Source organism: Tachyglossus aculeatus, chromosome 14, assembly GCF_015852505.1.
Source record: "Tachyglossus aculeatus isolate mTacAcu1 chromosome 14, mTacAcu1.pri, whole genome shotgun sequence".
Taxonomy (NCBI): domain Eukaryota; kingdom Metazoa; phylum Chordata; class Mammalia; order Monotremata; family Tachyglossidae; genus Tachyglossus; species Tachyglossus aculeatus.
The window spans coordinates 3,248,986-3,387,556 of NC_052079.1; the positions used below are offsets into that span (position 1 = coordinate 3,248,986).

Here is a 138,571-nt window from a genome sequence, read left to right on the forward strand (position 1 = left end):
TTCCCACAGCACCTGTATATATGTATATATGTTTGTACATATTTATTACTCTATTTATTTATTTATTTATTTATTTTACTTGTACATATCTATTCTATTTATTTTATTTTGTTAGTATGTTTGGTTTTGTTCTCTGTCTCCCCCTTTTAGACTGTGAGCCCACTGTTGGGTTGGGACTGTCTCTATATATTGCCAATTTGTACTTCCCAAGCGCTTAGTACAGTGCTCTGCACATAGTTAGCGCTCAATAAATACGACTGATGATGATGATGATGATATTTATTACTCTATTTATTTTACTTGTACATATCTATTCTATTTATTTTATTTTGTTAGTATGTTTGGTTTTGTTCTCTGTCTCCCCCTTTTAGACTGTGAGCCCAATGTTGGGTAGGGACTGTCTCTAGATGTTGCCAATTTGTACTTCCCAAGCGCTTAGTACAGTGCTCTGCACATAGTAAGCGCTCAATAAATATGATTGATGATGATCTGTTCATCCCTCCGCCCTTTCATTGTCCAACGCCTCTCAATTAATCAATTAATCAGTAGTATTTACTGCATGCTTACTGCGTGCAGAGCATTGTACTAAGCACTTGGGAGAGGACAATAGAACAGTAAAAAACCGTTCCTTGTCCATGACCAATCAATCAATCAATCAATCGTATTTATTGAACGCTTACTGTGTGCAGAGCACTGTACTAAGCGATTGGGAAGTACAAGTTTACAGTCTACTGCCTCTCTCCTCCTCCCGTGTCTGTGGTTGTCTGCCTTGGCACTTCTGTCTGTAGTTCTGAGAAACAATGTGCCCTAATGGAAAGACCCCAGACCCGGGAATCAGGGGACTTGGCTTCTAGTCTTGGTCCTGCCATGCCTGCTGTGTGACTTTGAGCAAGTCACTTAACATCTCTGTGCCTCCGTTTCCTCTTCTGTAAAATGGGGATAAAATACCGGTTCTCCCCCCTATTTAGAGTACAAGCCCCAGAGGGGACAGGGACTGTGTCTGACCTGATTATCTCCTATCTACCCCATCATCATCATCAATCGTATTTATTGAGCGCTTACTGTGTGCAGAGCACTGTACTAAGCGCTTGGGAAGTACAATTTGGCAACATATAGAGACAGTCCCTACCCAACAGTGGGCTCAGTGGTTGACACATAGTAAGCACTTAATAAAGACCACAAATGCCACAGTTATTCCTGTACTGGCTTCTGACACACTTTGCAAGCACTTTTAGTCAGTATTTTACAAATGGATAGAGATTTCAATCCTTGGTTATAATGCACTTCGCTAGCTACACCTGGGAACCACTTGGTGTATAACGATGGCATTTATTAAACGCTTACTATGTGCAAAGCACTGTACTAAGCGCTGGGGAGGTTACAAGGTGATCAGGGTGTCCCATGGGGGGGGGTTCACAGTCTTAATCCCCATTTTACAGATGCGGTAACTGAGGCCCAGAGAAGTGAAGTGACTTGCCCAAAGTCACACAGCAGACAATTGGTAGGGCCGGGATTTGAACCCATGACCTCTGAATCCAAAGCCCGAGCTCTTTCCACTGCGCCATGCTGCTTCTCTTGTGGGTTTTTCTTTGTGTCTTTGATTCCTTTTGATGTAAAAGCTTGGTGAGCTCGCAGCAAATTCTATAGATCTGAATGGGCTTATTCACATAACCTCTTGTCTTATTTCTCCGGGAGGGTGGAGTGAATGTCCAAGAGGGAAAAAGGAAAATTTTTTTTCTGTATCGAGGATGGGGGGAAGCATCAATAGAGGGTAGCTACGCAACTGAGAAATCAAAATTCTAAAACCATCAGCTAATTCAGAATGTACAATGATTCATTGTGCTAACTACTCTGTTCTTGGCAACGTTAAGTACTATTGTATTGCGAGCAGTCTCTGTGGTAAAATTCGGGATTAGCGCATTTCTTCTAAATCACGGGCTTAATTCCCAACTTCATATAGGCCCTGAAGTTTTGTGTATACACTTTTCCCAAGTATTTTCTGCTCAGTATGCAATATCAATGGAACAACCAATCAGTGGTATTTATTGAGCACCTACTGTAGCTTCGTAGTGTGTAACAGAAGTAGACTCAATCCCTGCCCACAAGGAGCTTGCAATCTAGCTCATGTTCATCATATACACTCCCATTTCCCCTATCTGTAATTTATTTGAATGTCTGTCTCCCCCTCCGTGCTGTAAGCTGTTCAGGGGCAAGGATTGTGTCAACCAACTCTGCTGTATTCTCCAGAGAGCTTAGTACAGTGCTCTGCACACAGCAAGCGCTCAATAAATACCACTGACTGATTGACGCTCTATTAGAAAAAATCCTGATTTTGTGCATGGTTTGCCTAGATCCTATGTGTCCTTTACAGGATCCTCTGAAAAGCCCAAGCTGACTTGCCTACGATGAGCTTACAGTCTAGAAGGAGAGACAAAAATATAAAGAAATATAGTACGAATATGGACACAAGTGCTGACGGGGGTGAAAATCAAGTCCTCAAGGGGTACAGATCCAAGTGTATAAGCGATGCAGAAAGGAGAGGAAGTTGAGGGAAAGAGGGCATAATTGGGGAAGGCCTCTTGGATGCCTTAACGATGCTTTGAAGTTGGGGAAAGTGTGGTCTAGCTTATCTGCAGGGAAAGGGAGTTCTGGGCCAGAGGGAGGATGTGGGATTGTGTCGGCAGGGAAATAGATGAGATTGAGGCAGCGTGAGCAGGCTAACGCTAGAGAAGCAAATCAATCAATCAATCAATCGTATTTATTGAGCGCTTACTATGTGCAGAGCACTGTACTAAGCGTTTGGGAAGTACAAATTGGCAACATATAGAGACAGTCCCTACCCAACAGTGGGCTCACAGTCTAAAAAGTGTGCAGGCTGGGCTGTAGTAGGAGATCAGTGAGATAAGGTACGAAGGGGCAAGATGATTGAGTGTTTTAGAGCTGATGGCAAGGAGTTTGCAGAAGTAAAGCTCATTGCGGGCAGGAAATGTCACTGTTCATTGTTGTATTGTACTTTCCCAAGCACTTAGTACAGTGCTCTCCACACAGTAAGTGCTCAATAAACAGGATTGAATGAATGAAGTGGATGGACAACCACTGGAGGTTCACAAAGAGTAGGGAGACATGAACTGAATTTTTTTTTTAATAAAAACAATCCGGCCAGCAGAGTGAAGTACGTGCTGGAGTGGGGAGTGGCAAATAATAATAATAATGGCATTTATTAAGCGCTTACTACGTGCAAAGCACTGTTCTAAGCGCCGGGGAGGTTACAAGGTGATCAGGTTATCCCACATGGGGCTCACAGTCTTAAACCCCATTTTACAGATGAGGGAACTGGGACACAGAGAAGTTAAGTTGCTTGCCCAAAGTCACACAGCTGACAAGTGGCAGAGCCAGGATTTGAACCCCATGACCTCTGACTCCAAAGACCGGGCTCTTTCCACTGAGCCACGCTGCTTCTCTGCAGTAGGTGGGATAGGATAACTGCTTGGACCCCCATATTAGTAGTTTGGAGAGGAAAGGATGGATTTTAGTCACGTTGTAAAGGTAAAAAAGGCCCGATTTGATGAGAGACTGAATAGGTGGGTTGTATGAGAGAAATGAGTAGAGAATAATGCCAATTTTACGGGCTTGTGAGATAGGGATCCTGGTATTGTCCACAGGGATGGGAAAGATGGGAGGACAGGGTATTGGTTAGACATTCAAACAGTTGCCTGAGAAAGTTATTCAGTTTTGTGAGATCATTTCTGGGCATTTGTCGTAAGGTTGTTGGAAGGTACAGCTATATGTGAGTTCATTTCGGCTGAGTGGGCAGTGTGTGTGTGTGTGTGTGCATGCGCACACACATGCTGAGCTTTTGGGATCTCTGCCAAAGACATTGGAGCAGATCCTTATGAAAAAATTTCAGTGATTTAGCCATGAAAGATGACCAGTTCTGTGGTGCATCAAAATGGTGCTTTCCAAGGAATGTTGAACTCTCTGGCAGTGGTAAGCTTCAATGTTTGCAGCAGATAAAAAAAAGCACCAGGTCCTTTGGCCATACTGCAGTTGGCTGTGCTTGTTGGTGTCCCCTGGGGACCCCCGGGGCTCAGTACCTTCCCAGAGGCCAGAATAGGGTGGACCAAGAGGCCTATAGCCCCTAGTATAATAATTATAATTGTGGCATTTGTTAAGCTCTTATTATGTGCCAGACACTGTACTAAGTGCTGGGGTAGGTAACAGATAATCGGGTTGGACGCAGTCCCTGTCCCACATGGGGCTCACGGTCTTAGCTCCCACTTTACAGATGAGGGAACCTGAGGCACAGAGGAGTTGCCCAAGGTCACCCAGCACATAAGTGGCAGAGTCAGGATTAGAACTCCGAGGCCAGGGCTCTTTTCGCTAGGCCCCGCTGCTCCTGTCTGAATGCCAAGCCTAAGCGGGCTCCCGGTTTGGGTCTTGGTCTGGCACTGGTATCAGAGTGGACTGAGGGGGTCCAGTCTAGCCCAGGTCTGAGGAAAGCAGGACTTCCAAGACTTCCAAGGACTTCCACACTGTAACTGAGCCAGACACAAGATCCCTAGGTCCAACCCGAGCCTGGACCAAGCCTTCACCCGTCATTATGGCAACTCCCCATGGGCCACCATTCCAAGGACGGTCCAAGGAACTCAAGGATGCCACCAGGTTCTGGGGGCGTGACCTAATGAATAGAGCAGGGACCTGGGTTCTAATCCTGGTTCTGCTACTCGCCTGGTGTGTGACCTTGGGCAAATCATAATTTCTCTGCACCTCAGTCACCTCCTCTGTAAAATGGGGATACCTGTTATCCCTTCCCCTTAGACAGTGAGCCCCATGTGGGACAGGGATTGTGCCTGATCTGATTATCTTGTCTCTATCCCAGCGCTTAGTACAATGTTTGGCCCCGAGTAAGCGCTTAACGAATTCCACAGTTAGGATTATGACTACTGGGACAATAGGTGTAGGGTGTGTTGTGGTCAAGCGATGGCTTGGTTAGCCAAGGGGAGGTCTGGGCATGTTCACTGGAGGGGAAGGACCCAGAGGCAGGGGAAAATGGGTAAAGGTAATAGTGCCGAGGACGGGAGCAAAGACTTTCAAGGAAAATAGACTGTAAGGTACAGGTAAAAGGGTTAACTTTAAAAGCAGGGGAGAGATCATTCTAGACCTCTATGACAAATAAATGAGGAGGGGGAAAAGTGGACTCAAAGGAGCCTCTCTTATTATTGCTAATCACTTTGGTATAATTTATCATTTTTCATCTCATTCCTGGGCATGGTTGAGCATGATCTATCACCATTTTACAGAAAAGAAACCCGAGGCAGAGAAAAGATTTGGGATTTTTCCACATTCTGACGAATACACGGTCCCTTTGTGCTACCTGTGGATATTTTCTGACACACACGGAAGTCGCTCCTTCTAAATAGAACCTGTAAGTGCTGTCTTTTTCTAAGGATTTTTAAAGTCCTTTTCAAACACCAGTTATGAATTTTGCAGAAGATTCTGAGGCTGGGGCATTTTACGAAGGCCGAAAAGTCGACCGGAGGAAGTTGAGTCACTACGTAAGTAACTTGCAGTCGTACAATGAATACTTGGTGAAACGAGGAGTAGAAAATCCCAAAACCCCAATCAGCTATTTTCTAACCTTTTTCCGTTCAATAGGAAATTGTTTCTGCACAGAAAAATGGTGCTGGGGGCCATTTAAATAGCTCTTTGGTTAAAAAGAAATGCTGAAATGCAGGTTTTTTCTTGAACAGGAGAAACCATGAAGCTACATATCTTTAAAATCTCTAAGAATAATAATGGGTAACAAATTTAAAATGTGACGTAGCAGAAAAAAGCAGGCTAGTACTCTTTTGGCCTTCATTCAACATACCCTAAGAGTTTAGCTGTGTAGTTCTTTTAATAATAGTGATGAGACCACAAGCAGAAAATAGTATTGTGTTCTGCTTACTTTCAGGTATTCAGCATGAGAGAGGTAGGCAAATTGGCAGGTGTTCAGAGAAAAGAAACAGAAATACAGGATTGGGAGAGAGGTTAGAGACAGAATATGTGTAAGATTTCAGTCAGGGAAAATGATGAGCTACCAACATTAAAACATATTTGCATATTTGAAAGCTGAAACTACCTTTTAAGCCTGATTCAAGAATAGTGAGAAATGAAGCAAATGAAGAGTTAGATTCATTACAGGAAGTACTCCTTGGGAGGGAAGACCTGTATTAAAAGCTGGATCAGATAAGGATCAAGATGTTTAAATGTCGGGATCTGGTTTGGACTACATTCCTACATACCCTGCTCCCTAGGAAATAGACTGGACCGATCAGTTGAGATTTTTCTTTCCAAATCCAGCAATGACCTGAATGCTTTTTTTAAAAAAAAAAATGTGAGCTCTGACAGCATGCCTGGTAGACTAAAATTGCTAGAAGACATTGCTTCAACCCTAAGGATGTGCAATTTAAACAACACACTCCCACACCACTGCCCCAGTAAGAGAAGCAGCCATGGCCTGGTGGATACAGCGTGGGACTGGGATTCAGAAGGACTTGGGTTCTAATCCCAGCTTCACCGCTTGTCTGCTGCGTGACCCTGGGCAAGTCATTTCACTTCTCTGTGCCTCAGTTTCCTCATCTGTAAAATGGGGATTGACTATGAGTCCCATGTGGGACATGGACTGTGTCCGACCTAACTGCCTTGTATCTACCCCAGCGCTCAGTACAGTGCCTGGCACATAGTAAGCATTAAACAAATGCAATTTTTTTAAAAAAAGCTATGAGAGTTCAAAGTCCAAGGGATGTGATAACATCCAGAAAAAACCCATGAAGATAGAAATAGGAATGTGATAGACAATGGAGGAAATGGGTAATGAACTATTTAAGTGGGGACAGTCGTGGCTGTGATTAAAGCGAGCTGAGAAATTAGACCGTCATACGAAAGAGAGGATAAAACCTTTAAAGGAATTTCAGATAGAGAAGTACTGATATCTAAATGGTGAGTGAAGATGAATCTTTAATCTTTGGTTATCCCTCCAGCAAAGTGTCAATGAAAGGAGGACCCTGTAATTGAAAATTAAACTAAAAACACAGGGAAAAGTCTTGGCTCTTGTCCAAAATGGGATTCTTAATGCCGCAGATGCAGCATAATGCTCACGTGAATAGTAAAGTGAGGCGTCTTAATTGGATATGTTCAGTATTCTTAGGTAGATCTAATTTATGGATGCTACAGGAATGCTGGGATGAATTATTTGACCCATCCTCATTCTGCCAATCCCCCAGAGGGAGAGGACGTACCCCAGGAAATTTGGGGGGAGAAGTTGCAAGGGGCTGGAGAAGGCCAGCAGACACAAGGTTGACTCACTCACCAGCTTCAAGTTCCCCTTTACTAGCTGTCTTTTTTTTTTTTACGGCATTTCATTCATTCAATCGCATTTATTGAGCGCTTACTGTGTGCAGAGCACTGTACTAAGCGCTTGGGAAGTACATTTGTTAAGCACTTACAAGATAATCAGGTTGGACACAGTCCCTGTCCCACATAGGGCTCACAGTCTCAATCCTCATTTTACAGATGAGGTAACTGGGGCCCAGAGAAGTGAACTGACTTTCCCGAGGTCACCCGGCAGACAAGTGACAGAGCCGGGATTAGAACCCAGGTCCTCTGACTCCCAGCCCCCACCTCAGCCACTGTGATTCCTCTCTCTCTCGTACAGATTCCTGTGTCCCAGTTCCTGCTGCAGCTCCCTCCTCCGCTTCAATTTACCCACTAGGACCACCTCCCACCCTCTACAGACACCTTCTCCTTCCTCTGCTAGGAGACAGAATCTCAGAGACGTGCCCATTGTAGACATTTCAACCTGGAGTTCTTTGTTCCCACATCACCCGTTGTGAGTCCAAACCCTGATTTTGGCAACCTAAAATGCCCTGATCTCACCGCCCTAACCTGAAATTCCCTCTCCTTTTATGCCAGACCACCACTCTCCCTACCTTCAAAGCATTATTAAGGTCACATCTCCAAGAGGCCTTCTCCAATTAAGCCCTCTTTTCCCTCGGCGCCCTTTCCCTTCTGTATTGTCTATGCACTTGGATCTGAGACCTTTGGACATAGGAGTGTCACCCCATCTTCAACCCCACAGCACTTATGTACATACCTTAAAATGATATCTTATAAATGATTTATTGATATTGCTGTCTGTCTCCCCTCTAGACTGAGCTCACTGTGGGCAGGGAATGTGTCTGCCAACTGTTGAATTGTGCTCTCCCAAGCATTAGTATAGTAGTGCTCTCCACATAGTGCTCAATAAATACCAGTGATGATGATGAAGAAGATCTATCTGCTTTGCTCCAAAATATGATCTTGAACAACAGTAGGGCAAGCACTCAGCTTTGTTACACTATCAACAATGTTAAATGATTCTGACACTTTCCCAAAATCAGCAACTCTGGTGAGAATACTTTTGTAAAATCATGGGGTAATCTTCACAAATTTGTCGAAACAGCCTAAGAGCTGCCAACAGCCTGTCACTAGGAATTGTGTGGAAAGCCTGGGTAAAGCAACACAAAGGTTTTTTTTTTTTAATGATATTTGTTAAGGGTATGTTTTAACCACTGTACTAAGCGCTGGATGGATACAAGATAATCAGGTCTCACATAGTCCCTGTCCACATGAGGCTCCCAGTCTTAATCCCCATTTTGCAGACGAGGCGACTTAGTTAAGTGATTCGCCCAAATCCACGGCAGACTGGGATTTGAACTGGGATTAGAAACTGGGATTAGAACCCAGGTCCTCTGAATCCCAGGCCCAGACTCTTTCCATTAGGCCACACTGCTTCCCAGCCTTTCTCCTTTCTTCCAAATCCACAACACTTGCTTTCGAGGCCCATCTTCTCTAACCTCCATTTCAAAATACTCTTAAAAATTCTTATATTTATTTATATATTTGATATTCAACACATTAGGCCTGTCTTTCCTATCAGTGTATTTAATGAATATTTTCAGTGAGCAGAGCCCTGTCCTAAGTGCTTGGGAGAGTAGAGTAGAAGCAAGAGCCCAACTTCTAGGATCTTAAAATTTAATGTGGGGAGACACTAAAATTATTTACGAACAGTGGGAATGAGAAGAGGACCGAGGAGAAAATAGATCACAGTATGGAAGTCAAGCTGAGCTATCAGAATAAATAATTGGGTATTCACCAGGGTTGAGGATGGGTGAAAATGCATTTGTCCTAAGGGAGGCTGTTGGGTGGCTACAATTTGGGATATTGGGCATTAATTGGGGAAGGCTTCATGGGGGGTGGGATTTTAAAGATGGGGAGAGCCTATTGGATCATAAAGTCTTTAAAGGCAAGAAACACAAGTATAAGGTGTGTAGCCTGGGGGGACTCAAAATTCTTTTTGCCTCCCACTCTTCTAGATCTTCTCATTCTCATCTTTATCTGCCCAGACTGGATCCTTGCTCCTCCTCTCCATAACTCTTGGGCAGGTTGGGCTCTGGGCCCACATAGAAGTTTGCAATAGGAGTTGCAACAGCCCTTTACCCTAGAATTTTCCACCTCTGGGAATTCTCTCCTGGCTCTGAATGAAAGTTCCCATCCTTTCCTGCCCCCTCGACGTTTGACTTAGAATTTTATTGATTTTTTTTTTAACATCCATTCTGTGGTTTCCCCTGTTCTTCCTGTCTCCATTATTTCATGTCAGTTTTTAATCTGGGTTCAAGACGCCTCACAAGACGGTCTCGGATTAAAACTCCGTGAGACTAAAATCAGGGAAAAGTATGGAACAAAAGAGAGGCCTCATAGCCCCCAAACGGCTCACTTTAATTTTGTGGTCAAGTCCATAAATGGATTTTGAAGGGTGGCCTCTCCAATCCCACGGGACCTCCTGGGGCCGTCAGCTGCCGGGAGATGGGCAGGGTGCCTACTTTTCTCCATTTCCCTCGTGGTCTAAATGTGAGCTCTGAACCCTGACCTCTCGTAGCAATTACCTTCTCTCCCAACTTTTTCCATCGGCACTCCTCTCCAGATCCGTTCACTGCTGCTCTGCACAGCTGCAAGGGATGTGACGTCTCTTCCAAGCCCTTCTTCTCACAACCTCTTCAATGGCCAGGAACAACCACCTTCCGTTCTGGACCAAGACACGAGGACGATGCTTCATGCCTGGTAAAGGACCAGTAACATTTCACGTATCTTAAGAAATTAAGACTAGCCATTAGCTTTTCTGTAGCCGATAAATCAATGGCATTAATTGAGCGCTTACTGTGTGCAGAGCACTATGTTAAGTGCTTCAGAGGGTACAGTACAATAGGGTTAGTAGACCTATTCCCTGCCCACCAGGAGCTTAAAGTCTAGAGGGTAATCTTTCAAGACCTGAAAACACACTAATAAAATTAAATTGGTGTGCTGTTCTGTAACCCCCACAATCAGGAGTTTCAGTTATGATTTCTTTTTTTTTTTGTAAATACCTGGCACTTTCTAAATAGACTCAAAGAGAGAAAGTACAAGTTTGCAGTGAGCGCCGGGCTTACTGGCTAAATTGAAGGCAGAACTGTTAGGGATTATTTAGTCTGAATCCAAGACCCATGCTTCTGTACCTTATTTGGATATTATTGCTTTTAAGGCCTGAGCTGTTCTTCCAAACACTGGGAAGAGTTCAGAGCTACTTTACAGTGCATGATGTAAGACCCACAAGTCTCTCACTGCACTTTCCAGGGAAGGATTTCAGATATCTTCCTGAATGTGAATATATTGAGCAACTGAGGCTGAGGAATCAACGTTTGAAAGGGGTGAGGGGTGGGGGTGGGACACTCCACAGCCACCCTTGATCAACTAGAGCAGATCTCAGAGTTAAGGGAGATCAGTGTTTAGCCCCTTCTCTGCTAAAAAGCAAACAACTCGCCTCACAGCTAAAGAAGAACAGAAGTGACCAGATGTGGGATGCTTATCTCCACTCTCACAATGGCAGTTAACTCTGGATCCCGATCATCCCTTGGCATTTCTACAGCTCAAATACTAACTACTGACCTTTAAACACCAACAGCAAAATAGGGCAGTTTCCCAGAAATTATTTTTTCCTTCTTTTCCTCCGTCCCTCAACCAAGCTTTCCCCAAGATTGAATCCAAGCCCAGAAGCCAAGGAACCGTAATCACTAAGCATGACAAGAGGTTACACTCGGAAATCTCCCTGAGACTTGGAAAAGAACTAAAATTTAAAAACTATCAAAGTTTGCAGTGCTGAGCACTCTTTCTTTTTTTAATGCTCTAAGACACAGTTACTGTTGGAATTTAAGCACTTAGTACAGTGCTCTGCACACAGTAAGCGCTCAATAAATACAATTGATTGATTAGAAAATTTGCCAGGAAGGATAGTGACTGATTCCATGGGGAGGTAAAACCTTTTGACTAGGAAAAGAGTTTTAGAGGAGGCAAAGCCTCCCAAAAGCCAACTTTAAATTCCAATTAAGTAGATATTTGTCTGGCTCCAGAACAGGCTATTCTTAACTTCCATCTCTTTTTCTCCACTGATTTCTTCTAGACTGTGAGCCCGTTGCTGAGTAGGGACCGTCTCTATATGTTGCCAACTTGTACTTCCCAAGTGCTTAGTACAGTGCCCTGCACCCAGTAAGCGCTCAATAAATACGATTGAATGAATTTCCCCGTGCTGAAGTGAGGAGGAGGAGGATATAAGGCGTCTGATTCCGGATCAGAAGATTGAGGGTTCGAGTCCCTTCGTGGTTGGAACTTTTCTTGGGAAGCAGCATGGCTCAATGGAAAGAGCACGGGCTTTGGAGTCAGAGGTCAGGGGTTCAAATCCCGGCTCCTCCAATTGTCAGCTGTGTGACTTTGGGCAAGTCACTTAACTTCTCTGTGCCTCAGTTACCTCATCTGTAAAATGGGGATTAAGACTGTGAGCCCCCTGTGGGACAACCTGATTACCTTGTATCCCCCCAGCGCTTAGAACAGTGCTTTGCACATAGTAAGCGCTTAATAAATACCATTATTATTATTATTATTATTATTATATAACACATGTAGGCCAGTGGTTCCCTAACTTTTATTTCAAGCACCCCTCTGACAAGAGCCCGAATTTAGGAGTATCCCTTTCATTATTCCTTTTATTTACTGAACTATTTCTCCTCCTCATGTCCCACGTAATCATTTAATCTTCCAGGGTCTCCAGAAATTTCAGGCAAAGTGCAGGGCTGGGCCAGTGACCTGGTGGATACAGTACAGATTAAGTTGATCCTGTCACTTTATGCTGGACGGGCTGAGATGGGGAAAAGAGGGGAAGTGAGGGACAAAGGGGAAAGAAGGCAAGAGAGAAAGCTGAGCAGAGATGAAAAGGGAGAGGGGCAAGAGGCAGAACTCACCTACTTCTGCCACTGCTGCTTCCTAAAATGCTGCCATCTCAACTCTGCTCCTTGAGGACTTGGCCCTGAGTAGGTCAGTTTCCCCTGGGGTAAGGCCCTACCACCCTTTTCTGGAGCTGTGAGTCTGTGAACCCACTATTGGGTAGGGACTGTCTCTATATGTTGCCAAATTGTACTTCCCAAGCGCTTAGTACAGTGCTCTGCACACAGTAAGCGCTCAATAAATACGATTGATGATGATGATGATGGATACAATGGAAATTATTCAAGCACAGCCCCAGTGCACACCAGGGTGGGGTCGGGAGCCCTGGCTGTCCCACTGAAGAGTTGGAAGAAATTAGCTGCCTTTTCTTATAATAATAATAATAATGATAGCATTTATTAAGCGCTTACTATGTGCAAAGCACTGTTCTAAACTCTGGGGAGGTGCTCAGGTTATCTCATGGGGGGCTCACAGTCTTAATCCCCATTTTGCAGATGAGGTAACTGAGGCACAGAGAAATTAAGTGACCTGCCCAAAGTCACACAGCTGACAATGGGCGGAGCCGGGATTTGAACCCATGACCTGTGACTCCAAAGCCCGTGCTCTTTCCACTAAGCCACGTTGTTCTTTTTCCTTCCTATGGCAACATGGCTGAGGGTACTTTTTCTAGAGAAGCAGCGTAGCTCAGTGGAAAAGAGCCCGGGCTTTGGAGTCAGAGGTCATGGGTTCAAATCCCGGCTCTGCCTATTGTTAGCTGTGTGACTTTGGGCAAGTCACTTCACTTCTCTGGGCCTCAGTTACCTCATCTGTAAAATGGGCATGAAGACTGTGAGCCCCACGTGGGACAACCTGGTAACCTTATATCTATCCCAGCGCTTAGAACATTGCTCAGCACATAGTAAGCATTTAACAAATACCATCCTTATTATTATTAGCTACCATGCACATATATATTGGACAATTTGGGAAAACCTTGGGGGGAGCAGGGAGCCTGGCTTGGTTGTTTATTGTTTTCTTGTGGGGCGTTTAAAGCCCCAATGCTTGGGCGTTTTATTCTTTTGGGGGGGCGGGGGGGTTCAAAGCCCCCAATGCTGGGCATTTATTTTATTTGGGGGGAGTTCAAAGCCTCCATTGTATGGGTATTTATTTTTTGGGAGAGTTCAAAGCCCCCATTAATTGGGTGTTAATTCTTTTTTGGGGGGAGTTCAAAGCCCCCATTGCTCAGGCATTTATGCTATTTGGGGGGAGTTCAGAGCCCCCCTTGCTTGGGCATTTATTCTTTGGGGGGGAGTTCAAAGCCCCTAATCAATGCTTGGGCATTTATTCTTTTAGGGGGGAGTTCAAAGCCCCCATTGCTCGGGCGTTTAATCTTTTTGGGGGGAGTTCAAAGCCCCCACTGCTTGGGCATTTATTCTTTTTGGGGGGGAGTTCAAAGCCCCCATTGCTTGGGCGTTTATTATTTTTTTGGGAGAGTTCAAAGCCTCATTGCTTGGGCGTTTATTTGGTGGGGGGAGTTCAAAGCCCCCTTTGCTTGGGCATTTATTCTTTTTGGGGGGAGTTCAACCCCCCACTGTTTGGGCGTTTATTCTTTTTTGGGGGAGTACAAAGCCTCCATTAATTGGGCATCTATTCTTTTTTGGGGAGGAGTTCAAAGCCCTCATTGCTTGGGCGTTTATTCTTTTTTGAGGGGGAGTTCAAAGCCCCCGTTGCTCAGACGTTTATTCTTTTTGGGGCGAGTTTGAAGCCCCCATTGCTTGGGCGTTTATTATTTTTTGGGAGAGTTCAAAGCCCCATTGCTTGGGCGTTTATTTTGGGGGGGGGGGAGTTCAAAGCCCCCTTTGCTTGGGCGTTTATTCTTTTTGGGGGGAGTTCAAACCCCCACTGTTTGGGCGTTTATTCTTTTTTGTGGGAGCTCAAACCCCCACTGTTTGGGCGTTTATTCTTTTTTGGGGGGAGTAGAAAGCCCCCATTAATTGGGCGTTTATTCTTTTTTGGGGGGGGGGGGAGTTCAAAGCCCTCATTGCTTGGGCGTTTATTCTTTTTTAGGGGGAGTTCAAAGCCCTCATTGCTTGGGCGTTTATTCTTTTTTGAGGGGGAGTTCAAAGCCCCCATTGCTTCCCTCCCTGAGTATAATAATAATGATGATGGCATTTATTAAGTGCTCACTATGTGCAAAACACTGTTCTAGACTGTGAGCCCACTGTTGTGTAGGGACTGTCTCTGTATGTTGCCAACTTGTACTTCCCAAGCGCTTAGTCCAGTGCTCTGCACACAGTAAGCGCTCAATAAATACGATTGATTGATTGATTGATTGTTCTAAGTGCTGGGGAGGTTACAAGGTGATCAGTTTGTCCCGCTGGGGGCTCACAGTCTTCACCCCCATTTTCCAGATGAGGTCACTGAGGCCCAGAGAAGTGAAGCGACTTGCCCAAAGTCACCCAGCTGACAATTGGCGGGGCTGGGATTTGAACCCATGACCTCCGACTCCCAAGCCCGGGCTCTTTCCACAGAGCCATGCTGCTTCTCAAAGGCCCGCCGGTCCTTGCGGATCACCGTCATCAAGGGGCGGTGGGGAGACCTTGTCCCAGTCATTTTCTGTGGGCTTTTCTCCCAGAGGGGGTCCGGGATGGGCGTGAGTGGGAGGGGGGTGGGGGTCTCCAAGGACTGGACCCTTCTCCTCAGCTGAGGAGAAGCCGCCCGCGGCCTACACTTTTCCCGCCCCCCTTCGTCGTCGTCGTAGTGGTCATCGCTCCTCAGCCGAAACATGTTTGCCAACTCTCTCATATTATACTCTCCCTAGCGCTTAGTACAGTCAGTCAAGGGCATTTATTGAGTGCTTACTCTGTGCAGGGCACTCTTCTGAGCGCTTGGGCGCCGGGGAGGTTACAAGGTGATCAGGTTGTCCCACAAGGGGCTCACAGCCTTCATCCCCATTTTCCAGATGAGGGAACTGAGGCCCAGAGAAGTGAAGTGACTTGCCCCAAGTCACACAGCTGACAGTTGGCAGAGCTGGGATTAGAACCCATGACCCATGACCTCCTTCCCCTCCCCACAGCACCTGTCTATATGTAGTGAGTGCCCGCTCCCTGAGCCACCAAGGGCAACTCCCCTTTTTTTGTTTTTATGGTATTTGTTATGCCCTTACTATGTGCCAGGCACTGTACTAAGCACTGGGGTAGGGACAAGCTCACCAGCCCGCACCCTCCGCTCCTCCGCCGCTGATCTCCTCCCCGTACCTCGTTCTCACTTGTCCCGCCGTCGACTCCCGGCCCACGTCCTCCCCCTGTCCTGGAATGCCCCCAATCCCTCTGCCCATCAGCCAAGCTCGCTCTCTTCCTCCCTTCAAAACCCTACTGAGCGCTCACCTCCTCCAGGAGGCCTTCCCACATTCAGCCCCCTTTTTCCTCTCCTCCTCCCCACCCCCCCGCCCCACCTCCTTCCCCTCCCCACAGCACCTGTATATATGTTTGTACCGATTTATTACTCCATTTTACTTGTACATATTTACTATTCTATTTATTCTCTTCATGATGCGCACCTAGCTTTATTTCTATTCATTCTGACGACTTGACACCTGTCCACGTTTTGTTTTGTTTGTTTGTTTATTTGTACATATCTATTCTATTTATTTTATTTTGTTAGTATGTCTGGTTTTGTTCTCTGTCTCCCCCTTTTAGACTGTGAGCCCACTGTTGGGTAGGGACTGTCTCTATATGTTGCCAATTTGTACTTCCCAAGTGCCTAGTACAGTGCTCTGCACATAGTAAGCGCTCAATAAATACGATTGATTGATTGATTGATTGTTGTCCGTCTCCCCTTTCTAGACTGTGAGCTTGTTGTTGGGTAGGGACCATCTCTATATATTGCCAACTTGTACTTCCCAAGCGCTTAGTACAGTGCTCTGCACACAGTAAGCGCTCAATAAAGACGATGGAATGAATGAATATATGTTGGTACGGATTTATTACTCTATTCTACTTGTACATCTTTATTCTCATCATTTTCTTTTGTGAATATGTTTTGTTTTGTTGTCTGTCTCCCCCTTCTAGACTGTGAGCCCACTGTTGGGTAGGGACCGTCTCTAGATGGTGCCAACTTGGACTTCCCAAGCGCTTAGTACAGTGCTCTGCACACAGTAAGCGCTCAATAAATACGATTGAATGAATGAATGAGTGAATGAATGCCGCCCACCCCCCTCCTCAGGCCCCGCCGCCGCTTAGAACCCGGATGTTGGACAAGCTTCCCTCCCTGCTCCTTCATTTCCATAAAAGGGCAGCCATCCCACACTTAACCCCCTCCTTCCTCTCCCCCTCCTCATCCCCCCCGCCATACCTCCTTTTCATTCATTCATTCACTCATTCATTCATTCAATCGTATTTATTGAGCGCTCACTGTGTGCAGAGCACTGGACCAAGGGCTTGGGAAGTCCAAGTTGGCAACATCTAAAGACAGGCCCTACCCACCAGTGGGCTCACAGTCTAGAAGGGGGAGGCAGAGAACAAAACATATTCACAAAAGAAAATAAATAGGCTATGTACAAGTAAAATCAATCAATCGTATTTATTGAGCGCTTACTGTGTGCAGAGCACTGTAGTAAGCGCTTGGGAAGTCCAAGTTGGCAACATAGAGAGACGGTCCCTACCCACCAGTGGGCTCACAGTCTAGAAGGGGGAGGCAGAGGACAAAACCAAACATATCAACAAAAGAAAATGAATAGACTATGTACAAGTAAAATCAATCAATCAATCAATCGTATTTATTGAGTGCTTACTGTGTGCAGAGCACTCTACTAAGCGCTTGGGAAGTACAAGTTGGCAACATCTAGAGACGGTCCCTACCCAACAGTGGGCTCACAGTCTAGAAGGGGGAGGCAGAGAACAAAACCAAACATATTCACAAAAGAAAATAGACTATGTACAAGTAAAATCAGTCAATCGTATTTATTGGGAGCTCACTGTGTGCAGAGCACTCTACTAAGCGCTTGGGAAGTACAAGTTGGCAACATAGAGAGACAGTCCCTACCCAACAGTGGGCTCACAGTCTAGAAGGGGGAGGCAGAGAACAAAACCAAACATATTAAAAAAAGAAAATAAATAGACTATGCACAAGTAAAATTAATCAATCAGTCAATCGTATTTATTGAGTGCTTACTGTGTGCAGAGCACTGTACTAAGCTCTTGGGAAGTACAAGTTGGCAACATCTAGAGACGGTCCCTACCCACCAGTGGGCTCACAGTCTAGAAGGGGGAGGCAGAGAACAAAAAAACCATATTAACAAAAGAAAATAGACTACGTACAAGTAAAATCAATCAATCAATCGTATTTATTGAGCACTTACTGTGTGCAGAGCACTGTACTAAGCGCTTGGGAAGTACAAGTTGGCAACATATAGAGACGGTCCCTACCCAACAGTGGGCTCACAGTCTAGAAGGGGGAGACAGAGAACAAAACCAAACATACTAACAAAAGAAAATAAATAGTAGTAATAGTAATGATGTCATTTGTTAAGCGCTTACTATGGGCAGAGCACTGTTCTAAGCACTGGGGGGATACGAGGTGATCAAGTTGCCCCAGGTGGGGCTCACAATCAATCCCCATTTTACAGATGAGGTAACTGAGGCTCAGAGAAGTTAAGGGACTTGCCCAAGATCACACAGCCGTCATGCGGTGGAGTGGGGATTCGAACCCATGACCTCTGACTCCAAAGCCCGGGCTCTTTTCACTGAGCCACGCTGCTTCTCATGAAGCAGAAAGAGAATAGATATGTACAAGTAAAATAAATCAATCAATCGAGTAATAAATATGTACAAACATATATACAGGTGCTGTGGGGAAGGGCAGGAGGTAAGATGGGGGGATGGAGAGGGGGGCGAGGGGGAGAGGAAGGAAGGGGCTCAGTGTGGGAAGGCCTCCTGGAGGAGGTGAGCTCTCAGCAGGGCCTTGAAGGGAGGAAGAGAGCAAGCTTGGCAGATGTACAGCACATGTATATATGTTTGTACGGATTTATCACTCTATTTTATTTGTACATAAGCAGTGTGGCTCAGTGGAAAGAGCCCGGGCTTTGGAGTCAGAGGTCAGGGGTTCAAATCCCGGCTCTGCCAAATGTCAGCTGTGTGACTTTGGGCAAGTCACTTAACTTCTCTGTGCCTCAGTTCCCTCATCTGTAAAATGGGGATTAAGACTGTGAGCCCCACATGGGACAACCTTATCACCTTGTATCCCCCCAGCGCTTAGAACAGGGTTTTGTACATAGTAAGCGCTTAACAAATACCATCATCATCATCATTTATTATTTGTTAATATGTTCTGCTTTGTTGTCTGTCTCCCCCTTCTAGACTTAAGCGCTTAGTACAGTGCTTTGCACACAGTAAGCGCTCAATAAATACGATTGAATGAATGTGAGCCTGCCGTTGGGTAGGGACCGCCTCTATCTGTTGCCAACTTGGACTTCCCAAGTGCTTAGTCCAGTGCCCTGCACACAGTAAGTGCCCAATAAATACGATTGAATGAATATGTTTTGTCTTGTCTGTCTCCCCCTTCTAGGCCGTGAGCCCGCCGTTGGGTAAGGACCGTCTCTATCTGTTGCCAACTTGGACTTCCCAAGCGCTTAGTACAGTGCTCTGCCCACAGTAAGCGCTCAATAAATACAATTGAATGAATATGTTTTGTCTTGTCTGTCTCCCCCTTCTAGAATGTGAGCCCACCGTTGGGTAGGGACCGTCTCTATCTGTTGCCAACTTGGACTCCCCAAGCGCTTAGTCCAGTGCCCTGCACACAGTAAGCGCTCAATAAATACGATTGATTGAATGAATGAGTGAATAAATATGAGGTCAGGATGGTCAGATCCAGACCTCTATATATGTATATATGTTTGTACATATTTATTACTCTATTTTACTTGTACATATTTATTCTACTTATTTTGTTAATATGTTTTGTTGTCTGTCTCCCCCTTCTAGACTGTGAGCCCGCTGTTGGGTAGGGACCGTCCCTATATGTTGCCAACTTGGACTTCCCAAGCGCTTAGTCCAGTGCTCTGCACATAGTAAGCGCTCAATAAATACGATTGATTGAATGAATCAATCAAGAGAAGCAGCGTGGCTCAGTGGAAAAAGCACGGGCTTTGGAGTTAGAGGTCATGGGTTCAAATCCCGGCTCCACCACTTGTCAGCTGTGTGACTTAGGGCAAGTCACTTAACTTCTCTGGGCCTCAGTTCTCTCATCTGTAAAATGGGAATGAAGACTGTGAGCCCCACGTGGGACAACCTGATCATCTTGTAAATTCCCCAGCGCTTAGAACAGTGCTCTGCACATAGTAAGCGCTTAATAAATGCCATCATTATTATTATGAATGAACGAATCCTCGGGGCTGGGATGGCCGCCATCGCGCCCCTTTCCCCACCTCTCCCCTCTGCCTCGCTCGCACATGTGCACATGCCCTTCCTTGCTCCCCTCAGCCTCCCCTGGCACGTGCCGGGGGCCTAGGAGTGCCCTCCCTCCTCAAGTAATAATAATAATAATAATAATAATAATAATAATAATAATAATAATAATAATAATAATTTTGGTATTTGTTATGCGCTTACCATGTGCAAAGCACTGTTGAATGAATGAATGAATGAATGAATGTTCCAAGCGCTGGGGAGGATACAAGGTTGTCCCATGTGGGGCTCACAATATTAATCCCCATTTTAATAATAATAATAATAATAATGATGGCATTTATTAAGCGCTTACTATGTGCAAAGCGCTGTTCTAAGCGCCGGGGGGATACAAGGCGATCAGGTTGTCCCACGTGGGGCTCACAGTCTTAACCCCCATTTTACAGATGAGGGAACTGAGGCCCAGTGATGTGATTTGCCCAAAGTCACACAGCTGACAATGGGTGGAGCTGGGATTTGAACCCATGACCTCTGACTCCAAAGCCTGCGCTCTTTCCCCTGAGCCACGATAATAATACTAATGATTTTGGTATTTAAGTGCTTACCATGTGCAAAGCACTGTTCTAAGCGCTGGGGAGGATACAAGTTGATCAGGTTGTCCAATGTGGGGCTCACAATATTAATTCCCATTTTAATAATAATAATAATGGCATTTACTAAGCGCTTACTATGTGCACTGTTCTAAGCGCTGGGGGGATACAAGGTGATCTGGTTGTCCCACGTGGGGCTCACAATCTTAATTCCCATTTTGCAGATGAGGGAACTGAGGCACAAAGTTAAGTGACTCGTCCAAAGTCACACAGCTGACAATGGGCAGAGCCGGGATTTGAACCCATGACCTCTGACTCCAAAGCCCGGGCTCTTTCCACTGAGCCATAATAATAATAATGATGATTTTGGTATTTGTTAAGTGCTTACTATGTAATTGATTGATTGACTGTGAGACCGTTATTGGGTAGGGACCGTCTCTCTCTGTTGCCGACTTTCATTCATTCATTCAATCATATTTATTGAGCGCTTACCATGTGCAGAGCACTGTACTAAGCGCTTGGGAAGTATACGTTGGCAACATATAGAGACGGTCCCTACTCAACAGCGGGCTCACAGTCTAGAAGGGGGAGACTTGGACTTCCCAAGCGCTTAGTCCAGTGCTTCGCACACAGTCAGCGCTCAATAAATCCCATTGATTGATTGATTGATTGACTGTGAGCCCGTTGATGGGTAGGGACCGTCTCTCTCTTTGCCCACTTGGACTTCCCAAGCGCTTAGTCCAGTGCTCTGCACACAGTCAGCGCTCAATAAATAGTCCAGTACTCTGCACAGCAAACAGTAAGTGCTCAACAAATACCATTGATTGATTGATTGATTGACTGTGAGCCTGTTGATGGGGAGGGACCGTCTCTGTTGAATGAATGAATGAACGAATAAATATGATCGAATGAGTGAATGAATGAATGAATTCAATCGTATTTATTGAGTGCTTATTGTGTGCAGAGCACTGTACTAAGCGCTTGGGAAGTACAAGTTGGCAACATATAGAGACGGTCCCTACCCAACAGCGGGCTCACAGTCTAGAGGGGAGAGACAGACAACAAAACAAAACATATCAGCAAAACAAAATAAATAGAATAAATATGTACAAATAAAATAGAGAAATAAATACGTACAAACATATATCCATATGTATATATGTTTTGTTTTTATTAACAAAACAAAATGAATAGAATAAATATGTACAAATAAAATAGATTAATAAATAGGCACAAACATATACCCATGTATATGGATATATGCTTTGTTTTTATTAACAAAACAAAATAAATAGAATAAATATGTACAAATAAAATAGAGTAATAAATATGTACAAGCATATGTCCATGTTTATGGATATATGTTTTGTTTTTATTAGCAAAACTAAATGAATAGAATAAATATGTACAAATAAAATAAATGGAGTAATAAATACGTACAAACATGTCCATGTATATGGATATATGTAAATGGAGTAATAAATACGTACAAACATATGTCCATGTATATGGATATATGTTTTGTTTTTATTAACAAAACAAAATAAATAGAATAAATATGTACAAATAAAATTAATAGAGTAATAAATACGTACAAACATATATCCATACATACGGATATATGCTTTGTTTTATTAACAAAACAAAATAAATAGAATAAATATGTACAAATAAAATAAATGAATAGAGTAATAAATACACGCAAACATATGTCCATGTATATGGATATATGTTTTGTTCTTATTAACAAAACAAAATAAATAGAATAAATATGTACAAGTAAAATAAATGGAGTAATAAATACGTACAAACATATGTCCATGTATATGGATATATGTAAATGGTGTAATAAATACGTACAAACATATGTCCATGTATATGGATATATGTTTTGTTCTTATTAACAAAACAAAATAAATAGAATAAATATGTACAAATAAAATTAATGGAGTAATAAATACGTACAAACATATACATATGGATATATGTTTTGTTTTTATTAACAAAACAAAATAAATAGAATAAATATGTACAAATAAAATAAATGAATAGAGTAATAAATACGCGCAAATGTATGTCCATGTATATGGATATATGTTTTGTTCTTACTAACAAAACAAAATAAATAGAATAAATATGTTCAAGTAAAATAAATGGAGTACAATAAATAAATACGTACAAGCATATGTCCATGTATATGTAGATATGTTTTGTTTTTATTAACAAAACAAAATAAATGGAATAAATATGTACAAATAAAATAGAATAATAAATACACACAACAAATAAAATAGAGTAATAAATACGTATTTATTTATTTTTTATATTAACAAAATATCTTATTTTGTATTTTTTATTAACAGAACAAAATAAATAGAATAAATATGTACAAATGAAATAGAGTAATAAATACGTACAAACATACAACCATATATATGGATATGGATATATGGATAGGGCTATGTTTTGTTTTTTTGTCTGTCTCCCCCTTCTCGGCTGTGATCCCACTGTTGGGCAGGGACCCAACATGTTGCCAACTTGTACTTCCCAAGCGCTTAGTACGGTGCTCTGCACCCAGTAGGCGCTCAATAAGTACGATTGAATGAATGAATGAATGAATGAATGACAGAAGGAGGCTCCGTCGGTCCGCCTGGAGCCGAAGGGGTGGAGGAGGCGCGGGCCCGTGACCGCTAGGGGGCGTGGCAACGGGGGGCGTGGCCACCAGGGGGCGTCACCGGGGGCACGAGGCAGGAGCCTCGAGCGGGAGGAGGCGCGCGCATGCGCGAGCGGTGGCCGGGGTGGGTGGGGGGAGCGGAGGGAGCCAGGGCCAGGCCATTCGCCGGCACCGCCTGGGAGGGAGCGCTGCTCCTCCTTCTTCTCCTCCTCCTCCTCCTCCTCCTCCTTTTCTTCTTCTTCTTCTTCATCATCTCCTCCTCCTCCTCCTCCTCCTCCTCCGCTCCAGCTGCGCGGCCCCGAGCCCAGGTGAGGGGGGTCCCCTCCGGGCCCCCAGAGACGGGGGCGGCCGGGGAGAAGGCGGACAAACGGGCCGGTCCCCTCCCTTTTCCCTCCCTTTCCCTTCCCTTTTCCCTCCCTTTCCCTTCCCTCCCCTTCCCTCCCCTCCCCTCCCCCCCCGGCAGTCATTCCTGTGATTTCCCAGCGGCCGGCTCGGTGGGATTCGCCTTCCTCCCGGGAGCGCCGAGAATCGCTGACGAGGACCGTTTCCTCTCCTCCTCCTCCCCCTCCGTCTCTGTCTGTCCGACCGACCGACCGACTCCCTCTGTCTCCCTCCTTCTCTTTCTCTCCCCACTCTCCCGCCCTCTCCCTCTTTCTCCCGGTGTCTCTCCCTTTCCCTGCCTCTCTCCTCTCCCTGTTTGTCTCTCTCCCTCGCTTTCTCCCACTCTCTTCTTCCCTCTGTCCCTCCCTTTCCCTCTCCTCTCCCTCCTCTTTCTCCCCATCTCTCCTTTCCTCCCTCTCTCTCCCTCCCTCACTCCGTCTCTCCTTCTCTTTCCCTTTTTCTCTCTTCTCTCCCTGTCTCCGTCCTCTGCCCTCTTTCACCAACCTTTCTCTTCTTTCCCTCTCCCTGTCTCCCTCCTCACTCCCCTCTCCTTTCCTTCTCTCTTCTTTCACCAACCTCTCTCCTCTTTCCCGCTCCTCTCCCTGTCTCACTCCTCTCCCTGTGTCACTCTTCTCTCCCTGTCTCCCTTCCCTGTCTCCCTTCCCTCACTGTCTCCCTCCTCTCCTCTTTCACCAACCTCTCTCCTCTTTCCCTCTCCCTGTCTCCCTCTTCTCTCTCCCTGTCTCCCTCCTCTCCTCTTTCCCTCTCCCTGTCTCCCTCCTTTCTCTCCCTCCGTCTCTCCTCTTTCTCTCTCTCCTCTTTCACCAACCTCTCTTCTTTCCCTCTCCGTCTCCCTCCTCTCCCTCCTCTCCTCTATTCCCTCTCTCCTCTTTCTCCTCTCTCTGTCTCTCTTCTCTCCCTGTCTCTCTTCTCTCCCTGTCTCTCTCCTCTCCCTGTCTCTCTCCTCTCCCTGTCTCTCTTCTCACTGTCTCCCTCCTCTCACTGTCTCCCTCCTCTCCTCTTTCACCAACCTATCTCCTCTTTCCCTCTCCCTGTCTCCCTCCTCTCCTCTTTCCCTCTCCCTTTCTCCCTCCTTTTCTCCCTCCCAATCTCCTCTTTCCCTCTCTCCTCTTTCACCAACCTCTCTCCTCTTTCCCTCTCCCTCCTCTGCCTGTCTCCCTTCTCTCCCTGTCTCCCTCCTCTGCCTGTCTCCCTGCTCTCCCTGTCTTTCTCCTCTCCCTGTCTCTCTCTCTCTCTCCTCTCCCTGTCTCTCTTCTTCCCCGTCTCTCTCCTCTCCCTGTCTCTCTCCTCTCCCTGTCTCTCTCTTCTCTCCCTGTCCTTCTCTTTCCCTCTCCCGTCTTTCACCAGCCTCTCTGCCCTCCCCCCCCCACCTCTCTCTTTCCTTCCCTCTCTCCCCCATTCCCTCCCTCTCCCCCATTCCCTCCCTCCCTCTCCGACAGGCGCTATGGCCCTGGACGGGATAAGGATGCCAGATGGCTGCTACGCGGACGGGACGTGGGAACTGAGCGTCCACGTGACGGACCTCAACCGAGACGTGACGCTGCGAGTGACGGGGGAGGTCCACATCGGAGGGGTCATGCTCAAGTTGGTGGAGAAGCTCGGTGAGTGGCATCCTGGCGGGGCCTCCTCCCCCCAACTCCCACCCCACCCCGGCCAACCAGAGGCCGTGTGGCCCACTGGATACCGCCCTGCTTCGTCTCCTGGGGGACCTAGGCTGTAAGCTCGTGGTGGGCAGGGAACAGTGCCTGTCCAGTGTTATGCCACACCGCCCCAAACCCTTAGTACAGCGCCTTGCCCACAGTAAGCGCTCAGTAAACACGATTGACCTCCGGCCTCTGTCCCTCATCTGGAAAATGGGGATTAAGATTGCGAGCCCCCCTTTTAGACTGTGAGCCCCCCGTTGGGTAGGGACTGTCTCTATATGTTGCCAACCTGGACTTCCCAAGCGCTTAGTACAGTGCTCTGCACACAGGAAGCGCTCAATAAATACGATTGATGATGATGATGTGGGAAACCCGATTAGTTTATAACCGCCCCAGTGCTTAGTACAGTGCCTTATGTTGCCAACTTGTACTTCCCAAGCGCTTAGTACAGTGCTCTGCACGCAGTAAGCGCTCAATAAATACGATTGATTGATTGATTGCACACAGTAAGCGCTCAGGAAACACGATTGACCTCCGGCCTCTGTCCCCTCATCTGGAAAATGGGGATTAAGATTGCGAGCCCCATGTGGGAAACCCGATTAGTTTATATAACCGCCCCAATGCTTAGTACAGTGCCTTGCACACAGTAAGCGCTCAGGAAACACGATTGACCTCCGGCCTCTGTCCCCTCATCTGGAAAATGGGGATTAAGATTGCGAGCCCCATGTGGGAAACCCGATTAGTTTATATAACCGCCCCAATGCTTAGTACAGTGCCTTGCACACAGTAACCGCTCAGGAAACACGATTGACCTCCGGCCTCTGTCCCCTCATCTGGAAAATGGGGATTAAGATTGCGAGCCCCATGTGGGAAACCCGATTAGTTTATATCCGCCCTAATGCTTAGTACAGTGCCTTGCACACAGTAAGCGCTCAGCAAACACGATTGACCTCCGACCTCTGTCCCCTCATCTGGAAAATGGGGATTAAGATTGCGAGCCCCGTGTGGGAAACCGGATTAGTTTATATCCGCCCCAATGCTTAGTACAGTGCCTTGCACACAGTAAGCGCTCAGTAAACACGATTGACCTCTGGCCTCTATCCCTCATCTGGAAAATGGGGATTAAGATTGTGAGCCCCATGTGGGAAGCCCAATTAGCGTGTATCTGCCCCAGTGCTTAGTACAGTCCCTGGAATGTAGTAAGCGCCCAACTGATACCAGAAGGAGAGGGAGTGTATGTTGGGGGAACTCCTCGATCACGGTGACACAGCCTGAATGGACAGTAGGGAAAGTCCAGGCCCTCAGGTTGGGAATATGTCTCAAATACTCCAACCTCATAAAGCACCCATAAAGTTAACAAACTGTGCCTTTTCTCTCACCACCCGCAATGCTTTTCCCAGAAATAAATTGCCTTTTCACATGTAGTTTGGTCCTGCCCCTCTCCAAAACCTGACTGATGAATTGCTGATTTGGGAGCTGCACATTGGCACCAACCTCGCCTTGTCTTTGCTGTGGTCAACTCCCTCACTAGACTGTAAGATCACTGTGGGCAGGGAATGTGTCTGTTAAACTCTGTTGTACTCTTCCAAGTGCTTAGTACAGTCTCCCTCACATAGTAAGCGTTCAGTAAATACCATTGATTGATTGAGAGCTCAGAATGACAGATTTATCATTGTAACATCACTGTGGGCAGGGAATGTGTCTGTTAAACTCTGCTGTACTCTTCCAAGTGCTTAGTACAGTCTCCCTCACATAGTAAGCGTTCAGTAAATACCATTGATTGAGAGCTCAGAATGACAGATTTATCATTGTAATGTCACTGTGGGCAGGGAATGTGTCTGTTAAACTCGTACTCTTCCAAGTGCTTAGTACAGTCTCCCTCACATAGTAAGCGTTCAGTAAATACCATTGATTGATTGTTTGAGAGCTCAGAATATGAGAGATTTATCATTGTAATGTCCAAAAGGGTGAAGAAGTTCCTATTTTGCTCACCGGAATGTCGACTTATTTTGCTTTTTTAAAAGCAAGTAAGAATTGACCGGTACTTGTGTGCAATTTCCAGTTGTGAAACGCAGTGCATTTAACTACTGTGGGGTGGCAGTACATAGTAAGCACTTAATAAACGCCACTGACTGATGGATGGGACATTGTAATGGTATTTATTGAGCACGTACTGTATACAGAACACGATACCCTTGGTAACTAAACTACCGTATTACAGCCGAGTAGACACGTTCCCCGCCCACCATGAGCTTACAGTCTACTGTAGTTTACGCAGGGGAATGTGTCTATTATATTGTCATATTGTACTCTCCCAAGCGCTTAGAACAGTGCTCTAGCACACAGTAAGCGCTCAATAAATACAATTGACTGGCGAGAGGAGTTTTAATACAACTCTCCCTTTGAGGAGGGGTGGGGCAGCCTGAGAAATGTAGTGAAGTCTGGAAATCGACTACTCTACCCTTGAACGTGGCTTCGGACTAATAGGAAGCTCAATTTAAAACAACTAAAATAGATGGCTTAAAGCAGTATTACATTTAAAATGTTGACGTAGTTAAAGGTGTGGATTGTAGGTTTTTTTTCTTCTTTTTGGTTCCACTACAAGGTAAAGGGCACTTCCAGTGTACAATAAATGTTTGCCAGTCTGTTTAGGATGCCTTAAGTATTTGAAGCATCAAGAATCATTTTTGTGTGTGTGTGAGTTGTGTGTCTTAGTGCCAACGTTGAGTTTCTGGCATAACACTTCCAATGTACAAGAAATGTTTTCCAGTTTGACAGTCTGTTTAGGATGCCTTAAGTATCTGAAGCATCAAGAATCATGTGTGTGTGTGAGTTGTGTGTCAGTGCCAACGTTGAGTTTCTGGCATGTCAAATTACTTTTAAAAATGTGGAACATTGTCTCGCGTACATTTGAAGTAGACGTCTAAAAGATTGATGATTAGAAAGTTGATCTTAAGTAGGAGTCAGTTTATTCTAAAGCTGTAAATAGAGTAGCTTGAAATATGGTTTTACTCTACTATAGCAGTAAAAGTAGCTAGTTTATAAGCAGTTCTTCTGTCCACGTATTGCCTCCTAAAGGTATATTGGAAACCAATATTCTTTAAGTATTTACCAAGTTCTAAAACTAACTTGTTTCTTATACCAATGTACAGTTCTTTTATTTTGGTATTTGAAGATGAGGAAGGAAAGAGCAGGCTTAAGGTTCTCGGTACTTCAGAAGCAAATGAACATTTACATCAGGAATTCTTGCACTTCAGATGAGCTTTAGAGAATGATTTTCAAGAGGAGTTTTATGTGCAATAAAGTGAAGTAAAAGTGACTGATGCAATGACCTGTAGGATTCTAGATAAGTTAATTAAGCCTGGAAAGGGCAAAACATAACCTTATGTAATGAGTAAATAATGCTTCCTATTATATGGTGCATTAATTAAACTTTCTTTGCTACATAAACCTAGAGAAGTTTGTGAGACCAATCTACAAACTAGGAAAACTGACCCTTTTTAAAAATTTAACCAGTGAGTTTAATCTTTTAACTGTAATTACTCTTTAGTTGGTCTCCCATCTAAAACTTGAACTTACAGTGAAATAGGTAAATAGCATTTATCATAGATAGGAAAAAAATAGCATTTCTAAGCTCTTGTCAGTTGTGTCATCTTTTGATTTAGGACATATTCCAACTTCTTTTAATTACTTGAAAGTGATTTAGAATATAGAGATGGATTTGCCAAAAAAACTGAAGGATTGTGAACCAGGAGATATGGTTCTCTTCTGAGTAGTCACTCTTAAGTCTGCTTTAAGTCCCCGTAGACTGTAAGTTCCTTGTGGGCAGGGAACATGTCTACCAACTCTACTGTAGTCTCCCAAGCGCTTAGTACAGTGCTCTGCACCTAGCGCTCAATAGATATGACTGATTACTTTGGTTGCTGTGTAGAATGGGGAAAATACCCATTCTCTCTTCAGATTTTTGTGCAGATCATCACCAACACAGTAGTAGAACTTTTTTTTTTAAATTCTGTAGTAAACAAGATATAATGATTTTGCTCTTAGAGGGGAAAGCAAAGTGCCTGTCGAGCTTTGCAACCACTTGTGGCAGTGAATCAGAAATGCCATTCTTTTCCCATCACGTGGAAAAGAAAGCAGAGACTACATTTATGCAGGGAAATGATAGGAGAAATTATAGTCCCACGTTTGGACTGTTACAGGGAAAGTAAAAATTACGATGACTGGAGCTTTAGTTTTGTTCAAGGAGCCTGAAAGTTTCACTTGAATCCTTACCTCCCTTGATAACCGTACACCTGAGATGCTCAATCCATCGATAGTGTTTGAGCACTTACTAGGTGCAATAAATTAATATATAAAGGGCAAGCGGCTAAGTGATTTATTGCATAACTGGAGTTTGCTCACTCGTCTGTCTTATCTGCTCCGCTAAATTGTAAGCTCCTCTGGGATTAGGGCGATAGCCTATACCCTCCGTACTGCACTCTCAGGTGCATGGCAAATGGCATATCCTATGTTTTAAAGTGATTCTAGTATAATCTTTAATTTTCTAGAGCTATGGCCTATTTTTAGGGCCACTAAAAAGGGGAATGTGTGTGTGAGCGAGCACCTGGAAATGAAGTAATGGAATATTAAGAGAACTAGCAGTATAGTCTTAGGATTTACATAACTTAAACAGTTCTATTCTTAAATGTATTTAAAGTGGTTTTGTTTAAGCACTTTTTAAAAAATATGCACCTTGTTTCAGAAGACTTCCAAGATATTATTAGTCACACTGGGGAATAGAATTGTGCATTTTCGTATGTCAGGAGCAGCTAGAAGCTCCCTAACACACCCCTGGTGCCTCCTTGACTAGGAAGATCTAGGGCACTCATATCATTCCTAAAGCTGTTACAGAAAAAGATGATAATAGTGTTATTTAGTAGGTGTTTTCTCTGCGCAAAGTACTATGCTAAGTGCTGGGATAGAATCAAGATAGTCGTCAGACACAGTCCTTGCTTCATGCTCATAATCTAAGGAATAAGAAAAGCAGCTATTTTACCCCCACTTGGTAAACATTTTGGGAAAGTGAGACCCAGAGAGGTTAAGTGATCTGCCCAAGATCACACAGCCAGACTTGTAGGAGAGCTATGACTACCAACCTGTGTTGCCTGACGTCTGGTCCCGTGATTAGCTTTCTTCTTTAATATTCCTGGCATTCTTCAGATGAAGTAAATAAAGCTTAATTTCTTTGGCGTTATGGTTCATAAAAATATTGAGTATTCCTGGTGCAGGCACAGAGGAATATTTATAAACAAGATAGAAGTGATTATTCACTAGAATGGAAGCACTTATTCTTACCCTTTTTGTACCTAAGCTGTATGTATAAAAGCAAAAAGGTCAACAAAATATTTTAGCTTTAGAAGTCAATTCATAGAGTTGAAAAGACCTTTGTTCTAGTTGGGGCCAAATATAGGTTTTGGGGTATGGAATTTTCAAAATTGGTAGTGTATTCGACCATATTTCATTAAAGCACATTTATTTCAGGCTGAGGGTAAAAGTAAAGCCTATGAATCAGTACCTTTAATAGTAAAAAGTTGTCAGAAGGCATACATTGGGAAAGCAAATCCTGTAGTGGTGTCGCATACGAGAAGTAAGACGTAGTGTCATATAAAGCCATTTTTTCCTACCTGGAGTAGCTCTTTTTGCTTACCTTTATCAGGTCATTCAGCATCCCTCTCAGGACCCAGCTCCATTTCTAAAACCAAGCGAAGGGATTGATCAAGTTTGCTCTCCATTTAATGTGTGTTTAAATTTGGTGTTTAGTATTTGCTCAATAAACACAACATTAATTTAAAAAAAAAAAAAAGTTTCTCCGAACTACAGGGAAAACTGCTTGAGGCCAGGGACCACTTCTCCATATTCTGTACTTCCTCTGTAAGCACTCAGAAGCTGTTAAACTCCTATATGCCTGTGCACACTTTTTATACACTGTGAGGACATATTCTCAGATGTGTAACTTATCTATATTTTGTTTGAAAATGAAGCTGTGTTTCAGGGAGAGCTATTAGTTCAGCAAATTAGGGAATTGATTATGCTGTTAGTTTCAAGGGGTTTTTCCTAATGAAACACTTGGAGAGTTATGAATAAACCACCAGGGAAGTGCGACATTGAGTGCAAGTCTAGACTGTAAGCGCGCTGTGGGCAGAGAATGTGACTGCTTGTTTTACTCTCCTAAGCGCTTAGTACAGTGCTCTGCACACAGTAAGTGCTCAATAAATACGATTGAATGAATAGTTGTAGGTAAAGTTCTCTTTTTCCCAAGCACTTGCAGAGTTTAGAGCCTTTTGTAAAGCCCCCTAAACTCAGCCTGGATTCAGAGAATAATAATAATAATAATAATTATGGCATTTATTAAGCACTTACTATGTGCAAAGCACTGTTCTAAGCGCTGGGGAGGTTACAAGGTGATCAGGTTGTCCCATGGGGGGCTCACAGTCCTAATCCCCATTTTACAGGTGAGGGAACTGAGGCCCAGAGAAGTGAAGTGGCTTGCCCAAAGTCACACAGCTGACAAATGGCAGAGCTGGGATTTGAACCCATGACCCCTGACTCCAAAGCCCGTGCTCTTTTCCATTGAGCCACGCGTGCAGATTCATTTGAGCGTTCTTTCCCAAGCTTTTACTTGTAGAGGTGAAGAAGAAGTTTGTTGCCATCTCAGAGTGGTGTGATGGGGTTGAGAGAGGTCGATTGTCCCCAGGCTCTGAGGAAATCCCCTGCCTGTCATGGCAGTTGTGCTTCCCTGAGAAGAGGGCTGGCCACTTTCCCCCCAGCTGGAAGCCTTGGCCCTCCTTTCTTCAAGAGCTGGGCCAAAAGGGTGCTCAAGATGAGTGGGGTCCTGCACTGAACGTCTGTGAGCATGTTGGAAGTTGAGGAATACTAGGGAACAAAGCTAAGCAGCTGCATAGGGAGTGGGTGAGAGAACATTGGTTGGATTAAGTTGAGGTCATGACAGTTGTTCAAATAGCATATACATGCTTCTCCCCCCCCTTCCCAGCTAGAGAAGACAATCTCCCTTGGATGGGGGAGGGAGGAGAGAAAGACAGATGTGCTGCCTCTCTCAAATGCCATTTCCTCATCTCCTTGCTGTTGTAGCACTGTTAATAATAATAATAATAATGGCACTTATTAAGCACTTACTATGTACAAAGCACCGTTCTAAGCACTGGGGAGGTTACAAGGTGATCAGGTTGTCCCACAGGGGGCTCACAGTCTTCATCCCCATTTTACAGATGAGGGAACTGAGGCACAGAGAAGTGAAGTGACTTGCCCAAAGTCACCCAGCTGTCAACTGGCGGAGCCAGGATTTGAACCTGTGACCTCTGACTCCAAAGCCCAGGCTCTTTTCCACTGAGCCACGGTGCTTCTCTAAATCAGTCAGTCAGTGGTAGAGCACTGTACTAAGTGCTTGGGAGGGTATAATACAGAAGAGTTGGTGAAGACGTTCCCTGCCCACAAGGAGTATTCATTCGAGTGGTGTGTTTCTTCCCCATGCTTCAGAGAGAAGAGTTTGTCCTTGTTTAAGACACCGATGATTAAGAGGGTAAAGGAATGTCCTATTGGCACAGGACATGTGGTTGACTTGTCTTTTCTTGAGCGTTGATGGTTAGCACCGTGACATCTGCCTCTCCGGCCCGTTCCTCCCCACGTCCAACGGCGTGCAGCGCGAGATGGCTGGTAGGGGGAAGGGGTGTAGTCTGGATATGGGCCGGATTATAGGCACAGTTCTCGTCAGTGAGGTTACATTCCACATAGGACCAGGCCAAAAAAGAACACAAGGCACCAGTGAATACTTGGGTGGGGTGCAGGCATCTGGTTTAATTTATGTTTTCTTCTCTTCTGGAGCCTCCCAGTGGTGAGTTTGTCCCAATATTGGGAGAAGTTTCAGTAGTTAAAAACACAAAGACTCGGAGAAAGAAGTATGGGCCGAGATGGTACACTTGGGCAGGGTAAGCTGGGGAAGTAGGAGGAATTGGGGAAAAAAACGTTACTTGTGCTAAAGATTGTAGAGGAGAGCCTTGAATGGGTGGAAGATGGAATGTAGAGAGGCTAGAGGCGTCCAGTAAAAGGATGAGGGAAAAGTAGTTGAGCGTATAATCCTGGCCCTCGTAATATTTAGCACCTGCTCTACAGTAAAGCACATCTTCCAAAATGGGTAGCAATAGTCCATAACTGGAGTTAGGAGCGAGGCCCATGTTTAGATGTGGAGCTATACTGAGGTGGCAACCCTCTCATCCCCTCCAGGGAATGGAAGTAGGTGATAATAATAATAATAATAATATTTTTAGACTGTGAGCCCACTATTGGGTAGGGACTGTCTCTATATGTTCCCAACTTGTACTTCCCAAGCGCTTAGTACAGTGCTCTGCACACAGTAAGCGCTTAATAAATACGATTGATGATAATAATAATAATGATATCTGTTAAGCGCTTACTGTGTGCCAAGTACTGTTCTAAGCGCTGGGATAGATACAAGGTAATCAGGTTGTCCCACGTGGGGCTCACAGTCTTGATCCCTGTTTTACAGATGAGGGAACTTAGGCACAGAGAAGTTAAGTGTCTTACCCAAAGTCACACAGCTGACAAGTGGCGGAGTTGGGGTTGGAACCCACGACCTCTGACTCCCAAGCCCTTGCTCTTTCCGCTAAGCCACGCTGATGGGAAAGCAGAGTCCCTGTGACAGGGAGGTACCCAGATCTGGAGTCTAGCTTGGGTGGTGCCACTCCCTTTTTGAAGCCCATCAGCTGAAAACATTTGCCCTGAGAGTTGGGCCATCAATCAGTGGTATTTATTGAGCATTTACTGTGTGCAGATCACTGTACTAAGCGCTTGGGAGAGTACAACACAGCAGAATTAGCAGACACGTGCCCTGCCCATTATGAACTTCTAGTCTAGAGGGGAAGACAGACGTTAATATGACTAAATAAGTAGTTTATAATATAGAATTTAAAAATAAGGACATAAGTGTTGTGGGGTTGGGATGGGGTGAATATCAAATGTCCAAAGGTTACAGATCCAAGGGCAAAGACGATGCAGAAGGGAGAGTGTCCTTCCTCTCCCCCTCGTCCCCCTCTCCATCCCCCCCATCTTACCTCCTTCCCTTCCCCACAGCACCTGTATATATGTATATATGTTTGTACATATTTATTACTCTATTTATTTTTTTATTTATTTTCCTTGTACATATCTATTCTATTTATTTTATTTTGTTAGTATGTTTGGTTTTGTTCTCTGTCTCCCCCTTTTAGACTGTGAGCCCACTGTTGGGTAGGGACCGTCTCTATATGTTGCCAATTTGTACTTCCCAAGCGCTTAGTACAGTGCTGTGCACACAGTAAGCGCTCAATAAATACGATTGATGATGAGGATGATGATGGGGTCTAGCAGGTTGTTAGAAGGGATGTTTGAGGATTTGGGAATGTCATAGGGTGGGCTCATCACAAAAACTCCATCCACCATGGTTCCTAACTGTACTCTTAGTCATGGGCACTTATGCACATATCTGTAGTTTATTCATTTATAGTAATGTCTGTGTTCCCCTCTAGACTGTAAGCTTGTTGTGGGCAGGGAATGTGTCTGTTACGTTGTTCTCTCCTACGCACTTTGGACAGTGCTCTGCGCACAGTAAGCACTGAGTAAATACAATTGACTGACAGAATATGGAGTATCTGTGAGTATTGGAATTTGAAATATCTAAAAACTTGGGCAGTTGTTTTTTTTCTAAAACCTTTATATGCAGGAGTAATAAAGGCTTGAATGCACACTTTTGCCCAGGTACTTAACTGAGTGGGAAGAAACGTTTGCCACGTTTGAGACATAGTAAGAACGCATTGGCCTGAATAACGTTATATCTCAATGGGCTAGAATTTGAAAGTTTCCTTCCTAAACAGGAAATGACATCCAAAGTTTGGCATGTTTTAAGGAGCACTATTTTCAGCAGTAGATAAGTTCTAACGCCTGACTTAGACAAGCAAACTGCAATTTTTTAGCCATGCAATATTTAGTGATTTACTTTCCAATATTTATGTAGTCTTTTCTCTTAGTGTTGGCCATTTTGAGACAAATGTGATCAATGTGGCCCTGCATTAAGGTAATTAATGCTCATGACTATTATTAATAGTATTTGCATTATGGTGGCATTATATTTGCTAGTAGAAACTACCTTTTCACGGCACGTGGGAAATGGGCCACACATTGCAAAAGCTGTCAAATGACAAAATCTTTGATATTTACACTGGGGTTGGGTTCCAGAACAAACAGTCTTTATAAAAATCTAAATTGTTTGTAAAACTTTTCCTTTAGCAATGGTGTCTGTCCTAATACTGCTTTTCATATGTAATTCTGTTATCATTGCTTGTGACTCACCCTTATGAAATTTTTGAAGATTTGGGGTTCTTTTTTACAAGAACAATATCAATTTTTTCTGTGGACGCCTACAGGATTATCAAGAATCTTTTTGACAATAAGCAGTGGTCCCTTGCGTCACAGAGAGGTTATATAAATGGGTATGATCCTGTTTATTGTGTGAAATGATCTTAATTCTATTTAAGGGGAGGTTGTTTTTTGTTTTTCTTTGTGGTATCTGTTAGGTGCTTACTATGTGCCGGGCATTGTACTAAGCTCTGGGGTAGATACGAGCTAATAAGGTTGGACACAGTCCCTGTCCCACATGGGGCTCACAGTCTTAATCCCCATTTTTTCAGACGAGGTAATGAGGCACTGAAAAGTGAAGTTATTTGTCCAAGTTCACACAGCAGATAAGTGGCGGAGTTGGGATTAGAACCCAGGTCCTCTGACTCTCAGGCCTTTCCACTAGGTCATGTAGCTTTGTGAGTTTAAATGAAGGCTTTGACCATTGAGGGCCAGAGGCAAGATTGGCAGGCAGCATGGTTCTGAGACTCCCTCACGGGTTTTCCTAATGGTCCTGGACTACCAAACCTATCCTGATAAAGTCTTGCCGGATCACACAAACTGGGAATGGACTAGAGCGGAACTAACATCTTAGAGTCCGCTGGGAACAAGGAGCCCAGCCCTGTGAATCCGGATACTGTTTGTACAACTACAGATGGATTGAGCTTATAGCAAACTGGCTGAGAAAGTCAGGCTCAGGATTGACCGGGAATTTGGAATAGCCCAGGCAGGAAACTCTTCTGGTAACCTGCCGACTCAGACCTCCTTTTCCCTTTTATTTGGAAAAATGAAGGTTGAAACGTTCAGTTATAATCTGGTGAAATAGACTAATCCGACCCACGGTTGGCGGGGAGGGGGGAACTCCGTACTTTTTTTTTTCTGTCGGAAAATTCTGTTGAAGTAGTTATCTAGATGGGAGATACGTTTAGGGGTACCCATCCTTCCGACCTCTTTTCCAATAGACCTCGTCTCCTTTGAGGCAAGCAGTGATGTCAGTGACTGTAAACTCCTTGAGGACAGGAAATGTGTCTACCGACTCTTTTATACTCTCCCAAGCACTTATTACAGTGCCCTGCACACAGCAAGTGCCCGGTAAATATGACCGATGGATTAAATGCGAGTGATTGAAATCAATGGCATTTCTTGAGTGCTTACTAAATAAGTCATCTGGCATGGCCCGGTCCCCCGTCTTTGGAGACACAGGGGCTACCTGTTGTAACCCGAGTTTTCCAAAGGTGGGTGGTCACACTTCTGCCTTCATCCGCTCTTGAGGAGAATCCATTTGTTCGGTTTGACTCGCCTCGGTAAGACGTCAGCTGGGTTGGAAACAGGAAAGGGAGGGGCCTCTCTTTGGGAAGACTGAATTCTAATCCCATCCACAAGAGCTTTCCCATACCTCCTTGTAGGACAGCCTTTTAGCCCTCCGGAATGGATTACACTATGCATCCCCCAAACTGTCCCCTGTTATGTTTGTCCTTTGCAGTGCCCTGGTGCTTTTTTTAGTTTCACCTCCTTGTTTTACACTCTGCACAAAGCTTCCAGTCGAAGAACTGCCCCTTTTTTGATCAGGGCAGTAAAGCCGTAGTTAACTCCCAGCTTTCGGAGAGGTGGTTGTGGTAGTTTATACTGCGTACTTAAAATAATGCCCTGGTTCCCCTTGTTCACAGATTGCCCAGTTTCAACTCACGGTATGGCAGCTGTCTTGAAATTATGCTGGTATCCAGTTTCCTCACACGTCCCACCCAGAAGCGCAGTATTGGGGTAGACGTCATTTCAAAACTAGGCCACTATGTGTAAATCTGAGCAAAGGGGAGAATGGCAGAGAGTAGCAGAGGAATCCTTGGGGAATGAGTGTTTCCTGATGTAGAAAGGAGAATTGAGCTGAGTTGCAAGCATTTACAGCCTTCCCCCCCCCCCCCCCCCCCCAAATCAGGATGTGAACTGTTTGGATTGAAGAATTTGTTTTAATATCTTGAATACCAGAATGCTACTTTTGTTATGCCACATACAGGAAATTGGTTACAATTGTGACCAAACCCAAATCAGTAGTTTCCTCTTTGTGACTTTCACATTTCTGGAGGGATAGTTTACAGACATGAGCCTAGTAATGATTTTAATTTCACTACACTATTAGCAGGCGATTCCTTTTTTTTAAACTCGAAACAATAGCCAAAACCAATTCATTGGTAATTTCTCCATTGAGAAACTAAACACTTTCAAATTTAATGTAAATGGGGAGATGGGAATGGTCTCCTTTCCTGGTGATCTTTAGTAGTGGTCTCCAATAGAATGAGCACCAGTCAGGGAATCAGGAGTTGGGTCGCTGACCTGCTGTGACCTTGGCCAAGTCATATTACCTCAGTTTCCTCAATTGTAAAATGGGGCAATAATCCCCACAGGGCCATTGTGAGGATAAAAATAAATCAGTGGTATTCAATGAATGCTTACTTTGTGCAGAGCAGTGTACTAAACACATATGAGATTTTTTTGATGTGAAAATGTGTTGGAAAAATAAAACCATGCACGAATGCAAGACCCAAATATATACTCTGGTCTCTCAGCACTAATTGAAATTAGATGAGCTGCTGAAGGACAGGGGCAAATGCTGGCTAGATCTGCTTTTGGAGTGGGCTTCTTGCTTAAGAATGATGGCTATGCAGTTGGCTAGCTTTGCAGTCGGACAGTCACTAGTTTGCTTTTCCAGATCTGTCTGGCAGTATAAGTATTCCTGCGTCTGCTCCTAACACAAAAGCACTTTAACACAATCAGCGCCCATGTCTCCAAATGACAAGTGTAGTGAAGAAGCAGGGTACTTTTACAAAGACTTAGAAAAATGTTGGTATTTTGAAGAGCTGATCCTAATGGGAGATTTCAATGTTTGAGCTGGCTCATCTCAGTTGGAGACAGCAACCCAGCTCATCTCAGTTGGAGACAGCAAGAAACTGAAGATTGGATAGCAGGTGAAAAATCAGGTTTAATTGTCGTGTTTATTAAGCACTTACTGTGTGCAGAGCACTCTACTAAGTTCTTGAATTATCCATACAATCAATCAATCAATCAATCATATTTGAATCAATCATACAGAGAGGGTAGTTCAAGGCTTGAGAGTGAAAGAGCTCCCTGAGAAAATACATTTTCAGGAAAAGCAGCGTGGCTCAGTGGAAAGTTCCCAGGCTTGGGAGTCAGAGGTTATGGGTTCTAATCCCGGCTCTGCCACCTGTCAGCTGTGTGACCTTGGGCAAGTCACTTAACTTCTCTGTGCCTCAGTTACCTCATCTGTAAAATGGGGATTAAGACTATGAGCCCCCCGTGGGACAGCCTGATCACCTTGTATCCCCCCAGCCCTTAGGACAGTGCTTTGCACATAGTAAGCGCTTAACAAATACTATTATTATTATTATTATTATTATTATTATTATTATTATTATTATTATTGAAAGCAAGCCTTGGTAATAGCTACAGTCAGTGGGTAAGGAGGAGACTGTGTTTGACAGTATCAGCCTGCAGAGATTAAGGATTAGAATGGAGAAGAGGCTCAAGGAACTAGCCAGAAGAGTCAATGGAGACTTTGCAAAGGTGAGCTTCTGTGTAGCGAAGTGGAGGAAATATTGAAATGAAATGACTAGGTGTATAGGTAAAGAGGAGACTCGAATAAATGCAAGAAGGAGGGGGGACAATAGACAGTAAATTGAGCAAAGGTTTCCAGAGATAAGTGGCATAGATCAAGAAACATAGCATGGCACCAGTCCTGCTGGGCTATTAAAGGGCCATGAGTTGCGATTACGGTATTTTATCATCAAATAACAGGGATGTACTTCAGAAGAAAGTAAATGATTCAGTCCGATCTTCCTGACCCGGGAGTGAAATCAGGTTTTCATTGTATATGGTACCTTCGTTTTGAATCGTAATCACGTGCTACTGCTTCCTTTGATGTGGTACTGTTGCGCTGACATCTCTCCAGAGAGGCTGGCCCCGGGAAGAGAATTCAGGGCTCCTTAGTCTCTTGTTCTTAACCACACTTCCTCCCTTTGTTCAAAGTGAAACTTGGGTTGGGAAACCACACAGTTGCCTAAATGTTTAAGCTCTTGAGCTTTTTCATGAATGTAATTGTAATCCTTCAGCTTGTTCTGTTTAATTGACATTTGATTGAATTTAGAACAACAATCAGTGGTATTTATTGAGCACTTACTGTGTGCAGAGCGCTGTACTAACCACTTTGAAGAGCACAGTATAGTAGAGTTGGTAGACATGGTCCCTGCCCACAGGGAGCTTGCAGTATAGAGCGATGTAAGCATTCTTCTGTCATGGGTCAGTTTTGGTTGTAACATGAAGCACAAGTAGATTTCTTGTAGGAAGAAATGGTTATGTGCTTTTAGTGTGATGCTGCTATGCCTCTCAGCCTCACAGTACTGTATGTGCAGTGCTTTGTGGTTTTGCAGCTTTACATCAATTAATCAGTGATAGTTATTGAATATCCATGTGCAGAGCACTGTACTAAGCACTTGGAGTACAGTACAACAGAATTAGCAGACATGTTCCCTGCCTATAGCAAGTTTACAGTCTACATTATTACAGTAAAATGGCAATGAATGTCAAGTGTGTAATGCACTCTGCTAGTGGTGGACAAAAAATGATATGGAATTTGTATCACAATTGTCAGTCATGTTGTTATTTTTGACACCTATCCCCAGCCAAGTAATTCCCACTCATTCCACCAGTGGTTACTGTAATGTGATTTTTCTATCATCAATAGTACTACAGTACTCTCCCAATCATTTAGTAATCAATTAATCAATTGTATTTACTGAGCACTTACTATGTGCAGAGCACTGTAATGTGATTTTTCTATCATCAGTAGTACTACAGTACTCTCCCAAGCATTTAGTAATCAATCAATTGTATTTACTGAGCACTTACTATGTTCAGAGCACTGTACTAAGTGCTTGGGAGAGTACAATGCCATAGAGTTGGCAGACATTTTCCCTGCCCATGACAAGCTTACAGCCTAGAGGGGTGACAGACTTTATTATAAATAACTTATAATATTAATTTATATGTATGTACAGAAGTGCTGTGGGATGAAAATCACATGCCCAAAGGTTACAGATCCAATTGCATGTGATTTTTTTCCCCCTTTAGCTTAACATTCTTCAAAAATACGACTTCTGTGCTGTAGCGGAAGTGACCCTAATGTAATAATGATAATAATAATGAGGCATTTATTAAGCATTTACTATGTGCAAAGCACTGTTCTAAGCGCTGGGGAGGTTACAAGGTGATCAGGTTGCCCCACAGGGGGCTCACCGACTTCTTCCCCATTTTACAGATGAGGTAACTGAGGCACAGAGAAGTAAAGTGACTTGCCCAAAGTCACACAGCTGACAGTTGGCGGAGCCGGGGTTTGAACCCATGACCTCTGACTCCAAAGCCTGGGCTCTTTCCACTGAGCCACGCTGCTTCTGTGGTATGTTAACCATACCTCTATTGAGGAAAAAAGGCTAGAAACTTAGAGGCTTGGGCATTTTCTAGATTAAACAAGGAAACCCTGGCTACTTCCAGACAAAGGAAAAGGAGTAAGGGGTCAAATTTAGTTAACCAGCCAAATAATTATTAAGTGCTCAGGGTATGTTATGTTGAGTTAAGCACTGTATGAACAAACCAGTGGCTATATTTGGTCTTCGCCTGGATGACATAGACACTCATTTTCTTTTCCCTGTGGCCTTTCCCACTTCCTGTAATCCTCTTGTTTTTCTGTCCTGCCTCTGCTACTAAACTCTTGGGTTACTATGTCCGTGTCCTCTGCCCAATTACCCACTTCTTTGTCCTTCTCGCTCTTCCTGCCACTCCAGCCCTCCCTGTTCCCTCTTCCCATTGAATTTTCCCTGTTATTTCATGTTCCTCCATACGTCTGCTTGATCGGGAAATCTTTTGCTCCGTTTCTTTACAGTCTCCCAATCTGTTCCTTTCCATCCTTTCCATTTCCCTGTGGCCTTTCCCACTTCCTTTAATCCTCTTGTTTTTCTGTCCTGCCTCTGCTACTAAACTCTTGGGTTACTATGTCCGTGTCCTCTGCCCAATTACCCACTTCTTTGTCCTTCTCTCTCTTCCTGCCACTCCAGCCCTCCCTGTTCCCTCTTCCCATTCAATTTTCCCTGTTATTTCATGTTCCTCCATACGTCTGCTTGATCGGGAAATCTTTTGCTCCGTTTCTTTACAGTCTCCCAATCTGTTCCTTTCCATCTGCTATTCAATCTCCCCCCCATGCCCTCTCTGTTCCTCTTCTGGAAATTTTCCTCTTTTTTTCAGTTGCACTCTCCGGAGCCATCCCCTCGCCTTCCCCGCCGCTTCCCTCCAAAGTCTTCTTTCCCTGCAGCATGGTGGGCAGGAGGGAGTCACAGAAATCCTTTTCTCTGGCCTTTCTTTCCCTACTTCTCCCCTCCCTGGTTAGCCCCGGGAATCCCAAGGGGTTCTGAGGTCTGTTTTCTTTTGCTTCACTGTATGACAAGCCACTCGGAGCCTCTTCTCTCATTAATCAATCAATCGTATTTATTGAGTGTTTACTGTGTGCAGAATACTGTACTAAGCCCATTATGATTGCAGTGCACTGTTGTGGTCTCTCTGCCCCTGGTTTAGGGTCCTGGATTGCCTGAGGCTTTGTTTTACCACATCCCTAAATGTTTCCTATGCAGTCATCCTGAAAAATCCGACTGTGTTTCCCAAATTGAGTTATGTTGAGACAATCTCCCCGAGTCTTGGCTGGTTTTAGCCTCAGTGTTTGGAAACTGAAATGGTAATGATCTAGATTTGATATGCTGTACTGTGGCTTGGCGTTAGGAATGGCTTTTTAGATTCTGAAAAGTACTCTATCCTGGAAAAAGAATGTTAAGTTGGTTGAAAGGAAGAGGCCCATCTTTGAGCAAAATATATTTTAAGCTAAAGATATTTTCAGCTAAAATGAACTAGTGGAATACTTTAGATCTTCCTAGTAGCGTATTTGGAAAAGTTCCAGTTCGGAAGGAAATAGGAAGGAAAGGCAGAATTTGTTCAGCATTCACACATCCTCTGGACTCAGAAGCAAAAGTCATATTACTGACTGTGCAGCAGCCTGGCCTAGTGAGTCAGAGGACCTGGGTTCTAATGCGGCCTCCCCCACCTGTCAGCTGTGTGACCTTGAGCAAGTCACTTAATTTCTCTGTGCCTCAGTTCCCTCATCTGGAAAATGGGGATTCAGTCCTGCTCTCCCTCCTACTTAGTCTGTGAGCCCCATGTGGGACCTGATTATCTTATATCTACCCCAACACATAGTACAGTGGTTGGCACATAGTAAGTGCTTAATAAATGCCGCAGTTATTATTATTGTTATCATTATGTGCTTTTTTCATAAATGGTATTTAAGTGCTTACTGTGGGCCAGACATTGTACTATGGCGTGGGGAAGATTCAAGTTAATCAGGTTGGACACAGTCCATATCTCAAGTGGGGCTCACATTCTTCACCCCCATTTCACAGGTGAGGTAACGAAGGCACATAGAAGTGAAGTGACTTGCCCAGGGTCACACTGCTGATGAGTGGCAGGATTAAGACCCGTGTCCTTCTGACACTCAGGCCCATATTCTATCCACTAGGTCACGATGCTCTTGAAATGAGCTTTTGATTTTGGCTTGTCCTCCATTCCTAACAAGGGCAACAACATGAAGCATTGTTTTATTCAGGTCAATCTGTGTCAGTGCTTTCAGTGAAAATCCGTGTGCTCACCCGGGCTCTTGATTTTGGGTGCCTTTTTGAATAGCAGAACTGACAGCCACAAACTTTTGGAATAGTCAAGGTCACAAACTAAGGCTTTTAGGCAGGTCTGCGCTAGAGAGGAAAAATCTTGTAGCTGTAGAATTGAAGTGTGGGGTTTGATCGATGGTGTCTATTGAATGCACTACCAAGTGTTTGGAAGAGTACACTAGAGTCGGTGAGCATTACTACCTTTTTCATCTTCAAAAAGCAAGACATTTAAATCTTGCAGGTTCACCAAACACAAATGTTTCAAATGGAAATTGAACTCTAGAGACAGAGGAGAATAAAATTGAGTCTGCAAAGGGGAACTGTTGGACACTCTATTGGATGAAGTCATTGGCTTGTCGTTGGTATGAAACCACCGACAGTGAATCACTACCGACGTGTTTGGGTGTGGAACCAGTATTCTCCTCCAGATTGGGCACATTTTCTTTTGGTTAAAAGATGCAGCTCCTGGTTGCAGTACCTTGGACCCCTTCAGCTTCTGCGTCTGTGACTCAGTCTCCCCAAAACCCGTGTTCCCGAAGAGTCAATCCAATCCCGACGTCTGCTTATCATGCCAGTCTATCGGATACCTAACTTTTGTGAAGAGCTATGTGCCAAGCACTGTCCTGAGTGCTGAGGGTAGAGACAGGATCATCAGGTCCCACATGGGGCTCACAGTCTAAGTAGGAGGCAGAGCAGGTATTGCGTCCCCATTCGCGCTTGAAGAAACTGAGGCCCCAGAGAAGTGAAGTGACTTGCCCAAGGTCACCCAGCAGGCAGGTAGCGGTGTCAGGGATCAGAACCCGACTATGATTCTCCACGCAAGCAGGCCTTTCTTCCGACGTTGCTTCACATTCTGTCCAAAAAGATGTGAGTCCGTTGTTGGGTCGAGATAGTCTCTATTTGTTACCGAATTGTATTTTCCAAGCACTTAGTACAGTGCTCTGCACACAATAAGCGCTCAATAGATACGATTGAATGAATGAATGTGCGTTGTTGGGAGAGTGGTTGGTTCCTGATTCTCCAACAATAATAACAATAATTATGGTACTTGTTTAGGGCTTAGTATATGCCAAGCACTGGGATAGATACATGTTAATCAGATTGGACACAGTTCCTGTACCACATGGGGCTCCCATTCTTAATCCCCATTTTACAGGTGAGGGAACCGAGGCCCAGAGAAGTGACTTGCCCGAGATCACACAGGAGACGCGGGGTGGAGCCGGGATTAGAACCAAGGTCCTTCTGACTCCCAGGTTTGGCATTAGCCACTAAGCCACGATCCTTCTCCAGTAATGTTCTGTCTAAAACGCCAAGCGTTAGCCAGCCCCTTGGGACCTGACAGTAAAACACACGGTGGAAGGTTGTGTGCTATTGTACCAGCCCTTCATTTTGGATGGTGGCAGATTGTATGACACCAGTGAAACTTCAAGCTCAAACCGTAAGAGGAGTGATGACTGCCATATTTGGACCTATCTTTAGTATTTTGGTTTACATTTTCCCACTTGACAACACAAAAGGTGGCAGGGTAAACTACACTCTTAAACATGGAGGCTGTCTGAATGAACAGGCTATCGGCTTGGTTGATTTAGGATGTGGGGCCAAGCACGCATGAGAGTTTAGGATAATCAGGGCAGCGGAGGAGCTGTCGTATAAGGATTGTTGTGGTGTACTGTCAGAGCCCTCAGCTTCCTCCGTTGGCTAGCCACCCAAGTTCACCCCCCAAAATTAATCACTTGGTCAAGTACTTGACTCAGCAGAAGTGGGATTTTCAGCACCTGATGGCCAAGGTCCCAGACCCCGAGTCCTCTGTCCCCAAGGACACCAGCCAGTGAATTTAGAGTACAGATATAGTCATGTTCTAATTGGGAGCGATGTCCCCTTCCACTGAAAGGTGAATGTGTGTATGTGTGTGTACACGCATGCACACCTGTGATTTTTTTCTGTTTATATAATGCCATAGTCTTGCATACTGTTACTGGCCTGTCCTAAGTTAATGAGTGCCTGCCAAATATCATTAGGATGTCTACACAAGGGAATAGGAATAGCTTCTGTTAAGTTAGAGATGAAAACATTTACATCCCTTTACTCTCCAGAGCACTTCCAGACTTGTGATAAATTGGCCCCGGTCTGGGGTGGCCGTAAGAAATTGTTCTGAACAATCGCAGTGATTACAATTTTCCTGAAGTAGGTGGGCAGTTTTTTGGGTTTAAAAAAAAAAAAAATTTAATTTCGATTCACATTGTGTAAGTTAAGACCATTGCCCCTCCTATGGTTTTTAGTTAAGTGAGGAATAGTAAGCCTTAAAGTCAGTCAGTTAGTTGTGTTTATTGAGTGCTTACTGTGTGCAGAGCACTGTACTAAGCAGTTGGGAGAGTACAATATAACAATAAACAGACACATTCCATGCCCACAATGAGATTACAGTCTGAGAGGGGAAAGGGGTGTAAGTACTCATCAGTTGACTAGATTTTGTCGACACGAAGTTGAGCCAAGCCACCCCAGCATCTCTCTTTTTTATACTTTTTTTTATGGTATTTGTTAAACGCTTACTATATTCCAGGTACTCTTCTAAGTGCGGGGGTAGATACAATTGAATTAAGTTGGACACAGTCCTTGCCTGCGGGGGACTCACAGTCTAAACAGGAGGGAGAGCAGGAGAACTGAGGCACAGAGACATTAAGGGATTTACCCAGAATCACCCAGCAAGCGTTTGGCAGAGCTGGAATTAGAATCGATGTCCTCTGATTCCCATGCCCATGCTCTTTCCAGTAAACCATCCTGCTTCTCTAACCTTTGTGAACGCTGAACTAAAATTCTAGTTGGCTCAATTCTCCCCTCTAGGTGTTTCAGAGCAACTTTTCTGCCCCTCTCCAACTCTTGCAGGGTCTGTTAAGGCCAAATAAATTTCTAGGGTGTCCTGGATGGAAGGGTCCGAAGATGGTATGACTTAAATGACTTATATGTTGCCAACTTGTACTTCCCAAGCGCTTAGTACAGTGCTCTGCACACAGGGCTCAATAAATACGATTGATTGATTGATTAAAGTGGACTGAGGACAGGGTATAGACTCTAGTTCCAAGGAGCTGCTGGATGCCACTTTCTTGGAGAGATCACCTACCCACATGGTTTCAATTACCACTGCAGGTGACTCCTGACCCCTCCTTCCTAGTCCTTTTTTTTTTTTAAATGGTATTTAAGGGCTTGCTTTGTGCCAGGCACTGTACTGAGCACTGAAGTAGATACTAGTCATAGTAGTGTTGGCATTTATTGAGCACCCACTGGCTGCAATTTACTATAATAATAATAATAATAGTGCTGTTAAGCGTCTACTCTGTGCCAGACTCTATAGTAGAGAAGCAGCGTGGCTCAGTGGAAAGAGCCCGGGCTTTGGAGTCAGAGGTCATGGGTTTGAATCCCGGCTCCGCCACTTGTCAGCTCTGTGACTTTGGGCAAGTCACTTAACTTCCCTGGGCCTCAGTTACCTCATCTGGAAAATGGGGATTAAGGCTGTGAGCCCCCCGTGGGGCAAGCCAATCACCTTGTAACCTCCCCAGCACTTAGAACAGTGCTTTGCACATAGTAAGTGCTTAATAAATGCCATTATTGTTATTATTATTACAGTAAACCCTGGGGTAGATGGGAAGCAGCGTGGCCTGGTGGATAGAGCACAGACCTGGGTTCTAATGCTGGCTCCGCCAGTTGTCTGCTGTGTGACCTCAGGCAAATTACTTCACTTCTTTGCCTCAGTCATCTGTAAATCAATCAATCAATCAATCGTATTTATTGAGCGCTTACTGTGTGCAGAGCACTGTACTAAGCGCTTGGGAAGTCCAAGTTGGCAACATATAGAGACAGTCCCTACCCAACAGTGGGCTCACAGTCTAAAAGGGGGAGACAGAGAACAAAACCAAACATACTAACAAAATAAAATAAATAGAATAGATATGTACAAGTAAAATAAATAAATAGAGTAATAAATATGTACAAACATATATACATATATACAGGTAAATGGATATGTGCTCCACATGGGACAGGGGCTGTTTCCAACCCAATTTGCTTGTATCCACACCAGCCCTTAGTACAGGACTGGGCACATTTTAAGCACTTAACAAATACCACAATTGTCATTATCCAGGTTAATCAGGTCGGACACAGTCCTTATCCCACATGAAGCTCGCAGTCTAAGTGGGAGGGAGGAACAGGTCTAAGCATTTGGGAAAGAACAACAGAAGGAAGAGATATAATCCCTGCCTACATTGGTGAAGCTGGGCCCCCAAATTTCACCAGTAATCAAAATTAAATAATTGAGTATATAGTCAGATGTACAGTATATGCACAAATGTCGAGGATGGGTACAAGCATATAAGTGCTAGAGGTGGCTGTTAAGTGCAGGACTGAAGTTGGGAGTTAATTGAGGAAGGCGTGTTAAGAGGAAGTGGGATTTTTCAAAGGGATTTCACCACCCGGAGAGCTGTGATCTGTCAGATATGAGGGGGGTGGGAGGGAATTCCAGGTTTCGGGAACTGAATGAGTAGGGGGATGGAGGTGGGAGAGACAAGGGAGTACAGCCAGCAGGTTAGCAGGGAGGGAAGAGCCTCACAGCTGGGAAGCAGCAAGCGACAAAGCGAATTATGTAAAATGGGGAGAGTTGGCGGAGAGCCTCTCTTCTGGCTCAGATTTCTTTCGGGCTCCAGAATACACTGACTTCCTCTGAGATGGGTGTGTTCACTTGACATTTTGCTAGAATGCTGATAGGGAATTGGGACACACTCATCTGACAGCATGATGTGGTGTTGGGAGAAATGGTTTGTGCATGTGCACATGAGCAAGCAGTGAGACAAGCCAAGAAATCGATATTTAAAGCGCTTACTCTGTGTCAAGCACTGTGCTAAGCGCTGGAGTACATATAATTCATTCAGATCAGAAACTGTCCCTCAGCAACAGTGTGGCCTAGTGGAAAGAGCCCAGGCCTGGGACTCTAAGGACCTGAGTCCTAGTAATAATGATATTTGTTAAACTCTTACTATGTTCTGGCTCTGCCACTTGCCTGCTCTGTGATTCTTGATTCATAAAGGTATTTATTGAATGCTTCCTGTGTGCAGCACACTGTACTAAACACTTGGGAGAGGACCGTATAACAATAAACAAATTCCCTGCCCACAATGAGCTCTGTCTAGAGGACCTCTCTGTACCTTAGTTCTCTTTGTAAAATGAAGATTCAATATTTGTTCTTTCCCCCTACTTAGACTGTGAGCCCTTATGTGGGACAGAGACTGTGTCCAACCTGATTATTTTGCATCTACTCAAAGTGCTCAGTACAGTGATTGGCACAAAGCAAGTGCTTAACTTATGATTATTATTATCATTATTATTACTTTTCCCCCAACCCAGATGGGGCTCAAAATCTAAGGGGTGAGGGAGATCAGGTTTTTCATCCTCTTTCTACAGATGAGAAAACTGAGACCCAGAGAAGTTGAATGACTTGCCTAAGATCACACAGAAAACACTCCCAGTCCCATACTCTCTCCACTAGACCATGCTGCTTCCCCTGCAGTAATAATAATGGTATTTGTTAAGCACTTACTGTGTGCGTAGCACTGTTCTAAGTGCTGGGGGGGGGGGGGGGGGATACAAGGTGATCAGGTTGCCCCACATGGGGCTCACAGTCTTAACCCCCATTTTACAGATGAGGATCTACAGTACTACAATGCAGTAGTACAATGCAAGTTTTCCCTAGTACAATAGTCGAGTTGATAGACGTCTTCCCTCCAACGTAAGAATGAACTGGGGGTACATCCTACCTTTTAGTTAACTACCTTTAAGCCGTCAGCTGGGGAAATAGGGTTGGGTTTTTTTTTGTTTCTGTTTTTTTATGGTATTTAAGTTGCTTGCATCTGCTGTCTCAAGTTCCTCTCATCCACTTCTCTCCTTGACCCCCTCCAATCTTGTTTCCATCCCCTTCGCTCCACAAAAACTGCCCTCTCAAAGGTCAGAAATGATCCCCTTCTTGCTAAATCCTAATCCACCTCGACTTTTCAGCTGCCTTCGACAATGTTGACCACCCCCTTCTCCTGGAAACATTATTCAACCTCGGTCCTCTCCTGGTTCTCCTGTCTCTCGGGCTGCTCATTCTGTCTCTTTTGCAGGCTTCCCCTCTGCCTCGCACCCTCGAAAACTTCAGGGGTCTCTCAAGGTTCAGTTCTGGGACCCCTACTATTCTCCATCTACACCCACTCCCTTGGAGAATTTATTTGCTCCCATGGCTTTAACTACAACTACTTTATGGATGATTCCCAAATCTTCATCTCCTGTCCTGGTCTCTCTCCTTCTCTGAGAGAATTCCTCCTGCCTTTGACCTCTCTACTCGTATATCGTCCCGTCACCTCAAACTTAACATGTCTAAAACTGAACTCCTTATTTTCCAACCCAAACCCTGCCCTCCCACAACTTTCCCATCACCCTAGAATGGCACCACCACCCTTCCTGTCTCACAGCCCATAATCCTGGTGTTATCATTGACTCCTCTCTCTCATTCAACCCACATATTCAGTCTACCCCTAAATACTGTCGGTCCCACGTTTACAACATCGTTAAAATCCACACTCTCCTTTCCATCTAAACTGCTACCAGGCCCTACTGAGAGCTCACCTCTTCCAGGAGGCCTTCCCAGACTGAGCCCCTTCCTTCCTCTCCCCCTCGTCCCCCTCTCCATCCCCCCGTCTTACCTCCTTCTCTTCCCCACAGCACCTGTATATATGTATATATGTTTGTACATATTTTTTACTCTATTTTACTTGTACCTATCTATTCTATTTATTTTATTTTGTTAGTATGTTTGATTTTGTTCTCTGTCTCCCCCTTTTAGACTGTGAGCCCACTGTTGGGTAGGGACTGTCTCTATATGTTGCCAACTTGTACTTCCCAAGCACTTAGTACAGTGCTCTGCACACAGTAAGCGCTCAATAAATACGATTGATTGATTACTGCAAACACTTATCCTTCCTGCCTTGATTACTGTATCAGCCTCCTCACTTACTTCCCTGCCTCCTGTCTCTCCCCACTCCAGTCCCTACTTCACTCTGCTGCCTGGATTATTTTTCTACAAAAACGTTCAGTCCACATTTCCCCACTCCTCAAGAGTGGTTGCCCATCCCACTCTGCATCGAACAGAACCGACTTAGCTTCAACTTTAAAGCGCTCAATCACCTTGCCCCCTCTTACCTCACCCTCTCCTACAACCGAGCCCACGTACTTTGCTCCTCTAATGCCAGCCTGCTCACTTTACCTCGATCTCGCCAACCTCTCGCCCATGTCCTGCCTCTGACTTGGAAAACCTTCCCTTTTCCTATCCGATAGTTACTCTCCCCCTGTTAAAAGCCTTCTTGAAGGCACATCTCCAAGAGGCCTTCTGTGACTAAGCCCTCATTTCCTCTTTTCCCACACCCTTCTGTATCACCCTGACTCGCTCCCTTTATTTATCGCTCTCCCTCCCACCCTACAGCCCTTATGTCTATATTCGTAACTTATTTATATTAATGTCTGCCTTCCCCTCTAGACTATAAGCTCGTTGTGTGCGCAAAGAATGTGTCTGTTACATTATGTTGTACTTCCCCAAACTCTTAGTACACACTCACCCTGATTCACTCCTCTGGAGCAGCTGTCTCAGCCTCCTCTTATTAGAGAAGCAGCGTGGCTCAGTGGAAAAGAGCCCGGGCTTTGGAGTCAGAGATCATGGGTTCAAATCCCGGCTCCGCCAATGTCAGCTGTGATTTTGGGCAAGTCACTTCACTTCTCTGTGCCTCAGTTCCCTCATCTGGAAAATGGGGATTAAGACTGTGAGCAACCCCGTGGGACAACCTGATCACCTTGTAACCTCCCCAGCACTTAGAACAGTGCTTTGCACATAGTAAGCCTTAATAAATGCCATTATTATTATTACAATGCTCTGCACACAGTAAGTGCTCAGTAAATACGATCGATTGATTGCCAGCCATTCTATAAAGGGCTGGGGTAGATAGAAGTTAATCACATTGGACACGGTCCATGTCCCCATTTTTACAGATGAGGTAACTGAGGCGCAGAGAAGTTGAATAACTTGCCCAGGTCACATAACAAGTAATTATTATTACTCTGTTTTACTTGTACATATTTACTATTCTATTGATTTTATTTTGCTAATATGTTTTGTTGTCTGTCTCCCCCGTCTAGACTGTGAGCCCACTGTTGGGTAGGGACCGTCTCTAGATGTTGCCAACTTGGACTTCCCAAGCGCTTAGTACAGTGCTCTGCACACAGTAAGCGCTCAATAAATACGATTGAATGAATGAATGGCGGAGCCATAGGGTTCTCACTGCCTCCCCACCGGCTCTGTGACTGTTTTTTGTAAGGTAGCCGAATAAGCTACTACCACTCCCAAAGTGTGAAATGTCAGGCACTGGGAGATTCGGGCCCAATATGAGCCTGGTAATAGCAGTATCTAGAATAGCCCCTGAAAGTTTAAGTAATTTCGTGGTCAAAACGTAATTACATTTAACCAAGAGTACTAATCAAACAACGAAACCCGTTCATTGAATTGTAATTTATTAGCATGATAATAGCCTCTCAGTTGGAATGCAGAACAATCTTTGTTCAGAGTTTGGAATGCTGATTGCCTGCCACTGCCCCAAATGCTAATTTGTTTTGAAAACTAAATTCCATTCTCCTCTCCCTCCCTCCCGCCCTCCAGTAGGGTTAAAGTGTAACCGATTCAAAATGCTTTTATTTTCATTGCCCTTCTTTTAAACTTTCAAGTGGCAGCTGAAGTGGAATTGCATTATTGCAAAATAATTGCAATGGTTTGTCAGATGTCCGAAAGTAGCCAGAGTTTGGGCGAGTTACATGCTTTTCTATATTTGGTTTTGTTTAATCAAAAAACTATTAGGGAAGTTAACCGAAATCTCTACTTGGGGGAACACATTTGTGACAGCATAGTGAGGAGAGATATAACGCTGTGGTTTTGTCGGGTTATGTTTGATGGTGCCATGTGTTTGAGAATGTAGGTTTTGGGTTTCCTAAGTCCTTTTAAAAACTTTGCTGTTTTAGTGCCATTTATGGGCACTTTAATTCCATGCCCTTTTCCCTAAATCAAGCGTTGGATTCCCCAGATAGGTCAGGTTTGGTTTAGCTCAAATATATATCACACCAGGCAGTGGCACGATGGAACAGCATGTCTAAGGCCCAACCTTCAGCTGCGGTTAAACAGTATTTAAGCACTTATTATGTGCCAGGCACTGTACTAAGCACTGTGGTAGATAGACACTAATCAGGTTGGACACAGTCCCTGTCCCACATGGGGCTCACAGTCTTAATCCCCATTTTCCAAATGAGGTACAGAGAAGTGAAGTTACTTGCCCAAGGTCACACAGCAGACAAGTGTTGGAATGGGAATTGGAATCCAGATCCTTCTGACTCCCATGCCTGGGCTCTATCCACGAGGCCACTCTGCTTGCTTGAGAAGCAGCGTGGCTCAGTGGAAAGAGCCCGGGCGTTGGAGTCAGAGGTCATGGGTTCAAATCCCTGCTCCGCCAATTGTCTGCTGTGTGACTTTGGACAAGTCACTTAACTTCTCTGCGCCTCAGTTACCTCATCTGTAAAATGGGGATTAAGACTGTGAGCCCCCTTTGGGACAAACTGATCACCTTGTAACCTCCCCAGTGCTCAGAACAGTGCTTTATGCATAGTAAGCGCTTAATAAATGGCATTATTATTATTATTGTTCCTGGGTCTCATTCTGCTGCTACTCTGGCCTCATGGAAGGAGACCAGACCTGGGAATCCGAGGACCTGGATTCTAATCCCAGTTCTAACATTTAGCTGCTCTGTGACCCTGGGCAAATAATAATAAAATAATAATAATAATAATGGCATTTATTAAGCTCTTACTAGGTGCAAAGCACTGTTCTAAGTGCTGGGGAGGTTACAAGTGATCAGGTTGTCCCCCGGGGGGCTCACAATCTTAATTCCCATTTTACAGATGAGGGAACTGAGGCACAGAGAAGAAGTGACTTGCCCAAAGTCACACAGCTGACAGTTGGCAGAGTCAGGATTTGAACCCATGACCTCTGAGTCCAAAGCCCGTGCTCTTTCCACAGAGCCACGCTGCTTCTCCTAATCACTGCACTTCTCTGTACCTCAGTTTCCTCCTCTGCAAAATGGGGATTCAATACCAGTTCTCTCTCTTCCTTAGTCTTGTGAGCCCCGTATGGGACCTAATTCTCTTATCTTCCCCAGGGCTTTGTGCAGTGCTTTGCACTTAGTAAGCACATAACAAATATCACAATTATCATTATTATTATTACCACCATCCATGTTATTGCTTTTGGCTTCCCACCATTATCCTGTGCCTTATCACTATCCCTTTCTTTGGCTCCTCTTCATGCATTCACTAATATTGATTGAGAGATGACTGTGACACACCCAGTAAAGGTAAAAGATCCAATTAATCCCAGCCATCAATCCGGCAGCAGCGGTGAAGCAGTGTGGCCTGGGAGTCCGAAGGACCTGGGATCTAATCCCGGCTCTGCCAATCATCTGCTGTATCACCTTGAGCAAGTCACTTCCCCTTCTCTGTGCCTCATTTACATCATTTGGAAAATGGGGATAAGAATGTGAGCCCCACGTGGGACAGGGACCGCGTCCAACCTTGTATCTGCCCCAGTACTTCGTACAGTGCCTGGCAAATCGTAAGTGCTTAGAAATTATGTATATATTAAAAAAATTATTGGCGTGGTCTTAGGAGAGCAGTCCAGGCAGATGAACAGGGATGTGGGGTTCAGCGTAAAGAACCCGGGAGTGTTATTGCGGTTCAAAAATATTGGATTGTGGGCTATCCTGAAACTGGATCGAGTGCTTCAGCTATGTGTGGGCTGTTTTCCCAGTCTTCCCAGCAGTAAGCCTCTCTCAGCCGAGGAGAACATGGTGGGGGCTGGAGGCTGAGAACGTTAACCTTAATAGGCAGTAAGTGGCATCCTTTTCTTGGAACTCCTCTGCTGTGTTTGACAGAAAAGAGCTCTCCAAATGCCTCTGCAGGGGAGAGCCTCGGCCAAGGCGTCTCTTCCCTGCTAACAGGCAGTAATGGTCATCACCAAATGTCGAGGGCAAAACAAAAAATCATTTAAACCTGGCAGGGTCTTTTTTGAGGTCGGGACGAAAGCGTTCCAACGGTAAGAGTTAAATGATTGAGCCCAGGAACGCAGTGAGTCGGGGCTGGATCCTGGAATAGAGTCATGGTTTCTCGACTCCTGCTTCAGGGACTTCTGGAGGGGCTCTTGCGTGAAGATTCCCTGGCAGGGGGCTTGGGTTTAAGAAATTGAAACCAACCTGCCAATCCCCCCGCCCCCCCATCAATCAATCAATCAATCGTATTTATTGAGCGCTTACTGTGTGCAGAGCACTGTACTAAGCGCTTGGGAAGTACAAGTTGCCAACATAGAGAGACAGTCCCTACCCAACAGTGGGCTCACAGTCTAAAAGCTCTCTTAACTGAAGGGTCGGCTCTCTGGTCCTAGAACCCAGGACTCTCGAACTGGGAGAGAACCCAGTAAGGTGGGAAGGAAAGCAGCGTGGCCTGGGGGGCAGAGCACGGGCCCCCTGCAGTCACAAGGTCATGGGTTCTAATCCCGGCTCCGCCACTCATCTGACGTCTGACCTCGGGCAAGTCGTTTCACTTCTTTGGAACTCAGTTACCTCATCCGTAACATGAGGGTTAAGATTGTGAGCTCATTGTGGGCAGGGAATGTGTCCGTTTATTGCAGTATCCTAAGAGCTTAGTACAGTGCTGTGCACACAGGAATGCCCCCAATCCCTCTGCCCATCCGCCAAGCTAGCTCTCTTCCTCCCTTCAAGGCCCTACTGAGAGCTCACCTCCTCCAGGAGGCCTTCCCACACTGAGCCCCTTCCTTCCTCTCCCCCTCGTCCCCCTCTCCATCCCCCCATCTTACCTCCTTCCCTTCCCCACAGCACCTGTATATATGTATATATGTTTGTACATATGTATTACTCTATATATATATTTATTTATTTTACTTGTACCTATCTATTCTATTTATTTTATTTTGTTAGTATGTTTGGTTTTGTTCTCTGTCTCCCCCTTTTAGACTGTGAGCCCACTGTTGGGTAGGGACTGTCTCTATATGTTGACAACTTGTACTTCCCAAGCGCTTAGTACAGTGTTCTGCACACAGTAGGTGCTCAATAAATACAATTGATTGATTGATTGCTCAATAAATGATTGAATGTGGGACAGGGACTGTGTCCAACCTGACAACCTTTTATCTACCCCAGCACTTAGAACGGTGCCTGGCACATAGTAAGCGCTTAACAAATCATATTAAAAAAAACCCACGCTGCAATAAAATGGACTCAAACTTAAATTAAAGCCAAGATCTTGGGGGAGTCAGAGGTCATGGGTTCAAATATCGGCTCTGCCATTTGTCAGCTGTGTGACTTTGGGCAAGTCACTTCACTTCTCTGGGCCTCAGTTACCTCATCTGTAAAATGGGGATTAAGACTGTGAGCTCCCCGTGGGACAACCTGATCACCTTGTAACCTCCCCAGTGCTTAGGACAGTGCTTTGCACATAGTAAGTGCTTAATAAATGCTATTATTATTATTATTAATAATGGCTTTTCATCTCACCGCCACCTTCAATGGCAGAAGAAAGAGCACAGGACTGGGAAACAGGTGGCTTGAGTTCATTTCGGCTACACCATTTTCCTGCTCTATGGCCATGGGCAAGTCGCTTCACTTCTGGGCCTCAGTTTCCTCATCTGTAAAATGGAGGTGAAATTTCTGTTAGCCCTCTAACAGACTGTGAACCCCTTATGGGGCAGGAATTGTGTCCAATCTGCTTACCTTTTATTTCTCCCAGCTCTTAGCACAGCGTTTGATGTGTAGAAAGGTCTACATTATTGGGACTGTCTCTATATGTTGCTGAATTGTACTTTCCAAACGCTAGTACAGTGCTCTGCACACAGTAAGCGCTCAATAAATACATTGAATGAATGAATATTACTATTTCATAGTCACCTGCCTGTAATCATGTGTGCCAAACCAATTTTAAATGAACACGGTCTGCCTTGTTTATACGTACCATTCTGGCTTAGTGTTAAAGTGTCTTTGGTGTTGATTTTTATCCTTTTCATTGAGGGTTCACTATTAGAAGCTTTCAATATAAAAGAAAGTATTTGGGTGGTTCGTGTAGGTCATTATAATTAGAGCTTACACGTAGGGCTTTTATCTTCTCTTCACATCCAGAAGAGTAGACGAGCTTGTGAATTGTTTCTCTCCCTTTGATTGATTCAAGTGGCGCAAAAGCAAATGTTTAAATTGATCAATCTTCAAGATGTTTTTCTGTCCATTTGCCATAGATGTCAAAAAAGATTGGTCGGACCATGCCTTATGGTGGGAGAAGAAGAGAACGTGGCTTCTCAAAACTCACTGGACTTTAGACAAATATGGTATACAAGCTGATGCTAAACTCCAGTTCACACCTCAACACAAACTGCTCCGCCTCCAGCTTCCCAACATGAAGTACGTGAAGGTGAAAGTGAACTTTTCCGACCGAGTCTTCAAAGCTGTTTCTGACATCTGCAAGACTTTTAGTAAGTAACAAACAAAACCTTCCCCTGAAGCGTATCCGCTGCTCTGTCTCCCCTTCTTTGACGGCAGTTTTTCCCCCGACACTTCGGACATTGCAAGTGTCAAATGTACTAAGCGCTTGTTCAATGTTAAATGTTCAGCTATGCCTTTCTTGGGTCTTTTTATTTCATTCCAAAAGACAGTCTTGTCATTGAAGAACTAATGTGGGGGTCTTAGAGGAAAGAAGACAATTTTAGCATGTGTAATAGTGTTTCTGCTGTGACCAGAGTAGGCATTATTGGTCATTTCTTCATTTAAAATCTTGGTGACTTTGTTTACAAGTAATTAGGCTTTGTGACATATTTGTTTTTTGAGCATAGCCATTCCAGTTGCCTCCTTAGTCAGATTTTAAATCTAATAACGTGGGTGGATTTTACTCATTTCCTTTTTTGAGGGCCAGACAGAATTTCAAAGGAAATGACTGTAAGAATATAATCTTCTCTAACTGAAGTTGGTAATTTGAGTTCTGCCATAGTAAATTCATTCATTTCAGTTCATTCAATCCTATTTACTGAGCGCTCACTGTGTACAGAGCACTGTACTAAGCACTTGGAAAGTACAATTCGGCAACAAATAGAGAAAATCCCTACCCAACGATGGGCTCACAGTCTAGAAGTGGGGGAGACTGACAACAAAACAAAATAAGTAGACAGGCATCAATAGCATCAATATAAATAAATAGAATTATAGATAAATACACATCACTCATAAAATTAATGGAATAATAAATATGTGCATATATACACAAGTACTGTGGAGCGGGGAGGGCAGAGGGAGGGAGTTGGGGCGATGGGGAGGGGAGGAGGAGCAGAGTATTTCTGCATTCTGAAATGAGACGTCAGTTAATTTTGGCTGATCCACGGCAGAAAGTATCCTGCTCTAAGAAAACATGAACTATGGACATGGTCGTTAATGTGTATTTGTTGATCTTATACTTATGTTCTTTAGTTAAAGGCAAGCTTCTCTTTAACAGAGTTTACCCTTTAGAGTGAGGCAAACTGAAAGATAGAAGAGCTAAAAGAGATTAAATATGGCTAAGTGCAAGGTTTTAACCCTTCAGGAACCAAGTCCCAGCCTCTGATTTATTGCTAATGCATCAGGCTTTTGTGAGTCACACGTCAGGAAATCCTGCTCCGTAGAATCCGTTAAAAAGGACACGATCTCCTGTTGAGATTAAATATGACGCTCATTCAAATAGATTTTAATGGTAGCAATGAATACATTCTAAATTACTGGGGAATTGCTTGGCGTTTGCTTGGAGTTAGGAAGACTAGGCTGAGATGGACTCAGGGAGATGGAAGTTGGGTAGGAGGTGAAGACAGAGTTGAGAAGGTTTGGGGAATGTCCAAGCAGGGAGGAGGAAGGCTGAGATCGGATAGATACCAAAGTGAACGCAAGAAGCAAAGCAGTTAGAAAGCATGGAAACTATTGCCACCATCACACCGTCTTGACCGTCACAGGTGGGGTGGGAAGTGAAGACAGATCCCGGAAGGCTTGGAGAATGTCCAAGCAGGGAGGAGGAAGGGAACCACAGGATGGCTGAGATCGGACAGATACCAAAGCAAATAGAAGAAACAAACCAGAGAGCAAAGAAATACTTCCACCATCGTCGTCTTGACCGTCACAGCTGGGCTAGGAGGTGAAGTCCGAGTTGGGATAGGCTTGGAGAGTGGCCAAGCAGGGAGGAGGAAAGGGACCACAGGGTAGCTGAGATGGGACAAGTACCAAAGCCAGCAGAAAAAACAAAACTAGAAAGCTTAGAAAAGTACTGCCACCATCACAGCTGGACGCATCTTCCCTGAGTTCATACTCCAAAATCAAATCAGTCGTTTTTATTGCGCGCTTACTGTGTGCAGAGCACTGTACTAAGCACTTGCGAACTACAAGTTGGCAACGTATAGTACAAGTTGGCAACATTTACTCCACCCATGCTCCCTTCTGTACATACGTTGGAAAGGGGAGTAATGGCTTTGCTGTTGATTGTTTTAGTTGTGTTGACAGGACAGAATTCTTCTCCTCAGAAGTTGAGGACTGCGTCAGTCTATAAAGGCATATTTAAATTGATCAATCAGTAAGAGTTCAGAGGGGACAAGATAGCTGCTTTAGTAACAGTATGCATTATAATAGTGTAGTAGTATAGTCAATACGATTGAATGAATAGTAGTTGTGTAGTAGTGGTATAGTAGTAGTATGATAATATAATAGTATTATAATAGTGCAATAATATTTGTTAAACACCTACTGTGTGCCAAGCACACACATGAGAGAAGTCATGTGGGAATTAGACATGGTCCCTGTCCCTTGGAAGGCTCACAAACTAAAAGCTGCTTTAACAATGATCTTTGTTAAGTGCCTACTATGTGCAAGGCACTATACTAAGCACTGGGGTAGATACAAGCTAACCGGGTTGGACACAGTCCCTGTCCCACATAATAATAATAATAATAATGATGGTGTTCGTTAAGCACTTACTGTGGGCCAGGCACTTTCTAAGCGCTGAGATAGATACAAGGTGATCAGGTTGTCTCACGTGAGGCTCAGTCTTAATCCCCATTTTATAGCTGAGGAACTGAGGCCCAGAGAAGTTAAGTGACTTGCCCAAAGTTACGCAGCTGACAAGTGGCGGAGCTGGGATTAGAACCCACGACCTCTGATTCCCAAGCCCTTGCTCTTTCCATTGAGCCACACTGCTTCTCATGGGGCTGACAGTCTCAATCCCCATTTTCCAGATGAAGGAACTGAGGCCCAGAGAAGTGGAGCGCCTTGCACGAAATCACACAGCAGACAAGTAGCGGAGCCGGGATCGGAACCCGGGTCCTTCTCCCAGGCTGGTGCTCTGGCCACTAGGCCATGCTACTTTCTCCACGTTGCTTTACTTGGTGAACAAGGGATTTAGAGGGCCAGGAAAGAAACGGCAGACCCATAGGTGAAGGGTCGGTTGAATTATCTTTTCGTTCTGAAGTTGAGAATCATATCTGGGACTTCCTGGTTTTAGAGCAATATGATAGCACCTACTGTAGATGTACTCAAAAGCGATTACCAGTAGTATCCCACTAAAGAGGACAGACTTGATTTAAATCGTATCGATTTAAAGTACTGGGCAAGAAGCCTTGATTGTTATTACTTTTTTTTTAAATGGTTACTTGCTTTTGCATTATCCCAAGTTCTCATTATCTGAGGCAAGGACTTCAGGCCTGACAAACCTACTGCTCTGTTAGATTTTCCCATCCAAAGCCCATGTAGAATAACCCAACCCACCCCCGGGCTGCCAAGACTTTTGCAATATTCTAATTGAAATGCTTATCCTGTTTCTACTGCCTCTCCCTTCTTACATTCAGCTTAATGATGACTTTTATTCCCAGCTGACTCCGTGCTAAGCTCTAGGGTGGATACAAGACAGTCAGATCGGACGCAATCTCCGTCCTACACAGAATTCACAATCTGAGAGAACTGGTATCGTTTCCATTTAAACAAGGCCACAAAGCAAGCCAGTGGCAGTGCTGAGATTTGGACCTAGGTTCCCCAACTCTGATGTCCTTTCAATCAGTGGTATTTATTCAGCATTTATTGTGCGCAGCGCAGAGTACAACACCACAGTAGACCAAACTGCCCCTCATCTCCGCATGCCTCTCCCCAGAATTATTCCATCGCCAACAATTTATTTAACTTTGCACTCTGGGAAAGAACTGAGTTTACACAACCTTCCCAAAAGATAATAAATAAGTCTGTTATCAGGCATCTACATATGTGCTGTTAACAATCATCCTTTCACTCAGTAGTACTCATTGAGTGCCTTACCGTGGGTGAGCCCTGTGTTAAGTGCTTGGAAAGACCACAGAAGAGGAGAAATTAGACACAGTCCCAGAGCCCCAGGGCGCTCACCCTTCTGAAAGGAGGGAAGGGAGCCTAGTGACAGGCACCCAAGCAATGATTGAAATAAGAAAAGCAGGCCAAGACAACAGTAGATTCACGAGGTGTTGCAGAGCATTGAAGTTAAAGGAACTGTTTCCAGACTTTCAGACTCCTTAAGTGCAGCGAACTTCAGTCAGGCTCAGGACGGTCAGGGAGAACGCGTGATGAAACAGTTCCAAGGAATAAAGCCGCTGTCCTTCCGCCATGCTGAATTGTGGCCAGAAATTCTAATCGCAACTGCCTTAGCCATGTGAATCATATCATATGTTTGTTTTACATATATGTAATTGGATTTGCTCCATGCATAGCTTCACCTTGGAAGGTGAAGCTCCTTCCTCCTTCCTCTCCCCATCCCCCCCGCCTTACCTCCTTCCCCTCCCCACAGCACCTGTATATATGTTTGTACGTATTTATTACCCTATTTTATTTGTACATATTTATTCTAATTATTTTATTTTGTTAATATGTTTGGTTTTGTTCTCCGTCTCCCCCTTCTAGACTGTGAGCCCACTGTTGGGTAGGGACCATCTCTATATGTTGCCAACTTGGACTTCCCAAGCTCTGCATACAGTAAGCGCTCAATAAATACGATTGAATGAATGAATGAAAAGCTGTGGTTACAAGAAACGTTTCTTAAACTTTACCTATTTTAACATTCAGAGAGAGCCGTGGCTCAGTAGACTGTGTGCCTGGGAAAAGTTGTCTTATGAAGAACTGAAAGCTGACTATTATCAAGCACCTTAATTTTGGGGTGGATTTTCAGTAGATACAATCAAAAAAGAGGAGGAGAAAGGATCAACTGGGGAACCTGGCTCCTCCACTCATCTGCTCTTTGACCTTGGGCACATCACTTCACGTCTCTGTGCTTTGATTATCTCATCTGGAAAAGGGGGGTTAAGACTGTGAGCCCCATGAGGGACAGGGACTGTGTCTAGTCTGATTAATGTGTATCTACTCTGGCGCTTAGAACAGTGCCTCACACATAGTAAGTGCTGAACCAATACCATTAAAAAAAAAAACTGAAAAGCTAGAAATGAGGTACCTGACCCCTTTCTCTTGGATTCTTGAGGTATTTATGTATGCATTCTTACGTAATCCAAGAACACCTGAATGAGTAACTTTAAGTTGTTGCTCATGACTATGCACAAGGCATCTTCAGGGATGCTTAATTAGGATGCAAGAAAGCTTAAGGTTTATGTGAAGTATAGAAACAGTCTTAGGAGATAAAATGATTGATTTGCTTGCTCTGCTCTAATCTCTGGAAAGACATTGAACTTTCTTTTTAAAAGTGAAGGCCTGGCAGTCTGAGCTAGGGACAAAAGTTCAAAAGCCAAATATTTAAACCCATTCTTCTTATCGTAGATATTTTTCCGTGGTCTTATCTTGCACTCGATCTTCCTTTTTTTTTTTGAAGACCTAGGGGTGGTAACATGAGTGCCTCCAGACTTAACGTTTAATGGGCAATTTAGTGAGTGAATATAAGTAGCAGAAAGAATAATCCCACAAAACCAAAATGGGAAACTCAGCGTTTTCAGCAGCCACTGTTATGTGATGAAATGGGCTTAACACTAAATTGCCCAAGAAGATACCTGGCCAGAATTGCTTTGAAACGATGAAGCTTCAAAGACCGAAAGCGTGGAGTAAGAACTAGTATGATGCTTTTTTGTGTAGAAATATATGGGGTTAAAAAATAGAATGGAATTAGGAAAGGAAAATGGACAAGAATAGCCTGTGGCCTTTGAAATCAGTACTATTTAAGATATTGTTACAAAATAACCATTTTTAAGATGAGCTTCCTGTGAAATTCCATGGCTGATATTGACCTTCATGTTAACCAACAGTGCAACTAGACCTGTTGGATTTCAGTCCTCGAAAAGACTGCCAAGAATAATGATCCGTTAAATTCTGTATAGTTGAGCCTTTTTATTTTATTAACAATGCAGGATTTGTAAACCCTGATGTGTCCTTAGTGGACCTCGCCTATCTCGCGTCCAAATCGTACGTGAGGGAAGGGTGCCGATAGGAGGGGGGAGAAACCAACTCTCCCTGCAGGCACACAACTTCCAAAGGCCAGTGACATTTCAAAATAATAATAGTAATAATTGTTGTGTTTGTTAAGCTCCTTCTATGTGCCTGGCAGTGTACTAAGCTCTGGGGTGGATACAAGCGAATCAAGTTGGATAGAGTTTCTGTCTCATGTGGGGCTCGCGGTTTCAATCCCCATTTTATAGATGAAGTAACCTGAGGCCCAGAAAAGTGATCTGCCCAAGGTCACACGACAGGCAGATACTTCCCGTTCAGGATGAGAGTGAAGGGGATCCTTCCGTGTGACATCACTGCGCTCCACTGTCCACGTCTTGACTTCTTGATGAAGTCCATTCATTCAGTCGTATTTATTGAGCGCCTACTGTGTGCAGAGCACTGTACTAAGTGCTGGGGAAAGTGCAATACAACAGTAAACAGTGCCATTTCCTGCCCATAATGAACTTAGAGTCTATAGCATTTCTCATGGTGAGCGACTCCTGTTGCTCTGGCCGCCAAGCTAGCTCTCTTCCTCCCTTCAAAGCCCTACTGAGAGCTCACCTCCTCCAGGAGGCCTTCCCAGACTGAGCTCCCTCCTTCCTCTCCCCCTTCTCCCCCTCCCCATCCCCTCCACCTTACCTCCTTCCCCTCCCCACAGCACCTGTATATATGTTTGTGCATATTTATTACTCTATTTTACTTGTACATACTTATTTTAATATGTTTTGTTTTGTTGTCTGTCTCCCCCTTCAAGACTGTGAGCCCGCTGTTGGGTAGGGACCATCTCTATATGTTGCCAACTTGGACTTCCCAAGCGCTTAGTACAGTGCTCTGCACACAGTAAGCGCTCAATAAATACGATTGAACGAATGAATGACCTAGGAGCCGGTTTTGATGTGTTCAAGGGGGCGGCTCCGAGCCTTCACATTCTCAACAGCGGCCGATTCTCTGACAGCGCTTCCCGAGTTGGCTGCCTCGCTCGCCGACTGACTGGAGCCGGAGTTTCTGGGAGGTTTAGGGGGGTTGCTCCGGCTGAAATTAGCTTTGCCCCAGTGAGCGTTTCCTCATTTCACTTCTGTCCCTCATTCTTGACTTCTCCAGAAGCAGCGTGGGCTAGTGGTTAGAGCATGGGCCTGTGAGACAGAAGGACCTGGGTTCTGATCCCAGACCAGAGAAGCAGACCAGACCAGAAAAGCAGCGTGGCTCAGTGGAAAGAGCAAGGGCTTTGGAGTCAGAGGTCATGGGTTCTAATCCCAGCTCCATCACTTGTCAGCTGTGTGACTTTGGGCGAGTCACTTAACTTCTCTGTGCCTCAGTTACCTCATCTGTAAAATGGGGATGAAGACTGTGAGCCCCACGTGGGACAACCTGATTACCTTGCATCCCTCCCCAGCGCTTAGAACAGTGCTTTGCACATAGTAAGCACTTAACAAATGCCATCATTATTATTATTATTACCGTCACCCCCCCAGCACTTAGAACAGTGCTTTGCACATAGTAAGCGCTTAACAAATGCCATTATTATTATTATTATTATTATCATCATCGTCATTATCATTATTATCCCTGGTCTGCCACTTGTCTGCTGTGTGACCATGGGAAAGTCACTTCACTTCTGGGCCTCAGTTCCCTCATCTGTCAAATAGGGATCAAATCTGTGAGTCCCATCTGGGACATGGACTGTATCCACCTTGATTACTTTGTGTCTACTCAATCAGTCAATCAATCAATCATATTTATTGAGCGCTTACTGTGTGCAAAGCACTGTACTAAGCACTTGGGAAGTACAAGTTGGCAACATATAGAGACGGTCCCTACCCAACAGCGGGCTCACAGTCTAGAAGGGGGAGACAGAGAACAAAACAAAACATATTAACAAAATAAAATAAATAGAATAGATATGTACAAGTAAAATAAATAAATAAGTAGAGTAATAAATATGTACAAACATATATACATATATATGCCCAAGGTCACACAACAGACATGTGGTAGAGTCGGGATTAGAACTGATTAGAACTTAGATTCTGTGACGCCCAGGCCTGTGTGAACACTGGGCCATGATGCTTTTTTTTTATAGTGGCATTTATTAAGAGCTTACTATGTGCAAAGCACTGTTCTAATTGCTGGGGAGGTTACAAGGTCACCAGGTTGTCCCTCATGGGGCTCACAGTCTTAATCCCCATTTTACAGATGAGGTAACTGAGGCACAGAGAAGTGAAGTGACTTGCCCAGTCACACAGCTGACAATTGGCAGAGCTGGGATTTGAACCCATGACCTCTGACTCCAGAGCCCGGGCTCTTTCCACTGAGCTACGCTGCTTCTCAGTGTTGGTATTTGTTAACCACTTACTATAAGCTGAGTAGTGTGCTAAGTGCTGAGGTGGATAAAAGATAATTAGTTTAAGGAGGGGGGGAAGAATTGGTATTGAATCCCCATTTTCCAGTTGAGGAAACAGGACCCAGAGAAGTTGTGACCTGCCCAGGGTCACAAGAGTGGCAGAGTTGGGATTAGAATCCAGGTTTTCTGACTCAATCAATCAATCAATCAATCAATCGTATTTATTGAGCACTTACTATGTGCAGAGCACTGTACTAAGTGCTTGGGAAGTACAAATTGGCAACACATAGAGACAGTCCCTACCCAACAGTGGGCTCACAGTCTAAAAGGGGGAGACAGAGAACAGAACCAAACATACCAACAAAATAAAATAAATAGGATAGAAATGTACAAGTAAAATAAATAAATAAATAAATAAATAGAGTAAAAAATATGTACAACCATATATACATATATACAGGTGCTGTGGGGAAGGGAAGGAGGTAAGATGGGGGGATGGAGAGGGGGACGAGGGGGAGAGGAGGGAAGGGGCTCAGTCTGGGAAGGCCTCCTGGAGGAGGTGAGCTCTCAGCAGGGCCTGACTCCCCTGGCACATCCCCTAACTACTAGACAAAAGTCCCGACAAAGACTGAATTCTGATCTTGCGTAGGATTAGATATTTGGCAAAGATACACCTGAAAATCCCTCCCGTGCACTGTTGCCAGAGAGAGAACTGATTACTAATCAGGTTAGTAAAAGAGTTCACCCATTCATTCATTCATTCAGTCGTATTTATTGAGTGCTTACTCAGTGCAGAGCACTGTACTAAGCACTTAGGACAGTACAATAAAACAATTAACAGACACATTCCTTGCCCACAGTGAGCTTACAGCCAGGACATTAGGGCCAGTGTTTAAGACTGTGAGCTCCCAGTAGGGCAGGGCCTATGTCCAATCTGATTATTTGGACAATCCCCCAGCATTGAGCATTTACCTGGTACATTATGGACAGGGAACAGGCCTGCTATCTCTGTTAATAATGATGATAATAATTTTGGTATTAAAGTGCTTACTATGTACCAGTCACTGTACTAAGCTCTGGGGTAAATGTGAACAAATTGGGTTGGACTCAGTCCCTGCCTCATATGGGGCTTATAGTCTTAATCTTCATTTTACAGATGAGGTAACTGAGGCACAGAGAAATAAAGTAACTTGCCCAAGGTCACACAGCAGACAAGTCCCAGGCCTGTGCTCTATTCACTAGGCCGTGCTGCTTCTCTGTTGTACTTTCCCAAGCGCTTAGTACAGTGCTCTACACATAGTAGGCAATCCGTAAATACCATTGATGATATAGTAAGTGCTCAATAAATGCCATTATTATTCTCCAGGAGGCTTGGATTCAGCTGGTCTTTATCAGCCCCTTCCCTCAAATGCCGGGGGAAACACTTCAAACATATTTTGCTCATTGTAAATAAACTGCTTATGGTGGATGGAGGGATTTGTTAGAAGACTAGCTTATTATTAAAGTGCCTTGGATTCAGGTTCCACACCCCAGGATTAGTTCTAATTCAATTGGTGATTTGAGAAAGTTGATCGATTAGAGTGAATAGTGGAGAATCAGCAAGAAATGTATGGTTTCCCCAGCCATGCTCAAAGCCCGCAGAAATCTGAGCCAGTGGAACTGAGTTTTACACAGAAAGGAACGAAAAAGGATAAAGACAAGTTAGATTCAAAATGCTTATTTCCTTAGTCACACAAGCTCCATCAACTCATGTCCATAAACACAGAAGTAAACTTCCATAAGCACAAAAAGTTCTATAAACACCCAAGCTGACTCGAGCTTGAACATATTACTCATGAATTCCCATGCGGAAGAAGCTGTAAGGTGGTAGGGCGAACCGAGAAGAGAGAAACAAAGTTCCCTGTCTTGCTGATTGGTCAGACTCATCATCTTCCTTGAAGGCTCCAATCTCCCAAAGAATTCCAGATCTTGGGAAAATGTAGTTTCTTGGGAGAAAAGGGCTGCAGGAAGAAACCTAACTTTTCCCTGCTCTTGCCGTTAGCATTCCTCAGAAAGGATCAGGCGGCCAAGATGGCAATGCCGTAATTTTCTATTTCTGTTTAATAAAATTCCAGGGAGTTGATTTTTGCTGAACAGCACTTCTATTTCTCTTGTAATTAAGTATCAGTGGACACCTACAATCAAGAAAGTCAGCACCCTTATAGTGGAAAATGTGTGAATTCAGTCTAGAGTTCTGGTTTTGTTCTGTACATTTGGTTCTGTACATATTTCTTACTCTATTTTACGTGTACATATCGATTCTATTTATTTTATTTTGTTAATATGTTTGGTTTTGTTCTCCATCTCCCCCTTCTAGACTGTGAGCCCACTGTTGGGTAGGGACTGTCTCTATATGTTGCCAACTTGTACTTCCCAAGCGCTTAGTACAGTGCTCTGCACACAGTAAGCGCTCAATAAATGCGATTGATTGATTGGTTGCATATGTCGGTTCCTCATGGTTTGTGATTTTCTTTTTTTTTGTTTGTGTGTGCAGACGACTCTTGTGTTACCAGTTTCATGATTCGTAGCACTGTAGTTCATTTCATCATGGACACTCACCAGTGAAGGAGACTATAAGATGGAAAGGAAATTGCCTCCAATTCTAGATTGGTCTCTGGGGAAGTAAAAAAAATAACTTAATCAGGATTTTGATTGCTCTCAGAAATAGGTACCCAGGAAGTAGGAAGCAGACAAGGACAGTTAAGAATAATATTTGTGCATGATATGGAACGGATTGTTTGTACAGTCATCTTACGAGTACTCTTATGTTAATAAAAATCTCGCCATCAGTAGTGCCCTTCCAACCCAAAGAACAGCAGTTGGCAGAGTGGCTTGGGAGCCAGAGGACCTGGGTTCTAATCCCGGGTCTGTCCATGCCTGTTGTGTGACCTTGGGCAAGTCACATAACTTCTGCGCCTCCATTTCCTTAACTGCAGAATGGGGATTCACTACCTGTCCTCCCTCCTACCTAGACTGTGAACCCCATAAGGGACAGGGACTGGATCTGGCTTGATGGCCTTGTATATGTCCAGCTCTTAGAACAGTGCTGGACACATAGTAAGTGCTTAACAAATAACTTTTTTTTTTTTTTTAAAAAAAGGACCCACACAGAAATTACAGGCTATAGGGGTGACTTCCCCCCAGTCCTTGTGCCTTTAGGCACCTGAAGTTCAGAGGGGAAAACTTCCTTGTCTATAACCGTCCTTTCCATGTCTCCAAGTGCCCGCTATGCCCCAACTCTCTATTTGTTCCTCCCACACCAACCGTCTCGCTCTCGACTCTCCAACTTCTGTCTCCTTCACATTATTCCTCCAACTCAGCACCCCCTTCCTGTCCAAATCCAGCAGACCACTGCCTGCCCCGAAATTCAAAGCCCTCTTAAAATCCCACCTCTTCCAACGTGGCTTCCTTAATTAATTTCCCAGCACTCTAAGCTGTAAACCCACCAGTCAACTCTAGCCTTTTTGGTCTTCTCTTTCCCGAACCTCAGCACTTTTGTGTTTCATGTTTATTCATTTATACCTTCAGTTAGGCATTTTTACTACTTTTGTAGAGAAGCAGCATGGCCTAGTGGCAAGAGCACGGGTTTGGGAGTCAAAGAACATGGGTTCTAATCCCGGCTCTGCTACTTGTCTGCTGTGTGACCTTGATCAGTCACAACTTTGTGCCTCAGTTACCTCATCTGTAAACTAGGGATTAAGATTGTGAGCCCCATGTGGGACAAAGAGCGTATGTTTCTTGTAGGCAGGGAATTTGTCAACATCTTTCTTTTGTACTTCCCAAGCACTGCCCCAAACAAGGGCTCAATAAGTACTAATTGCATTACTACCTAAGGCGTCCTGCCCAGGTCCAGGAGATGCAGAGATTTGGGAGATTAGTTTCGTCTTTCCAGCAAAGACTTGGCTTAACATAGCAAGCAACGTACGAAAGAGAAACCACTTTAAATCTTCCCTTCATAAACCATACTGGGAAAGAGGGAAACAACCAAGGAAAGAAAGTTCTGGAAAATGAGCCAAAATAAGGTCTGTTTTTTTTGTTTGTGTTTGCCTTTTTGCCTTCCCCCAAGGCACTTCACTTCTTGACCCCATCTCTAAGGGAAGACAAGTAGCATTTTTAATGTAACATGTACTGGTACACTTATATGGTAAAAATGATATTGAGCAGCTCTTCGTTGCCCGGAGGAGAGATCATAGAACTTAGAGTCAGGAGATCAGGGTTCTAGTCCCAGCCCTGCCACTTGCTGTGTGACTTGGGGCAAGTCGTTTAACCTCCTTGTGCCTCAGTTTCCTCACTTGTAAAACGAGCATCACAAATGGTATTTGATTGTGAGCCCCGGTGGGGGGCTGGGGATAATCTTGAAAATGTGGTAAAAGTCCCCTCTCCTGGCTCTTTTCCTCTATCTGTGGAAGTACATAGAAGAGATACCAAGCTGGAGCATCAGTTCTGTAGATAGAGCAAGAAGAATGTCGCGCTTCACATTGTTTATGCTTGGGTTGCAACAGTATAAACAACATGTAGCTTGACATTCTGCTGTTGCAGCCAACAGGAAAGCAGGGAAGTCTGTGTATCTGGGAGAAAGAGAGGTACACAGATCTTAGAATTTTTTGGTTAGTCAGTGGTATTTATTGAGGGCTTACTATGTGCAGAGAACTGTACTAAGCACCTGGGAGAGTCCAATATAACCGAGTTGGTAGGCATTCTCCCTGCCCATAATGAGCTCCTAGTCTAGAGGGGGATACCTCTGCCTATTAACTTTGAACAGTGCTTTGCACATAGCGCTTAATAAATGCCATCATTATTATTAACTTCTAACCACCAGAGGCTAGAGGTGATGTCCTTAGCCTTTTGTTACTTGGAAAAATCCCTTTTGCCTTTTTCCAGGGCAAAAGTTTTCTGAGATCTTGCGGTGGAATTGGGGGTAGAAAATGGATAGTGCTCAGCACACAGTAAGCACGTAACAAATACCAACATTATTATTATTATTATCATTATTATTATGAAATGGAGAGAATCCTGAAAAAAAAAACCTGAAAAATGTCTGTTAGAAATAAGGAGTTAAATGCTTAAATTTGCATCTGTGCCAGCTTCTGAGTAATCTAGTAATAACACCTCCCCCCTGAGTTGTAAAAAAATTCCCTAGGATTTTGTCCAGGATATCCAGTGTCATTGTCTTCTGGTTTTTGGATTTTTATTTTTTTTTGGAGGTGGGGGGTGCTCACAGAAACCTGCATAAATAATAGAACAAAGAGCATGTGGATGAGGAAAATTCCATCTGTCAGAACAGGGTGTTACTCAAGATCACCAAGTACTGCTAGGAGCATGCCAAGTACTGGGAAGGGCAACGATGCAAGGCAGGTTGTTGAAGCACCAGTTCATTTTAAAGTGGTATTACCAACTTGCCTTTTAGACCCAGTTAGATCTGTGTTTCATTCTGGGTCAGAGTCGCCGGATTTTTCTATTTCACCCCTTTACCTTCCATACCACCTGGGAATTGCCTCACAGTCGATAACAAGACTCAGAGGAGGCAGGCGACCAGATGGTGACAAAGCCATTCATTCATTCAATCTTATTTATTGAGCGCTTACTGTGTGCAGAGCACTGGACTGAGCGCTTGGGAAGTATAAGTCGGCAACATATAGAGACGGTCCCTACCCAACAGTGGCTCACAGTCTAGGAGGGGGAGACAGACGGCAAAACATGTGGACAGGTGTCGAGTCGTCAGAATAAATAGAAATAAAGCTAAATGCACATCGTTAACAAAATAAATAGAATAGTAGGTATGTACAAGTAAAATAAATAGAGTAATAAATCTGTACAAACATATATACAGGTGCTGTAGGGAAGGAGGTAAAACGGAGGGGATGGGCTGGGCTGGAGAAGGAGAGAAGGGGAGGTGAGGTAGGAGGGGGGTGAGGTGATGGAGAGCTTTGAAGCCGAGAGTGAGGAGTTTTTGCTTGATGCGTAGGTTGACTGGTAGCCACTGGAGATTTTTGAGGAGGGAAGTAACATGCCCCGAGCGTTTCTGCACAAAGATGATCCGGGCGGCAGCGTGAAGTATAGACTGAAGTGGGGAGAGACAGGAGGATGGGAGATCAGAGAGGAGGCTGATGCAGTAATCCAGTCGGGATAGGATGAGAGATTGAACCAGCATACGTCTGGTACAAAGCCATACGTCTGTACGGATGTTTCCCACGTTACCTTAAACTGCCGTTTTTTTCCCCATTTAGAAAAGCCAGGCCTTGTTGGCCAAGATGCAAATATTTCTTTAATGAAATTAAAGGGCGATGAAAGACTTTCTAAGATTATCACATACTTTTTCTTCCTCGACGATGAAAACTCAATAAAATCCTTTAGCTCTCCTTACCTTGCCGGCTCTGTCCGAGCCCTTCCATTTTCTTACAAGCCTGTAAGCCCCGACTAAATGAAAAAAGGTCAAGTAAATCGCCCATGAAGTGAGAGTGTGAGGGCTTACCTCATGCATCTTTTTAATGAATCTTCACAGCCCATGTGGATGAGTAATCATCAGGGGAAGCGCCTTTAAAGGGAATTGCACTCAACTTCAAAAACAAGAAACCTGATACTCCAGCCCTATTCAGAATCTTGTGTTCACTTTGGGAAGAATTCTTTATTCCATAAATAGAGCACACACGACTTAAAGTTGTCACGCTCTCAAATCCATACTTAGCCCACTGTACTTCTAGTCCTGCCTCTCCCAGCATTTTCTTTATACCCTTTTGATCAAGACCTGGGTCTCTTCTGTTTTCAAAACTTGGGGAAATGGAAATAATTCTCGTCTTGTCAAAATAATGTCCCGTCTTCAAAACTTTGTAAAATTGGCGGAGGCATTAATTATTGCTTTTGAAAGGTTGCCTTTTGTTCAAGTGGAAGCCAGAAAGATATGTTGTCAGCCTAAAGGAGGGAGAGGACCGCGAATCAAATAGGAAATAATTAGTCAATGAATGGTGTTTATGGAACGCTTACTGTGTGCAGAGCACTGTTTTAAGTGCTTGGGAGAGCACAGTGGAACTGAATTGGTAGGTGCGTTCCCTGCCTATAAGGAGCTTAAAGTCTAGAAGGGATAATACCATAATGCCCGAATAATAGCTTGATTTTGGAGAACGCTTTGTTTCCTGAAGCACTTTCCCATTACTTTTCTCATTTGGTCTGCAGATCATGGCAAAATGCCCATAAGATTTTTGCATACAAAGCTGATTTATAGCCAGAGTGACCACAGCTCAGTGCTGATGCTGGGCCACAGTCCAGCAAACAGTTGCCAGGGTAGCCTCCTTGTTAGCCAGGGCGGTGTTCAACAGTTCCCAGGCTAGCCAGCTATTTTGAGGATTCCAACTGAGCCTGGCCACCTCGCGAAACACCTAAACTGTTGTTTTTAAAATGGTGTTTATTAACTGGGACACCGAGAAGGGATTTCCGCAAGGTCACACAGCAGACACGTGGCAGAATCAGGATTTGAACCCAGGTCCTAAGACTCCCAGGCCTACGTTCTTTCCACTACTCCACACTGCCACTTTTTCTTCCGATACCTTCCCTACTGATGGCACTGACACGGCTCTGCTGGCATTCTCCTCCTTCTGATTGCTTCGTCCTCACTGTGGCGAGGGGTGTCAGATTTTAGAGTCGAATTTAGGCCTTGAATTGTAATGAAGCTATCCTCTGGCACCATCAGCTCATTTGTATATCGCTCTTGACTCGTGCTATTGATGATTCATTCACCCGTCCTCTTCAAGAAAAACACAGGGCCCTACACCCAAAGCAGGTGAGTTTTGTCTGCTTTTCTTAGTACGTGATGAAAGAGGCAAAAATATAACACAAGTAAATGGAAATCTTTTTTGTCCACCTTTCAGCGGGCTTTTAATCAATCAATCAATCAGTCGTATTTATTGAGCGCTTACTGTGTGCAGAGCACTGTACTAAGCGCTTGGGAAGTACAAGCTGACAACATATAGAGACAGTCCCTATCCAACAGTGGGCTCACAGTCTAGAAGGGGGAGACAGAGAACATACCACCATAAATACCATTGATTGATTCAACTGTCCACTCTTCCAGTTACAGGGAAAAATCTCCTCAGCTGACCTGAGGAAGGGACCTTCCAACTGAGAAAGTCCCCCAATCCAGAATTTTTGTCCCCCACAACCTTCACAATCTAAGTAGGATTAGGCAGATTTGAAGAATAAGGATAACAAGATGGCAGTGTTAAGATAGAATAAGCAGTTCTTAATAATAATAATTATTGTGGTATTTGTTAAGCGCTTACTATATGCCAAGCACTGTTCTAAGCGCTGGGGGAGATACAAGATGATCAGGAGGTCCCACGTGGGGGCTCACAGTCTTAATCCCCATTTTACAGATGAGGTAACAGGCACAGAGAAGTGAAGTGACTTGCCCAGGGTCACACAGCAAGCGAGTGGCGGGGCTGGGATTAGAACCCGTGTCCTCTGACTCCCAAACCCGTGCTGTTGCCACTAGGCCATGCTTGGAAGGGGGTCTCGAATTCCCCACAGTTCCAGGGAAACAAACCGGGGTTATTTGGGTCTGGTTGTATACTGACTTGGGAGTAAGCTCTCAGTAAATGCAACTGATTAATTGATAGGAATGAGGGAAATCTACCTGGCCTACTCAGGCTAGCCATTTGAGAGGCAGTGGATCAGGACCAAATATGCAGGACCCTGGGCTTCAAGGCTGTCCATCCCCTCGCCCCCTCCTACCTCACCTCCCTTCTCTCCTTCTACAGCCCAGTCCGTACCCTCCGCTCCTCCACCGCTGATCTCCTCACCGTACCTCGCTCTCGCCTGTCCCGCCATCGACCCCCGGCCCACGTCATCCCCCGGGCCTGGAATGCCCTCCCTCTACCCATCCGCCAAGCTAGCTCTCTTCCTCCCTTCAAGGCCCTGCTGAGAGCTCACCTCCTCCAGGAGGCCTTCCCACACTGAGCCCCTTCCTTCCTCTCCCCCTTGTCCCCCTCTCCATCCCCCCGTCTTACCTCCTTCCCTTCCCCACAGCACCTGTATATATGTATATATGTTTGTACATATTTATTACTCTATTTATTTATTTATTTTATTTGTACATATCTATTCTTTTTATTTTATTTTGTTAGTATGTTTGGTTTTGTTCTCTGTCTCCCCCTTTTAGACTGTGAGCCCACTGTTGGGTAGGGACTGTCTCTATATGTTGCCAATTTGTACTTCCCAAGTGCTTAGTACAGTGTTCTGCACATAGTAAACACTCAATAAATACGATTGATGATGATGATATGCAGTGCAGGGCATATCTGCAAGTGCCTCTGGGTATTGAAATGAGCTATTTCTCTAACATGTGTGTCTACCCCAGCACTTAGAACAGAGCTTAACACATAAGAAATGCCTAACAGATACCCTAATTAGAATTAGAATGATTATTCTCTGGGTGCCCAGGGACTAACATATTCGTCAGTCAAAGGTACTTACTGAGTGCTTACTGTGTGCCCAGCACTGTAGTAAGCCCTTGAAATGGTTGCCTCAGGGATATTTAGAAAAGGTCTGAAATGGAACAGGGACTGGAGGGAGGGAGGGAGGGAAAGAGGCACTCAGAGTTGGGGTTGCCTTCCCACTTCCTGGCTTTTGGCCCTGATTTCTCTGCGCCGTTAGCCAGATGGGAGTTCGGCAGGCTAGGATCTGATCCAGCTGAGAACAGACCCCAAAATCAATCCTTCGGTTGTATTCATTGAACGCTTGCTGTGTGCCGAGCACTGTACTAAGTGCTTGGAACAGTACAATAATACGAGGGAGAAGTGGGCCAGGAGGAGAGTGGTACAGATGGGATCCGTGGAGGAAAAAAGGCACAAATGCGAGCTTTTGTGTCTGGAGACAAAACGGGGAGCTAGTAAAGAAAAGAGGGCCGGAATTCAATTCGAAGTCTGTTCGACTCAAATTATGCCATCCCTTTGTGAAGTTTCCTGTTTGGATGAGCAAATACTCATCTTTTCTTAGGTGTTGCACTAAAGTGACCCCGGAGTAGTGATATGGTGATTCTCAGGCATATAATTTAGGTGGAGCCCAAAGCTCCCCAGTGAAATAGACAGAAACAATCTATTTTAAACGAGGTTGGGTAAAAGCAAGAAGAAACGAGGTAAGGAGGCAGCCAAAAAGGTGAGTGAGAACAGGGAATAGAGAGAAAAGGAAGAGTATCAGTAGACAGAAAATGTAGGAGCAAGGAATGAAATAGTTGAAGGGTGACATTAATGACAAGTCCGTGGGGAGGTGGGGGGTGTTGAGCCTTTATTGTAGAATTTCATTGTCTACAGTGCACCCAGTGAAACAACAAAGTCACACTGTCCTGCAAGAAAGCAACAGAAACAGAGAAGGTCCAGAGTAGGTAAGCTAACAAAGCCACCATTTTCCAGATTGTGCTGTCTGGCAGGCTGTGACCATGTAGCCAATTTGTAAAAACGATTCCACTCGTCTTTTTTTTTAATCAATTATTTTCAGAGTCTTTGGATTTGATTCAAGCAGTAGGTCAGTTTTGGAGGAAGAAAATTCCCAAGGGGTAGAGACCAGGTATTTTAAATTATATATTTAAAACCCTTGGTTTCAGGTGGTTTTATTTTATTTTTTTCCATATGCCTATCTGGCACATTTTGAGGTGAGGTTGAGGGAGTAAACTTCCTAATTGGCTGTGGTCTGGTGTGAATAATGTCCATTTTTAAAAGGCATATTCATAGCCCTCTCTGGATAAAAATGTGGGCGTTGCATTGTGGAGAGATGTACAGTTGGCTCAAATTGAACATAGGGAGTCCCTGCCATCTGGTAGTCCTTAAACCCATGGAATTTCTTTGCTTTCACTACAGAATCTAAACATCATGATTGCCAAGACTGGCTTTTTGTCCAAAGCATGTTTTAAGAGACTCTGCAAATGCATTACTCATCCTTAATATAGGCGGAGACTCCTTCTATTAATTTACTTGGATGAGAAAAGGCATAGTACTGTTTTATAAAAAGCGTGCAGGAAAATTTGCCCTTTTTTCCCTAATATTTAAGAGATGTGAGGCACAGAGCAGTGAGGCACATGTGGATAGGTGCACAAGAGCGTAAACAAAGACATTCCTCTGGAGAGGTTGCAACTCCTGGAAGACTATCCCATTACCAAAGGATGGCGGGGATAATCTCCTAGCCCTCAATGAAAAATTGTCGGGGGAAATAAATTTGGCCTGTAGCCACTGGTGAGCTGCTTGGCCCTGGTGTATCAAAACTGTGGTGAAATTTTAAAACTGATTTAGACCCAGCTAGTAAAAGCCATGTTGCAGACTGATTTTTTTGCAGGAAGAAACATCTGTATTTGGTGTAAGTAGTTTGGTCATTCGTATGTAGTTGGGTGGGGTTTTTTTGTTTGTGGAGTTTTTTGTTGGTTTTTTTTTAATAAATCACTCTAGGATAGACATACGTTTTCACCATTGTGACTTGCCCCAGCCCACATTATTTGTTACCTTTTGAGCTGCCATCAGACGCTGGAGCTGGCATTTCCCAGAAATGAGCCCTGGAATTTATACAGCAGAAACTGTGTTTGAATAATGGAGCTGATTTCTCCTTATTCTTTCTAATTATTTTCTTGAAGTTAACTTAGAACTAGCTCATTCTTGTGACAGTGCAGGATTGGGAGAGTCACTCTGTTTAGCGGCACGTGGGTTTGTGTATCTCTTTTGGGATTCGAGGCTTCACAGAAATTGATGTGATTTGGTTTTAAATAGGTTCATAAAATATAAAATATTTTTTAGCATTACCCTTACTGTGTTCATATTATATCTCTTGGTTTCCCAGTCTCCACAAAGATACATGATCTTTCTATGTAATTACAGCGTTATGATCCACAAAGGAGTCATTCATTCATTCATTTATTCATTCAGTCGTATTTATTGAGTGCTTACTGTGTGCAGAGCACTGTACTAAGTGCTTGGAAAGTACAATTTGGCAACAGAGACTTCTCCACCCCACTCATCCCTTTGTTTGTAGTTCTTGGGACTGTTATCATTTTAACATGTTTATTTATTTCCTCCCATCTACTTAACCTATAATAAAATTTGAGGGCTTTTTTTTTGTTTTAAAGATATGTGAGCTTCCCAGCCAAATTTACGGTGACATCACCATGTACACACACTGTGGAATTGACTGCTTCATTTAATTTAGATTTTAATTGAGGGCTTTATGCTAAGCACTGGGATAGGTGCAAGATTACGAGGCTGGACATAGTCCCTCTCTGGCCCAGGGCTCACAGACTATCATAATTGATTTTAAAGATGAAGAATTTGAGACTCAGAGAGGTTAAGTGACTTGCCCAGGGTCACACAGCTGGCCAATGTTTAAGCTGGAATTCAGACCCAGGTTCCCTGATTCCTAGTCCCATGCTCTTTTCACAAGGCCATGCTATCTCCTCAGCCATGCCTACCTAGATGAATAATATCTCAGTGTCATTTTTGTAAATAAGGACAGTGGATATAGTCATTCTCATTTATATTCTCTCTCTCTTTCTCTCTCTCTCTTTTCAGAAGCACTACAGCCAGAGAGATAAAAGAGCCCTTGCTCTTAACTGAAATTAAAATATCACATTTTCTGGGAAAGAACTTGAATTTAGTTCTCACCTAGTAAAAGACAGTTCCCATAAGGACAAATTTAAAGTATTAAATGGAAAGTAGACCATTCCAATTCCCACTAAATCAGAAGTCTGATTATCATGTTTGTAGGTTTTCTGCGCCCTTTGATTCTCCTTACGTTGCTGGCCTTTCAGCCATTGTCCCTTTAGCGGAAGAGGTTAAATCAATCTTTTCCTCATTAGATATAGTCCTGACAAAATATATATTTATGGAGTTTGCTAAGCACCTACTATGCGCCAGGCACTGTACTAAGCACTGGGGTAGATACAAGATAATCAGGTTGGACACGGTCCATATCCCATGTAGGGATTAAGACTGTGATACCGGGCTCACAGTCTTAATCCCCATTTTACAGATGAGGTAACGGAGGCCCGGAGAGATTAAGTGATTTGCCCAAGGTTCCACAGTAGGCAAGTGGCAGAGCCGGGATTAGAACCCATTCAGTCATTCAATTGTATTTATTGAGCGCTTACTGTGTGCAGAGCACTGTACTGTGTGCAGAGCACTGTACTAAGTGCTTGGGAAGTACAAGTTGGCAACATATAGAGGTGGTCCCTACCCAACAGCAGGCTCACAGTCTAGAAGGGGGAGACAAACAAAACAAAGCATATTAACAAAATAGAATAAATATGTATAAATAAATAGAGTAATAAATATGTACAAACATATATACATATATCCAGGTGCTGTGGGGAGGGGAAGGAGGTAAGGCGGGGGGATGGGGAGGGGGAGGAGGGGGAGAGGAAGGAGGGGGCTGAGTGTGGGAAGGCCTCCTGGAGGAGGTGAGCGCTCAGTAGGGCTTTAAAGGGAGGAAGAGAGCGAGCTTGGCGGATGTTGGGAGGGAGGGCATTCCGGGCCAGGGGGAGGACGTGGGCTGGGGGTCGACGGCGGGACAGGCGAGAACGAGGCACAGTGAGGAGTTTAGCAGCAGAGGAGCGGAGGGTGTGGGCTGGGCTGGAGAAGGACAGAAGGGAGGTGAGGTAGGAGGGAGCGAGGTGATGGACAGCCTTGAAGCCGAGGGTGAGGAGTTTTTGCCTGATGCATAGGTTGATTGGTAGCCACTGGAGATTTTTGAGTAGGGGAGTAACATGCCCAGAGCGTTTCTGCACAAAGATGATCCGGGCAGCGGCGTGAAGTATAGATTGAAGTGGGGAGAGACAGGAGGATGGGAGAGCAGAGAGGAGGCCGATGCAGTAATCCAGTCGGGATAGGATGAGAAATTGAACGAGCAGGGTAGCGGTTTGGATGGAAAGGAAAGGGTGGATCTTGGCGATGTTGTGGAGGTGAGACCGGGAGGTTTTGGTGACGGATTGGATGTGAGGGGTGAACGAGAGAGCGGAGTCGAGGATGACACCAAGGTTGCGGGCTTGTGAGATGGGAAGGATGGTAGGGCCGTCAGCAGGGATGGGAAAGTCAGGGAGAGGGCAGGGTTTGGGAGGGAAGATAAGGAGTTCAGTCTTGGACATGTCCTCTGACATCCAGGCCTGTGCTTTTCTGTTAGGCCACTTTGGTTAAAACAATCCTTCCTAATATCAACTGTGGATTGGAGTTTACTTGTATCTCGGTACACCAGTCCCCAAGTCCTATCCTGACGTGGGGATTGTGTAATGCAGAATAGTATGCTGTTGTGTTTGCATTGTATGGGGCAAGGAAAGTTTGCACAAGCCATTTGTTCAGTCAGTCATATTGATTGAGTGCTCACTGTGTGCAGAGCACTGTACTAAGCACTTGGGAGAATACACTATAACAATAAACAGACACATTCCCTGCCCACGTGGAGTTTACAGTCTAGAGGAGTTCTGACCTTGCAACATCTTGAATCTAAACAAGCCCATGTGGGACAAGTGCTGTGATTCCTTAACAAGGATTTCACCCAGACAGGTAATGAAAACATGTGTCCTAGAAATCTATTCAATGTTAGAAGTGACCCATACCAAATATTAGTAGTTTGCTGCTCACTTATATGTAGAGGAGGGCTTTTTAACCCTGATGTGGTTGTAAGTTGGCAGAGATCTCTTCCAAATTGCAGTGAGCAGAAAAATAGAGAATACTCTGCCTGGAAGAAAGCTTTTGTCTGCTCTAATTCCCTTTTCGCCCACCAAAGGGACAGTGGTCTAAAGGCCAATTGTAGGCTGCCAGTTGTTCTCTGGTATTTCCCCTTACTCTACCATTTCCCCTTTCCCTAATCTATTTTATTGGCTGTCTCCCCCTGTAGACTAGAAGTTCCTTGTGGGCAAGCATCACACCTACCAATTCTGTTTTGTTGTACTCTCCGAAGTTTGTAGTACGGTAGTCTACATTCAGTAAGCACCCAATAAATACCATCGATTGATTGCCAACGGACCGATTTCCCACCATTCATATTCGCAAGTTTTCATTTTGCTTTAGTGAGTAACATTTTTTTTTTCCCTCTTGCCAGATATCCGACATCCCGAAGAGCTCTCGCTCTTGAAAAAACCCAGAGATCCCACAAAGAAGAAAAAGAAAAAACTAGATGACCAGTCGGAAGATGAGGCACTTGAACTAGAGGGACCATTGATTACGCCTGGATCGGGTGAGCTTTCGTCTAATCTAGGAGAGGAAAATGAGAAATGTGGCATAGATTGAAAATGAAACGCTGTTAGAGCTAGGGTTAGGATGTGTGCATTTGCGATAGTTTTAGATTGTAGGGAGGTTTTTGGTTCGGGTTTTTTTTTTTTTTTGCTTTCTAGATAAACAGTTTGCAGAATCGACAAAAGGGAAGATTTGGCTTTAATGAAGCTTTGAGATGAATTCTTTCTAAAAATATTGGGACCCAGTGAAAATTTCCACTCCCTACACAATCTCATTGGTTCCTCACATTTATCAATGACTACTCCTTTCATATGAGAAAACAATGGCATTTTTATTTTTTGGCTGAGAAGCAGCCTGGCCTAGTGGAAAGAACATGGGTCTGGGATTCAGAGGGCCTGTGTTCTGATCTTGTCAATTCCCTGCTATGTGGCCTTGGGCAAATCACTGCTCTATGTCTCAGTTTCTTCATCTGTAAAATGGGGATTCAATACCTGCCCTCCCTCCTACTGAGACTGTGATCCCCTTGTGGAACAGGGACTGAGTCCAACATGATTTACTTGCTGGAAACGTAGTGAGCACTGAACAAATACCTTCATCATTTTCATCCACATCTAGCTTGTCATCAAGTCCCGTGGGAGTCATTTATTACTCCAAATGAATTACATAATAACAAATACCATCATTATTATTATTAACCACTTGCTGTGTGCCAAGCACTGTTCTAAGCCCTGGGGTAAATACGTAGTAATCAGATTGAATGCAGTCCCTGTTGCGCGTGGGGCTCACAGTTTTAATCCCCATTTTACAGATGAGGGAACTGAGGCGTAGATAATTTAAGTGATTTGCCCAAAGTTACACAGCAGACGAGTGGTGCAGACGGGATTAGAACCCACATCCCCTGACGCCCAAGTCCGTGCTCTTGCCAAGGATGATATTTCAATTCCGGAAGGAAAGGCTGTAAAATCTAATCATAAGAAAGTCTTGTTTTTTGATCTGTCATCTCTGATTTGTATTGGTTGAATTGTTTCATATCTGGTAAAATGATTTGAATAGTTAAAAAAGAATAAGCCCAATAAATTCCTCCCAAGAAACTAAATGGTAAATTGAAACAGACGGAATATGTAAACATGCAATCTGTTGGGGTTTTTTTTTAAGAGTTGATCAGTTATCTCCTTACACTTTCAGTATGCCTTAAACTAAAGTGGCTTTGGGAGAGTGAGATTGATTTATCCCCATGAATTCACATACATGTGTATTTAACACTTTCACTCTCACAATTCAACTGGACATTATACTATAGAAATGGTCCTCATGTAAAAGCATCCAAGGATCCGCCAGTAAGCCCATCTTATCCAGCACTAAACAAGAGAACTAGAAGCCGTTATTTCTTTGACCTCCCGGTACAAACCTTCAGTCTAGTACCTAGCACCCCTGTCCGTTTCTGAAAGCAGGCTTCGCTTGATTAGCTGAGAAGCGCTGAATGTTTTTCCAGCTGCATGGGTCTGCCATTGGGTCCAGTTTCTGACACTTTCTCCAAGTACCCGGATAGATTTTTATGGCCCTAGGGCTCTGCTGGATCTCCAAAGAAAGATTAAAATTACTCTGTGGGCAATACAGTTTTATTGCTAACTTTAATAGTGCATTTATGTGGGTGTTTGCTATGCCTATAAGACTTCCTACTATACATCATCATCATCATCAATCATATTTATTGAGCACTTACTGTGTGCAGAGCACTGTACTAAGTGCCTGGGAAGTACAAGATGGCAACACATAGAGACAGTCCCTATCCAACAGTGGGCTCACAGTCTAAAAGGGGGAGACAGAGAACAAAGCCAAACATACTAACAAAATAAAATAAATAGAATAGATATGTACAAGTAAAATAGAGTAACAAATATGTACAAACATATGTACATATATACAGGTGCTGTGGGGAAGGGAAGGGGGTAAGATGGGGGGATGGAGAGGGGGATGAGGGGGAGAGGAAGGAAGGGGCTCAGTCTGGGAAGGCCTCCTGGAGGAGGTGAGCTCTCAGTAGGGCCTTGAAGGTAGGAAGAGAGCTAGCTTACAAAGCAGTTAACTGTGAAATGTTTAGGTTAACTGAAAAATGAGTAATCCCTTGAAAAACAAAAAAGGACCGTCATACGAAGGTGCAAGAGAACTGTTACTTGACTATTTTACATGCGTATATTTTATTTTTTGAAATTTGGGGTCCACTTATAGTAGTCTGTTGAAAATTAAGTCTTAGGTAAACAGAATTCTTGACTAGCCGGCACCTCCCATTCTTTCAGAATGCCGTAGCAGCTTTCTGTAGTAGTAATAGCAGCAAGATTATTAGTAGTAGGAAGAATGCTTATTGAGCACCCTCTGACTGCAGTGCACTGTGCTGAGTGCTTGGGTAGCACAAAACAAGACACGTTCCCTGTCCCGAAGGCGCTTACACTCAAATGGGGCAGACAGGCATATCTTCAAAAAGAGTAATATTTGCATAATTATGTGGCCTCGTGGCTCAGTGGAAAGAGCACGGGCTTTGGAGTCAGAGGTCACGGGTTCGAATCCCGGCTCCAACACATGTCTGTTGTGTGACCTTGGGCAAGTCACTTAACTTCTCTGAGCCTCAGTTACCTCATCTGTAAAATGAGGATTAAGACTGTGAGCCCCATGTGGGACAACTTAATCACCTTGTATCCCCCCCAGCGCTTAGAACAGTGCTTTGCACATAGTAAGCGCTTAACACATGCCATCATCATCATCATAAAGTGCTAAGCATGGGCAGTAATGTAAGCGCTAGTAATGACCAACAGAGTTTATAGCACTTGGGGTTCCAGGAGTTAATCAAGGGCGTTCTGCTGGTGAAAATGACTTTATAAAGGGCTGTCAGCAGTGCTGAAAGCGGGGGGAAAGAAATCACAGAAATAACGAGGGTTCCCAGGCCCTTTTCCCACCTGTCCTCTCCTCAGTGGCGGACAGCTTTATGGGAAGGAGGGAGGGTGGTAACAGTGACTGCCACTTGTTGGTGCAGAAGAAACAGCCTCTGAAGGGAGGACAGACGGTTTGCAGCCCAAGGCGCCCTCGAGGAAAGTTACGGGAGAGGTGGGACTGGGGAGACCCATTCCTGAACATTTTCTCATTCCGGAACCAGAGCCAAGCCCCAGCTGGTTCTGGCTGAGTTTGGAGGGCCCGGGAGGGCCAAGATGGGGAGTGGAAGGAGGGAGGAGATGGAGGTGAGAGGAGAGTAGGCGGGAGAAGCAGACGGGAAGCAAGAAGCAGAAGTGGTGGTAGAGGAACGAGGGAACTTCGGTTAAGTTGGCTTCCGATGGTTTCACTTTTGCCCACAAAGTAGCCGGAGAGGTCATCGGGGATGGCGGAGGGAGAGAGGAGGGTTAGAGCCTTCAGGTGGGACTTTTACAATTCATTCTTTAAATAATAACAATAATAATAAGGGCATTTATTAAGCGCTTACTATGTGCAAAGCACTGTTCTAAGCGCTGGGGAGGTTACAAGGTGATCAGGTTGTCCCACGGGGGGCCCACAGTCTTAATCCCCAGTTTACAAATGAAGTAACTGAGGCGCAGAGAAGTGAAGTGACTTGCCCAAGGTCACACGGCTGACAATTGGTGGAGCCGGGATTTGAACCCATGACCTCTGACTCCAAAGCCCGGGCTCTTTCCACTACGCCACGCTGCTTCTCTAACTTTAAACCGCTTATTGGCACAGTTAAATACGAACCTGGGTTCCTTTCAAATTCCCATTTGTGCAGGAGAATTATGGAGCGAGAGATGATCTAGAAAGAGAGCATCTAATCTTTCCCCCTTCAGGCAGGAGCTCTCGGGAAGTACCTCAAATGGATGAGAATCTGTCCCTCTTTTAAAGTCCTTTAGGGACTCACCTTGTTACCATTCCAAATTCATAAGGCCCACTGTGTCAGGAAATTATTTTAAGAGTCTCCGTATCATTTAGGGAGTACTCACTTAATGCAGTGCCCTCTACTTGATGCTTGTCGGTTAGAGAATAACGAAGTAACACATTCCTTACTCACAAAGAAGTGCAAAATCCATCAGTCACTGGTATTTGTTGAGTGCTTATTATTTGCAGAGCACTCTGCTAAATTCTTGGGAGAGTACAATACAGACGAATTAGCAGACAAGTTCCCTTGCCCATAACCAGCCTACAGTCTAGAGACTGGCTTACAGTCCAGAGGCTGGAAGCAATTTAAGTATAAAAAATGGCCTTTGCCCTCAAGGGATGATCATGGCCTGGGGTAGAGTGAGCGTGGGCTGAGATTCAAAACACCCAGGTTTTAATCCCAGTTCTGCCACTGAAATGCTGTGTGAACCTGGACAAGTCACTTAACCTCTGTGGCCCCTTTTGTAAGGGGTTAAGATACCAGTTCCAATGATAATAATTGTGGTATTCAAGGGCATAATCTATGCAAGAACTGTGTTTCACCCTGGCTTGTCATTTATCTCCCCTCCCAGCCCCACAGCACTTACATATGCGCCCGTAATTTATTTACGTGTACTAACGTCTGTCTTCCCCTCTAGACTGTGAGCTTGTCGTGGGCAGGGAATGTGTCTTGTTATATTATACTCCCCCAAGCTTTTAGTACAGTGCTTTGCACACGATAAGCAATAAATTCGATTGAATCAACGAATTTAGCGCTGGGATTGGTAAAAGGTAAATTGGGTTCTCCCTTCCTCTTTGGCTGTGAGCCCCAGGTGCGACAATAACTGACCAGTCTGATTATCTTGTATTTACCCCAGTGTTTGGCACATAGTAAGTGCTTAAATTATCATCATCATCATGGTGCTTCCATTCCAGTCTAACGCATGAGAGAAGTAGGTCCACATTGCCACATAATAGAGTAAAACTGGTGATACAAATCATAAAAACGAAACAATTAAATCGATAATAAAAAAGGAAGCACTTTCTATAACAACCAAAAACGTAAGCACGTGAGTGAAGGCAGCTTGTTAGGCTAACATAGCAATAATAATAATAATAATAATGATGGCATTTATTAAGCGCTTACTATGTGCAAAGTGCTGTTCTAAGTGCTGGGGAGGTTACAAAGTGATCAGGTTGTCCCACGGGGGGCTCCAAGTCTTAATCCCCATTTGACAGATGAGGTCACTGAGGCACCGAGAAGTGAAGTGACTTGCCCAAAGTCACACAACTGACAATTGGCAGAGCCGGGATTTGAACCCGCGACCCCTGACCCCAAAGCCCGTGCTCTTTCCACTGAGCCATGCTGCTAACATGACCAGGAAGATGAGGGATTAGAGAATTTGGTTTAGCACACTCTAAGAATTGGTACTCTGGGCTCTTTTCTGTAGTCCCGTTCAATTTAGTTTAATCCTTGTTCAATTAGCTTAATTGACTGTGAATTCACTGTGCAGTTCATTAACCTCTGAGAGTATGTCTGAACAGACAAAGCCTATTTACATGCATTCCTATGGGAAAATGCTACTTCAGCCTCTGCACAAAGCCCCAATTTATTGTAGTTTTTCACATATGAATTGCTTTACGAAGTTTTCCTGGTTTTTTGACAATTAATTTATTTAGTTGACTGTGACTACAGTGTGCTATTCATTGCATTCCCTAACCTCTAAGGGTATGCGAAATGGACTAAGAGGGTTTATACTAACTCTAGTGGGAAATTTAGCTCACTTGATGGCTGTTCGGCTTACTCTTTTATTTTAGAACCAAATAAAAGCTTTAAGCAAGGCTGCTTCAGAATAATATAAGACTGACAGACATTCCTGTGTTTTGGAGTATTCTTTCGAGAATAAGAAACTTCCACGCAAACTCTTTCGGGTCCTGTAACTCCAGTCTAGATGAGAATCTGGAAATGACCACCCCAAAAATGCCTTTTCTTGTCAAACAAACAATTTTCGCTTTTTCCTAGAAGTGGTTTCTTCTGGTTTCAATCAGAAAGACAGACTGGGGAAAAACATCATTTGCTATTAAAAAAAAATAAAGCACTTGGTTGGAATCTAGTGACAAACTAATTTCCTGAATCTTCCCCCTCTTGTTTGTGTGTGTGTGTGACTTTCTTAAATGGATTAACTTATTATGAGTGGAATGTTTTAACAGTTTCTAAAGTATTTTAACCTATGATAAGCTAAGCAACATGTGCATGACCAACACTTGAGATATCTGAAAGTCAAGATTAGTACAGTGCTCCACTGAGTAAATATCATTGATTGATTAAGTTCTGGTATTTCAAATTTTTAAAAAATGTGTATTTGGGGGAAAAAGTAAATTCAATCAGATTTAATTCTTACATCTGAAATGAGTTCTTTCTCTAGGCCTCAGTTACCTCATCTGTAAATGGGGAATGAGACTGTGAGCCCCATGTGGGACAGGGACTTTGTCCAACCTGATTTGTGTCTGTCCACCCCTGTGCTTAGTACAGTGCCTGGCATATACCAATAAATATTCTAATTAGTAGTAGTAATACTAATTATTAGGTTACAGGACCCATTGTTTTCCTGCAGTGGAGGGTTTTTTTTAAAACACTATTTAAATAATAAAAATTTACTTGTCCCAGCTCTGCCACTTGTCTGCTGTGTGATCTTGGGCACATCACTCAACTTCTGGGCCTCAATTACCTCATCTGTAAAATGGACATTAAGGTTGCGAGCCTCATGTGGAACATGGATGTTGTCCAACCTGATTAGCTTGTATCTACTGCACTGCTTAGTTCAGTGCCTGATACGTAGTAAGTGCTTAACACACAGTAAGCACTCAATAAATACGATTGATTGATTAAACAAAGACCGTTTTAAAAAAAAATGGTATGAAGTTTTCATTTTTCTTCAGATATGTCTAATAAAACTACAGTAGTTTAAGGTAAGGTTTGGGTTGGCTTAATTTTCAACAAGGTGAAATGGATCAATGATTGTGAAATTCTGTTTTCTTGAACTTCAGTTAAAGCTGGTCATCCTTTTATATGAAAAAGCTTAGGTCCTGGAAAGTATTAGGATGACTCCTTCATCCCCGAGTTTTGTTAGCCCAATATCTGTCAGTCAATCATATTTATTGAGCGCCTACTGTGTGCAGTGCACTGCACTAAGCGCTTGGGTGAGTACAATATAAGAATAAACAGACACATTCCCTGCCCACAACAAGCTTACAGTCTAGAGGGGGGAGACAAGACACTAATAGAAATAAATTACAGGAATCTCTCAGACTCGAGTTGCCTTCACATTCAGAACATTTTCCTTATGTGAACTTGATTAAGCAGTGACCACACAGGATGCTGAGGGCCAGGGAATACATTTCTTGCTTGAGGTTGGGCCGGAATGCAACTCTTTTTCCCTTAAACTTGCCAAATTTGATCTCACCCAGCTTGTAGTTGCAGAGACCTTTGGATTCAAACTCAGTTCAAGGAAGCCAACATCACCTTAATCTGTGAATGTTTAGTGATGTTAGTATGTGTGTCTGTCTCTCACTTTCCGCCTGTTTTCCCCTTTCTTTTCATTGTCTTTCCCTTGCCTTCTCACTTCCTTTCTTTCCTCTCCTGTAGGCACTGATGTTCTTTACATTGGCCCTCTGAAAGGTGAGCCTCCATGAGACGTTAGTCCCTGTTGATTGTAATATGTGCAGCTACTGTCTCCTTGACTTCTGTTCCTTTTCCTTTAAACCTGCCTGGCTTTCAGTGTCCCCTGCCAATCAGGACTGATCTCTGGGTCTACGACCGTTGAAATGCTTTAAATTCAGAGCCCAAATACCCAAAGTGGATTTGAAGTGCAGCTAAAGACAGATAAAGCAATGCGACCTTTTAGAAGAGCTGTCAGTAAAAACTTAGGAGTCACAGCTTTCACCTTTAGCAAATCGCCATCGTTGTACTAGTTAAAGCCGCCCCCCTCCCTCCCCGAGACTTACTGTAATTTTTCCCTTATTATTAGGAAGCATATATTCGAGCCCAGGACTCTACAGCAAGACAATGACGCCAACTTACGACGCTCACGACGGCAGCCCCTTATCGCCAACGTCGGCTTGGTTCGGAGACAGCGCTCTATCAGAAGGCAACCCCGGCATACTCGCCGTTAGCCAGCCAATCACGTCGCCGGAAATCCTGGCCAAAATGTTCAAGCCACAGGCGCTCCTCGATAAGGCAAAAATCAACCAAGGGTGAGTGTGCAGCTGTGGTGGGGCTGTGCTTTCTATACGGGCTGTGGGGCAATGTATAACCTAAAGAGGTTGTATATCCTATTTGGCTACAGGACATTATATAACATACAGGGGAAGTACATCCCACATATGAGTATCCTACGCGGATGATGTATCTAATATGGGCCATAAGGTATTCTATACCCTACAGGGGCTGTGTACCCTATATGGGCTACAGGGCAATCTATTCTGACAGAGACTTTGTATCCTTTTTGGGCTTTAGGATAATCTATATCCAGCAGTGGCTGTACGTCTTATATGGGCTCAATAAATCGTATTCAATAAATACGATTGATGATGATTGATGATGGGCTCTTGGATCATTGTTATCCTAAAAGACCTGTATATACTATATGGGCTAGAAGATAATCCACACTCTACAGGGCCTGCATATCCTATATGAGCTATAGAATCACCTGTTTCCTAAAGAGGCTCTGTATCCCATGTGGGCCTTAGGATAATCTATATCCTATAGGGGCCATGCATCCTATATGGGCTACAAGATAATAGCTGCACATAGTAATAAATGCTTAATGAATGCCTTCATTATTATTATTATTATAGGATCATCTCTATTTTATGATGGGGGGTGTGTGTCTTCTATGGGTCATGGACTAATCTATATCCTCTAGAGCCTTTGCCTCCTTTGTGAATAAGGGGCTGGGTGTGGGGAGAAGGGAAGGCAGGGGGAGGAGCTCACTAACAACTGGATGAGGCCCCCCCAGGCAGCAGAAATGAGCAGGGCCCCGTCTGAGAACAGATCTTCTAGGACTAGAGGCATGAGGGAAGGGAGAGGCCTTTGGAAACGCCCGCAGACGTTTCGGAGGGGAGCGGGTAGATGCTCCTTCAGACCTTCTTTTCCCCTTCACGGCCCTTGTTGGATGCTTTCAGGTGGCTGGATTCCTCGAGGTCCCTCATGGAGCAAGATGTGAAGGAAAACGAGGCCTTGCTGCTCCGGTTCAAGTATTACAGCTTTTTCGATTTGAATCCAAAGGTACTGAGGTTCTTTTGAATCGGGGAGTTGACGGGAGGGCAGGGAGTGTGGGGGAGAGAGAGAGAGCGAGATTGGCCAGCAAGCCTTGGTAGCAGCAAAACTGAATGGAAAAAGTACAAACTGGGAGTCAGAAGATCCGGGTTCCGCCTGCATGTTACTATTATTATTAGGTTACAGGACCCATTGTGTTCCTGCAGTGGAGGGTTTTTTTAAAAAATACTATTTAAATAATAAAAATGTATTTGTCCCAGCTCTGCCACTTGTCTGCTGTGTGACCTTGGGCAAGTCACTCAACTTCTGGGCCTCAATTACCCCTTCTGTAAAATGGATATTAAGATTGCGAGCCCCATGTGGAACATGGATGTTGTCCAACCTGATTAGCTTGTATCTACTGCACTGCTTAGTTCAGTGCCTGATACGTAGTAAGTGCTTAACACACAATAAGCACTCAATAAATACGATTGATTGATTAAACAAAGACCGTTTTTAAAAAAACTGGTATGAAGTTTTCTTTTTTCTTCAAGTATGTCTAATAAAACTACAGTAGTTTAAGGTAAGGTTTGGGTTGGCTTAATTTTCAGCAAGGTGAAATGGATCAATGATTGTGAAATTCTGTTTTGTTAAACTTCAGTTAAAGCTGGTTATCCTTTTATATGAAAAAGCTTAGGTCCTGGAAAGTATTAGAATCACTTCCCCGGGCCTCGGTTTCCTCTACGGTAAAAATGGGGATAAAGATACCCGTTTTCCTTCCCACTTAGACCAAGGGCCCCCATGTAGGACGGGGGTAACAATCCGGCTGATTATCTTATACCTACCCCAGCGTTTAGCACAGTGCTCGGGACATTTTCAGTGCTTAACCAAGTAACAGAATTATCAGGAGTAGTAGTGGTGGTAATAGTAGCAGTGTCAGGTCGCTTGTGAACATCCCTACCTAAAAAGTTCTGTGCTTGTATCCACTGCAGTACGATGCCATCAGGATCAACCAACTTTATGAGCAGTCCAAGTGGGCCATTCTTCTAGAAGAAATTGAATGTACAGAAGAAGAAATGATGATGTTTGCAGCCCTGCAGGTAAATGTCGAAAAGTGGAGTATTCTGTTTTTTCCACTCTTGTGTCATTCTGAATCATTCATTCATTCAATCAATCAATCAATCAATCGTATTTATTGAGCACGTACTGTGTGCAGAGCACTGTACTAAGCGCTTGCGAAGTACAAGTTGGCAACATATAGAGACAGTCCCTACCCAACAGTGGGCTCTCAGTCTAAAAGGGGGAGACAGAGAACAAAACCAAACATACTAACAAAACAAAATAAATAGAATAGATATGTATGGAGCGCTTACTTTGTGCAGAGCACTGTATTAAGCGCTTGAATCATGGATCATCCCCTCTGCTCTGAGCTAGAGAAACCTAACAAAGTACAAGGATTTAGAATCTGTAAGCCTTGTGAAATAAAACTTCTGAATGTAACTTGGAGTATTTCATTATTCTAGCTTATTGACTTCAGTATTTGAGAGTTTAAATATCTGTCTTGTTGCGCTCTTCATGTATTTCTTTTATCAAGGGTGTTTGTTTTATCTTGAAATTGCCCTTTTTTTTTCTTTTTCTAAAAATTTTTCACAAGTGAGTATGTAAGGTTAGTGAACTCTAGACTGTGAGCCCGTTGTTGGGTAGGGACCGTCTCTATCTGTTGCCAACTTGTACTTCCCAAGCGCTTAGTACAGTGCTCTGCACACAGTAAGTGCTCAATAAATATGATTGAATGAATGAATGAACTCTACTGTTGGCCATTGCCCCTAGGAAAGCTGTGAATAATCTAGTCTTCAATCTGGTTATGAAGCAGAGTGGCCTAGCGGAGAGGACATCGTCCTGGGAATCAGGGAATTTAGGTTCTAACCCTGATTCTGCTGCAGAACCTCAGACAAGTCACTTCCACATCTCTGCCTCATTTACCTTATCTGTAAAATGAGGACTAAATACCTGTTCTCCCTCCTTAGAGTCGATCAGTCGATCAGTCAGCCCCATCAGTCGAGCAGTCAATGGTATTTATTGAGCACTTACTAAGTGCAGAGCACTGTACTGAGCGCTTGGGAGTACAGTTCAACAGAATTAGCAGACCTGTTCCTTGCCCATAACGAGCTTACTGTCTAGAGGTGCCGTGTGGAACAGGGCCCATGTGCAAACTATCTTGTATCTACCCCAGCACTTAGTACAGCGGTTGGCACATAGTAAGTGCCTACTATGCACTTAGTACAGTGCTTAGTTCAGCCTTAGTTCAAGTGCTTAGTACAGTGCTCTGCACACAGTAAGCGCTCAATAAATACGATTGAATGAATAATACCACAATTATTCGTATTATTTTTGCTACGCACACCCCTAAAACCTTTTGTGAGCTTGAGTCAAGTCTAGTGTATGTTAGACTTTATAGACTACTTCCCTTCACCATTTAAGACAACAGAATTTCTCCTTTTCCATCATCATCAGTCATATTTATTGAGCGCTTACTATGTGCAGAGCACTGTACTAAGCGCTTGGGAAGTACAAATTGGCAACATATAGAGACAGTCCCTGCCCAACAGTGGGCTCACAGTCTAAAAGGGGGAGACAGAGAACAAAACCAAACATACTAAGAAAATAAAATAGAATAGATATGTACAAATAAAATAAATAAATAAATAAATTTTCCAGCCAACAGAGACCCTTTTGACACTTAACTGAATGGTGCAAGTCCTGGTGTCTTGAAAGCTGCTTTTTCCAGCCAGAGGAGGCATTAGATTACAAATTTTATTCGAGAGTAGCATAAACTTATTCGTAGCTGTAGAAAATTTACCTTTGTTGCTTTAAGACAGGGTGCTCTAATGCAAAGAGCACCGGCTTGGTAGTTATCGTCGGATAGGAAGGGGGAGGGAGTTTCAGGGCAGAGGGAGAATGTGGGCGAGGGGTCCACAGCGAGACAGTTGAGACCGAGGTGCCGTGTGAGTTGGTTGGTGTTGGAGGAGCGAAGTAATAATAATAATAATAACAACAACAACAACAACAATAATAATAATAATAATAATGGCATTTGTTAAGCGCTTACTATGTGCCAAGCGCTGTTGTAAGTGCTGGAGCACTGTTCTAAGTGCTGGGCACTGTCCTAAGCGCTCCAGGTGGTCATGGAAGACCAGCGATATATAGGAGGAAGAGCTGATTGAATGTCTTAAAGCCAAAGATAAAGAGTTTCTGTACGATGTAGAGCTGGTTGAGCAACTATTGGAAGTTCAAGAACTTTTCAGAAAAATGATCCTGGAAGCTGAGTGAAGTACCAGTCGATCAATGGCATTTACTGAGTGCTTATTATGTGCAGAGCACTGTACTAAGCATTTGGGAGAATACAGCAGAATTATCAGACAGGTTCCCTGCCCATAATGAACTTTCAGTCTAAAGGGGGAGGTAGACATTAATATGAATGAATAAGTGATTTATAATATGTAATTTAAAGGTATGTATACAAGTGCTCTCAGGTGTGGGGGGGTGCGGCGAATAGCAAATGCTGCCCTTTGAACTGGAAAGGGAAGGTCAGCGAGAAGTCAAGGCAGGATTTGATGCAGAAGTCAAGGCAGGAAGCAGCGTGGCTCAATGGAAAGAGCCCGGGCTTTGGAGTCAGAGGTCATGGGTTCAAATCTCGGCTCTTCCAGTTGTCAGCTGTGTGACTTTGGGCAAGTCACTTAACTCCTCTGTGCCTCAGTGACCTCATCTGTAAAATAGGGGTTAAGACTGTGAGCCCCCCCCCCCCACGTGGGACAACCTGATGACCTTGTAACCTCCCCAGCGCTTAGAACAGTGCCTTGCACATAGTAAGCGCTTAATAGATGCCATCATTATTATATGATAAGGGCTTGGATCAGCGTGGAAGCATTTGGGAAGGAGAGGAAGGAATTCTAGAGAGGTGATGAAGTTTGAACCTACGAGTGAGTGAATGAATAATGAACCGACAGAATTTGGTCAAAGATTACATATGGGAAAGAAGAAGAGAGAGGAGTCGGTTTATGCCAAGGAGGCAGAGTGGCCTAGTGGAAAATATGCGCCTGGTAGTCAGAGGACCTGAGTTCTAATCTCAGCTCTGCCACTTTTATTTTTAATGGTATTTAATAATAATAATGGCATTTATTAAGTGCCTGCTTTGTGCAAGTCACTGTTCTAAGCGCTGGGGAGGTTACAAGGTATCAGGTTGTCCCACGGGGGGCTCACAGTCTTAATCCCCATTTTACAGATGAGGTAACCGAGGCCCAGAGAAGTGAAATGACTTGCCCAAAGTCACACAGCTGACAATTGGCGGAGCTGGGATTTGAACCCTTGACCTCTGACTCCAAAGCCCGGGCTCTTTCCACTGAGCCACACTGCTTCTGTTGGTTTAGTATTTGTATCTGTATTTGTTTCGTGCTTACTGTGTGCCGGGCACTGTACGAAGCACCTGATGTAGATATGAGCTAATCAGGTCGGACGCAGCCCGTGTCCCACTTGGTGCTCACCATCTTAATCGCTATTTTACAGATGAGGTAACTGAGGCCCAGAGCAGTGAAATGACTTGCCCAAGGTCACACAGCAGGCAAGTGGCAGAGCAGACATTAGAACCCAGGTTGTCCTACTCCCACTAGGCCAGGATGCTTTCCAGTACTATAGAACGACATCTCATCGACCCCACCTAAATTTCACTTGCCTCCTAAAACCAAGACCTTCAGATTGCCTGGTCACTGCTAGCGGAAGGTTTTCTTGCAATGCCTGTGATCATCGTTTTAAAATTACGGCAGGCCAGTTCCCGGCAACTAAATCCCCTGGGGTTTTGTTTTGCCATAGGGTACCGTATCCTTTAAGTCTGTAGCAGCTGGTGTTGTCCTCATTTTCTGCTGTAAAGGTCATCGTTCTAATTAGGAAGGCACATATGGCTGTCAACGGTAATTACCAATCAAGCGGTTAATATTTATTGAGTGCTTCCCGTGAGCAAGGTAATAATAATAATAATAATGATGGCATTTATTAAGCGCTTACTATGTGCAAAGCACTGTTCTAAGCGCTGGGGAGGTTACAAGGTGATCAGGTTGTCCCACGTGGGGCTCACAGTCTCAATCCCCATTTTACAGATGAGGTAACTGAGGCCCAGAGAAGTTAAGTGACTTGTCCAAAGTCACACAGCTGACAATTGGCGGAGCCGGGGTTTGAACCCATGACCTCTGACTCCAAAGCCCGGGCTCTTCTCCACTGAGCCATGAGGTACTTGGGAGAGCACAGTATAACAGTGTCAGTAGACTAGTTCCCTGTCCACAGTGAGTTGACAGTCTAGAGAATTATATGGAAATATAGAATTATAATTTATTATTGAAATAATCCCAGGGACTGTGCTTGTTCTGATTTATTGTGTCTACCTAAGCGTTTAGTCCAGTGCTTGACATAAGGGAAGCGCTTAACAAACACCACCAACAACAGCCCGTTTCCATTCGCATTAAAAATTTGGTGTATACTGCTTTTTGCCCTTGAGTTCTGGGAGTGACAGATTCAATTGCAAAATACCAAACCTAGATGGACTTGACAATTTTCAACTACAGGTTAGGCCCAGATTATTAAAATTTCCCTGATAATAGTCAGTGACTCTCGTGGTCATGGAGTACTTCCAAGGCAGTGGCTCTCTCTCAGAAAATCAATCCACCAAACAACTAACTTGCCAAAACAACAGTGCAAATGGAAAAAAAAAAATGTCCCTCAGGAAGCTAATTCGCTATTCTGATCTCAGGAAGCTAGTTCGCTATTCTGATCTCAGGACTGATCTAATTGAGCCTCTAAAGCAGGAAGTCCATGACAGTCGGCTGTTAGTCCCAGAAATCTAAAATGGCTCTAACAGACGCCCCATCCCCCTTCCCCATCAGGCCCGAATTTCCCGGAGAGACCGGGATGCTGGGTCTGTTTCATAGGCCCAGTTTGGTTTTTAATGGCATTTATTATTAAAAATAATAGTAATAATAATGGTATTTTTAAGCGCTTACTATGTGCCTGGCACTGTTCTAAATGCTGGGGTAGATACAAGGCAATGACATTGGACACAGCCCATGTCCCACATGGGGCTCACAATAATAATAATAATAATAATGGCATTTATTAAGCGCTTACTATATGCAGAGCACTGTTCTAAGCACTGGGGAATTTACAAGGTGATCAGGTTGTCCCACTTGGGGCTCACAGTCTTCATCCCCATTTTACAGATAAGGGAACTGAGGCCCAGAGAAGTTAAGTGACTTGCCCAAAGTCACACAGTTGACAAGTGGTGGAGCCGGGATTTGAACCCATGACCTCTGACTCCAAAGCCCGGGCTTTTTCCACTGAGCCATGCTGCTTCTCTGAGCCACGCTGCTTCACAATCTTAGTCTCCATTTTACAGAGGCACAGACAAGTGATGTGAGCCCACTGTTGGGTAGGGACTGTCTCTATATGTTGCCAACTTGTACTTCCCAAGCGCTTAGTACAGTGCTCTGCACACAGTAAGCACTCAATAAATGCAATTGATTGATTGAAGTGACTTGCCCCAGGTCACAGCAGACAAACAGTGGAGCCGGGATTAGAACCCAGATCCTAAGACATTTTGTTTCTTACTATAGAAGAGGAACCAGAGTCTCTCCTATCTCCTTGGGTATAACTCAGACTCAATCTGGTTTAGGCAGTAACTCCTTCTGGTCTGGGCCCTGCAAAGTCGTCCGTTAGTGGTTGCGAGACACCAGGGGAGGCGTGGACCAACTGAGACAAAGGCCTTCAAGTGCAACTGGGGTTAGTACAGTGCTTAGTACTGTACTTAAGCGCTTAGTACAGTGCTCTGCACACAGCGCTCAATAAATACGATTGAATGAACTGGGGTGAGAACCATCAGCAGCCGAACATCATTTGACTGACTGCCTTGCTCTTTCCACTGAGCTACGCTACTTGTGCCTGGCACATAGTAAGCGCTTAGCAGATACCACTTCAAGGCCCTACTGAGAGCTCACCTCCTCCAGGAGGCCTTCCCAGACTGAGCCCCTTCCTTCCTCTCCCCCTCGTTCCCCTCTCCATCCCCCTCATCTTACCTCCTTCCCTTCCCCACAGCACCTGTATATATGTTTGTACATATTTATTACTCTATTTATTTATTTTACTTGTACATATCTATTCTATTTATTTTATTTTGTTAGTATGTTTGGTTTTGTTCTCTGTCTCCCCGTTTTAGACTGTGAGCCCACTGTTGGGTAGGGACTGTCTCTATATGTTGCCAACTTGGACTTCCCAAGCGCTTAGTCCAGTGCTCTGCACACAGTAAGCGCTCAATAAATGCGATTGATTGATTGATTGATTGCTCCCAGGATAGGTAAAGGGCCAGGCCTAAAGGATCATTTTAGTATCTCCCCCCGGATCGGAGGAGGAGATATAGCCATAAATTCAAAAGCTGTCCTGCCAGAAGGTTCAGGAAGCCGATACTTAAGTTCATCCCACTTAAGGAATGTCTCCTGCTAACATCTTGCCTTTCAAGGTTGATCTACAGATAGGAACTTGTAATTCTTCCTCCCCTCCACTTCCATTTAATAAAAAGTAAAAAGCGGCGCACCTCAGCTCTGAAGAGCGGAGCCCCAGGCACCAACACGCTCCCCACGTGATCTCCCCACTTTGTTGGGGCAGATGTCCAAGTGGAAAACACCCGGGCTCTTAGAGCTTATCATTCCATCAACTTGGGATGGTCATCCTCTTTCCTCTCTTTAAGGTGGGACCTCGCGGTATGTTTTTCCTGTCAAGTGGAAGCTCAGTTGTTGTTGTTGTTTTTTCCTTCCTCCTGTAGAAGCAAGGAACACAGCCACTTCTTTGTCTGTCTCTGTGCAGGCTGTAACAGGCAAATAAACTGGCCCCTGGCTGACCTGGCATTCTTCCTTACTCAGCCCAGCTGCCCGCTTAATACCGCTGTAGGTATGGGAAAGGATCCCAGGCACCGCAGGAGGCGGGGACTCCTACCTTGGCATCCCCCATCTTTATCAACAGCAAAAGAAGAGGAATTGTAGTCCTGCCTCCTTGCCTTGTCATATCATCATCATCATCAATCGTATTTATTGAGCGCTTACTGTGTGCAGAGCACTGTACTAAGTGCTTGGGAAGTACAAATTGGCAACATATAGAGACAGTCCCTACCCAGCAGTGGGCTCACCGTCTAAAAGGGGGAGACAGAGAACAAAACCAAACATACTAACAAAATAAAATAAATAGAATAGATATGTACAAGTGAAATAAATAAATAAATAAATAAATCGTATTTGTTGAGCGCTTACTATGTGCAGAGCACTGTACTAAGCGCTTGGGAAGTACAAATTGGCAACACATAGAGACAGTCCCTACCCAACAGTGGGCTCACAGTCTAAAAAATAAATAGAGTAATAAATATGTACAAACATATATACATATATACAGGTGTATATCATAATACATATCATAATCTCCCAAGCATTTAGCACAGTAAATAGCATTGATTCTTTCCCAGCACTCCCAGGTTGTGAGCCTCGTTCACTTGCTTCTCCTTGGCACTTTCAAACTATTTTCCTCAGAAGAAAGAAGGGACTACTCCCTAACACCCTAGTCAACTAATATGCACTCTTTCTCTTTCTTAAGGGATTGTCACACCTCCCCCTACTAAGGTATTTTCCTGCAGGGGTATCCTGCCTTATCCTGACTTCTGAAGGGGAACTTTTTTTGTTCTCTTGCCTCAGGGATATCCTGGTTCTTTGTTCTGTTTCAGTTCTGTTCCTTTAATAGTGACCGACATTTCAATTCTCTCCAGTGCAGGCCCAGTCCTGAGCTGTGTGCTCACTTCTACCCATTCCTGCTTATGGAGCTGTGCTGTTGTCATTGTAGTTCCTGGCACGTGCATGATTCCTGTTCCTCTTCCCTTTGTCTCCCTATTCTAGCAAAGCTATGGTGTCTCTCTGGGAAGGAGGAAAAGTATTCTTTTTACCAAACTGTTCTTCAGAAAGCTTCTACTAGCCATTCCACCCCCTTCAAAGAAAATGGAACGGAAGTCAAAGAAATGCAAAACCATTTTGACCATTGTGTTAAGGCTTATCACAAAGAAATTTTGATTAATCACCCAGAGTTGTGTCTTTAATGAGAACCGGCTTTCCGTCTTTTCTGGAGGCTGCTGGGATTATTTAAAGGCAGTTTTCCCAGGAAAGATGAAGTCTTTAAAAAAAAACACAAAAAACTACTACCCTCATCAGCTATTAGGAGGAATGGATTCCCTGCTTTGGTGGCCACATCACAAACTTTTTCTCTTGCAGTTCAGATGGATCTCATCAAAGTAGCAGGCTCTGAAGGGTTTCCTTCATCAGATACCTGAACTGATGAATCAGAGGGAATCCTGAGCAGCTTCACAGAGAAGGAATGTTTCCCGTCTTGCAGAGTTGATGAGAATGGATCAGATCCATTCTATGAGGACCTTCCCAGGACCATTTCCCTCAAGAAAATAGTGATTGTTAAACCTTGAAAAGGGACAAGAAGTGACTAGCCTACTTTATGGGATTTTTCTCTCCAGCAAGAAATGTACCTTTTTTTCGTCATCTTGAGAGACAATTTGCAGTCAGAATTCTATAGATCTACTGAGCCACGTCAGCTATGGGTGCCAAGATCTATTTCGTGTACACGGATTCCACAACATGTCACATCTATCCCTTAGATAAGCTTCCTGCCTCATGTTTTTAAAACCAACAGTTGTCATTGGATCCCCTCAAAGTAGTTAAATGCATAGAACCACGAGCCGGTTTATGCCTTAATCATTATGAAAACAAATAGCTATCAAGCTTTCATAATCAAATATCAAAGAGCCTTTCTTGCTGTGGTTGAAGATTTACAAATGACCCTGGATGCGCTCCAAAGAAACCTGTAGATTCTAACTACACTCAACTAGAGATTCGATCAATTTTTACAGCCTGGGCATTGTCCGTGGATGTCAGTGCCTATTAATATTCCTGGAACAGATTGACCCATCTCCTCACCTTGACTCAAATTAAAACTGTTGAGTAGCAATGGTTCTTCATCAATAGCATCAGCGTGGCCTATTGGATAGAGCACAGGCCTAGGAGTCAGAAGGACGTGGGTTCTAATCCCAGCTCCACCACTTTTCTGCTGTGTGACCTTGGGCAAGTCACAACTTCTCTGTGCTTTAGTTACCTCATCTTTAAAATGGGAATTATTTCTAAGGTATTATTGTGGTATTTGTTAAGCACTTAATATGTGCCAAGTGCTGGCATAGATACAAGGTAATCGGATTGTCCCACGTGGAGCTCACAGTCGTAATCCCCATTTCACAGATGAGGTAACTGAGGCACAGAGAAGTTAACTGACTTGTCCAGGGTCACACAGCAGACAACTGGCATAGCCGGTATTAGAAACTACGTCCTCTGATGCCCAAGCTCGTGCTCTTGTCACTAGGCAATGCGGTGAGCCCCGTAAGGGACAGGACGGTGTCTAACCTGGCAAATTTGTATCTACCCCAGCACTTAACTGTGGTGCCTGGCACATAGTAAGCGCTTAACAAATACCACAATTACTATTCTTATGATCACTAAAAGAGAAGTTTAGGAAAAGTTGGTAGCTTTTCCAGTATTACACAGATTCTGGCAGAGATCTAAATTGATCTAAAAGCAAGAGTTTGGGGTAGTTCACATTATCAAGGTATTGGTCAACATTCCCAGTTGCACCATTGTCCCCATTCCAGACATCAGCTAAATTATTATTTTGAAAATGGGTCTTGGGGGGTGGTCATAGTTCTGCTGGACTGGAAGTTGCTTGGAGTTCTAACTATTGCACTTCAGACTATATGTCATGTCTACTTTTCTACCTACCCGTGAAGGGTCATTTGGGGTAGGTCCTGCAGAGTGTAACTTTCAAGATAATGCCTTCAACTTCCACAGTCCCAACCCCTGAAAGGTGATGACTTACAACCTTGCCTAGATCGCCCAGTACCCCCCTCAACCCTAAACCTCCCCAGAGTTGATACCCTCGAATGCGGAGATTGTCCTTTTGCGTAGTAGGGGGTGGAACGAATATTTTTCTGTTGAAGCCATTCTAAACTGCACATGGAAAAGGAGCAGAAGTAAAGGCTTGTTGTGGCTCTCCAAGAGGCCTGGGTAGTCATGTGACAAGGTTCTAAAAGCATCCTTTAGAAAGGCTGAATAAGAGACATTTATGATATCTTTTGTAAATTGCACCAGAAACATCTGTGGACTGGGTATTTATAAGGCACAGGGATCAAATCTATTTGCATAGATCTGCTTTGGAGTAGTAATGGCGAATCCTGTATTTTGTTGCAGTTTTCCCCCCATCTTGTGATTTAGATATTTGGGGGAAGAAAAGAATTGTATAAAAATACAGCAGTGGGATTTGAAAATTTCAACGTGATTTTTTTGTTATTGTTCTTTTAGTATCACATCAATAAATTATCCATCATGTCATCAGAAAATCATTTGAACAACAGCGACAAAGAAGTTGACGAAGTCGATGCGGCCCTTTCCGACTTGGAGATTACTCTGGAAGGGGGTAAAACATCAACCATTCTGGTAGGATGTACTATTTTTACTCGGTTGTACAATGATAGACCAGGCAGTTGTCAAATAGAGCCCCACTAGGCTTTCTGGCCGAATGACATTACTCTTTGTGCTCAAGAAAATAGACGATAATGATAACGTAGCCTGCTGTCAAAAAATGGCTACTGAGCCTCAGCCCTGAGATGTCAGGACTGAGAGACTATAAAGGAAATAATTATAGTGTTAGTTGTTTGTGCAGTTTCCCTCGCCGTTGCATCTCATCTTTGCTAGTTGCGTTTCCACGGGGGCGTAGAGTGCACTGAAAGAGTAGGCAGGAGTTTAATTTAGTACAGGGCTAAGCTATTTTTTAAAAGTAGTTTATGGGCAAGACACATTTCCAGAGAAGTGGCCAAGGAGAAGCAGCGTGGCTCAGTGGAAAGAGCACGGTCTTGCGAGTCAGAGGTCGTGGGTTCTAATCCCAGCCCCCCCACATGTCTGCTGTGTGAGCTTGGGCAAGTCACTTAACTTCTCTGAGCCTTAGTTACCTCATCTGTAAAATGGGAATTAAGGTTGTGAGCCCCATGTGGGACAACGTGATCACCTTGTATCCCCCCCAGGGCTTAGAACAGTGCTTTGCACGTAGTAAGCGCTTAACAAATGCCGTTATTATTATTATTAAGTACCAATGCTATGTGTTTTTGTGGCACCTTGACCCGCCTGACCGTTGCCTTTGTAGTCCCGCTAGCCAGTGATTTTTTAGGATTCCTGCTGGGCCTATCCACCTTGTGGATCACCTTAGGTGGTTCTTCGGTCAAAAAACATCCCCACTGATGGCAAAATCCAGCAGGCATTTCACTTTCTGCCATGTTGGGACTGGAACCCCGCTGTCCTGATTCCCAGAGCTTCCCTTTTCCTATTGGGTCAGGAGCAGGGAAAGCATTACTAGCAGCAAAATGAACTTTTGAACAATAGTCAGAAATACTGTCTTCATGGATGACCTGAAGAAGAGAGTCTTCTTTGATGTCAAACCCGCTGAAGAAGAGAACTGAACTTTTAGTGTCAGGTACTGCGATTTTTCAATTGGATTCGTTTTTCAAGAGTCCTAAATTTCCTTCTGTATTTTGAAACATTAGAACATCTACTCCCTCTTCTGCGTTGTGCCACGCCTTCTTTGTAGAACCTAACATTCCTTATATTGGTCCTGTTTCCAGAGAGGAAAACTTAATCATAAACAGTTGTATGCTTGCTGCCTTCAATTTAGGAATGGTCACACTTAAAATGTACCAAAAGAAAGGGGATAATTGAAAGAAAGAGATGGGTTTTAGATTTTCGATTGGGGAATCTGGAACACTGCTGAGCCTGTCCTTTAGGTCTAAGCACAGCTGTTGTCCTTCGACGCGAGCCAGCCTTGTGGAGCCATAAGTGTTACGCAACTTCAAACATTCAGTAATGTTTAAAAGTAAATATTATATTACCACTGGTTTTTCAATTCTTTGTGGATTGTAGAAATCATCTTTTACAGATTTTCAGCATATGTTTCCTTTTCCCAAACCAATTTAGCTTATAGCAGAATAAAGTACAAGAAGGGTGTTGTTATAGAATTATCTATCCTATTTTATCCTGGCTTCCTAACTTCAGTTCTACTGTGAACATTCAAAGGAACTGAACCAAGTGTTAATCTCCATGAAACAATTCTTTCTTTTAGGGTGACATCACTTCCATTCCTGAACTTGCTGACTACATAAAAGTTTTCAAGTAAGTAAAAGATACAGGCAACAAGCAATAATGAATAATTAATGGGAAAAGCACCATTATTTAATCATCTTCACTCTGTTAAAATTTTGATGCAGAAAGCTGTTGTTTCGATTTTTAGGCTATTTCCTGGTACTCCTTTTTTTTTTTTTCTTGTGCATTATGGGTGTGTTAAATACTGAAATACTCCAGGCTTTTCTCAGGGTTGTGATGTGCCCAGAATTTCTTCCTAACACCCACAGGATGGCTCAGAGATCAGGAGGAGCCACTGTGGATTCGGTCCATGGCTCCTCGGATTTTGGCTACCTCGGATCTAGGAATACATCATCATCATCATCAATCGTATTTATTGAGTGCTTACTATGTGCAGAGCACTGTACTAAGTGCTTGGGAAGTACAAATTGGCAACGTATAGAGACAGTCCCTACCCAACAGTGGGCTCACAGTCTATCCACCCGCGCCGTCTCTACCGTCTCTGTCGTTCCATTGTCCCATTTCATCTCCCAGTCGTTCTCTGCCTGGAGCACATATCCTAGACCTGAAAATTCTGGTTCAAGATCCAGGCTGTAGGTGACTTAGAGAATTAACTTACCAAAGCCTTCCCTTGTCATATTTGAGCTTCTGGTGGTGCAGTTTCCTCCCACTTGAGAGAGCTGAAGCATGATGGTATTAAGTGCTTACTATGTGCAAAGCACTGTTCTAAGCACAGGGGGGATGCAGGGTGATCAGGTTGTCCCACGTTGGGCTCACAATCTTTATCCCCATTTTACAGTTGAGGTAACTGAGGCACAGAGAAGTTAAGTGACTTGCCCAAAGTCACACAGCCGATAAGTGGCAGAGCCAGGATTAGAACCCATGACCTCTGACTCCCAAGCCCGGGCTCTTTCCACTATGCCACGCTGCTTCTCCTTGCCTCTAATAAGACAAGGCGTATGGCTTTTCTTTTTTAAACCTTCGAAGATATTATATTTCATCTTCCATGGATAAATTTGAAGCAGAAGTCATTTCTTGGAATGCTTAAATGCTTCAGGGGCATGACACGCAAATTCGTGAAGCGTTCCATATTTTTTCCTTCAAGGCCCTACTGAGAGCTCACTTCCTCCAGGAGGCCTTCCCAGACTGAGCCCCTTCTTTCCTCTCCCCCTCGTCCCCCTCTCCATCCCCCTCATCTTACCTCCTTCTCTTCCCCACAGCACCTGTATATATGTATATATGTTTGTACATATTTGTTACTCTATTTATTTTACTTGTACATATCTATTCTATTTATTTTATTTTGTTAGTATGTTTGGTTTTGTTCTCTGTCTCCCCCTTTTAGACTGTGAGCCCACTGTTGGGTAGGGACTGTCTCTCTATGTTGCCAACTTGTACTTCCCAAGCGCTTAGTACAGTGCTCTGCACACAGTAAGCGCTCAATAAATACGATTGATTGATTGATTGATCTCTTTACAGTAAAAAAAAAACCCTCTGGATTAATTCAGTGGTCAATCAGTGGTGTATGTTGAGCACTTACTGTGTGCAGAGCACTACTAAGCACTGGGGAGAGTACCATACGGCAGAGTTGGAGGACACGCTCCCTGCCTACAAGGAGTGCTCTGCACACAGTAAGTGCTCAATAAATATGATTGACCAATTGAATCTGGCCCATGTAACTTTGAGGAGAAGCAGTGTGGCCTAGTGGAAAGAGCATGAGCCCGGGAGTCAAAAGACCTGGGTCTGCAGTTTGCCTCCTGGATGACCTTGGGCAAGTTACTTAACTTCTCTGCTTTAATTTCCTCATCTGTAAAACGGGGATTCATTACCCGTTCTCCCGCCTGCGTAGACTGTGAGCAGCTCCATGTGGGACAGGGACTGTGTCCAACCTAATTATCGTGTATCTATCACAGAGCTTATTTCAGTGCTTGATAATAATAATAATAATAATAATGTTGGCATTTGTTAAGCGCTTACTATGTGCAAAGCACTGTTCTAAGCGCTGGGGGGGATACAAGGTGATCAGGTTGTCCCACGTGGGGCTCACAGTCTTAGTCCCCGTTTTACAGATGAGGTAACTGAGGCTCAGAGAAGTGAAGTGACTTGCCCAAGGTCACTCAGCAGACATGTGGTGGAGCCGGGATTCGAACCCATGACCTCTGACTCCAAAGCCCGGGCTCTTTCCACTGAGCCATGCTGCTTCTGATACATATTAAGATCTTAACAAATACCACTGTCATCATTTTTATTAGTAGCAGTAGTCTTAAGGTTTTCTTAAAGAAAAAAAACTACCTCCTTTTCCTGGAAACTGACTTTCAGGGGCTTTCCTGAGCTGCAGTTATTACCGCAAGGCCGGTTGGATAAATGCATCCGCCAGCATCCCACACTCCTTACCCCGTTCCCAAAACTTATATTCACCAGCCAGCAAGAAGAGGCTTTTTTTTTGTGTAATCCCCTCAAATGTATTTAACAGGCCAAAGAAGCTGACCCTCAAAGGTTACAAGCAGTACTGGTGTACCTTCAAAGACACATCTATTTCGTGCTACAAAAGTAAGGAGGAATCCAGTGGGACCCCAGCTCACCAAATGAACATGAGAGGTGCGTGAAGGGCCCGGGAGTACCCCCGTTCCCTGATTGCTGTCGGAACCCGTCTCTCTCACCTTGGAAGCGTTGAACTTCTGGGTCCATTAGGATTAAGACCCAGGGCATCTAAACCTCCCAGACCGAAGGGTAGCAAACCCAAAGCGTTACCCGGCCAAGAACTGGGAGACATGGAAGCGGGGGGCTCTGAGCAAGGGGAATCTCGAGTCCAGGGTGAATCTCGAGTCCAGGCACCACACAGAACTGGGAGACATGGAAGCGGGGGACTCTGAGCAAGGGGAATCTCGAGTCCAGGGGGAATCTCGAGTCCAGGCACTGCACAGCTCCCGCCAGCAAAGTAGCAAAGCGTACATCGTCACGCTCATCACAAAGCGAAGAAGAGCTGCAGTGTAGCTAGCCCTGTTGTAGGCGTTCAGGGTCACAGTCCAATCCGCTCACCTGCCTCTCCCTTTTCTTTCCGTGATGTCAGAGGCGTTTATTTGGATCCTCTCCTGGGCTGACATGTAGGGCCATTCCATTTGTGTGTTTTGCATTTTCTAGGTATCCTTGAGATTTTTCTCAAGTAACGTCACTTTCCTTGTCTTCCAGAATATCTTTCAAGGGTCACAAGGCTCCATGTAATGTGTTGACTCTGAAGTCATGCATTCTCTCAGTCTGAACAACATTCATGCCCTTCTGCGGTTGCTGTGACAGTTTTGGGAGTGTTGAACTCCAAGTTTGCCGAGATAATGATACCCCTGCCAAGAGTAGCTCTTGGGTTGGACTCCTCTGTATCTCCCTTTCTCCATTTCCCTTCTCTGTAATTTTACTTTAATGCCTGTATCCCCCCTGTAAACAGAACGCTCCTTGTGGACAGGGATCATGTCTGCCAACTCTATCATCCTCTTCCAAGTGCTTAATGCGATGCTCTGCGCACAGTAGATGCTCAATAAATACTATTGGATCGATTGATGTAAAATGGATGTCGTCGCTTAGTAGAAAGAGCACAGGCCCGAGAGTCAGGGGACCTAGGTTCTAATCCTGGCCCTGCCACTTGTCTTCTGTCTGACCTTGGGCAAGTTACTTAACTTCTCTGGGCCTCAGTTCCCTCATCTGCAAACTGGGGATTCAATACCTCTTCTCCCTCCTACTTACTGTGAGCCCCACGTGGGACCTGATGATCTTGTAACTAACCCAGTACTTAGTACAGTGCTTGGCGCACGGTAAGTGCATAACAAAAACCGCAATTATTATATACTTGGAAGGATTTTTCTCCAGTGTCAAAAATGAGAATCACTTTCACATCAGATGTTGACTTTATTTAACGTGACTTTATCAAATCTACAACTTGTGTTATTTAGTCAGTCTTAATTCTGTACTCTTCCACACTCCTTTAAACCAGACAAAGATCAGCAGTGGCATTGGCATCCAACTTGTTTTTACCAAGTAGTTTCTCTGAGCGATTTACCCGTTTCATATAAAGAAAGCATGTCTTGAATATACATCTATCTCCCCAATTTCTGGAATTAATCTGTTGCATAGCATTTGCCAATATCTCCCTGAGGCTTGGGAAGAAAAAAGAAGTACGCCCAATGTAATCATTTGCTTTCCCGTTACAGGATGCGAGGTTACTCCTGACGTAAACATATCTGGCCAGAAATTTAATATTAAACTCCTAATTCCGGTGGCGGAGGGGATGAATGAAATCTGGCTTCGTTGCGACAATGTGAGTTTGCCAATTAAGTAAAAGCATTTGCTCCTCCTTGGTTTTTTTTTTTTTTTTAATTTATGCCACTGCCCAGAGGCTTCCGCGTCAAATCGGCTGGACAACTTTTTCCTGCCTGCCCCTGATGAAGTTTCCTGCTTGAAATTGTAGGAGAAGCAGTACGCCCATTGGATGGCAGCCTGCCGATTGGCCTCCAAGGGCAAGACCATGGCCGACAGCTCATACAATCTGGAAGTTCAGAACATTCTCTCCTTCCTGAAGATGCAGCATTTGAACCCAGACCCTCAGATAATAACCGAGCAGGTCACAACGGATATCAACCCCGAATGCCTGGTGTCTCCTCGCTACCTAAAAAAATACAAGAATAAGCAGGTATCTGTTGTCATCCGGTCTCTCGGCCAAGGCCCGTTCTGTTTTTCTTGCCAAATCCTGCCTGGACGATGATGTGTAGATTTAATTCAAACTCTTCCTTCCACTTTAGTCTTTTACTCACAAGTCTTTTCTTCAAGAGTAAGTGATCAGAACTTGAAACAACAACACCTTTTCCTTTGGTTCAGTTGAAATAGAATTGATCTTTGAGGAAAAGCAACAGCGAAAGTGTTGATGGTGGTGGCTGTTGTCAGAGAACAAGTTAGATCCGGTTCGGAATAACTTTGGACAAGTTGATCTGAGTACTTGTGGAATACAAATACCTTAATGTGGTAAAATGTTTCAGTTTGTGAGTTCTAATATTGAAAGCTTGACTCCAAAGCCACGTGGTGTCAGATTCCAGGACGATCCCGGAGTGGCCAAAATGTAATCTTTTTTTAAAATTACAGGACACCGCTTATATCTCTCTGGGGAATTAAAATTCCCTTCTCAGAATCTCGTATAATTAGAAGGTTTGCAGATTAGGGGCAGAGGTTATTCCTTTGCATTGACACAGTAGAAGAGATTGTTTGAGAGAAAATTTGGAATAGCAATCAGTATTCCTTGCACTTCCAGCATTCCCTGCTCACTGCCATTATAACTTGTACTTCCCAAGCACTTAGTACAGTGCTCTGCACACAGTAAGTGCTCAATGAGTACAGTTGAATGGATGAATGAATAAAGGGGAAGCGTGTCGTTTAAAGAAAACTCTTAAAGGGGGAAAGCTTCATTTGTTAAAGACATAGTAGCTCCAACACAAAATTAATAGGCCAGCTGAAATGCAAGGAGAAATGATGGAACCTGAACTGTAGTTGCTTATTAAACAGATCTCTCCACTCAATGGTATTTATTGAGTTCTTACTGTGTGCAGAGCTCTGTACTAAGCGTTTGGGAGAGTATAAGGTAACAGAGTTGCTAGGCATGTTTCTTGCCCACAGTGAATGACAAACTGATGAATGTCCAATTTTGTAAGTTAGCTTTCATCTCGAAGCCTCCGAGGTTGTATAAGCTACACTTGAGGTTGTTTATCCCACAGGGTCATGTGATGTGGGAGTAGGAAGGAATGGAGGAAATGCTGCCCTAGGGAAATTTATGGAATGTAGATTGAAAGTTAAAGAGGAAAATGCAGTTGTTCTAAATTTAGTATAATTCCTGAAAAGAACTGCATAAAGAAGTTTCTGAAAGTGTGTCAAACCTAAAAAAAATGTAAACGGTCATCAGAGGATATAGATAATTCTCAGATGATGTTAAAAATGATCGCACTCCCCTCTCATTAGCATTGTGATGATTCTAAAAACCAGCTGTGGGATGCCAGCTAGGATGGGTAAACATGGGAATGATTTATCTGGGGCGGTAATTGAATTCGTTTCCTCTCTTCCGTGAAGGTTGTTATCTCTCTGTCAGAGTCTTAGGGCCGGGCAGACCAGAAAGGCCCTCAGTCGAGGGCGGAAGAGAAAAGACAGATCAAGGACGATCCCATTGTGGCAGAAGTAAAAAACGTTTATTACCGTCTACAGGGCACTGTACTGGGCAGTGGGAGAGAGTACACGAGAGGGAATCAGACACTGTCCCTGTCCCTTGGGGGCTCACAACAGCGGAGCGCTGTATTGGGTACTGGGGGGGAATACAGTGGAAGGAATTGGTCCCAGTCCCTGCCACTCAGGGGGCTTGCAAAACTCTCCTTTCAGGCTGTGGAGTGTCCCAGAGTCCACAAAGAACAGTGTGCTAAAGGCAGCCAGAATAGCCGAGTTCCTGCTCGCTCGTCTCAAACTCTCGTACCTCCAGGCCAGGGATTTCCTGTTAATTTGTCCGCCCCAAACCGCAGAGGGGCAGGACTAAGGCAATTGACCTCTCCCTGCCCTGCCACCCACCTCATTCTCATCCAGCCGTCTGTGATAGTATGTCCATCCTAGCAGCTCCTTCCCTGGATGGCTGCAGGCTGGATGCTCCTCTGCTCCGAGATTTGATGGTGTCCTTTCCTAAATCCCAGAGGACAGCGGTCTCATCTTTCACTTTTCCTGAATGTTCCCCATGGACCTAGTGCAGTTATTTGAGAGAAGCAGTGTGTCCTAGTGAGCCCTCAGTTAGACTGTGAGCCCACTGTTGGGTAGGGACTGTCTCTATATGTTGCCAACTTGTACTTCCCAAGCGCTTAGTACAGTGCTCTGCACACAGTAAGTGCTCAATAAATGTGATTGATTGATTGGAAAACGGTCAGGAATGGAAATAGAGAGACCTTGATTCCAGTCCCAGCTCCACCACCACTGTGTGACCCTGGGGAAGTCGTCCGACCTCTCCGGACTTCAGTTTCCTCATCCGCGAAATGGGGATTCAGTATCTCTTCTCCCTCCCCTCTAGACTGTGAGTCCCAAATGGGACGGAGACCATGTCCGAACTGATTGGATTATATCTACTGCAGCGCTAAGCATGGTGTTTGGCAGATAAATAGTAAGCACTCAACAGATACCACAGTAATTAATACTTTCGAACCATCAGGCATAACAAACGATAACTGATTAATGGTTCCAGAAGCAATTCTCAGCCTTTCAAATCTGCCTAAGATTCCATAGTGTTGGAAACATTTTTACAAAGGCAAACACGCCTTGGTGTTTTTCAGCTAATATATTCAGAATCCAGTTTTTTAAAACTTCCATTTTGCCTTTTACGCCCGAGAAACTTTCAGTTGAATTTGAGTGGAGCACTTCAGTAGGACTGCAGTTTCTAGAGGCTTGTGTGGTTTGTCTTTTCTTTTTTTCCTCCAGGAAAAAGGATGCAAAAAGCAGATGGTAACTGGAACTTTGGTTTAGTCCGGGTGACTTTATTTTGAGACATTGTGGTCTGCTGCATCATTTTAGGCTCTTTTTGTCTTTTTCTCCAAAGAGTTTGTGCATGGATAGTATCTCCATTGTTCGGAGGTATAACATGAAAATCTATTTTGGTGAATGGTAATATTGTTCTCCTGACACTGAGGAATTCAACTCTAACCAGTTACAGCTTCGAAATAAAAGAAATTGTGGGTTTTCACCGTGCATCTCCCCCTCCTTCAAAGCTGCCCACCCTTAGGATTGCAGTGCTTTAGTCAGTGTTACCATTTTGAAGCGATCGGAAGTGTTCCGCCAGTGGATGATTCTAAAATTAAAGTTGAGCTATGCTTCCTTGTTTTCATTTCCATGCTTGCATTCACTTTGCTTTGTTTCTTCCTAAGGAGTTGTGCATGTGATTTTTTGGCTGAAATTTCTGTTTGCAGAATACTGCAACTTTTTCTTTGCTTTGTTGCCATTTTTCTGATTTGCCATTTTTTTTTGTCTTTCTGCTCCTTATTTCTTTCCTCGCATTGTCATCTACAGCCAGGCTATATAAGAGACTTGGTAAGTTCCCTGTGTTCAAAAAAAAGCAAAACAAAAAAAACCCTCATCCCCTCCATTCATTAAAGTGCTTCCTTGAAATTCCCCCAAAGGAGGAAAGCATTAGGGTATATGTGGCCTTTTTAAAAAGACTCAGATTCCCTCATTTTTCTTAATGATTCCTTCAACATGCAGTAGAGTTTTTTTTAGGTGCTGGCAAACTGCTATCAAAGAGCCTTCTTGACTAGAAGATTTGATTTCAGAAACTCATTTTTGAGGCTGAGGGCATTTTTTGGAAAGTGTGTCATCATTGATAATGATATTACTATTCCTACTACTTCTGTTATCATCATCCTTTCTAATAGCGGCCCCATGCTTACCTGCTTGAGCAAAACATTCAAGAGTGGCAGCTTGTTGCTCGTTCCGTATCTTTGTCTGGCAGTACCTGGTCCACTAGAATTTGGGGATTGAAATACCAAAAATATTTTGAATGGTATCTTTAATTCGTGAAACAACTTCCCAAATGTGTTCTCTTGCATTTTCTTAGCAATCTGTTCATGCTCTTGATTTGTACTTTTTTGCGGGGGTGGGGAAGGGAGTTTAAGCAATCACTCCACAAACGTTTTGCCATACCTCAAAAGTAGAAGGGTTGTCTAAAGGTAATGTCTAATCATATTCAGATCACAGCAAGAATCCTGGAGGCCCATCAGAATGTAGCTCAGATGAGTCTCATTGAAGCCAAGATGAGGTTTATTCAAGCTTGGCAGTCTTTACCGGAATTCGGCATCACACATTTTATTGCAAGGTCAGTATTTCTACTAAAACCTTGACTTCTGAACCAGCCTTCTGTCTTCATCTTTATATTTTAAAGGATTTAGAATGAGTAATGTGGTAAATCCTACCGATACGAGTAGGATTTAAAAACCTAGATTACAGTGTCTTCACCGGGTTTATTTCCTGGGCATGAAAAAGCATTGGAGTCTCACGAGGCATTGATGTTTTGTCAGACATGTATGATACTGAAGCCTTGGGTTTTGCTTACTTAATTTCAGTAACTTAAAAACTAGATGTGGACCCTTTTAAGCTTACAAAGACCCTTGCTACAGGTTCCAAGGGGGTAAGAAAGAAGAACTGATTGGCATCACTTACAACAGACTAATCCGCATGGACGCCAGTACCGGAGATGCAATTAAAACGTGGCGGTTCAGCAACATGAAACAGTGGAACGTCAACTGGGAAATCAAAATGGTAAAGATGCCCTTAAACTATTTGGCAGTGCATTTTCCCTTGGACGTTGGGTTCTAAGAAACACTGCCCAGTGTCTGAAAGGTCAGGAAAAAGTTACGGGGGCATTTACACTAAGCATCGGGGAACCCCAGTGATAAGAACAGGAGGTGGCTCATCAGCCGCTGGTTGTGTCTTGGACCCAATTTAGCAAATTTGCCTCTAGGCTTTGTACTCCGTTTGCCACCTGAGTCACTGGCAATGGGCTCTGTGTAGTTATTTCAGGCTCCCCACCACTCGCCGATCTGTCCCTGACTTCTCGTCAACCCCCAGCCTCCCCCTCAACTGCTTTCCAGTAGTTAGGGCATCATGAATGTGTGTCCCAGAGGCACAGAAACCATTGCTGTGGTGTCTTGCTTGACTGCCACAGCCACCCCAATTGGATAACCTCTGCCCGCTCCCTCCCGGGAAAGCAGCACAACCTCGTTGCAAGAGCAGAGGCCTGGGAATCAGAGGATCTGGGTTATAATCCAGAGTATATGGGTTATCTGGGTTATAATCAGAGAAGCAGCGTGGCTCAGTGGAAAGCGCACGGGCTTGGGAGTCAGAGGTCATGGGTTTGAATCCTGACTCTGCCACATGTCTGCTGTGTGACTTTGGGCAAGTCACTTAACTTCTCTGAGCCTCAGTTACCGCCTCTGTAAAATGGGGATGAAGACTGTAGGGACAACCTGATCACCTTGTATCCCCCCAGTGCTTAGAACAGTGCTTTGCACATAGTAAGTGCTTAACAAATGCCATTATCATTATTATTATTATTAATCCCGGCTCTTTCAGTTTCCTGATGTGAAGCCTCGGGTCAATCACTTAGCTTCTCTGATCCTCAGTTTCCCTCCTCTGTAAAATGGGGATTCAGTACCTGTTCTCCCTCCTACGTAAACTGTGCGCCTTATGTGAGGAAAGGATTGGGTCTGACCTGATGAACTTGTGTCTACACCAGCGTTGAGGAGGGTACTTGACACATAGTAAGCGCTAAATAAATACAGTAAAAGGAAAGAAAACTAGCCCAGAAAACAGTAGCAGTGCTGTGGGCTCCCTCGTCTGCGGCATGAAGAAGCAGCACGGCTCAGTGGCTAGAGCCCGGGCTTGGGAGTCAGGAGGTCATGGGGTCTAATCCTGGCTCAGCCACTTGACTGCTGTGTGACCTGGGGCGAGTCACTTAACTTCTCTGGGTCTCAGTTACCTCGTCTGTAAAATGGGGATTAAGACTGTGAGCCCCCCGTGGGACAACCTGATCACCTTGTAACCTCCCCAGTGCTTAGAACAGTGCTTTGCAGATAGCAAGTGCTTAATAAATGCTATCATTATTATTATTATTATTCTCTGGGCCTCAGTTACCTCGTCTGTAAAATGGGGATTGAGGCCGTGAGCCCACTTGGAAACAGGGACTCTGTCCAACGCGATTTGCTTGTATCCACCCCAGCTCTTAGCTTGGTACATAGGAAGTGCTTAACAAATGCCATCATAATAATAAATATCCTCAACTCAGCTCTGATTCAAGCCACATGTTCAATACATCACCAAATCCTGTCAGTTGTACCTTGATAACATCACTAAAATTTGGCCTTTCTTCTCCATCTCAACTGCTACTCCAGTGCTTCAGGCACTTATCCCATCCCACCTTGACTATGCATTGCGTCTCTGACTTCTCTGCCTCCCGCCTCTCCTGCTCTAGTCCTTCCTTCCCGCTGCCGCCCAGATCATTTTTCAGAAAAGTGTTTAGTCCATGTTTCCCAACTCCTCAAGAACCTCCAGTGGTTGCCCATCCGCCCCGCATGGAAAAGAAACTCCTACCCATAAGCTTTAAAGCACTCGATCGGCTCACCCCCTCACACTTGACTTCCCTGATCTCCTACGATGACGTAGTCCATACTCTTCGTTTCTCTAACTCCAGCTTACTGTATTTTGATCTCATCTGTCTCACCACTGACCATTCGTCCACCTCCTCCCCCTGGCCTGGAACTCCCTCCCCATATGACAGACCACCACTCTCCCCAATTTCAAAGCCTTCCTAAATTCCCATCTCCAGGAGGCCTTCCCTGTATAAGCTATATTTTTCCCTACTCCCTCTCCCTTCTGCATTGTCTACATACTTCAAGCACTTGATATTCACCACACCTTCAGCCCCACAGCGCACTTATCCAGATTATTTATGCTAACGCCTGTCTCCCCTTCTAGACTGTGAGCTCCTTTGTATCTACCGATTCTGTGGAATTGTATTCTCCCAGGGCCTTAGTACAGTGCTCCGCAGAGAGTAAGACTCAGTAAATACCATCGATTGATTGGAATGGTTTTTGTTTTTGATTATCCCGTTAGAGTTCCCGTGGGCAGGGAAGGCTTCCTTTCTTTATTTTCTACTTCCCGAGTGACCCAGTAAAATGTAGAGCACTGCACCAGTTAGTGCTCAATAAATACTAAAAGTCTTTTAGACTGTGAGCCCACTGTTGGGTAGGGACTGTCTCTATATGTTGCCAACTTGTACTTCCCAAGCGCTTAGTACAGTGCTCTGCACACAGTAAGCGCTCAATAAATACGATTGATGAAATACTACTGCTGCTGTTATTACTACTGGCCCTCTTGTTTCAGGGGAGATCCAGATTTCTGGTACCCAAGGGTTAATAAGCTGCTAAAGCAATTATTGAATAAACCCAGGAAGTAGGGTTTTCTCCCAGGGCTGCAAGAGAGACATTCATTCACTGAATCACTAGAGATTAGTTGGGAAAACTCTAACTTAGTGACCTAAATACCCTGCAACTGGCCTTCTCAGAAAATCAAAGCGGAAGTGAAAGGCTTACTTATAAACAACGGCAAGTTGAGTAAACTAAGCATTAACCTTTCATCGCCAGGCAGAATCATTAGCTTGGGATAAAAGGAAAACTGAAAAACTGAGCTCCAGCACATAGTTATAGGTTCAGCTCCCGCCTCCCCACTCCTCGAGAACCTCCAGCGGATGCCCATCCACCCCCGCGTCAACCGTCACCTGTGTAATAGCCGCCTCCTCGCCCCTCTTAGCTAATAATATGGGGGTGTCGGTCTTGTTTTCCAGGTGACGGTGGAGTTCGCCGACGAGCTACGGCTGTCTTTCATTTGTACCGAGGTGGATTGCAAAGTGGTCCACGAGTTCATCGGCGGCTACATCTTCCTGTCAACACGCGCAAAAGACCAAAACGAAAGTTTAGACGAAGAGATGTTCTACAAACTTACCAGTGGTTGGGTGTGAGTTGTGCGGTGTAAAAGGAAACTCCATGGCCATAGCGATATTTAACTACCAAGGCTGTTATTTGAAATATGCTGCTTAATAAAGTAAGCTTGACAATGTATCCTTTTATCATGGGAATTCTTTGCATTACCAGACCAGTTAATACGTGCACTAACAGGCACTTCCATTAATCTGCTACCGTGATACAGTATGTGGCAAGTTCTGCTTATCTTAAGACCATGGAACTCGGAGGTGATAGGCAAAATCAGGAATCAAATTGGACTGATTGAAGCTAGCGAAACTGCAAGCAATCCAAGCCATTTATTGTGACACTGTCCAGGGCTTAAACTATATGAAGTCTATTTATCGTATTTAATGCATGTGTTTTATTTTATGTGTAAATTTGACCTCATGTTTAGCAGACCTCCTCCCCTCTGGTAGCTGTTTGATCTTTATTTTCACACTACATAAATCAGGGCTTCTGCAGAGGCCTGGAATGCTGAAGTTTCATTGTGTCTGAGATCTTGAAGGGTGTGATCTTTAGCCCGTTATAACTTTGTTCATTTCTGTTTGTCTTATGTCTTAATAATCATTTCTATTATTTCATGTTTTTATTTTATTTTGACACCATATTGTATTACAAACACTCGTAGTATTCACCAGCATATTCACCGTCTGCCTAAGAAGCAGCTTTTGCATTTACAAAAATGAAGTAAAGGTTTATGAAGTATGCGTATTGTGTAACTAATGTACAAACACAAATTTTATAAAAACTGTACAGTTTTTGTTTTTCATTTTTTGTTTTTTGTTTTTTTTTGAAACTAGCCTCACAAGGGAGAGATGCCTAGATTTAGTGTTTCAGCATTAGTTTGTAAGGCTTCTGAAAGCTGGCTACCCATTTAGGAAAAATCCGGGGCAATACAATCAGATTGTACTTCAGCCAAGTGAGGTGCGACTTTGTCGCAACCAGTTCGGAAAATGCCACAGTGTCCTTAATCCGACGATGTCAGACGGCCTGAGCCAGCCTGTCAGGCTCTTGCCCTCTGCATTGGTGCTAGTGAGGTAACCCCCAACCTTGGCAACCCCAAAAGGGAAGCGGGAAGGGCAGGTTACCAGCGTTGTCCAGTATGTTTCGGTTTAAAAACTGTAAAAATGCATTTTATTTTAAATAAAAGTAAAACCTTTTATTTAATGGTTCTTTTCTGTTTCTGTATTTTTGATAGAGTGACCGCTGAAAACATAGGCGGTGCCTTCATTCGGGTGGTATTCTGTCTCCCAACGGTGACGTCAGGATGCTTGGACGAAACGTGTGGTTGCCTTTGGTGACAGTGATCCTATGTTTTGGGTTGGACTGTCTAAGACATTCCTAACTTTGCTCTCCACATCCCTGGCCTTCCCGCTTGCAGCCCGTCTTGTACTTCTTGTCCGTTAATTTACCCTGACCCTTCTGGGAACCAGTGATATTTTTGGCTGGCACAACTTTCCGTGGTCGGGAATTTCACACCTTTTAAACCACCTGATTGGCTCGACCTGAATCTATCCCCTCATGATATCTGTGAGGATTTCTTTCTCCTGGTGTCACTTCTTGGTTGGTCCTTCACGGTTTTTGAACTCCCATCATGTCCTCTCAGACTTCGTCTTTCCAAATTGAGGTCTCGAACTCTTTTCACCGTATTCTCATTCGGCAACATTTCCGTTCCCCAGTCATCTTGGTCGTCCTTCTATGTTTTTTTCTCCCACTTCATGTCCCTCCTAAAATGCAGCAACCAAAACTGCTTGCAGAATTCCAGGTGTGAGTGTCCTAAGCCTTTCTTTCCATCGGTTTTCACTGTCTCTTCTGACGATGCCCATCATTTTGTTGGCATTTGGGCTGCTATAAGAGTTTCCCTGCATTCAACTCTATGCACTTAGCCCTTTTTCACCCAGAAGAGCATAGTGTCATCTGTAAACTTGAAAATTTCCCCTAGGAACTCCCTCTTCAGATTGCTTTGGAGAAGGTGTTAACATATCCAGACTTTGTAGTGGTCCCTGGAGGGATTCCACTTCCTACATTTCTCCACCCTCAAAATGTTGCCATTTATCCCTCCTCTCTTTTTCCCTGTCCTTTGGCCAGTTTTCTCTCTGGCCACATTCCCTTCAAGTCTGTGATTGCTTAATTTTCTTTTAAAGTGGTGATGGTTTTTATTAAGCTCTTACTGTGTGCAGAACATTGTATTAAGCGCTGGGGAAAAAATACACTGCTACTGGGGGCTCACGGTCTAAAAAAGTGTTTGGGATGGGCCCACAGCTTTTTGTAAAAATAAATCTGCTACGTCTCCAGTTAACCTTCTATCCAGATGCTTTAATGGCCCTTGAGAAAATCCCAGCATACGATAAGGCATGATTTCCTCTTGAGAAGCAGTGTTGTCTTTCCCCTCATAGATTGTTTATCCAGATGCTCTCTGATCCTAAATTTAGAGATTACACCAATTTTCCAGGTAGTTTAGTGGAGTGCACTGGTCTATAATTCCCAGGATCTCTCCTAGGCTACTAATTGAGATTTATATCAGGATCTGTTGGTCTATTAGAACTTGAATGAGAGAGAGAGAGAGAGAGAGAGAGAGAGAGGAGGGTGGGGGAGGGAGTGGGAGAGAGGGAGATAATAAATATATCATTGAGACTGCGCTTTTCCTGGAATTCCACAGATTTTTCCCACCAAATTCCTTTAGAGCCTTCTGATGAAGGGAGTTCTTTAGTTTTTACGATTTATTTGCTTCTGATATATCAATTCGGTCTCAAACATCTGGCCTGATCCTTTAACCTGCCTGTTAAAACAATGAAATAATATGCAGGTGGGCATTTAATATCTTCCTCAGCAAAGACTAAACTGAAAGGATTCATTGAGCCTGTGGACTCTCCTTTCACCCTTGAGCACCTCTTTAACAAATGGCCTATTTAATCCCTTGCCACCTTCCCAATCTCTGTATATTTCCAGAACCTTTCATTATTACTTCTGGAAGTAAAGAGCTCTTAAAACTATTGGACAAACTACTTTCCTGCTTCCACTCAACCTGCCTCTTTTCAGTTGAGTTCCTGGTTTGTTTGTTTTTATTTTTCATGAAGACCTTTTGCTTCTGGTGAGCTCTTTTACTTTGCATTTAGCTAGGAAGGGTTTCTGTCTGATTCCTCTCTTTATTCTGGAGCATTCAGTTTCCCAGAGCCTCTTACTATAGTTTGGTAGTGGTCTTTTCAACCTAACAAATTGCTTATTTTAAGCTACACCTTTTTTTTTAATGGGTTTTTCATGTGATCACAGTTCCCCTTTGAACATCTAATAGTCTTGTAGTTGTTTCCTCCCCAACGAAAAGGTTCAACTGAATCAAGCTGGGGTCACTACTACGGAGTAGCTCTCGTACAAAAGCCACAGAAGCCACCTGCTTTGAGTCCGCTGCTCAGAATTAAGTTGAGATTCGTTCAATTCAGTTCAGTCTTATACTGAGCGCTTACTGTGTCCAAAGCACTGTACTAAATGTTTGGGAGAGTACTTTATAACAATAAACAGACACATTCCCTGCCCACAACGAGCTTACAGTGTGGAGGTATTGTGGTGGTGGCGGGAAGGGGGGCAACTATAATCCTGGCTCCGCCACATGTCTGCTCTGTGATCTTGGGAAAGTCACTTCACTTCTTTGTGCCTAAGTTATCTCGTCTTTAAAATAGAGATTAAGTCTGTGAGCCCTATATGGGTCAGGGACTGTGTCTAACCCGATTTGCTTGTGTCCACCCCAGCAGGAACCCGCTGGAGTGACCACAGTGCGCACAATTTGGTGGGTTTCAGAAGCCCTGGGCCACGGGACTTCCACTGCCTCCTGGAATTTGTCCCCTCTGTGTGATTGACATTTTATTTCGGTTGTGTTTGCCGTTCTAGGTGTAGTGAACAATAAGTCCGCGGATAACACGAAATGTGGTAGTGCTTTTCTTCCTCTGAAATGTCCCTTGTCCGCTCATCCTAAAACGTTAGGGAGTTTTGTGGTTGCAGTTATTTTAACAGAGCTCTTTGGCCATTTCTTATGGGTCTCCTTCTTTTATGGAGGATGGTTGGAATCAAACAAAACTCACGTATCCTTTCGGCGGCAGTGGAACTGGTTTGGACAGTTACCTAGTGGTTCTGTGTCTCTCTTGCAGACCTTTCTCACGAGGTCTATACTGTCAACGTGTCTTCTATCAATCAGCGGCATTTTTTGAGTCCCTACCATGTGCAGAGCGCTGTACCAAGCACTTGGGGAGAGTGCAATTCAACAGAGTTAGTAAACACATTCCATTCCCCGCCCACAACAAGCTACAGGGTAGAGGGGGGGGAAGGGTTTAGAGAGGACCATCTTTCGTGTGTGTTGCCTTTTTCTTTTAAAACCTTCCATTTCTTTAGGAAATAACGACTGTGTTGGTAAGATGGCACCAGCTAAAATATCCACGTATTTGACAAAAGAACCCAGGATCTAGTGCCTTCTCTTGTGACTTCCCCATTTGCCAAATGCATTTAGTGTTACCCACTGATGAATGTGTTCCAAGTTCAATGCTAATTATATTTGTGATAAAAACAGCACACAACTGACAGAGCAGCCTGAAAGTCTTTGGAGACAAACATTCCATTCAGGCCTTTCAGCAGGCGGACTAATGGAATGAAGATGGCATCATGCTGATATGGTCTGTCAAGTCTCGGGCAATAGAGAGAAAGGCCGTTATTAGAACTTGGATGCCAAGCTGAAAATAATCTTTGTGATATTTGTGAGGCTGATTCATCTACAGCTTTTATCTGGGATTTTTTTTTATCTTGTACTGCTAAGAACAAATTCAAATTTGGGGATTCCCCATATATTAGTCATAAGAGTCTTTGAGTTTGGCCTATCAGTCAGTCAATCAAGTGTATTGAGAGCTTACTGTATTCAATTATATTTGAGAAATGACTCTAAGCTGAGCACTTGGGGGAGTACAACAGTCTGCAACTATGACATCAATTAAATTGCAAGTTGTGCTCATAGGTAAAATGCCTAAGTTTGTGGACCAGAATCAAAGACTAATCTAATCTGCCCAAGAATATCTTACTTTTCCCTTTCTAACAGGGATGGAAACATTCATAGCTAACAAGCCCACCTCTAAAGGGTGAGAATAGTTTTATTTTTGGGATTGCCATCCTCGTTCTCTCTGTTCCCTACTCATACTTTCACAAGGTACCTGTGTTTTCTACCCCGTGGGAGCCCCAAAGTATGGTTTTATTTTCCCCACCCCATTTCAGCGTCGACGTGAAAGAAAGGAAGTGTTTTCCTGTTCTTTTTAGGTAATTAACTCCACTCAGCCCACTTCTCAATCGGAGATGGGCCTTTGAGGAGAGAGGACCGGGGATTGAGTCTCCTCACTCATTCCTTTCCATTTCCTCCACTTAGGTTGTCGCAGGCTGAACTTAACCTAGCCAACCGGTTAAAAGACACTCAATTGAGCAACAGGAAAAAAAAATTGAGAGAGGCTCACCAAAAGATGAGGAAAGCAGTGTGTTCATGCAATGATTCACCCGGGATCCAGAAGCCTCACTGATGTGGCTTTTGTTGGAACAGCAGAGAAGCCAAGGTGCTGTTGAAAAAAGAAGACTGCATTATACATGGTAAAATAACTTCTTGGGAGCGTTCCAAGTTTGAAAGATCAAGAGGTCACGAAGATGTACCATGGGAAGGCAGATACACTTTAAAAAGATGTTCTTTGCACTCGGGACGATGAGGGACGAGGGCCACAAGCCAACAGACGTGTAAGCGCATCCTTAAGGGAGGAAGAAATAATGCTGAAGAGCTTAAAATGATCTCAGCAAGGGGATTGAGGGATGGGAATTTCTCAGTAAAGTGGTGAAAGATGGGAAGAGACAGTAAGCAGATGTTTTTAAAGCCTCTCTCCCAAGCAAATAAGATGGTCTGAAGGGAAGTTTCAGGGAGGAGATGTTGGAGTGCTCCAAAAGAGGAGAGAGCCCAGGGAGATATTGAGAGAGGGTTGTGTAAAGAAGATGGCTGGCAAGGGGAGAATAGGTAGAATCCCGGGAGAGAGGTGTGATCTGTTACTGAAAGGCCTGTGAGGTTAAGGGAAAAATATTTATTCGATGTTGACAAAAACTTGCGTAAAATGGGTATTACTATGGGTCCGTTTCCTTTGATCACGATTGTTGACTCTCATTCATTTATTGAGTGCTTACTGTGTGCGGAGCACAGAGCGAATACAATACAGTAATAGACACCTTCCCTGCCCACAGTGAGCTTATAGTCTATCCAGTTGGCAGCAAGGGTCAGCATTCATTGGCTCATTTGCCTCTTTGGTACCCTAAACTCTCTTGGGCAGATGCACCTGTTCCTTAATACAGTACAGAAAAATGGCCTCGGTGAGTTGACGTGATGAAATGAGTTGCTGATTGGAACTGAAGGGTATGAGCTGGGGACTTGTGATGAATTTGGAAGCAGATTTAATAATAATAATAATAATAATTATAGTATTTGTTAAGCACTTATTAAGTGGCAAGCACTGTTCTAAAGCGCTGGGGTAGATAAAAGGTAATCAGGTTGGACACAGTCCCTATCCCACATGGGGCTCACAGTTTTAAGCCCCATTTTACAGATGAGGTAATTGAGGCACAGAGAAGTGCAGTGACTTGCCCAAGGTCACACGGCAGACACGTGGCAGAGCCAGGATTAGAACCCACGTCCTCTGACTCCCAAGCCCGGAATCTGGATGGGAGAGAGATGTGATGAACCAAGGAGAAAATGTAAGGTATTGATTCTGGGCTCGAGATAAGGTGGGGAGGAAAAGAAAAAATATGCCCCCATTAGCTATCCATTTCAAAGGGCTAAGCAAGGAAAGGATGTGTGGCTTGGAATAAATGCCTCCAGACTGCTGAGGGTCTAGAATTGGGGGAAAAAAAATCTGGATTGTATTAATAGAAGTATCAAATATATCAGAGGACATAAAAACCAGGGAGGCTTGAGGTTAAACTCCAGTCCCAAAAGAGTGCTAGAGCTATAAAGGAATTCATAGAAAGTTGCTCTGTGGGAGGAATAATTAATGCCATATAAACATTGAAAGGCCATGGAAAGATAGCCCTTTTAGACTCAGTTTTTCTTTAAAGAGAAAACTAGTGTAAGTGGAGTCATGACAACAACGGCCAGGTTGAGGCTATTTAAAGTGGAGGTGCCTCAGTGCTTCCCAATTCCTCCAATCCCCAAGTTTTCTCTACTTCTGTCTAGTTTGGCTGGTTTCGCCTAAACTCACCACCTCCTGAAGTGGAAAAAAAACTGGCCAACGACAATATGGGTAACAGTAGAGTGGCCCCTGCGGCTGTTGGAGCCCTGGCTATCGTCCTATACGGTTCCTGTTTCTTTAAACTTAATTCCATGCAGATGTGAAATTCTCATGGTCTACATGACCAAGGGGAAATGGACAGGTCCTCAGGGCCATAAGTAATGTACACATGCAAAGAACAAATCCTGGGAGAATGTCAGATAGAGTTGCAGTGTAAACAACAGCTTCGCGATCATAACAGTAGTCAACTTGTCAGATGCTCTAAAAGGAGAGGGATACATGCCACAGAAAGAGCGTCGAGGAGGACAAATTTAGTAATAATAATAATTGTGGTATTTAAGTGCTTACTGTGTGCCAGGCACTTTACTAAACTCTTGGGAGAGTACAGTATAACACCAGACACATTCCCTGCCCACAACGAACTCAAAGTCTAGAGGAGAAGATCAACATTAATCTAAATAAATCAATTACAGATATATACAGATGAGGGAAAAGATGAGGTAACTGAGGTACAGGTACGTGAAGTAACTTCGATTTTGAGGTACAGTGAGAAGATTAACATGATTGATTCCTGGTAATGTAGATCTCCCCTTCTAGACTGTGAGCTCACTGTGGGCAGGAATGTGTTGTTGTGTTGTGCTCTCCCAAGCATTTAGTACAGTGCTTTGCACATAATAAGTGCTCAGTAAATGCGATTGAATGAATGAAAGTGGCAGAGCCGGGTGTAGAACCCAAGTCTTCTGACTAGTGAACAAGGAACCACAGGGAAGAGAGAAGAGCAAACATCATCAGGGAGATCTGAATGCACCCGTGGTTAGGCTGGGAAACCAGATGAACCTGATAATAATTATTAATAATACCTGTGGTATTTTTAAGCGATTTCTATGTGCCAAGCACTGTTCTAAGCACTGGGGTAGATGCAAAGTAGTCAGGTTGGACACAGCCCCTGACCCTCATGGGGCTCAGTCTTGATCCCCACTTACAGATGAGGTAACTGAGGCACAGTAATAATAATAATAATGGTATTTAAGTGCTTACTATGTTCCAGGCTCTGTTCTAAGCACTGGGGTAGATACAAGGTAATTGGATAGGACACAGTCCCTATCTCACATAGGGCTCACAGCCTTAATCCCCATTTTACAAATGAGGGAACTGAGGCACAGAGAAGTTACGTGACTTGCCCCAGGTCACACGGCAGACGTGGGTTGGAGCCGAGATTATAACCCACAACCTCCGACTCCCAGGGCTAGGCCATGCTAACGGGTTTGCAAAACCACATACCCGGACTACCCCATAAGAGAAAAAAAAAATTCTTGTGGATTAGGGTCTGGTTGCGTGACTCAGTAGTGGGACCTTCTGTCGGGAAGTAGAGTGCAGGGGAGAAGAAATTGTAAAGTGGGAAAGAACTTGCTGCAGTTGAAAGACAAATGGCAGTGATTTTGCAGGCTGCACACACCGGTTTGTTAAAGACTCCCCCAAACCAAGCAATTACAACTAGCACCGTTTCATTTCTCCTTACAGGCATAGCTGGGATCCCTCCTAGGACCTTAAAGAGCCATTTAAAGCAAACAGTTGACCCATAAACCCCATTATAGGTGACCATACGTTGAGTAATAGGAAATGCCCTAATGATTGATTGGGAAAAGCCTTTGAAGTTCTAGGGACTCCGATGAATCTCATTAATTTTATTTAGAAAAGCTTCCTGTTCAGACCCTAGAAGGGCAGGATCGACAGATTGAATTGGTTAACTGCATTTTATGCATATGAACTTTCTCCCCCGTCTTCCTGTCCAGTGGACATCAGAAGGATTGTTTATTTTCACAGATAGGTGACATTTGGCAGGTGAACTCTTTCTTCCTGGCTAAATTAACTCACCCTGGTTGATGAGGGACTTTAGTTTGGAGTCCCTCACTTGTAAATGTGGGCTCTGAGGCCTAAAATGTTCCCTCCTGTTCCCCACACTAGGGAAATAATTTCCCATCTGAAATTATGAGGAAGCAGTGTGGCTCAGTGGAAAGAGCTTGGGAGTCAGAGGTCATGGGTTCTAATCCCAGAGCTTGTCGGCTATGTAACTTTGGGCAAATCACTTAACTTCTCTGGGCCTCAGTTACCTCATCTGGAAAATGGGGAATAAGATTGTGAGCCCCACGTGGGACAACCCGATCACCTTGTATCCCCCCAGTGCTTAGAACAGTGCTTTGCCCATAGTAAGTGCTTAACAAATACCAGTATTATTAGTATGTGTTATTTTCAAAAGAAATCATAAACTAATGGATGAGTAACCTCATGAAGATGAGTTGCCTTTAATTCTATAGAATTTTGAATTGGCGGCCCAAGGAAACTGAGCTGTTTTTTCTCTGGAGAGACAGGAAGATCAGTAAAATCCACTGAGTCATGGGGATGAATCACAGAAAATGAGGCAGCTGAATTGTGAACGCTCTGATGTGGGTTATAGTTTCCATTTTTGAATCAGAAAGGACAGTGATTCCAGCCAACTTTTAAAAACTGAAAACATGTTGCAGAATGCTGTCAAAAAAATCATTAGTCTGATTAGCTGAGAATTCCTTGCTCCTTATAAAGCAGTATTTCTCCAGCTGCCTTAACTATTTCCTTTTCCTGGATTATTTTTTTCAAATGAATGCTAAATTAGCCACTTTTTTCTCTCCGTTAAAAAATTTGAGTTGATATCGGCTGACCCCGGCTAAATTACATTCCTCTCCGTAAACTAGATTATTTAAAGCAGAGGGGAAAAACATTGAGTTCCTGGTGCCCTGCTAGTATTTTCCCCCAACTCTAGCTCTTTATGTTTATCTTTCCTGTAATGAGCTAATTAAATAAGTAGCAAGGAGGTCTGGTTGGGATTCTGGGGCCAGTTACATTAGAAGATAAAGAACTCTGCAAAGCCTCTTGGCCTCTCCCTGGACCATTCATTCATTCAGTGGTATTTATTTGAGCACTTACTGTATGCAAAGCATCATACTAAGTGCTTGGGAGAGGACAATATAACATCCGACACATTCCTGCAGGCAGGAAGATCCAGGTTTGGAGGGAGGTATTTACAAAACAGTGGATTTGTCCAACATCCAGCTTGCCAAACTGTCATGTGTTCCTAAGGTCTGTTGGGAACATCCAGGATTCTGGGTGGTCCTCTTAGAGCGATGAACACGATCTGCATATTCTATTATATTATCACATTGTATTCTTCCAAGCACTTAGTACAGTTCTCTGCACATGGTAAGCACTCAGTAAATGCAACTGACTGACCGACCCGAGACTTCTAAGAAGTATTGAGGTAGCCACCTGTCTAGATTGGTTTAAGCGGGGCACTGTAAATATATATATATATATATATATATATATATATATATATATATATATATATATATATATATATTCTTGTATGTGTTTAAACTAGAATTTTTTTTTCCTTTTTCTGAAATTTTGGAGCAGAGAGGGGAAGAGAAAGGGCAACTTCAGTACAAAGGTAAACTCACATTTTCAATTTCATGTCAGTGGAATTAGAGTGTCCAGTTTAATGACCCTGGCTAGAGCCCCACGTATGGAGACTCCAGTCGAGGCTGGAAGCCTGCGTGGGATTTTTAATTTAATACATGAAACCCTCGCTCGTCTCCATTCGGGAAATGCCACATTCAGTTTTAACATTGAGCATCACCCGACTTAAGTGTTCGCCGAGCTTCTTTCACGGCCTGTAGAATTGTGGTATGGTTTCATTCTAATACCAAACCACCTTCTGTTTTTATGATCTTTCAACTGTTTTCTTAATTAAAATCTCCAGGGTTAAGATTTGGGATTCTAAGTATTGTGTCGAATTGCACAGAAAAGCAAAGAACTATAAAAAATGCTTTTATGAGCCCAGGACTATTTTCAAGGGAGTGGACAGATGGGACAGTTTACTGATGACAACTGTTGAACCTCACTGTCAGGGGGAACCTTTTCAAATATCAAGGACAATGGTGGGTGGGTGTGTGTGTGTATGACTCAATCTCTGACGTTTACCAGGGACTATTCATTTAGTGAATGTTAAGTTGAACCTCAGTTTCCTCATCTGAAAAATGAGATAACAGCCCTGTTCTCCCCCACCTCATAGCCTGGGGGACAGGAACTGTTTCCGATCCGATCGTGCTGTCAGTCAGTCAATCGTATTTATTGAGCGCTTACTGTGTGTAGGACACTGTAATAATAATAATGATGGTATTTGTTAAGCACTTACCATGTGCAAAGCACTGTTCTAAGCACTGGGGGGTTACAAGGTGATCAGGTTGTCCCACGTATCCCCCATTTTCCAGATGAGGTAACTGAGGCCCAGAGAAGTGAAGTGACTTGCCCAAAGTCACACAGCTGACAATTGGCAGAGCCGGAATTTGAACCCGTGACCTCTGACTCCAAAGCCCGGGCTCTTTCCACTGAGCCACGCTGCTTCTCTACAACAAAAAACAGACACATTCCCTGCTCACAACGAGCTACAAGTCCATCATCATCAATTGTATTTATTGAGTGCTTACTATGTGCAGAGCGCTGTACTAAGCGCTTGGGAAGTACAAATTGGCAACATATAGAGACAGTCCCTACCCAACAGTGGGCTTACTGTGTTTAGACGCTGCTTCTCTACAACAAAAAACAGACACATTCTCTGCTCACAACGAGCTACAAGTCCATCATCATCATCATCAATCGTATTTATTGAGAGCTTACTATGTGCAGAGCACTGTACTAAGCGCTTGGGAAGTACAAATTGGCAACATATAGAGACAGTCCCTACCCAACAGTGGGCTTACTGTGTTTAGCATGTGATTGTCTTGCCTCAACCCCGGTGCCTATAGTGGCAGATGTCCTGGGGGAGCAATTGGAAGTTTTTGAGAAGCTGAGTGATTATTCTCTGATTTTTTCAGGGCTTATGGTGTGCAGAGCACTGCACCAAGTGGGCAATAACTTCCAAATGACACTACAAAATGATGCTCCAGGCAGGAAGCAGGGAGCGACAACAGACACACTTATGACAATGATGCTCCCTCGCCCCAGGGGCAGGCCTTTCCCCCTGAGCTCCAGGCCATCCTGGCCCCCCTTATCCCTGCACTTCATATCTTCTCCCCTCTTTTCCCCCTTTCCCCCAGTCAGACGAGCCTATTGAATCTCTTCCCACCCTACACTGCTAGGCATGGTTGTTCAGGGAATGGAGGGACAGAAGTTGTCCAGCCGCTGGGGTTAGAGATTTCCTTCCCCTTGTATCTCGACATTCCATTCAGCATCTGGCCAATTGACCCTGGTGGCAGGAGCCTAAACCTCAAAAGAGATCCAGAAATCAATCAATCAATCAATCAATCGTATTTATTGAGCGCTTACTGTGTGCAGACCACTGTACTAAGCGCTTGGGAAGTACAAGCTGGCAACATATAGAGACAGTCCCTACCCAATAGTGGGCTCACAGTCTAGAAGGGGGTGACAGAGAACAAAACCAAACATACTAACAAAATAAAATAAATAGAATAGATAGGTACAAGTAAAATAAATAGAGTAATAAATATGTACAAACATATATACATATATACAGGTGCTGTGGCGAAGGGAAGGAGGTAATGTGTAGTCATTCTTGGTGGTGGTTGGTTTTTTCTTTTTTATGGTATTTTTTAAGCGCTTAATATGTGCCAGGCACTATTGGGGTAGATACAAGCTGATCAAGGTGGACACAGTCCATGTCCCGCGTGGGAGTCACAGTCTTAATCCCTATTTTACAGATGAGGCAGTGTGGCTCAGTGGAAAGAGCCCGGGCTTTGGAGTCAGAAGTCATGGGTTCAAATCCCAGCTCCGCCAGTTGTCAGCTGGGTGACTTTGGGCAAGTCACTTGACTTCTCTGGGCCTCAGTTACCTCATCTGTTAAATGGGGGTTAAGACTGTGAGCCCCCCCATGGGACAACCTGATCGCCTTGCAGCCTCCCCAGCGCTTAGAACAGTGCTTTGCACATAGTAAGCGCTTAATAAATGCCATCATTATTATTATTATGAGGGAACTGAGAGGCCCAGAGAAATTAAGTGACTGGCCCTAGGTCACACATCAGACAAGTTACAGAGTCGGGACTTAGAATCTGAGTCCTACTGACTCCAAAGCCTGGGCTCTGTCCACTCGGGCACGTTAATTTTTCACTATTGCATAGTATAAGGTTTGATAAGGTTGTACGATTTACTAGACAGTCTGGGACTAGTAGAAAGTTTCAGCCTCAACTGAATGGATGTTTTCCACCTGCGGTGTGGAAGGAGATGGGGAGATTGCCAATCAGCTGAAGAAACCGAGGGCCATTTTGTACTAATTCCACATACGGGTTAAGGAGTCATCTATTTGTGCAAAGGTTATGGCTTCTCATTATAAAACAGGAAAGTTACTACGAGGTAAATGTGTTTAAGACCTCAGGGTAAAATGAGAATAAAAAACAATTGAGATTGAACTCATTTAAATGTATCTGAAGGGAAACTCTTAAGAATTGAGTTTTGTTTTTCTGTCTCCCCTCAATAGACCCACATCATTGATATTCACAGCCGCCTAGAGCTAAGGAAATAAAATCTGGGACATACAATTCAGTCCTCCAGTTTTTCCTCAAGAGCTTCAAGGAAAAAGGAAGCATGGCTAATTGATTCCCCAGTTATTCTCCCCCCCAAGGAATGATGTCAGAATCTCTTTACTCCCTTTTCCGGTACAAACCGCTCCGGTGAAATAAGACTTCCCAACTTTCACTGGGCTGCAACGGGATAGTAAGAATAATAATGATGGCATAAATGATCGCATAAATACGATTGATTGATTGATTGTTCAGCACTTACTATGTGCAAAGCACTGTTCTAAGCTCTGATACTTCGGTTACCATGGTAACCGTACCCAGTAGTGCTGTACTAAGCATCAGGAAGCAGCGTGGTTTAGTGGAAAGAGAAAGGGCTTGGGAGTCAGAAGTCATGGGTTCTAATCCCACTCTGCCAATTGTCAGCTGTGTGACTTTGGGCAAGTCACTTCACTTCTCTGGGCCTCAGGTACCTCATCTGGAAAATGGGGATTAAGACTGTGAGCCTGGTTACCTTGTAACCTCCCCAGCGCTTAGAACAGTGCTCTGCACATAGTAAGCGCTTAATAAATGCCATAATAATTATTATTATTATTAATCCCGGCTCTGTCACTTGTCAGCTGTGTGACTTTGGGCAAGTCACTTCGCTTCTCTGGGCCTCAGCTACCTCATCTCTCAAATGGGAAATAAGACTGTGGGCCCCACGTGGGACAACCTGATCATCTTGTATCTATCCCAGCGCTTAGTACAGTGCTTGGCACGTAGTAAGCGCTTCACAAATGCCAACATTATTTTATTTTGTTAGTACGTTTGGTTTTGTTCTCTGTCTCCCCCTTTTAGACTGTGAGCCCACTGTTGGGTAGGGACTGTCTCTATATGTTGCCAATTTGTACTTCCCAAGCGCTTAGTCCAGTGCTCTGCACATAGTAAGCGCTCAATAAATACGATTGATGATGATGATATTATATATATAGCAGCGCCACCTACAGGTCATATGCAAAGTTACACGGACCAAATGAATCTTTTTATGAAAGAACCAAAATGGTCGTCTCAGTCAAACGCCTCAGAAATGCGCTTGTTTCAGTCATTTGCATTTTATTCTTCCTGAGAAACAACAATGCAGCATCTTTAAGTCCATTCGGGTCACCTCAATCCGCTTTCCCTCCCCTTGAGGACTCATCTTTCTTTTTCAACGGAATTTATTAAGCGCTTACTGTAGGCCAGGCACTGTGCTAAGCACGTCATCATCATCATCAATCGTATTTATTGAGCGCTTACTATGTGCAGAGCACTGTACTAAGCGCTTGGGAAGTACAAATTGGCAACATATAGAGACAGTTCCTACCCAACATTGGGCTCATGTCGGAGTGCAGGTGAAGAGATGGTCTTGACCATTGTCTTGTCTGTCTCCCCCTCTAGACTGTAAGCTTCTTGTGGGCGGGGAGCATGTCTTCCAACGCTGGTAGACTCTCCCAAGCAAGCACTTAGTACAGTGTTCTGCACACAGTGAGTGCTCAATAAATACCATTGATCGATTGATCTTGACCCAGGTGAACCACGTTAGAGAGCTATAGGCCTGCCGGCTCCCTGTTACTCAATACAGCTGATGAAATCGAGGCTCTGCGGAGGCCAGAAGTGTCATTTCCAGAAAACATGAGTAAGTTCCAAAAGATTTCAGAAATTCACAGATGAGGAGTTCACAGATTGCAGAAATTCACAGATGATGGATTATTGGAAGGAAAAGGTAATGATGCTGGCTGGGACATTACTAACTATTAGGATGGATGGTAAGAAGGGCCACCATTTTTTAATAATAATAATAATAATGGCATTTATTAAGTGCTTACTATGTGCAAAGCACTGTTCTAAGCGCTGGGGAGGTTACAAGGTGATGAGGTTGTCCCACGGAGGGCTCACAGTCTTCATCCCCATTTTACAGATGAGGTAACTGAGACACAGAGAAGTGAAGTGACTTGCCCGAAGTCACACAGCTGACAATTGGCGGAGCCGGGGTTTGAACCCATGACCACTGACTCCAAAGCCCGGGCTCTTTCCATTGAGCCACGCTGCTTCTTGTAGTATTTGTATATTTATAGTATTTCTTAAGCGCTTATTATGTGCCAGGCAGTGTTCTAAGCACTGATGGGGATTAAGACTGTGAGGACGGTCCTGATGTATATATGTTTGTACATATTTATTACTCTATTTATTTATTTATTTTACTTGTACATATCTATTCTATTTATTTTATTTTGTTAGTACGTTTGGTTTTGTTCTCTGTCTCCCCCTTTTAGACTGGGAGCCCACTGTTGGGTAGGGACTGTCTCTATATGTTGCCAATTTGTACTTCCCAAGCGCTTAGCACAGTGCTCTGCACATAGTAAGCGCTCAATAAATACGATTGATGATGATGATGATATTTATTACTCTATTTATTTATTTATTTATTTTACTTGTACATATCTATTCTATTTATTTTATTTTGTTAGTACGTTTGGTTTTGTTCTCTGTCTCCCCCTTTTAGACTGGGAGCCCACTGTTGGGTAGGGACTGTCTCTATATGTTGCCAATTTGTACTTCCCAAGCGCTTAGTACAGTGCTCTGCACATAGTAAGCGCTCAATAAATACGATTGATGATGATGATGATGATGAGGTTGATACAAGGTAATCAGGTTGGACACAGTCCATGGCCCACATGGGGCTCCCAGTCTTAATCCCCATTTTACAGTGGGGATAGAGCATGGATAGAGTTTATCCCGTCTCCAGGTCGCTCCTGGAGAGTTTCCAGGATTCCACTAGTGTCGACTACGGGAGAGAGAGTGGACCCATTCCATTCCTAGCTTGGGCAGTGGGTAGCGAGTGGCAGCCATCTGCTATAAATCAAAACTCCCCCGTGCTGGGCAGCAGTAGAGGGTGGAGACTGGAGTTTACTGGACGGAAGGAGGCAATTTCCAGATTTTTACCAGGAAAAGTCCATGGATCCACTACCAGAACGACTGCAGACGGAGGCGGGGCGTTCTGGGAGAGATGCGTCCTTGGTGTCGCTATGGGTCGGAGGTGACTCAACGGCATGAGACAAGACAAGTTATTCTGTGCCATTTGTTACTCTTATCGTGATTTCCTTATCTGCTTTATAAATTTGAGCCAAGGTCTCAGGGCTGAGGCTCGTGTGTTGTTTGCCAAGGGGACTCCCTCATTTTCTAATGCCACGTCCCTAAGCGCTTAGCAGTGATGATGATGATGGTATTAGGCCCTTACTATGTGCTAGGCACTGTACCAAGCGTTGGGGTGGATATAAGCAAATAGCGCGTCCCTGTCTCACAAGGGGCTCACAGTCTTGATTCCCACTTTACAGATAAGGGAACTGAGGCCCAGAAGATAGACAAGTGGAGGAGCAGGAATTAGAACCCAGGTCCTTCTGACTGACTTTAGGCTGTGAGCCCACTGTTGGGTAGGGACTGTCTCTATATGTTGCCAACTTGTACTTCCCAAGCGCTTAGTACAGTGCTCTGCACACAGTAAGCGCTCAATAAATACGATTGATGATGGTGATGACTCCCAAGCTCATGTTCTAACCATGAGGCCTTATGGCTTCTCTAGGCCGTGCTGCTTCTCTGTGCTCTACACATAGTGCTCTGCACATAGTAAGCACTCAGTAAATACCATTGATTGATTGATTAACAACTTTAACTCTGGCCCAGGTTCTGTTTTTGGGGGTTTTTTATGGCATTTATTAAGCGCTTACTCTGTGCAAAGCACTGTTCTAAGCACTGGGGAGGTTACAAGGTGATCAGGTTGTCCCACGGGGGGCTCCCAGTTTTAATCCCCATTTTACAGATGAGGTAACCGAGGCACAGAGAAGTTAAGCGACTCGCCCAAAAGTCACACAGCTGACAATTGGTGGAGCCGGGATTTGAACCCATGACCTCCGACTCCAAAGCCCGGGCTCTTTCCACTGAGCCACGCTGCTTCTCTATTTACCAAGGTTACCCTTGGTTCCTTCTGAGATGGGAGTTCCTTCAGCCTCTCGAAGTGGGTAGCATTTGGGAAACAAGCAATTCGTACAGCTCATCATCATCATCAATCATATTTATTGAGCGCTTACTGTGTGCAGAGCACTGTACTAAGCGCTTGGGAAGTCCAAGTTGGCAACATATGGAGACAGTCCCTACCCAACAGTGGGCTCACACAATCCCCCAAGAGCTTAGTACAGTGTCCTACATATAGTAAGCGAAGCAGCGTGGCTCGGTGGAAAGAGCCCGGGCTTTGGAGTCAGAAGTCACGGGTTCGAATCCCGACTCCGCCACATGTCAGCTGTGTGATCTTGGGCAAGTCGCTTCACTTCTCTGGGCCTCCGTTACCTCATCTGTAAAATGGGGATTAAGACTGTGAGCCCCACGTGGGACAACCTGATCACTCTGTATCCTCCCCAGCGCTTAGAACAGTGCTTTGCACCTAGTAAGCGCTTAACAAATGCCAATTATTATTATTATTATTATAAATAGCACTGATTGATGACCAGAACTCTGAGTTGCTCATATAGTACCGACTCCCCGGGTTCTCTGAGTAATAAATGTGTAATTTTTCCTCCGTTTGTAATGCTCGTCGCCATGGCTTTCCACCCTAGCGTCTTTCGACGGCGTCATACGCTTTCGCCTTGACACTGTGTTCCAACAGCGTGATTCACTTGTCCGGGGCAGGCGAAAGTTTTTCCCTCACTAGTTCACGGGCCCGTCCCTGCTTTTCCCAAGGGCTTGGGCGGCTCCTAAAACCACATGGCTCAAGGCGCGGACCCTTTGGCCCAACTAGACGAGTTCGAGATGACCCAGCAACTCTGGGCGGGGTTCGCAGCCGGCTCTGCTTCCTCGCTGCACTCTCTGTGGACGGGGCTCACCTCCAGATGTGTAATTGAAAATGCACTCACGTCCGTGCGGCACCGGCTGGGTTCAAAAGCGGACGAAGAACACGCTCGGCAGGAGCGGGGAGCGCGCTTGTGACGCGGCGTCGCCTTGTCAGGAGAGGGGTTTTTGAGTACGCCGAGTTGAGATGGGTGAGTACTGCAGAGCGAGTTTCCTCTAGGATGTGAACTAAATAGGTGGCAGGAGGACAATGGTCAAAGTGGGAAAGAGTAATAATAATAATTAATAATGATGGTATTTGTTAAGCACTTCCTATGTGCCAAGCACTGTTCTAAGCACTGGGGGAGATACAACGCAATCAGGTTGGACACAGTCCCTGTCCCACATGGGGCTCGCAGTCCTTCACAGATGAGGGAACTGAGGACCAGGAAAGTGAAGGGACTATCCCAAGGTCACCCAGCAGATGGGCACCAGAGCTGGGATTAGAACCCAGGTCCTTCTGACTCCCAGGGCCATGTGTTATCCACTAGACAAGGCTGCTTCTCCACGAGAGTTGCAATGCCCAGCTAGGAGAGAAAACACTTCAAGGCTATATTTTTTAAAAAGTGGGTGTATTTCTGAGCTGGAATTAGAACCCAGGTCCTTCTGACTCCCAGGGCCATGTGTTATCCACTAGACAAGGCTGCTTCTCCACGAGAGTTGCAATGCCCAGCTAGGAGAGAAAACACTTCAAGGCTATATTTTTTAAAAAGTGGGTGTATTTCTGAGCTGGAATTAGAACCCAGGTCCTTCTGACTCCCAGGGCCATGTGTTATCCACTAGACAAGGCTGCTTCTCCACGAGAGTTGCAATGCCCAGCTAGGAGAGAAAACACTTCAAGGCTATATTTTTTAAAAAGTGGATGTATTTCTGAGCTGGAATTAGAACCCAGGTCCTTCTGACTCCCAGGGCCATGTGTTGTCCACTAGACAAGGCTGCTTCTCCACGAGAGTTGCAATGCCCAGCTAGGAGAGAAAACACTTCAAGGCTATATTTTTTAAAAAGTGGATGTATTTCTGAGCTGGAATTAGAACCCAGGTCCTTCTGACTCCCAGGGCCATGTGTTGTCCACTAGACAAGGCTGCTTCTCCACGAGAGTTGCAATGCCCAGCTAGGAGAGAAAACACTTCAAGGCTATATTTTTTAAAAAGTGGATGTATTTCTGAACTTATTTATACCCATCCTCAGCCCTCACTGATAGGTATACGCGATTCTAGTGGAAAGAGCACGGGCCTGGGAAGCAGAGAACCTGAGTTCTAATCTCAGCCAGTGCCCTTGGGCAAGCCACTTCACTTCTCTGTGCCCTTAAAAAGCACTTAAAAAATACATTGATATTTTGACCATTCTAACTGGATATATTTTTTAAGCTTCTTGTGGGCAGAAGACTTCTTTATTCTGTTCTCACCAAGAGCCTCATACAGAGCCCTGCACCAAGTGGGCGCTCAGTAAATACTTTTGCTGCGATTGCAGCGTGGCTCAGGGGCAAGAGCCCGGGCTTGGGAGTCAAGAGGTCATGGGTTCTAATCCCGGCTCCGCCACTTGTCGGCTGTGTGACTTCGGGCAAGTCACTTCACTTCTCTGTGCCTCAGTTACCTCATCTGTAAAACGGGGATTAAGATCGTGAGCCCCACGTGGGACAACCTGATCACCTTGTATCCCCCCAGCACTTAGAACAGTGCTTTGCACATAGTAAGCGCGTAACAAATACCTTCATTATTATTATTACCACCACCACTACTACTGTTACTAGCTTGCTTCAAATGATATTTAAATATTATATGGGATGAGGGATCATTTCAACATCCAACCCCCTTGATACACTTAGAGGCTGTTGTGATTTTTTAAAAAATCATGCTTTCAAGGGATCCAACCTGGGCCCAGGAATAGCCAAACTACGATGTTTCAGATTCCCCAACTCAGGGCATGACCCAGCATCCATTTGCTTCAGAGCTTTCTATACTTTCTAGGATTCATGGTGCTCCGATTAATTTTTAATACCCTGAGGCTTAAATTAAAACTAAATGACTCCATTAAAATTGGCTCTACTTAAAGCAGGGTGGCCTTAGTTTAATGTAGGAGGTTATGGACTTTGAAGATTTTTATTTCTGTTATTCAGTCTAAATTCACCCAGCATTGTTTCTTATAGATCAGTGTAGGTGAGAGTTCTCCTTTAGCTATCTGGACATACAAGGAAAGGAAAAACTGGATCTTCCTGCTTCCCATCAAGAGAAGTTTGGTCCTTCCCCGGTTTTAAAGACAACATTAAGGTCTGTTGGCTCACAAAGTTCAGAAAGTTCAGAAATTCTCAAATGGCCTTGAGTATTTTTGTCATTACAGGCTGAAAACAATATGCACTGCTAATTTGGGGGGGGGGGGGGGCGGGTATGTTGGGCAAGTTCTCCTTGTGCTATTGTCATGTGCAAAAGAGGGATACCTAGAGTTGTATTTATTGAGTGCTTATTGTGTGCAAAGCACTGTACAGGGCCCGTGTCCGTGGAGCCGGCGCAGCGGGTCGTCGTCGGGGGGGGGCTGAGGGGAGGGGCGGGGCGCAATCAATCAATCAATCAATCGTATTTATTGAGCGCTTACCGTGTGCAGAGCTCTGTACTAAGTGCTTGGGGGAAGTCCAATACAGCAATAAAGAGCGACAGTCCCTGCCCTCAATGAGCTCACTGTCAACCCCAGTCTAGGTGATCGGGATAACAGGGGTTTAATTCCTATATATCGAGGACTTATACAAATATTATCATTTTTTTAAGGCGCTTATTCTGTGCCATCGACATGTGAGCCCCTTCCTTCCTCTCCCCCTCGTCCCCCTCTCCATCCCCCCCATCTTACCTCCTTCCCTTCCCCACAGTACCTGTATCTATGTATATATGTTTGTACAGATTTATTACTCTATTTATTTATTTTACTTGTACATATCTATTCTATTTATTTTATTTTGTTAGTATGTTTGGTTTTGTTCTCTGTCTCCCCGTTTTAGACTGTGAGCCCACTGTTGGGTAGGGACTGTCTCTATATGTTGACAATTTGTACTTCCCAAGCGCTTAGTACAGTGCTCTGCACATAGTAAGCGCTCAATAAATACGATTGATGATGATGATGATGATGTACTAAGCTGAAACTCTGCTGTCAGGCTGAAAAACTGAGACAGGTGCTCAGTGGGGTGAATCTGTTAATGTAGCAATAATCCATCCTCATATCCAACACTGTGGGCAAAAAGATTGGTCTTTTCAGCCAGTTACATGCACAGCTATGATCTCAGGGACAGCATCATTTTTGAAAATGAAGAACAGCTCTAGACACTAGACATACACACACTTTCCTTTTTTAACATGTGATAGGTTGATATGATTTTTTATTACTATTGTATTTAACTGCTTACTATGTGCCAAGTACTGTTCTAAGCACTGGGGTAGATACAAGGTAATCAGGTTTTCCCACGTGGGGGTCACAGTTTTAATCCCCATTTTGCTGTCTAGGTAACAGGCCCAGAGAAGTTAGGTGGCTTCCCCAAGGTCACACAGCAGGCAAGTGGCGGAGCAGAATTAGAACCTGTGTCCTCTGCCTCCCAAGCCCGTGCTCTTTCCACTAAACCATGCTGCTTCCCCATTACCAAAATTTCTACATTGGTGTCTGCACTTTTTTTTTTAAAAAAAGGTATTTATTAAGCACTTGCTATGTGCCAGGCACTGTACTAAGTGCTGGGCTAGTTACAAATGAGGCCTTAGTTCCCTTATCTGTCAAATGGGGACTGTGAGCCCTACGTGGGACAGCTAGATTACCTTGTATCTCCCCCAGTGCTTAGAACAGTGCTTGGCACATAGTAAGCGCTTAACAAATATCATTACTATTATTGTTATTAATCCCAGCACTACCACTTGTCTGCTGTAGGACCTTGGGCAAGCCATTTCAATTCTGTGCCTCAGTTCCCTCATCTGTCAAATGGGGATGAAGACTGTGAGCCCCACGTGGGACAGCCAGATTACCTTGTATCTCCCCCAGTGCTTAAAACAGTGTTTGGCACATTGTAAGCGCTTAACAAATATCATTATTTTATTGTTATTAATCCCAGCACCACCACTTGTCTGCTGTGGGACCTTGGGCAAGCCATTTCACTTCTGGGCCTCAGTTCCCTCATCTGTCAAATGGGGATGAAGACTGTGAGCCCCACGTGGGACAACCTGATGACCTTCTAATAATAGTAATGGTGGTATTTGTTAAGCGCTTATTATGTGCCAACCACTGTTAATAGTAATAATAATGATGATGGTATTTGTTAAGCACTTACTATGTGCAAAGCACTGGGGTAGATACAAGGTTATCAGGTTGTCCCACATGGGGCTCACAGTCTTAGTCCCCATTTTGCAGAT

General features: G+C 44.1%; 1 protein-coding gene across 6 annotated transcripts; it reads left to right on the top strand.

The window, feature by feature from the left end:
• The first annotated feature begins 23,208 nt into the window (after positions 1 to 23,208).
• Positions 23,209 to 116,614, top strand: FERMT2 (fermitin family member 2). Of its 6 annotated transcripts, XM_038756194.1 has the most exons (18): positions 23,209 to 23,284; positions 24,818 to 24,979; positions 56,648 to 56,881; positions 80,293 to 80,427; positions 87,961 to 87,993; positions 88,343 to 88,568; positions 89,499 to 89,601; positions 90,564 to 90,671; positions 101,055 to 101,189; positions 102,862 to 102,911; positions 105,355 to 105,479; positions 107,081 to 107,187; positions 107,338 to 107,559; positions 110,358 to 110,381; positions 110,943 to 110,963; positions 111,620 to 111,744; positions 112,046 to 112,187; positions 115,270 to 116,614. In XM_038756194.1, exons 2-18 carry the CDS (start codon positions 24,823 to 24,825, stop codon positions 115,441 to 115,443), a joined length of 2,121 nt encoding a protein of 706 aa, XP_038612122.1. In that variant the 5' UTR covers positions 23,209 to 23,284; positions 24,818 to 24,822; the 3' UTR covers positions 115,444 to 116,614. The 6 variants fall into 6 exon arrangements, with proteins under 6 accessions (XP_038612122.1, XP_038612123.1, XP_038612124.1 ...); XM_038756195.1 differs by lacking the exons at positions 23,209 to 23,284; positions 110,358 to 110,381 and having other exon boundaries at positions 24,756 to 24,979; XM_038756196.1 differs by lacking the exons at positions 23,209 to 23,284; positions 87,961 to 87,993 and having other exon boundaries at positions 24,756 to 24,979.
• Positions 116,615 to 138,571: the final 21,957 nt, after the last annotated feature.

Coding starts and splice junctions, on each gene's coding strand:
- FERMT2 (XM_038756194.1), top strand. CDS start 24,823: ATGGCCCTGGACGGGATAAGGATGCCAGATGGCTGCTACGCGGACGGG. Junction 101,190..102,861: donor GTAAAACATCAACCATTCTG/GTAGGATGTACT, acceptor TCTTTCTTTTAG/GGTGACATCACTTCCATTCC. Junction 112,188..115,269: donor TCAACTGGGAAATCAAAATG/GTAAAGATGCCC, acceptor CTTGTTTTCCAG/GTGACGGTGGAGTTCGCCGA.